Genomic DNA, 121,896 nt, shown 5'->3' with positions numbered 1-121,896 from the left:
TTTCAGTATTAGTATTTATGAGACTAGCTGAAATAGTTTGATTGGGGTCATGTCATATACCTGTACCGATTGGTTTCGGTAAGATGTAGGCAGCTCCATAAACTAACAATTTCATGTAAATAAGTAAATAGTTTCATGTCCAATCCCACAGGCAGACAAGAAGCTTCTATAGTTAGATATTGTTGGTCTGAATACCTAAACGCTCGCCCCAAAACAGAGTCGCCCTGGGCAAATCCAGCAACCTCGGAAGTCGCCAGCTGGTATTCCTCCTAATCGTAACCTCAGCCTAAACCTAACCTTATTCCTAAATGTAACCTCAGTAACTATGCCTAAACCTAACCTTATTCCTAAATGTAACCTCAGTAACTATGCCTAAACCTAACTTTATTCCTAAATGTAACCTCAGTAAACTATGCCTACACCTAACCTTATTTCTAACCTTATCCTCAGTAAAACAAATACAAGAACCTCTGGGGGAGAGAGGTCCGTGAAAAAAATGGGGGGCATTCCAGTTTCCGTTGGTCACTTGGCCACAATCGTTTTGCCCAATATTTACCAGCAGAACTACATTGGAATACAAGAACGTTCGTCCTGGGTCAAATCCGGCGACCCCGGAATGGTCACCACCAGGTATTCCTAAACATAACCTCAGTGAAAACATGTTTTAACCTAAACTCATTCCTTAACTTAATCTCAGTAAAACTATGCCCGGTCCTGAACTTATTCCTAACCTCAGTAAAACAAATTTAAGAATCACTGGAGACGAGTGGTCCACTAAACAAATGGGGGCGACTGTTTCAGTTACCATACTTTGCATAGATACCTTGTCAGGCAGAATGTGAGATTATGCCTTGGCTAACTGATAACTAACTGATGATGGTAGTCGTTGGTTCAGTGGTAGATATGCCACTAATCACGATACAGGTCATGTTTCACAAACTCACCAGTGAATACGTCGGTAACTACCCAGCTGGAAACGTACGCATGCAGTTGCACAGCCCAAAACTTAAGATTACAAATAAATATTATTACGGTCAGAAAAATGTTTTATTGAGTACACGTTTTAACTGAATAATCAAACACTTCCCTAGGCTTCACAATCAAAACGAACGGGTTCAGAAAAAAACATGACTGAACATCTTCATCAGGATTCTTCTTCTTCTCCTTCATCCACCAATCAATCACACAACCGTCCATTTACAATTTCTCACTTTTTTTTGTGGACAATGAGAACCAATAATAATAATGTAGAAAAACATGTTTACATTTCCTGACAAAAAGGAGGAAAAAATATAGGCAAACATGGGAAAGCTAATCATATCAGATTAAAAAAACAAAACATTTAACAAAAGAAAAAGAAAAAAAAAGGGAGTTCACATGTGAGAAGACAATCTGATGCGCAACAGTTTTAGACAAATCCCTCAAACTGAGACATTTAATAACAAAAAAAAAACGAAAGGAAAATATCATTACAGGTTAAAAAAAGCCCGTATAGCTCCAGTTGCCATTGACAGTGATGTGTGTGGGGTTTAGACAACCTGGTATGCAACGAGTTCTTGGCAGACCATTTCAGACTTGGACAGTTTTATGCAGAGAGGTCGCTGCTGTTGAAACGGTCTTGGTCGTACACCTCGGCGACGACCTTGCGACCGCCGAACCAGCGGTCGTTTAGGGCCTCGATGGCCTTGTTCATTTCCGAGGCCATGGAGAACTCGACAAAGATCTTGACGATGATGTCCGCGTCCTCCTCCTCGCCTTGCTTCTCCTGGTAGATGATGACTCTGTTGACGGCGCCGAACTTGCCGCACTCCTCCGTGACCTCGCCCTCCAGCTCGTCATCGATGTCCTCCGGCCCCACCATGTTTCGGAGCACCATCACCGTGGACTGCAGAGCGGGGGAGGAAAAAAAAACAAGAACTGAGGGAGCACCAACTTACATCACCTTCTCATTGGAGAGTGAACAAGACTTTCTACATATAAATTATGTGCCCCTTAGTCTTCCATTTATTTCAAGCATAGATAGATAGATAAATACACACATTTCTTTAAGTGCATTTCGGATGCAGGTCCGAAACCACGTAAAGCTGAATCCAGGGCTGTCACAAGTTTACTATTAATTGTCACACAAATAATTAACGATTTAATTGTGTTTTAGTGAACATTGGAACATAGGGATAAAAACGTAATTTCTGTTTGCCTTTTAGGCTTCGTAATCCAAAAATTGCACAGGGCAGATATGCCAAATAACTGAAACATACAAAGAAGTTACTGACATTTAATGATTTTCAAAATAGCAGAAATAGCAACGTGTCACGGAGTGATGTGTTGTAAGCTTGTAGATCAACTATTTCTGCTATTTTTAGAAAATGTTTGAAAATATATGAAATGATTTCAACATGGATACGATTATGACGATTATGCAAAATAATTGAGGCAATTATGTAAAAATTGTGACAACCCTAGAATTCACACCATCCATCACCAGAGATTTTTTTTTATGTGGTGTCATAATTAAACGTAACGTTGATATAGAACGCTGACAATCAAGAAGATAAAATCATGGCAACTTCATGTCAAAAAGGTTTGGTATAGACAATGTGTTGGAACCTTAACGCTTAACTAGAACGTGGCAGTGAATTACTGCTACCAGTGTTAACGGACCTCATCTCCACATCACATCAACTCACCTCATTTTTTCTAAGCAGTTTCTGCATGACCATGTGTCTGGCACTGCTGCCAGAGATGCTCATGTGCTCTTGGTCGCTCAACATCTCCTGTCCCGTCCCGTCCTGCTGACTCTCCTCCTTCTCCTTCTTCTCCTGCAGTAGGTTCTGGGCCGCGGCGGCCATGGCTTGGCTAGAGAGGACCGGCGGCGACGACAGCACAGGGTTCACGAGCCCCACCTGGGGAAGCACCGGCATTGTCGGCCGCACTGGAGTCACACCTGTCCGGGAAGGCAGAGATTCAGGACAAGGTGGCGCCACGACAACGCCAGAGAAATATTATTGACTAATGTGGAGTGACTGCCAGTGAATTCCTAACATCAGTGAAGGTTAAGACAGAATTAGGCATTTGTACCCGACATTTTCTCAATGATTAGGTGAAGTTGAATAATAATGCAATGTATTTTAACCACTTTAACCCCAATCTGGAAACCTATTTGGTAAAAAAAAAAAAAAAAAATGTCCCCCTTTGTTTTCTGCCTCTGGAGGCACCACCTCATTTTCTGTGTAGAGACAGGAACTGGCTTTGGCTCCTCCTCTTTCTTAGTCCACTTCCTCCCGGGGTTGCTTCTGAGTTTATGTTGTTTGGGGCAGTGGTGCTGACAGAGAATCTGTCTTGAGAGATTGCTTTAACCCCGACATCGCGAAATTTGGGCAAACATTTTTGAAAATCTTTCAAAGATGGATCTACAAGCTCACAACACGTCACACGATGTGAGCTTGTAGATCTGCCATGTCCAATGTTGTTTGTTTTTGGAAATATTAGGAACACTTTATAGGGCTTAACTGGTTAAAATTGCATTGGGTCCACCAAAATTACCTATGTGGAGCTCCTATACAAGTCACTCATAATGATAGCTCAGATTTATGTGTTAATATTTTATGCTATGTCGATGAATTGAATACATAGGACCACAAGTCCCCTAGACTTTTTTTGTGTTATCCTTATGGCTGTAGGGCCCCATTTTTGCCAGTGCCTTACCCACTATCCCTAAACTTCTTTGGCATTTTTTTGACTATTTTTAAAAATATTTTAAAATAGTTCTACTTGCCGATCTACATCAATACACTGTGAGCTTGTAGAGGCTATTTGAACTATTTGAAAATGTTTTTTAAAAACAGTAAAAAATGGCAAAGTAGTTTAGGGATAACGGGTAAGGCACCGGCGAAAATAGGGCCCTTAATGTTTTACTGTACCACGTGCCGCCGTTTACATTTCTGACTAATAAAGTATTCAATCAATAAAAAAATATATACAGCTCTTTTCAAAATACCCAAAGTTGCTTTATACATAGAAGAAAATGGAGGAAGGAACCAAACTTAACTCATGTTAATCAGGTTACTGATAAACCTCGATTACTGCAGGTTTTACTACTCACTCAGCTACTCAATTCACGCTTTTCGTTACACACCTGTGATAACTCCTGGCGCCTGGGCAGCCATGACGGCCTGAGGCATACCCATTTGCTGACCAAGAAGCTGGGGCGCGGCTAACGCCCCAAGGACTGATGCCCCGGCAACAGCCTCCTTGAGAGAGGGGGGGCCGGAGACATTAGGCAAGGGAAACACACAGAAACACAGGCACAAGGCAGCACAGTCAACGATCACACTGCGTGACACACACGGTGAGAGCTAAACCACACCTTGTTCTTCCTCACCTCTCCCAACAACGACAACACACTTCAAGCTCACTAAAACAGTGTTTTACGCTTCTCTATCATCATCAAACGCATTCATCTCTCTATAAGCAAGCGGGCAAGTACACGTACAGGAGGAAAAAAGAACAACAACAAGAGAACAAAGGGTTCAGAATCAACACATGCTACACAATGCAGTATTTTACCTTTCAAACAATATTTTTTGACAAAGTGATCTGAACTACGGGTGAATGTGTTTGTAGTGGCTAGAGAGGTATGACTCAAAGAGGATGAAGAGGTATGACTCAGAGGATAAATTAGCTTACACACCTTATCAGCAAATTGGGTGGCTTTGTATCCTCTTTTTTTTTTAAATAACTATAAAATGTGCCATTATAACCCATTAAGACCTGAGGCGATTCTTAATATTTATTTCTAAATCCTAACAGTTTTTTGAAAAAAATAAAAATAAATATTTTTTCAAGATTTTTCTACAAGCTCATAGCGCGGCACTCGGTGCCGCGCTATGAGCTTGTATATCTGCTATATTTGAAGAGCAAAAGAAATCTAAAGTGACACAGATGCGTTCCAGGTCTTAATGGGATAAAGGAAATGGCACCGAGAACAGATATAACTGTCTTCTCAGTTTTTAAACTTATTGTTTAACACATGTAGAAGCATGTTCTTCTATTCTGCGGGGATGAAAAAGTCAGATTTGTGCTCAAAGTCATCTGTCGTGTTTCAGAATAAACGGTTGAGCATTCAAATTGGGGAAAGGACAAGTTAATGTTTCATTGTTATGGTTGTACATATATTAAGCTTCATAATTTTCACCTATGCTATTTTTGGTTATCAGATAAAGTTTTAAGTCTAGCTAAATCTGAATTATATTTACCTGGAAGGCCATTAAATCCCTTTGGAAGGGATTCATACTTGCCTGGGCCGTTATCTTAGCGGTAGCTGCCGCTGCGGCTACAGCCGCTGCGGGCGGCAGACCGCCGGGGGTGGTGGGGGTCAGCATGGGCATGGGTGGCGTCACGGCTTTGCCCACCCTCAGGTACTGACCCCCCAGGTCAAAGAGGTTCATGGACGACACTGCGTCCAGGGCAGACTGTGGCTTCTCATACTCTGGGGATAAAAGAAGGTGTAGTTTAGTAGCTGAGGCAACAGGCGTTAGGACTAGGGATGGCCAACCGATAACCTTTAAGAAATCGGCAACCGGTTAATACTAACGATTAAAATGAATCGTTCAATTTTTTTCCCCAATTTTTTTAAGGGCCAAAATGTTTTTAAATCGTTTTTTGGCCAAGTCTACACCTGCAACCACACGTGACTTCCACTTTATTCCCTTCAAAATAAAATTTATTTTGGCCCTTAAAAAATGTTTTCCTTAACGGTTATCGATCAATTAATCTGTAAGGCCTAATGGTAGCCGCCTAGCCGGTTAATAAAATGTCTCCATTTGGCCATCCCTAGTTAGGACAACACCCACAGCTTTGAGGGCCTTTCCACAGGCAAGCTCACCGATGAAGCCAAAGCTCCTGTGGCGTCCCGTGGTCGGGTCCCTGGCCAACGTGCACGACTTGATCCGTCCGAAGGCCTCAAATACACTCTTGATGTCCTCGTCCGAGAGGTCGGGGTGGACGGACGCTACGTAGATCCGATTGAAGGCGCGTGCCTCCTCTGCCAGCTGGTCAATGATGGGTTGCGCCTGACCGATGTTACTTGGCCGCCCCACCTACAGCACAGATCATACCAGCACATGGCTACTGAATAGGGGGGTTCATGTGGAGCCGACTACTGAATAGGGGGGGTTTCATGGAGCCAACCGTTAAAGACGCATTAACCGCAAACCTCAACCAGAGACCACTGAGAGCTTAATAACCACCCACCAAATATCACTGAACTGATTAAATAAGGGACTCTCCTCCACTTTGTCGCCAACTTTTCCACCAGCCCTGCTTAGCTGCATCTCCACTAGACCATCCAGCCGAGGTCTGAGTCTGGTTTGGGAACTCCAGTAGATCTAATCGATAATCCTAGCCTGTATACCAGCCCTGTTATAGCCTAGCAGCCAGAACGCTACGATTAGGTTATGGTATGGTTGGGTTGGTTTACAGGCTAATTATCAAAGTACTTTGCTAAATCAATGTATAATCTACCAAAAGGTTATAGTAAGTGTAATAGATATATAAGATAAAATAAATTGTAGAATAAACCAATCGCACTGAAACACTAGGCCAATCATCTCTTGTGATGCTCACACGCATTCTAACCTAAGCTGAAACTCAATTCAAAGCCAGTCTCTTCCTGTCAATAAAAAAAATGCCTCTTCAGGATGCCTACAGATGTGCAGCTAAGATCGAGTGGCAACACTAAACATTAAGCTGATCTCTGAAATAATACTGTAATTCCAGGTAAAGCCTTTCATAGTTACACTAAAAATCAATAGTTCGCTTGTAATTGCATTGTAATAAGAGCTACACGCCTTTTCATAGTGGAAAACATCAAGCCCTTTTCCGTATGCATATTACCACTTAATGAAATTACAATGCAACTACAAAAATGCACTTAAAAGAAAACATAAAAAAACCCAAACCAAATTGTGTATTTTTGACAACACCGTTATTACACTGGGAACTACAGCCTTATTAGCAAACCACAAGATCAACTTTTGTGTACAGCGTGACCACACTGACTGAGCTAGTTGGAACAACAACGACCCAGGGAACGCCAAACGATCGCCTACACACACACACACACACACTACTGCTAAATCGCTCTTCTTCCCAACGCGTTTGCCCTAAAGAGACCTGAGCCAAACAAAGGGCCCCGTTTGAGCTACCCTACGTCAGACGAACGTATAGGGTGTGACGGGATCTGTGCTGCAGGTGGGGCGGCCAAGCAACACCAACCAGGCGCAGCCCATCATCAGCACATCGTGGACAAAGAGAGCAGCGTCAGGGAGCACCGCAGGGCGCGGTCCTACTGGAGCGGGTTCACTAAGACAATGTGGTGACATCATGGAGAGCAAGAGAAAACAGCACAAAAAAACACAACACATGGCAAATACACTCACACATACACGCAAGCACACGCACCTGGAAAGCAACGGACACGTACACAAAAGCAAAAATAAAAAAAGCAAAAAGGAGGGAAAGAAGATGAGAGCGTATTTAGATTACTTTCAGACATTCAAACGATTCAAATTTAGTCAAAAAAATAATTTCACATTGTTAACAAATTAACAAGCAGTGAGATGAGAAAAACGACTCGGGATCCTAAAATAAAACAAAAGAAAAAGAGGGTTAAACGACTAGAGGGCGCTGGTTGTCCTGGTTTTTGTGCATGGATGGATCCCTACAGTACATGACCAGGGCCACTCACCTTAATGTTTCGCCCACCCAGCATGACGGAATTCATCTGCTCCAGAGCCAGCTGTGCTGCCTCTGGGACGTCATACTCCACAAAGGCAAAGCCCTGGATAACACATCAGGGAAGAGAACGTGTTACAATACCTATGGACATCCATCCATGGCAAAGGGAGCTCTAGCCGTGGTCCGGAGCGTTAGCGAGGGTTCTCGCTAACGCTCTGCCAGGCGCGGTGCTATTATTACCATAGACTGAAACTCCCACTAACGTGCAAGGTCTCCAACTGTAGTGTACAAAATAAAGAAAACAATTTCGCTACTCATCGAAACAAAGGCTGTTTTGTGTTGTTAAAGGACTATTCTCCATGGTGGGAAACATCTCAGGACCCCGCCTTCTCTGTGTAATACACTTTTTTGGGAGAAAAGGAAAGGAAATATGTCCGCCAGACGGAAATTATTTTATTTACTCAACTGTGCCCTCTACAGATCTGGTCAATGGTCATTTATATTGACCAGATCTGTATTTGCAATCCTCAACCACTGTTCCAAGCGTAAACTATAGCCGAGAAAAAAATTGCATTCATGATTTGTTCATCAAACATCTAATTAGAGCCCAACAAATGCCCGATTTTTTAGTTTGACCAATAATTTGTGAAAAATCAATTAGGGGGGAAATAGTTTTAAAAAAACATAAAATAGTAAATCTACAATCACACAACGAATCACATGTTCTGAGCTTGTCAATATATTTTTGAAATTTTCACCTACTATAATGACTTGCCCAAAATAGGGATGTCAGGTTGATAATCGGCTGCATAAATAACGATACCCATGTCGACAAAAAAGGCAATAACCGCTATAGGCGTGGTCCTACAACTTAAAATCGGCACACATTGGACTGCAGCGGTGGGAGGAACACGAACCTTGTGCTTCATCGTAACAGAGTCCCAAGACATGTCAATGCTCTTGATGGGCCCAAAGGGAGCAAAGGCCTGTCTTATGGTATCCTCGCCGAGCTCGTAGTAAATGGAGCCCACATACACACGACACATGATGGCTAGAGCCCGTTGTCGCTGAGCCGCCACCTGCCGATCAAGGAGAACAATGCATTTTCAGCATTCGGGTGTTGCAGCAACGAGAAGAACTCACAGACACACACAAATCTAAATATGTATGAGTAAATGCTGCTCTTTTACAGTAACATATTTGATATTTCCATGTGGGATTAGTATGGGCCATATTTTGACAATTTTACAAGTGATTCCATTAGAAAAAAAGGACCAGCTACAATGACAGTTAGAAAGTCATGTTTTCTTGTAAAAGATGCACTATTTGGTGGACTGAAAATGGCACGGATTGAGGCAGAGTTACAAATAAAAGAAGGTTTACAGTCCATTTTCATCGGGAATGCGCACAGAAAAAAAAGTGAAATAGTGTATTGACCGATTGTAAAGGTGAGAGTGGATCTCCAAATCCCATCGTCACTGCTGCCATCTGAAAAGACAGCAAAGATGAAGAAAAAGTAGGTTAGGCATCACCGAGCTTTGCTGTTTCATTGCTTTGAATACAAGTGTTTAAAACGCTATGTCTATCTAACAGACCATACCAGTAAACGTTGTCATTCAAACTATACACAGGACAAGTGCACAGCAGAATGAAATTACGTTTTGACCGGCTCATGAATGTAATCAATATCTACTATAAAAAACATATACACACACACACACACACACACACACATATATATATATACACATATGTATATATATACATGTACATACACATATATATACATATACATGTGTATATATATATATATATACATATACATACACATATATATACATATACATGTGTGTGTATATATATATATACATATATGTATATATACACATATATACATATATGTATATATATACATATATACAGGTCTGGCGGACATTTTAGTCATTTTACTTCTAGACCTCCCCTAACCTATATCCCATATTTTTTTTATTAACTTGTTTCAATGTAATTACTATATATATATATATATATATATATATATATATATATATATATATATATATATATATATATATATATATATATATATATATATATATATATATATGTATGTATGTATGTATGTATGTATATATATATATATGTATATGTGTATATATATATATGTATATATATGTGTGTATATATATATATATATATATATATATATATATATATATATATATATATATATATATATATATATATATATATATATATATATATATATATATACATACATATAGTAATTACATTGAAACAAGTTAATAAAAAAAATATGGGATATAGGTTAGGGGAGGTCTAGAAGTAAAATGACTAAAATGTCCACCAGACCTGGAACGCATCTGTGTCACTTTAGATTTCTTTGGCTATTCAAAAATAGCAGATATACAAGCTCATGGCGCGGCACTCGGCCGCGCCATGAGCTTGTAGATTTGCTATTTTTGAAAAATCTTGAAAAGGATTTAGATTTTTTTAACATTCGCCTCAGGTCTTAATGGGTTAAGTAGAGCCATATGAAATCCGTTTTATTTTTTTCCCAATTCCGTTTTATTTTTTCCCAAATTCTGTTTTTTCCATTTTAATATTTCTGAATTCTGTATTTTGCTTTTTATGCTCATTTTTACCATAAAAAAAAGTGTCTGGTAAGTGGAAATGAATAAATGTTCAAGATATAACAGTCCATACATGGCCCTTGTTGTGTTATACGCAAAAATGTTCCCAAAATAATTCGGTGACTTCGGTCTGAGCATGCGCAAAATGGCGTCGCGCATGTATTATTGTTTCTATCGTCTTTCTAAGACTATTTCTACGTGGATTTTACTATTTATAAAGTAGGATGTGGCCATGCAAAATGGTGGTGTCCCGTGGATTTGTAAAAATTCGCGGTAAAAAAAAATATTTTACCGCGATTTTTTTTTTTTTTCCAAATTCTGCAATATTCCGTGTTTTATTCCAATTCCATTTTTATTGGTCATTTCCGCGATTCCGTCCGCGATTCCGTTAACACGGATTTCATATGGCTCTAGGGTTAAGTGATATCTGAGCATAGGTTTGTTGAGGATGCCTCCAAAAGGTTTCATTGTGCATTCATCTCACCTGCAGGTTGGTAAGCTGCTGCTGTTGATGGGCAATGGTCTGCTTCACCAAGACACTCTTAATGCTTTGCTCCATCGCATACTTCTTTGCCTGAAAAAACAGGGTACACTTCAGAACGCAATAAATGTCACGTGCGTTAAAAAAAGCGGCCCTTTTCATGCAAATTCTGTTGTATTTGGAGCGTTATGTTTTCATACAAGTGCTGTAGCAAAAATTTCGTATTTTGCTTCTTGTACCTGTAGAGAGCGGTGACAAATAAAAAAAGAAATTCTTATATGTGACATGTTATGACTAGAGTGTGGAGGAGATGTGGTGTGGTCGGTTATACCCTCTGAAGTGCCTCCTGCTGCTCCGGGGTGAGAGGCGGCAGGCCAAGCTTGGAGCCTGTGCCCTGTCCATTCTCCATCGTCAGGACTTCTCCTCCCTGAAGAGCAGACGGAAAACATTAACACAAAAAACTTTTTTTTTGTTTTACTAAAACAAACAGAAAAACTATATATCAGTGGCCAAAAATACAAAACAGAAATAAAATTCCCCTGCATTGAATGACTTGTGTGATTTGAAACATTCATATGTCAGATACACACATAAACCCACTGGGGACCACACAGGCTCCTTACCTACACAACCCGCTAATCGCTGGGTCCACCAGACTGAGGCAGGACACCCCCCAAGGGGAAGAAGACTGATGGGGGGGGAAGCTTTAACAATTCAACAAATTCTATGATAGGAGAGAAAATGCCTTCAGACTGATGGTAAAAAAAACAACAGCCAGCGTGTATCATTTAACTTTTAGTACTTGGTTCACAACATTTCACATTGTGTGTGCCATTTATGTTAAGTTCATCTAAATGTGAATGCTTGCCCTTTGTTACATTGGTATAACAATGAAAGGTCGTTTCCTAGCACCTGTGTAATTAAACATCCTAATACAAGAGTCTAGTAATCTAATACTAGAGTCTAATATTAGTGAAAAAGGACCCGCTTGGATCGCTGTTTCCATTGAATATGAGGAGAGTGTAAGATTGGCAATTTTGACCAAAATGGTTACTAAATTAAAACATTTTTAAATGTTCAAATGTAAAGTATAAATGATTTGAACATGCACGGTACATCAATGTCAGATCTACATTTATCCTTCAACTTCTTATTTATTGTTTATGTTTATGCCCAAAATGATCGGAAAAGCAGGTTTAGTAGCAGGTTTAGTAGCAATTGTAGAAATAGGCCTTAATTGTCAAACGTTCATTCATGTTCTAATCATGTATACTTTACATTATTTAAAATAATACTTTCCAAATATAACATTTTGTAACAAAATAGCCCATTTTACATCGAGATACCCACTCTTCCTTAAAGCCCACTGTTCCTGTTACTTATCCATCTACACACCAAATGTCTTCGCCAGAAAATTGCCAATCTACAAGCTCGCAACGCGTTTTAGATCTTATAGATCAGCTATTTTATAGTGACTGTTCCCCCCCTAGAATTGGGATGCTGGCTGGGTTCAAGTGGTTAAGCGAAGCTTCCTTCCAAGATGTCTTTTATGGGTTCAGATTACTTTATTTACCATAATTTGTAGCAACTTAATTGCCTTAGTTCAGTGGTTTTCAACCTTTTTTGCATCAAGGACCCCCACATTGACACATATTAACCCAGGGACCCCCGATTTGAAAAAATATGCCAGGGACTCATCCATTTTGATTTCTTGGGGGTCCCAATCTACACAGTAGTATCATCATCAGTGTTCATTTAACTCTGAGTGTACCAATGAAACTTCATTTGTACACTCAGAGTTACAGACACACAAGGTTCAATTTGGTTCCTAATAATTTGTCTGGGGACCCCCTGGAACCCATTCAAGGACCACTGGTGGTCCCCGAACCACTGGTTGAGAACCACTGCCTTAGTTGACCTTCGTGTATCATGGTATAATTGAATCATGTATTTAATCATATAAAAACAACAGACATTAAGTGATGATAGAAACGGGGCCTACAGACTGAACTGAAGCCCAGCTAGGTTTTGGTTTCTTTCTGAATGAAACGTTGTCGTGATCAGTGTTGCCATGTTTCGAGAGAGAAATAAGCGTCCAGGTCTAGGAAAACAAGGCCAAAAGAAGCAACAACTAAGCCACATGATAAGCACTTTAAATGTAATATATGCATCTGCTATTTTCAAAAACTCCTTGAACTAAAATGTGGAATACTTGGCATATTTTTTTTAAACATCCCAACACAACACAAATTCTCCCTGGCGCAAAATATTTATGAAAATATTTGAGAACTACTGATTTTTTAAAAAAAAAATGCCAAATGAGTACACTTGAGGTACATCGGCTATTTGAAAATAGCAGATCTACAAGCTCACGAGGCCTTGTGAGCTTGTAGGTCTGCTATTTTCAAAAACTCCTGAACTAGAATGTGATTTTTTTAAAATATTTTGCTCCCTGGCACAAAACATTTATGGAAATATTCGAGAACCACTAGTTTAAAAAAAATGACGACAATAATTTGCAAGCAAGCCTAAATAAGCAACTACACCTTTTTAGAAACAACCCCCAAAGTCGCTTACAATAAACGGACATGGCAACAATGGTCGTGATCGCTAAAAAACACGCAGGAAGAGCTAACGTTAGCCAGGTTACGTAATATTCAATACGCCCCCACATGACCCCCAAAACAACTAATAATAACTACAAACACCACCTCTGCACGCTAAGCTTAATACATGTATTTATAATAATTTCCAGATGCTCCGTTTTAGGCAGCTCAACGCATTTTGAGGCCCGTTAGCATGCGATGTAGCTAAGCTAACGCGTTAGCCTAGCTAGCTAGCTAGCCTATTGAGTCAGTAGTTGTTCAGCATCAATATGCCGCCAGAAACGCGCTCGAGCGTCTTTCCCCCCGTTAATACAACCCACACTAGGATTTTTACTGAATAAGCAGATAAATAAGCACATACATATTATATATCACGCATTTCTTGCGCAATAAATGTGTTAATATTGCAATTAAAGAGGTATTCTTAGGCATGAATTTACCGCAGTGTCCGTTACCGCCATGAAGCTCGAGCACACCGTCTATCCAGGAAGGAACAGACCGGTGGAAAGTCAGAGTGACTTCTTCTTTTTCTTCTTCTCTCGTGTTTTTTGGCAGTTACCGCCACCAGCTGGACTGGATTGTGAACTGGACATGTACAGTAAACCAATAAATAAAAATAAAACTCTATTGACTAACTGGGTTTCTCTTGTGTATCTAATGATGTTATCGTATACTTTCCCTGCTGCTTTCCCTAAGAGACCTGACAGTGTTAAATCATGATGTTTCCCCTTTTCCAACTCCAGATATAATTGATTCCTCTCACTGTTGTACTTCCCACATTGGAGAAGTACATGTTCTACTGTTTCTTGTTCGTCACACTCTGTACATTTCCCTGTCGGGTGCTTCCCTATTCTATGTAGTGAATCATTCAGCCCTGTATGTCCTATTCTCAACCGTGTGATGATACTCTCCTCCTTCCTCTTCCAGCCCACCGCCCTCTCAGTACCGACCCGCTTTTGGATGTTGTACATGTGTCTTCCAACCTCCCCCTCATCCCAGTATTCCTGCCACATAGTGGGGCGGCGTGTCACGATATATCAGCCTAATCGTTCCCTTTTGTGATTAAAGCGCCAAATTTGGCAGAAGTGTTGATTGATATATTGGGAACAAAACTGGATATTGGGCCATCACAAATTCTCACGCTGGTGGGCGTGGCAGCCATTTTTCAAAATGGCCACCAGTGGTTGATCAAATCTTTCTAGTTTTTGTCCTACTAGGCCGAAATGTTGCTCAAGTATGTGAGTATGAAGGTGTGTGGGTGTGTTCATGTTAATTGCCTAAAAGGGGGCGTTGCAATGGGAGTTGCCTAGATAACAACAACATTTGGGAGAATTGTTCAAATGGTGATACAAGCGGGACATTTGGTACAAATCATCTTTGGAGATCACGCTTCGATTTAGGAAACCGGGCCACTCATAAATCAAAGATGGCAGCCATTTTTTTTAAAGATGGCCACCAAAAGACTGTTTTTTCATTTCTGCATATCTTTACCTATTATTTGAGGTCAATTACCAAATCACCTATTAGCACAACAGGAGTTACCATTTACAGTGACGGTGCCAGCGTATGAGTAGCACATAGACTGTAAAAATGTATGGACAAAGTGACGCCATTGGTTTCTACAGACCGTAAATGAAGCCGATTGTTCAGGAATTTCAAATCCGCTATCTTTCTATATCGCGTCATATCCTGCGCAACCGGAAAGAATGCTATTGGTTGGGTAGCTTGTCAATCAAATCATCCCGCCCCTCCTACAGCATACCCTACTTTATCATCAATTTAAAAATAAATGGGACCATCATTTCCCAAAACGCATATCATGGTGACTGAAAGAAGACTTTAAACTAGCGACAAAAACCCACCCACTTGAATGGAGAAAAAATCTTTCTGACATCAGCAGGGGTAAAACAGCAAACCTACTGGCCATTCATATGAACTTTTACTTCCTATTTAGACTCTATTTCAAAGCAGGAAGCTGGGCCCTTGGAGCCTGCAGTACTCAAGCATGGCTTGAGTATGGCTTGAGTACTAGGAGCTGGTGTTAGGTGTGAAGATGAAGAAGAAGAACAATGCTGTGTGGAGCTCAGGGAGGAGATAAGAAAGGCAGCCAGAGAGAAAGTAGGGAGGAGTACAAAGCGATGAGGGGTAAGGCAGAGAGAAAGGTGGTGAGGGTTAAGGAAAAGAGTATGAGTAATTGTATGAAAGGTTGGACACCAAGGAGGGAGAAAAGGACCTGCACATTTTTGGCTAGACAGAGGCACTGAGATGGGAAGGATGAGCAACAGGTTAAGGTGATAAAGGATGGATGGAAATGTTCTAGCAACCAAAGACAGTGTGTTGAGAAGATGGAAGGAGCACTTTGAGGAAACAGATGGAGGAAAGTGTCAGGAGTTTTATTTTAACAGAAGTATACCAGTGAGAGGGAAGATGTATAAGACGGGAGGGGTACCAGCCATGGGTGTTCACTCTCCATTCCGACATCTCACCACTCCGACTAGTGGCTTCCGCGTGCGGTTAGGGTTAGGGTTAGGTATAGGGTTCGTCAACGTCGGAAAGGCGACATGTCGGAAAGGAGAAATGCACCCCCAGCCATGATGCTGTACGGCTTGGAAACGGTGGCACTGACGAAAAGACAGGAGGTGGAGGTGGCAGAATTGAGGATGCTACGATTCTCATTAGGAGTGACTTACAAATAAATGGTAACTCCTGTTTGAAAATGTTCAAAAACATACTATGGGAGTGCTATTTGGTGATCTGGTGATTGACTTCAAATGATTATAGGCTAAGATATGCAAAAATGCAAAAACTCATTTTGGCGGCCATCTTGAAAAAAGGTTGCCATCTTTGATTTAAGAGTGGCCTGGTTTCCTAAATCGAAGCGTGATCTCCAAAGATGATTTGTACCAAATTTCCCACTTGTATCACCATTTGAACAATTCTCCCAAAATATTGCTGTTATCTAGGCCACTCCCATTGCAACGCCCCCTTTTAGACAATTAGCATGAACACACCCACACACCTTCATACTCACATACTTGAGCAACATTTCGGCCTAGTAGGACAAAAAATAGGAAGATTTGATCAACCGCTGGTGGCCATTTTGAAAAATGGCTGCCACGCCCACCAGGGTGAGAATTTGCGATGGCCCAATATCCAGATTTGTTCCCAATGTATCAATCAACACCTCTACCAAATTTGGCGCTTTAATCACAAAAGGGAACGATTGCCGTGCTACGCCGCCCCACTAACACTGACTGTGTATAAGCCCTGATCATTGGTTTAACTTCACTCTTACTTAATGGTACCTTCATGTCTGTCTAAATCTTAGTGTTTGTTTGGCCAGGCTGTCTGCATGCTCATTTCCCTCCACACCAGCATGAGCTGGGACCCACAGGAATTGTGTTGTTATTCCTTTCTTTTCTGCTCTAAACAAAATCATATATATTTCATTTATAAGGTCCATTCGGCATGCAGATCTCCCTGATCTTACGCTCTCTAATGCTGAGAAGCTATCCGACGCTATGACTGTGTTGTTTATTGCTTTTTCTTCTATCCATTGTAAGGCTATGATTATCGCCACCAACTCTGTTGTATATACAGACACATGGTATGTTAGTCTTCTCCTGATATTTACCTTGCTTACTGGGATGTGCACAGCTGACCCTGCACACCCTGATACAGGGTCTTTGGAGCCATCTGTATATAAGAACACTGAGTCTGGATACTGCTGCTCACAATGTCTGGACTGTGCACCCCACTGGAGTAAACTTTGGCTTGCTCTTTATCGCCTGCTGTACCCCAAGGTCAACACACGGCCATGTATAAATAGCCAGGGAGGTATGGGAGGGATTGTCACTGTGGGACTGTACAGTGTGTTCCGTGAGCAGAAATAACGGAGCAGAAATAAGACTTCCGGTTGACGTTCTCTTCAGAATAAGAGTACCCTCTAGAGTAAAAAGAAACCATACTCCAGTCTTTTAAAAAACATAAAAATCTTATTTTGAAGGCAGCCGGAAACCTTATTTCTGCTAGCTGATCTACAAGCTCACAATGCATCGCATTGCAAGATTCGCAACGCAATTGTGAGCTTGTAGATCGGCTATTTTCAAATGGTCGAAATGTATATAGGACTGATTGAACTTGAAGTGGTTAATTTATGTTTTGTAATAATAATCAAAATCCACAAAGTAACTAGTTGTAACTAAAGTGTTCAAATAATTGTAGTGGAGTAGAAGTACAAATACTGAAAATAGAAAATACTCCAGTAAAGTAAAAGTAAAAAATACCTCCAAAGTACTTGAGTAAATGTTTTTAGTTACTTTACACCAGTGCTTGTATGCTCTCCTTGATGTGGACATTTAATACATTGTACAATGTGTAGAATGAATCAGAAGCATTTGCAGGGATAGTCAGCATCATGTCACATAATGATTTATTGTCATGTCTTTAATAGCAGTAGCTACAATATTCAACAGAGGGTTAAGTAGAACACATCCAAAGCCAAGGTTTCATTCAACAGATTCACTGGGCCAAAAAAGAAAATAAGATTGTTGACGACACAAAATAAGACTTGATATGGATGTATTTTTAGTCTTTGCACAGTCAAAAACATTCATTTTCTTTGCTCAGGTCCCATATGGAACTGACAATGACAAAGGCAATATTGAAAAAGTAAAAATTGTAATGATTTTCAAACTATTAAGACATGCAGCTTACTTCGTTCAAAATCACTGCTTTTTGCATTCAAACTTTGCTCAAAGTTAACCCCTTTATCCACAAACAAATATGTACACCACGGCCTATGGCAGGGAGAATTTAAGGGCTCCCCCTTTTAAGAGACAGGCTTGATAGAAGGCTTGACAGAGTATATTGAGTAATACAGCAATGGCTATACAGGAGTGGCAACTGCAACTTTTACAGACCTAAAAGAAGTTGAGATGTGGCTAAGAGATTCTGATGAATACACATACACTGCTGAAGATTCATATCATGACAACAAAATCACCATTAGTTTGTACTCGCCATCAGTGTCATCGGTTGGAGGAAAAATCTACCCAAATAGTAATAAGTCTTCGTCTATCAAAGTTAAAAATCAACTAACAAGAAAACCTACTAAAGCTGAGAAATAATTAAATATGGTTACCAATATATTACATTTTAATGTTTTGGAGTGCAAACTTTAAGTTGATCTCTCATTTCAAGGACTTTCAATTCAAAAGGTTCTCTTTGGGCCCTGCTCCATTTGGAATGATGTGCTGCTGTGGAGTCCTGAACACATTCAACGTATCAAAGATTAGTTTTTATTTATTTTAAACTTCTAAAGTTAAACATAATTGGAAACGGCTAAATATTTAAGAACAATAATACTTTTTTCTCTGATCATTCAACAAGCAACTAAATGACAAACTATAAATCTTTAATTAATTTTGGGTTGATTTTCCCTTTTAAGACACCCACAGACATGTATAGAACATCAAACAATCCCATCAAATTCAATTCATTGCTTTCACAGTCTTTAGAAGGCATTGATATAAGGTTAAAAATAGGTTTGTCAATAATATGAGCAATAACAATATGGTCATTTTCACTATTAAGTTTAATATATCACATTGTAACAACCCTTTCACATTTTATATCACCTTTTCCTCACATTTTACATGAGTCTCGTTAGTTCACAGACATGTTATGGTGGCTTCCAATTGTTTTAGATCATTGTAAAGAGCTGTGGTTCTTAAAATTGTTTGCAATGCTGAATCATTCATCCCCTGATAAAATCCAAATATCATAATGGAAACAACACAATTTTGTGTTATCCTTTTAACATTATTGTATAACTGTACCCCTGTACCTTTTGCAAAACGGTTAATATAGTATTCAATCAATCAATCGATATAAAGTTTCAATATACAGTAGCTGCAGCTCATAATAGATACTGTATTTTACTCAATGTAAAGCCTAATTCATACTTTGTTGTACAACGGTGTTGCTCAGCGAAAATAACTTGTGTTGAACATAACGCCTGTTTGCTTGAAAATGGGTTGTTTTCGGAGAGCGAGACAGTCATGCAAGAAAGTATAAGCTAGGCTTATAGCTTCATCTTCACATTCACACAGGCCAAACTTTGTGCGTTCATAGAAAATAGAAGGAAAGAAAAACATTAACAACGCATTTGTTGAAATTAGAAATCTAAAAGTCTGCCTGGAGGAGTGCTAAGTCTAATTTATACCTCGCACACACAGAGAGAGATACTTGAAACTATTTTTGGCAATGCGTCGTGTTTTTCACTTGAGTTGACAACCAGTTTATCTTCAGCAAACTACTAACATGACTGTGCAACAAAGTATAAATTAGCCATTTACTCTGAATCACCAAGGTTCTCTACAACGCCTTTTGTTTTTTTCAATTGGGTACTTTTGTCCCATGTAGGTTGCCATCCCAGGCACTTTTACAAGTCTTTGGCTTTCAGAACACTTTCACAGGGTAAACCCTTTAAGAGCACTACAGGCTTGAAGACAGGCATCCTCTCACTGCTCAATGTGTATGCAACTGTGAGAAGTAGCCTTTGACCAAAGTGTGCTACAGTCCGTTATTCTGCAGGTTATTATGAGAATGAAAACAAAAAATAAACAGGTCGATGTTCCTGTGGCTCACAGTAAAGTAGAAATAAATAAGTGGACCGAATGTTTTGTGTTGTATGTTTTAGCATTACCAGTGCATGTTGGATGGATTCTGAAAAAGAAAGAGAAAACGTTTCTAAGAACGTAATAAACTATTTATTAGGGCTAATATACAATAATTTATTTTTGATGGAAGATTTAGAAATTCTTGTATCTGCTGACATTTTAACAATCAAATTGAAGTGCAATGTAGAAACGCATGTGTAATACAAATGTCCTTTCAAGAAAGATAAAAACATAACTTTTTTTTTGTGTTTGTAATGTGAATGAAAAAGAAATAATCAACGGTGAATAGTGGCATTATGGACCAAATTTGTCAAGACAGCTTAAGGCATGATAGCCCTTTTTTAGGCGGGGGAGGTGGGTTGTCAATATCACCCACTGCATTGTGGGGGATAGCTGAACACAGCCATGATGCCTGCAGTTCAACCAGAGGTGCCTCTGGTTCCTTCCTCAGTCCGTGGCCTTTAACCTCCATCTATAGGATGATTTAGTGACAATCAAGGCCAAGCATCCTTCTACGTGTGTCCCCCCTTATCCCCCCCCCCCCCCAGGGCCCGCTCAAGCTGATCCAGGCTGCTTGCTCTCCCTTTTCTCTCTCTTGCTCTGCTGTGAGTGGTCAATGGGCGCTAGGCGGGCCCCCTCAACTCTCTGCGGGCCAGCTGCTGTAAGTGACCCCCTCCTCATTGTGTGGTCCCAGAGGCCTGCGCTCTGACCCGGTGTTTGCACATGGCATCTTCCAGGAACCCAGCCAGCTTCTCAAAGTCCTCCTATGACAGGAGGACACAGGTATACACCGGTTCACACTTGTGTTTGTCCCTTCAACAGCTTTCAGAACACTCACCTCTCACTCTTTAACCACTTAAAAGGGATAGTTCACCCCCCAAAATTTTTTTTTCTTCCTATGGAGTAGTCAGTCACCCCCTGGAGACTTGAATTCATGGATATTTTTTCGTTTTTGTCGCATTCCTAAGCCAATAATTCGATGACCAGCGGACCGGTAGGCAGCGGTTCCGGTAGGATACACAAAGACTCTTTGAGTCTCCTACCGGAAGTGCTGCCGGTCATCAAATTATTGGCTTAGGAATGCGACAAAAAATAAGAAATATCCATGAATTCAAGTCTCCATGGGGTGACTACTCGATAAAAAAAGTCATTTTGAGGGTGAACTATCCCTTTAAGCCCCATTTGCTTCATCATACATTGATAGAATAGCAAAAAATAGCAGATCTACAAGCTCACGGCACTTTGTAGATCTGCTATTTTTGAAATTTGGGCTTTTAAACACATTGCCCAAAATAGGGATGCCGGGTTGAAAGTGGTTAAGAGTGCTCAATTTCATTATCATGCAATTTGCTGCTCCAATATAAATAAGAGTACTTGTGAAATGATAAAAAAATCTGTTGGCATGTACCTCAGTTATAAAGGCGTAGTGAACCAGTTCACTGGCAAGGTCTTTAGAGCTGTCAGCTGAAAGTAAAAAAAATAACTACTTCAGTTATGGGAACAGGACATATTGAAAATGAACAAAGAGAATGTCTTTTTAAAGTTTGTTATCTAGAGTATAATGATCCGTGGCTGTCAACTGACTTGGAAGGATGTCACAGGTAAGTTGTCGATGGAGTTTGTCATCCATCTTCAGAAACAGAGAGAGCTAGGGAGAGAAAAAAGAATATGCTTTGTTATATTATGTTTATCTTTACGTGATGATGATATGTTTTATCACCATATCCGAGTGTGGAACTCACATGAGTTTTGGTCCCATCTTCATTTGATTCCAAGTTACAGTGCATCTGAACAACCTGCGAGTTCAGACAGAAACCTTTTCAACGTGATGTTAAGAACTGCACAGAGGTGTCATTTCAGAAAAAAAAACTAGGGGGTGGAGAAAAAAAAGCCATATTCAAAGGGATAGTACACACCCAAAAACACTTTTTTCTATCGATTACACACCCCATGAAGCCTTGAATTCATGGAGATTGTTTTTGTCGCATTCCTAAGCCAATAATTTGGTGACAAAAACAAAAAAATCCATGAATTCAAGACTTCATGGAGTGTGTAATCGATAGAAAAAAAGTATTTTTGGGTGTCTCATCGCTTGGTAAAAGAAAGTTCTTTGTGCTCGTTCTGTCTTGCCTATAAAAAAAGAGCACAAAGAATGTAGATGGACAGGTGTGGATTGAGATGCACTCAGTGCTGATGTAAAATCTGATTATTCAGCAGAAAATAACTGAATTTCAGGTTAAATATGAACACTAGGGGGCGGCAACTGTCTATATTATTCAGGTTTAACGCTAAACCTAACCTCTGGAAGAATGGACATACACTCAACAACATTTCCCAACATGTCTTCTCTCTCTCAGAGACACTGACCTTCCTGGTCTCAGTTTCTTGGGGCTCAGGCGTGGGGGACTTCACCGCCTCGACGTGCTCCTGAGACAGCGATAGGGACCGGGGGGCGTGTAGCCGGGTGGAGGCGAAATTCATTAAGGGGTAAATCCCGTTCCTGAGGAGGATGATAAGATTGGAACTACTGTCAGAGTAGTGTGTCACACATTACGTTCAGTGCTAATAATAATAATAATAATAATAATAATAATTATAGCTCAGATTTATATAGCGCTTTTTCTAAGTACCCAAAGTCACTTTACACTCAACCAACTCCATGAAGAAAAAGAAAACAATAAAAGACAAGTGCTAGATTAAAATAATAAAAAGGTTAAGCATGGGTTGGGAAGTCTTAACTAGACCTCAGCTGGGAAAAGCTATCCTGGAGAGGTGGGTTTTGAGTGTTTCCATGTCTGCTTATTAGAAGCGATTTTAGGCTTGTTTTTCTGTAAATATTGTAAAATATAAATATTGTAGATACTGGTAGTTACGTTTTTGTTGTTCATAAGTGTAGTTGCTTATTTGGGCTTGCTTCCTAATGTAGTTTAAACATTCGTAATGGGTCCAGGGACCTATTTTAGTGCTTATTTTATTCACTGTATGACCTATATATGGTTCAAGAGTTATAGGCCAAACAAGAAGCGGCCTATCATAGCGCCACCATGAAGGCGAAACGCTTGGGGTATTTTGGGGTTCCTTGACCAACTGGGAATGTCTGTGCAAACCTTCCCGCCGATCGAGATGAGCTGCTCACAGACGGGATGCAAAAACAGACAGACAGACGCACAGACAGATGGACAGGGGCAAAAACATAATCTCTGGCCTTCGGCCGTCCGGCCTGGCAGAGTTAATAAATAATAAAAACGCACTTACTTGACGTCCTCGAGGAACTTGTCCAGCTCCAGAGGCGACACGTGAGAATATCTGTAGGATATTGGGAGAGAATCCGTGAGGCTTGTATTTGACACATTATAGACAGACCATAGAGCACCGAAGTCTGACATCACAGCCTCTAGAGGGCGCTGTCCCCCTGGGTCACGGCGTCATTTTTTGTATTGGAATTCCCATAGAAGAATCTTAGATCATATCATATAAGAACTGTGTTCCAAAAATAAACAAATCACGCCATCGATTTTATTCATATGGATATGAAGCATAAACCGACGGTGAAAAAGTACTCACTTATCCAAAGAGTAAGAATATTATTTTTTCTCACGAACACGTTATCAAATCTAACTCAATGTCATAAACGACACAGTCACGTACCTGACAAAAGTCTCCAGGGTGGTTTGTTTATTTTTGGAACACAGACTCGATCTAAGATTAGCCTATGGGATTTCCAATACAAAAAATAACGGCACCCGTGACCAGCGTTGCCAGGGGTAGTGGGAGTGACGTCAGGACTTCAGTACTCTATTTGACACATTCACAGGGTGGTTTCAAACAAGAAAATGTGTTAAATGTATTTTTTTACTTAAGCTGGGCTCCTGGCCTGTCGTCGTGCTTGATCTCTGCCATGACAGCGTTGTAGTCAAAGGACTTGGTCATCTCCTCAACACAGTTCTCAGGAAGCAGGTCTGTAGAGGTGAGAGAGAGCATGTCAGAACCCAGAAGCCAGACATACAACACCACTTGTCAGAGACAAATGCAATATTATCATTTTAGAACACAGTGTGTCCCGGGCCCGATATTAAATATCGTGTCTGCGGCTAACGTAGCGGTTATTAAAGGTTTCATGACATCAACTTTATTTTTTGGAACCTCTATTACTCTATTACACACAAAAAAAAATGAACTTTGAACATTCAGTGGATTTTCTGTGGTCTGCGGTTTTCTGAATTGTGCTCAGAAAAGTGCTGTGATTGGCCCGTGGACTTTCACGTCATAGTCTATTAACTCATTAACTGCCATGGACGAGTTAATTCGTCAAATTCTGCTATGGCTCAGCCTGCCAATTACTGCTCCATTCACTTCCATGTTAACTTATTACTTACAAATGCTGTATCTCGGCTCCTGTGTACTTTCTTTTACTATGTATTTTTGGTCGAGACATGCTATTTTCAAAGGCGGACAACAAATGTCAACGAGGTCGCCATGACCTCGTTGACATTCGTGAAACCACACAGTGAAACACTCAGTGACTAGCAACCATCAGGGTATCGATCATACTGGAGATAAATATTCTGTGACTATTGAAAAGGTAAGAAAATCTCTGGCAGTGGGTGAGTGTTTTAATGTATACACTCTGGCAGTTATAGAGTTACTGAGTAACCAGAGTGCTGGACTGGTTGATAGGCGTCAGAGCTCTGGTAGAGCAACCACACGAGCATCAACTCATGGTGATTGTATTGTACCTAAAAGCAAAAACACCTTCGGGCAGTCTGCCTTCTCAGTAAAGGGGGTAAACCTCTGGAACTCTTTGCCTACGGTTCTAAAACTAGAGACGGATGGTAATGTGTTTAACAGAGAACTCAAATTATGGTTGAAATCAAATCAAATATGCTCACACGTTTAGTTGCTGATTGGTTATCTGAATGATTATGTCTTCTTTTGTTTGGTTAATGTATTGGGTCTAAATATTGATTTTGATTATGCTAATTATTAGTGCACGTATGTATGTGTGCATGTGCATGTGCATGTATATATGTATATACATGTATAGATAGATATATATATCATAATTTTTTTGTACTTGATTGGGTTTTAGATTGGTATTATTGTATTTTAGAAAAGCTTCCTGTGGACAGGTGTTGAAAATTAGCACTCGTGCTATATACACTGTAAACAATGCATCTGGTTTTGTCCAATGTAATTGTGATGTCCATATCAAATAAATAAAACATAAAAACATAAGAAGAAAAAGGACTGAATCACACACCTTCTAAGTGAATACGCCTAATACAAACTGCACTGTATTAATATGGTTATTTAAGCAAACCGACTCCAGCGTCTGGTGACTCTTACTCTTTCTTGTCTCTCTATTTTTACCTGTACCCGTTTATCCTGTATTTTATGCTTACGTTTATTGGTGCTGTGAGTGACACCTGAACTTCCCCATAGGGATCAGTAAAGGACTGCCTGCCTGCCTGCCTGCCTGCCTGCCTGCCTGCCTGTCTGTCTGTCTGCCTGCCACAAGCTTTCCTTAATCCATAAACAACGTGGGACTTAACTTTGAACCTCTTAGGGGGAAATGTAATGTACGGTATGCGTTGATACAAATTGATCAATCAATATTTACCTAGTCACTATAAGCTGCACTCGGCTCTTGTTACTGATATTTGTGTGTGTGTGTGTGTGTGTGTGTGTGTGTGTGTGTGTGTGTGTGTGTGTGTGTGTGTGTGTGTGTGTGTGTGTGTGTGTGTGTGTGTGTGTGTGTGTGTGTGTGTGTGTGTGTGTGTGTGTAACAGATGTGACTATTGTTAGCAGACTGACTCAGTTGGAACTTGTTTCTAGGTCACTGGTTTCATCTACACTTGCCTGAGTAGTTAAAGGTAAAGCTTATTTCAAGGCGGTGCCAAGTAACTGCCAACACATAGTTTCTATCCAAAGAGTATTATTGCCAAAACAATATGAATAAACACCACTAATATGTTAATCATTGGTAAGTGGGCCATGGCAACTGAGGTGTGTGCGGTTAAATCATGCACTCTGTGTAGAGACAACAACCAGGGGGAAATTAGCCTCTGGCATCGTGCATTATTTTTTAATAACCGCACAGCTTAGATCATTGATTATCTCTGACATATGTGCAGTAGCATACTGCTGTCAAGGGCTATTAATTAACACGAGTTGAAGAGTTGACACCATTGTGGCACGCTGGGAGGCAAAGTGTTTTGATTGATTTGATTGAATACTTTATTTAGAAGTTTGCAGAGAAAAAGCTTTATGAAATGTCGACTAAAACCATGACGAAAGATTTTCGTCGACAACCTTTTTTCACTGACGAAAACAAAATGGAAATTAAGCTATTGTGACTAAAACTAAGACTAAATATATTGACATTTTATGTTTGGTTGCGCTCGGGTGTTGCACTCTGAAAATAGCAGATCTACAAGCATGCAAACAAGTGTAAAATCTGCCATTCCGACGCCATCAAGGCACCGCCAAAATACATTTCAGTCAACTAAATCAACTGTATATTTAGTCGACTAAAATCTTGCGATATTTAGTCGACTAAAACTAGACAAAAACTAAATGGAATTTTATTCAATTTCACTATGGCTAAAACTAAATCAAAAGTTTGCCAACATGGCTGGGAGGTGAGAAACTTACACTGGTTGTTAATGAAACAGTGGGCCGCTAGAAGCTTCAGAGAGTGGACCTCAAACAGCACGCGGTGGAACAGAAGGTCATGAGCGGTGGGACGCTGCTTGGCATCTTGACGTACACACGACTGTGTGAACTCCTATAGGACGACACACAAGGACTCTCATTATAATCCATATGTTACGTCGCACGACGGTGTCACTTGTCGACAAGAAGAGATTTTCAACTACAGATTAAAGGAGTAGTTCACCCAAAAAATTGCATATTTTCTATAACATTTTTTGAGTTTTGTTTGGGGGGAGATTTCTTAGTTTTTGTTGCATTCCTAAGCCAATAATTTGATGACCGGCGGTGTCTCCTACAGTAAATCATTGGCTTAGGAATGCGACAAAAACAAAGAAATCTCCATGAATTCAAGGCTTCACGGGGTGTGTAATTGATATAAACAATATTTTTTTTGGGTGACCTACTCCAACTCCATTAATAAATTAGGCACCAGAGCCAGTGGTTAGTTGAGAATACACAGTAAACAAGTAAATTCAACTATGAAAGTGAAGATTTTTGAACCCTGAGTGCTTAAGTTAATAACACAACGAAAGGCGTTCTACAGAATAGTTAAGGTTGTGTTTTTCTCCCGTTTTTTCCCCCTCGTTTGTTTATTGGATTTTGACAGAAGCATTCATTGCATACATATCAACAACATATATCACTGCATTGCCTCATATATAGCCCAATTAAGAAAAAACTGTTACAAGACAAGTTTGTTTTTGTCCCCCCCCCCCAAATGAAAACACAAAGGACAAGAGTCTTACAAGACAAGCAAGAAAAAAAAAAAAAAACAGCAATACACAAAACCAAAAACAGGAACTTAAACAAAAAAATCACATCAGTCAGCTGAACCATACAGAACTAAGCCTGTGTTTTGAAGCTGTGCTAGCCTTGTCTATATATAGACTCACTTTCATGAGAGGATCGTCCAGGGACTGCCCTGCGTTGGTGATAGCCTCCTTGGACACAGCAGTGTCTCCGTTAGCCTGGATCTCTAATACCGCCATCTAGTTAAGACACAAATAATAAATAAAGTTACAATATTTCAAAAATTATAAACCACGTGTTTATAAACATATGTGGAGGTACTTCTGTGGTATACTGGCAGCAGTGTGCACAAGACATGTAGTCGGACTAGTGGTTTGCGAGATTAGCTCCGGACACACAGACCCTCTTCTAGACCAGTGATTCCCAAACTGTGGGGGGTCCCCAAATTATTTTGGGGGGTTCCAAGATGATTAGCTTAATGTGCAACATTGTTTTCTCACTCAACAGTAAACAAATCAACATACAGTATAAGTGTATACAAGGTATCTGCACATTTATAAAGTGACAATTTAATGAACTTTTAAAGACCTTTTTAATACCAAATAGGCCAAATAGTCAAATATCACGTAAGAAAGAGGCAAACGTTGTGAAAATAGCTACAAGTTCACAACGCCTTGCGGCTATTTTCACAATATTTATCTGTGGAACCGAGTCACACTAAATGTAATGCCTACAATTCCAAGTGCTTGTCAGGGTGGGGGGTCCCCAGTTCAAATATGATTATTTTGGGGGGTCCCCAGTTCTAATATGATTATTTTGGGGGGTCCCCAGTTCTAATATGATTGTTTTTTAGGGCCTGAAAAGGTTGAGAACCTCTATTCTAGACGGCTATGCTTTGACTGCAAAGCCACGCTTGTTTTGCCACGCCTTGGTGGCAAAACTAATATTTTTGTTAATATTAATTAACTATATGTACACACACAAAGGAATGATGAGAATAGGTACAAAGCACATAGTATGTTCCTCTCACCTCTAGAGCACAGATCCCGAAGGAGAAGATGTCAATGGCATAATCATCATCAGCAACTAGTGACACAAACACAGAGATTACATCCATGTGTTGTTGAGTATGTTTTAGATTACATCCATGTGTTGTTGAGTATGTTTTAGATTACATCCATGTGTTGTTGAGTATGTTTTAGATTACATCCATGTGCTGTTGAGTATGTTTTAGATTACATCCATGTGTTGTTGAGTATGTTTTAGATTACATCCATGTGTTGTTGAGTATGTTTTAGATTACATCCATGTGTTGTTGAGTATGTTTTAGATTACATCCATGTGTTGTTGAGTATGTTTTAGATTACATCCATGTGTTGTTGAATATGTTTTAGATTACATCCATGTGTTGTTGAGTATGTTTTAGATTACATCCATGTGTTGTTGAGTATGTTTTAGATTACATCCATGTGTTGTTGAGTATGTTTTAGATTACATCCATGAGTTGTTGAGTATGTTTTAGATTACATCCATGTGTTGTTGAGTATTTTTTAGATTACATCCATGTGTTGTTGAGTATTTTTTAGATTACATCCATGTGTTGTTGAGTATGTTTTAGATTACATCCATGTGTTGTTGAGTATGTTTTAGATTACATCCATGTGTTGTTGAGTATGTTTTAGATTACATCCATGTGTTGTTGAGTATGTTTTAGGTTACATCCATGAGTTGTTGAGTGTGTTTTAGATTACATCCATGTGTTGTTGACTACGTTTTAGGTTAGATTACATCCATGAGTTGTTGAGTATGTTGAGTATGTTTTAGGTTAGATTACATCCATGAGTTATTGAGTATGTTGAGTATGTTTTAGGTTAGATTACATCCATGTGTTGTTGAGTATGTTTTAGATTACATCATGTGTTGTTGACTATGTTTTAGGTTAGATTACATCCATGTGTTGTTGAGTATGTTTTAGATTACATCATGTGTTGTTGACTATGTTTTAGGTTAGATTACATCATGTGTTGTTGACTATGTTTTAGGTTAGATTACATCCATGTGTTGTTGAGTATGTTTTAGATTACATCATGTGTTGTTGACTATGTTTTAGGTTAGATTACATCCATGAGTTGCTGAGTATGTTGAGTATGTTTTAGGTTAGATTACAGTACATCCAGGATTGCGTTGGTCATGAGACGGGCTAACACGCCGTGCAACCACTGCTTTGAGCAGGAGCACGCGCACGCAGATGCATAGATTTAAACAACATTAAAATCACACCTCAACACAGTTAACAAAGGCTGCCGGTTGTCACACCAGCATGAACTAACACAGGATTAAAATAGGAATGAGCCTAGATGCATATCAATTGTCCATTGTGTGACCTGTAGTGTAGGTGTTAAGCGACGTGCGCGTGACGTCATTAAAATAGAGTGCAACCGCTTTCACCAACGCAACCCTGAGTACATCCATGTCTTATTGAGTTTGTGAAGTGTGTCTCCACACACTGCAGAATGCAGATAAAGAACACTTAGGACAGATCTGATTCATATCAAGCTGCATTAATTAACTAATTCCCTCCCGCCCGTCTGTTTGGGTGAATTATGTTTCGACTGGACATGGAACAGTTATTAAAGGCACTTCTTTGTTTTGATAAAGCTCCTGTGCTTTGATTTTAATCCAGACAAGAAGTGCCGTTAATAACGGTTCTGTTGAGCCTCCCACTCATATTTTCATATGGGCTGTGTAAGGAGTCTGTCACCCGATTAACGGCAGAGAGCAAGGTCCTATTTTCATTTAGATTTAGAACGTTTTAAACACATCTCACACATTTCCTATTCTTGTCTGAACTTATTCCTGTGTTTTAATGAAATGTGTGGTCAAAATGTTCTACACTTCATCAATAAATTGCACTGTCGGCACTGTATGCGGATAATCATAATTCTCTTTTTGGTACAAATATTTTTTTTAATATCCTGGACTCCATCTACAATTAAACCCTGTAAAGTCCAGAGTCACACCTAATCACACTTACATCCATACTCCGGTGGGAAGAAGTGGAGGTGCCTCTGGTTTTCTCTGTATTGCCGTCCTTTAACGTGGACGTCTGGGAACACCGAGCACACTGGGAGACAGCGGAGAGAGAGACAGGGACAATATCACAGACAAGCACACATATAGTAGTGGAAAATGGTAATTACAATAGAACTTACTTGTATATTACATAATGAGAAAATTCAATATGACATGGACAATTCAAGCAAGTTTTATGACCTATGGCAGCCATTTTTAGATCATCTTGCTCAAATGTCACACTGAACCTACTTAGTTAGTTGTATGCCATCCACTTTCAACATACACTTAATTATCTAGCAGTGTAACCCAGTGTAATGACTATGAAAATACGCCCTGTTTTTCTTTCCTTTTTTTGGTCTTTATGTTCTTTTTTCTTCTTTTTTTAATCCTTTATGTCGGTCTTATTTTTTGAAAAATTAATATAAGTATTATAAAGAGAAAATAGTAGATCTACAAGCTGTGACCTTGTAGATCTATTTTCATCCAGAGACACAGTCATATGAGGAACCATAAATTAGGCATTAGAGAATCACTTTCACCTCCTCTCACATCTAACGCTATACTTGTCATAAATAAATCATCTAGTAGGACAGTGAGGTCAGATGAATAAATGATATAGGCCTTACCGTTGACAAACAGCCGGTGCCATACTGTGGGAAGAAATAACAGCAGCCTTTAGGTTTGATGGGAATTCTGTTTCATATTATATAATGTTATTATTATCTTTGCTGAGACGACACGTTCATGCACAGCACAGCTAGTATGTAATGCAAACGCTAGATAAACTGGAGCTCTTTAGAATCCAACAATTCCAGGCTAGAGCTAGCCTGGTAAAAAAACATCCCGGTCGCGGAATTCACATTTAATTTTGTCTTCACCATAGAAATGAAACGTGAATACCACGACCGGGACGGTTTACCAAGCTAGACTAGAGCCCTAGAATAAGGATAGAATAAGGAACCTTTTGAAAGGAAGAGACGTGCTAGACGCCGGAGATGCGCCATGACACTCGTGGGTGGCAAACCTCGCACCGGAAGTTGGATGAAATACATTGCAGTAGAATGAGAGCCGGCTGGACCAGCTCATGAACAAAACATTATTTCTGAACGATTGCGACCGTTGTTATATAATCGGTTCAGGAATATAAAAGAGGATACATCACAGGTTGTTTTATAATCACTTGCTTTTCGATGTGCACTGTACATCATTTTATTGAGGCATATAAAGATTGAGGTATCTTTTCTGTCTCTATCGCGAGATTTCGCTGCCAAACAGGAAATGGTAGACAGTCGCGATACTTGGCACGTTCAGAAACGTACTTTGTTCTCTTTAGATACCTCTATAAAATTATACAGTGTACACATCGAAAGACAAAGAAAAAAAAAGTGTGATATGTCTTCTTTTATTTACCTGAGCCGAGTATTTTATAAAAGGTCTCAATCGTTCAAAAATAGTGTTCGTTCATAAGCTGTCTGGCCGGCTCTCATGTTATGTTATTTCAACTTCCGCTGTGAGTCTGCCACCCAGTGCCACGAACCTGCCGGCTGGAATTGCAGGGCAGAGAAAATAACGTTGGCGTCCCTTCCTTAAAAAAGAGATTCCTCGCCCTAGAACAGGAAGAATGTTTGAGTGGCCACACTGGAGAGTGCAGTAACGCAGAGTGTCCTTGTAGGGTCAGACCTGAGCCGATCTTGATGAGGCCGTTGTGCTGGATGAAGATGGTGTCACAGGTCAGGTTGCCGTGGATTATAGGCGGGTCACACGAGTGTAGATAACTGCCAACACATGAGAAAGCATTGATTGAAGAGAGAGCAACATATCATTTGAAATAAAAAAGGAAGAGAAGATCCGAACACACAAGAAATTGTGGAGGAGAGGAAGTAAAAAGTTAAAACTAAGTTTATTCTATAAAAATTGTTTTTCGACCAGTTCACAGTCTTCATCAAGACGAGAACTGAAGACCTAAAATTAATAATATAACATAATAATATATAATATTGAAGGTGTTTTTAATTTTAAGTAGTTATAGAGGACAATTATATACATGTATTAAGGCATGTAAGGGATCCTTTTTAACCCATTAAAACCATCTGTGTCATTTTCGATTTTTGCGTTGGCTATTAAAAAATAGCAGATATACAAGCTCACAGCGCGTCACTTCGTGCCGCACCGCGAGCTCGTACAGCTGCTTTTTTTAACATTTTTGAAAAATCTTGAAAGGGTGAGAACTACTGATTTAGAAGGCATTTATAGAATCTGCCTCAGGTCTTAATGGGTTTAAAGTCCTGTTTAGTGAGATAAATCACATTCCAGTCATTATACCTGAGAGCTGAGAGGATCTGGGTACACCATCGTTTCCAAGCCTGGAACACAGAGGAACAGAAGTACTCTCACACACACGTGGATTTATCACATACACACAAAGAGATTATTCAAAAGAAAAACATCGGCCCGGACCGCTGGCGTAGCGGTCCAGGCACCTAGGCTCAGTGTAGCCTGACAGCGCGTCGCGGGTTCGAGTCCCTATCCCCACAGCCTTTGCTGATTGCCACTCCCCATCTCTCTTCCTGTCAGACTAGTGTCCTATCAATAAAGGCAAGAAAGCCCATAAATGTAAAGAAAAAAAAGAACATCTAAATTATATCCATGAAAGCTTGTTTAGTAATGGCAACATCCTCAATTAATTGTGCACTTTCTAAAATGTCATGTAAAAGCTATGTATTTGAATAAGAACTGCATTAGAACTTTACACTGTAGAGCAGGGGTCTTCAACAGTTTTTTTTTTACATGAACCACTTGAACCCTAGCATCCCTATTGTGAGGAGAACTTTAGCACTGCGAGGCATTGTGACTTGTGAGCTTGTAGATCGGCTATTTCTGGCGAAGAGGTTTGGTGTAGTGGGTAAAAAAAAGAGCAGACCAAGAACAGGTTTTCTAAGTATTGAGGGTTTAAGTGGTAAACTATCTGAAAATACACATTAACATGAATCCAACACAATGCTAGTGCTACACAACAAGTCTATGAAGCAATCTATGAAATCTATGAACAAGTTTAATCTGCAACACAATTTTATGCACTATGTAGTGGTGGGGGGGGGGGGGGCTTTCTGCTTCATCTCTCTCTCTCTCTCTCTCTCTCTCAGCTAAGGGGTCCTTGGACTGAAAAACGTTGAAGACCCCTGATGTAGAGATACAGACAGGAACTAAAAGGCAGACAGAGAGGTCACCATGTGGCTGGTTTCTAATCCACAACGTATTACACACGGCATGATGAGCCTTTGCCGGACGGCTGGGCCGCCACGATGCCGACGCTACGTCACGTCTAATCCCACTGCACATGTGGGTCTGAATTCTAATGAGGGCTGCAGTACCCTGAGCGTCCAGCTGCAGCAGGATTGAGCAGCAGACCACTCACTCACTCACTCACTCACTCACACTCACACACACACACACACACACACACACACACACACACACACACACACACACTCACTCACATACAGATCACAGGACTGATATGACTGAATAAGGATGCCGGCGTCTCTCTGGGCAGCAGCGTTGAAGAAAAACTGACCTTGACATTCATGGTCTTGTGATTCTTCTTTGTTTTCTTCAGAAACTGCTTCAGGCTGCCAGAGGACATGTACTCTGTAATGAATATGACCTGTAGGAAAGCAGACAACACACTATTAATCCTTTTGATTCAGGAGTGTGTGTGTGTGTGTGTGTGTGTGTGTGTGTGTGTGTGTGTGTGTGTGTGTGTGTGTGTGTGTTTGTGCGTGTGTCCTTAAAGCCATTAAACTTTGGCTATTTGAAAATAGCCGATCCGTGTGTGTGTGTGTGTGTGTGTGTGTGTGTGTGTGTGTGTGTGTGTGTGTGCGTGCGTACGTGCGTACGTGCGTGCGTGCGTGCGTGCTTGCTTGCGTGTACCCAGTAAAAGTGTACATTTTAAAATAACACTGGAATTTACTGGGTATGTGTGTCTTTGCATGTATAGGTTTACAGCCTGTGTGTAAAAGAGAGAAAAAACAGAAACAGTAAGAGAGGAGAAAGAAAGAAAGAAAGAAAGAGAGAGAGAGGAACAATAAAAACATACCCGTGCATTGCCGTCCCTCTTGTCTAGCCAGTATTTGTGGAACTTGACGATGTTGGTGTGTTCAACCTGCATTAGGTTCTCAAACATGTTCTTAATGTTTTCCTGAAAGACAAAACGGGAAAAAAACGACAACATTTGGGTATCAAACTTCCATCAAATCCGTGTGTGGTATTTATATCTTTGCTTCAGTTTCTGAACCTCTTGAGATCATCAACTTTCCATGTCTCAACTTACCCACAGCCCCATGTCTCTCTCACACACACACACACACACACACACACACACACACACACACACACACACACACACACACACACACACACACACACACACACACACACACACACACACACACACACACACACACACACACACACACACACAGTTTGTCTACTGTCAGAGAGAGCATAAAACATATTCCATTTAACTTTCAAATATCTTTTAAATATAATTAACATGAATATTACTTACTACCTCTGCTATCAATAGTACTTATTTGTCAATGTTTTTTGCTGCTTTTACACACACACACACACACACACACACACACACACACACACACACACACACACACACACACACACACACACACACACACACACACACACACACACACACACACACACATTAATTTATCATAATTACCACCAAAGGTGATATTTTGAGTGTCTAGTTCTTCCTCAGTCTGTCTCAGGACGATGTTTTGTCGAGCCCCGTGGATTTGATTGTTTGGGTTTGCAATACATGCCTTTAAAAACTTTCACGCACGCACACACACACATTTATATTATCGGCTTTTATCCAAGGCGCTATATAACAGTGCAATACATTCACCCCATCACACACACATTCACACACCGATGCCGGAGGAAACCATGCAAGGCACCAACCTGCTCATCGTGAGCAATTAGGGGTTCAGTGTCTTGCTCAAGGACACTTCGACACTAACTCAGGGGGAGCCCGGGATCAAACTGAGAACCTTCTGTTTCCCCAAGCGGCCGCTCTCTTTCTACCTCCTGAGCCACTGCCTATAATAGTGTCTGTAGGTTAATAAGATTGAATACAATACCTCCTGTGCTTTGAAGACCTTCTTGTCAGAGAAGACCACCTCGTTCCAGACCACCTCCACCCCTTCCTCTGTGTCCATGGCCAAGAAAGCACTCTCCACACCGGGGACATTGCCTTGGCTGAGCTGCAAGGGGCAGAAGAACAGAAAACATGCATTACGATTAGACCCACCGTAATGCTTATATATCAACAGTAGACGCCAAATATAAAGGTGCTTAATCCATTAAGACCAGGAACGGATCTGTGTAACCACTTTAACCATTATTTTATACTTTGGCTATTCAAAAATAGCAACCTCATCAGCTTTTTAAAAAAAATCTTTGAATATATATATATATATTTTTTTTTAAGCGAACATTTTTAACTCATATTTGCTTCCGGGGGTCCATGGAACAAAATATTTTGAGATGGGGGGGTCCTTGGACAAGTACATATCATTTTGGGTGGTCCTTGACATGAAAAAGGTACAGCAACATACATTAAAAAAAAAAATGTTAGGATTCAGAAGACATTTGTAGAATCCCCAGAAGCAAAGATTTGAGTTACAAATGTTTGCTTTAGAAGATATATATATTCAAAGATTTGCGAACATTTTCAGGATTTATAAAAAAGGAATAGCAGATCTACAAGCTCATAACGCGGCACTCGGTGCCGCTTTATGAGCTTGTAGATCTGCTATTTTTGAATAGCCAAAGAAATCTTAAAATGACACAGATGCGTTCCCCGGGTTTGAATGGGTTAATCTTCTTGACACAACCGGTGGGCATACCATAATAACAATGTCTGAACAACAGGCAACAACAGAGCCCACAACAAGAGCGTTACAAGGACAATAGCAACATAACTCTGTCAATAAACTGTGATTGTACAGTAAAAGGAAATGGATAGGGGTCTGCCAAGGATAGACAGGATGCCAGGGTCGAGCGCTATGTGCCGCCCGGAGCAGCCAAGGTAAACGGGAACAGGGGTAAATAAAGGAGTCCATGTCCAAGGCCAGGTTCCACTCTTGGCATTACATGACACTCACAGCAAGTCACAATATACTGTACACTACGCTGTGACCCAGAGGCCCTGCACTCCCCCTGTGGGGACAAACACAAGAGGCCACAGAATGTGCCCCGTCAATCATCGCCTCTGGCGGGATTAATGGACTGTGACATCAAAGTCCACGGGCCAATCACAACCCTTTTCTGAGCCTAATTATTCAGAAATCCCCAGATCACCGAAAATCCATTGAATGTTCTAAGTTCCGTTTCTTTGGATATAATTGAGGTCAGAAAACCTAAAAAAAAAAAGCCCTGAAAAAATAAATACATTTGAGAAATGTGATGTCATGAAACTTTTAAAGGTAGCGTATTATGTTTTGGTTCAAACAAAACTTTGTTTATGTTAAAGGTTAAAGCACTAATATTCTGAAAGTAATCATTGCTATAGACTAGAGCGTTTGTTCAGTAAGATTGGTCTCCCTGTCTTTCCAGCTCTTTAATAAACAGAAAATTTAAATTTCAAGTAGGTGACAAAATTGTTATAGTGTTCCTAGTTCCAATTTTGTCTGCATGCTCATAACCTGACAATGCATTTTCTGTTCATTAAAGAGCTGGAGAGACATGGAGACTCCTGTTACTGAGCACTCTATACAGCAATATAGAGCACTTATTTTAACCAAAGAAAATCACTTACCCTACCTTTAAATATGTCTGTGGGTTTTATAAATATTTACCAATGAAAAGCATTAACAAGAGCTTGAGACTAGTAAATAATAACTACAATGGATCCATTTGTTCTTTTTTTCCTTTCCTGAAAAGTAACCGCTTTGGACATTACAAGGTTTTTCCACCCGACGATATGTCACAAAGTAACCTGCCAGGGTCCAACAAACCTCGCTTTTTGCAACCAATTAAGCACCTGACAGGTTTCATTACTGAGATCCATGCCTGACGGCGAGGCTGTTGCACTACCGCACAATACAACACAACACACGACACGACACGACACGACACGACACGACACGACACGACACGACACGACACGACACGACACAAGACAACACGACACGACAAGACAACACGACACAAGACAACACGACACAAGACAACACGACACAAGACGACACGACACAAGACGACACGACACAACAAGACAACACGACACAAGACAACACGACACAAGACAACACGACACGACCACACGACACAAGACAACACGACACAAGACAACACGACACAAGACAACACGACACAAGACAACACGACAGGACTACAGGAAACTGTGTAACCTTCACCTCACCAAATCTGACCTAAGCACAGGTACACGATGAGTAACTATCACACATACTGTGGCTGAAGTGATTATGAATCATGTAGATGTCATCTGGCACCTGTGTACCGTTTGTCCCAATGCTGAAATGCTTGTCTCTGATAAGAGCACGACCGATGCAAAACCTTTGGATCGGTGCCGATCCCAAGGTGGCATCGAAGAAACTCTTAGACGGAATAATTAAAAAAATAATCAGCAACGCTGTCGTCTGAGGTTCAGTAACGGCAAGCTTGAGCGTGCCAGAAAAAGGGCCAGCCGACATCTAGAATGACCCTGTCGAGGGGCACTCAAAAATGCACACCACATGCTCTAAAGCAGCCTGACAGCGAGTCGCGGGTTCGATTCCCAAGGCCAACGGCCTTGCTGCATGTTACTCCCTGTCTCTATCTCTCCCCGTTTCCTGTCACACTCTACTGTACTGAATCTGAATAAAGGCCCAGAAGAATTATGAATAAGAATACGCAGGACTACGCTTGAAATGTGCAACTGAACTACATCTGGCAATGACTGTGTAACTAAATGACAGACTAAATCAGTGTGCCTGTCGTAACCGTAAACCTCTGGCTATATTAAGTGGTGGCGATGTAGTGGCACAGACAGGAGTTGAAGTACCATTGCTCCTGCTCGACAGCGCCCTGTACGACAGAGAGAGAGAGAAGGCATATCTGTTAGCAGCTGAGAAATAGCCTGTGCCTGTGACACATATATATATATTTTTGCAATGGCAGATTCTCGTCTGGAACCAGGCTAAGCTGAGAAACAGGACAAAACCGGGGAGCATTATTATTCCTTCTAAGAGGTTTCTTCAATGCCACCTCCATGTCGAACCTGATCGGCAGCTGGTTGACTTCTTTCAAGAGTGGTATATTTGTGTTTTCAGGATGACGTTCATAATAATGAGTTATTTGGACTCAGAGACGACACTTTCTCCTGTCAGTTTGAGCTGCACAACTCAAGTGGATTAGAAGTGGACGTTTTGTGTGACGGTTTTGGCCGAGGGGCAGGGTTGCCAGATCTGCTTATTATAATTTCCTCGTAAAGATTTCATTTGAAAATAGCAGATCTACAAGCTCACAACGCGTCACATCGCGACGCGTTGTGAGCTTGTAGATCTGCTATTTTCAAATAGCTGATGTATGTGTTAAAGTGCTCATGTGGCCCATAGCCACTTCTTTTGGGCTGGTTTTCCTTAGACCTAGTTGCTTGTTTCTCTCACAGAATCTGGCAACACTGGCCGAGGGGCCATCCTTTTACCACCTATCCGTACAGAATATCTACAGTAAGCACATTCAGGACGGTGCGGGATACAACTACTGTAGATTCAAACAAAGTGCTCTACACCTACGCCCGATCGTTCATCCATCCAGTGCCATTATAAGTCTGGTGCGACCATCCGGGTAATTGCAGACCCATTACCCCTTGGCTCGGCTTTCCCGCACTGGCAACATCCTGTTCATTCAGGTGTCGGCTATCTAACTACAATTCTAAAAACTAACTAAAACTACTAGCTGGTGCAGGACCCCAGGATTTTGGTGGCCCTAAGCAGGATTGTTTGTGGCCTCAAAACACTCCCAGCACAACCACCAAATCACACACACTCCTCTGCATTTCTAATACTAATATATTACTTTTAAGTATAGTATCAGCTGTTGATCCTCCAAACATTTATTTAAGTACAGTGCTCAAGTGCACTTACTGTGACTATATCCACCACTGCCGGTTTGAACATTTTTAACAGGCTTATAAGTCTCACTGTCTCACCTGTCATTTGAGTCACAGACAGTCTGTCAGTCACAGTAAGGGTCCAGGCTAATTCAGACTAGAGTTCAGGTAGAACATAGGATCACACTTTTTGATTGCATGCGAGTTTGGCCTTTCTTCCTGCTCCTGCAGAAACCATAGAAGACAGAGTACATCAGCTTCTCCTCTTCTTGCCCAATTTACTTCCCTATGAGTCATCTCCTCAGCTCCCTCTGTCTAGTTGCCAGGAAGGTGTAAGAGCAGACATCTTCATTGGAAATGACTAAAGCCGATCTGCTATCACCAGAGATGACCGAACAGGAGTCATTGGACGGAAGAAGGAAAGGCCAAGCTTTCTCAATAAGTGTGATGAACCACTCTGAGGTGGGAATGTTCACAGGTTTCTCAATTAGTCTGAACAATGTATGTGACTGAATTTAAATTGGTATTATTATAATCCAAGAGTATACACAGAGAACAGAACATCCACCAAACTAATTGATGGGACCAACTGTGTTTTCAGTTTATGGGGGATACGGGGAGTGCTTTATTTTGTTTCACTCAACATCGCTGCATACTTCCTCATTGACTGATGCTGCATTTTAGTGAGGCTTTTGGCATTCGGTGTCTGAAACCTGTTTTCAGTGAGTGATAGTCTGAAAACATATTTGAAAAGGGTTACACAAATCTTTTCTTCTGGGGGGTCCTTGGCACAAAACATTTTCAGATGGGGATTTAGATTTGCAGAGATTTCTTTGGCTATTCAAAAATAGCAGACATACAAGCTCATAACGAGCTTGTTGATCTGCTATTTTTGAAAAAAAAAATCATGAAATGTAACTCAAATCTTTGCTTCTGAGCGGTCCCTGGAACAAAATATTTTACAAATGTTCTCAATCTTCGCACTAAAAAATATATATTCAAAATTTTGCACACATTTTCATGATTTTTCAAAAATAGCAGATCTACATGTTCACAGGTTTCTCAATTAGTCTGAACAATTTCTGTGACTATGACAGGGTCCCAGACCCCCCTAGTGGTTGTGCAACTGCATAAACTGCTTATCGCAGTGGCGTATGTACAGGGCTAATTAGATAGCATTTGGGACACTAAATTATACTATAACTACAGTTAGTAGACTACAACTACAGTGAGTACACTACTTAGCCGACACTGAACCCCATGCTGAGTCTCACAGCAGTGATGTCACCAGTGTGCCCTGGTTGTGCTTTGACATCACTCTCTATATAAAAAAAGAATGTCAGCTAATTGTCATTGATTACAACACTGTAATGTAGATCAAAAGACTAGCCCTTGGACTACTCGGGTAGAAACTTAATTTCTGATCGAATTATGACAGCAAACTGTGTATTTTAGTCGAAAATGACCGCCATCTTGAAAACTAGAAGCCATATTGAAATGTTATTGACACCATTGAATTTGTCACGTTAAAATGCATACTAAATGATGAAAATATAGTATTACACTGAAAAACATTTGACGCAAAAATGCCCTCTTGAAAAATGGCCGCCATCTTGAATTCTTGTGGTGGCTAACAACAGGCTTTTCTGAAAAAGTGAAACGATTGTGTCACTAATCTGCTGCAATAAACTATTTACATATTGCAGTGCAGGGACCGGGAACAACCACCACAGAAGAACTAATGCTGCGTTCACACGGGCAGATACGAAAATACACAGCATATCTGTCACTCTGTCGCTTTGTGGCTTTGTGTCTGTGTTGCTCAACACAGCCATTGACGCCCGGCGCTTCGCTGTGTCATCGGAGCTACAGTTGTAGTTTTGTATCTTTGTATCGTGGAAGTTGAACCCAGCTCAACTTGAATTTGTATCTTTGTATCTTTTCTGTAGCAGCTACAAACGTCGGATGTAGCTTTGCATCTTCATGTCGCTGGCTTCCATTGAAAACTAACGGTAGCCTGTATCTTTGTATCTGCCAGTATGAACGACGCAGCATTAGACAAGCCACAAAAAGGAGCCGAATCCATGCAAAGAAGCACCTTTGTTAGCACCTCCGACTCCAACACACCCGGCTGGCTGACATCGATTCCCTTCTCCTTTTAACACATACTAGCTAGGGCATGATGTCACTGTAGCTAAAAGAATAAAACAGGGTTTAAGTGGTTAATGCTTGAATGGTGGTGATCCGTGTGTGTGTGTGGATAGAGAATGGATAAGCAGAGAGAGGCACTGCAGTCATTTTCATAGAGCTGTTCAACAAGCCAGCCCGACAGGATGAGTATGAAACCATCTGTAACATGATGATGTAAAACAGAACAGGAACGGAGAGATGAGCAATGGCGTAAAGAGGCAAATGATGGATTAATCCATTTAGACCGGGGAAAGAATATGTGTCATTTCTTTGGCTATTCAAAAATAGCAGATCTACAAGCTCATAGCGCGGCACCGAGTGCCGTGCTACGAGCTTGTAGATCTGCTATTTTTTTTAAATCATGGCATTTTTTTTGCAAATCTTTGAATACAGTATATATATATATATTTTTTTAAAGCAAACATTTGTAACTCAAATCTTTGCTTCTGGCGGATTCTACAAATGTCTTCTAAAAAACGTATGTTGCTACGTGGTTTTCAAACCTTTTCATGTCAAGGACCCCCAAAATGATATGCATTTGGCCGTGGACCCCCATCTCAAAATATTTAGTTCCAGGGACCCCCATGAAGCAAAGATTTGAGTTACAAATGTTCCCTTTAAATATATATTTAATATATTTAATAAATAATATATATATATATTCAAATATTTGCGCAAATGTTCACAATTTAAAAAAAAATAGCAGATCTACAAGCTCATAGCGCGGCACGTGCCGCGCTATGAGCTTGTAGATCTGCTATTTTTGAATAGCCTAAGAAATCTTTAAATGACACAGATGCGTTCCCGGTCTTAATGGGTTTGTAACGGAGGTCCTCTTAATCTCCGTTACGTTACAGGACTTTGAGATATGTTCATGTACTTGTCAGGGGACACACAGTTATACAGGTATATATTGCACATGATAAATGAGTAGGAGACAAGTAATGGATTATAATTATAATCTTTATTATCTGTTGCCATGTATGTGTGTTCCAGACATCGGGGGAGGGGTCACCTGTGAAAGACAAATGGCAAAGTTAGAATAGTTATGCTATGGGCTCTAAGAATCTAAATGTTATTGCTATGTTTCTCACAACTTACTTGTCCTTTCCTGTCTCCTACTCCCAGGGTGCAGTATTAAAAGAGTCCCCGGGGAAACAACAGCTGCTTTTATAGTTCCGGGAGGGTTCCATCACATAGGATTGTGCCAGGGGTGGGGAAAATGTTATATAGTTATGTTTGTGGGTTATTGTGGGGTTTGGGGATGGTAGTTCCTTTAGATCAGTTAAGTGATGTCATATTGTGGTTTACATAGTAGGTATATTGCTGGGTTTGGTATGTGGGGGGGTTTTATGGGAAATTATTAGGATAGAGCAACCCTGTAGTTGGTAGTACCTGAGGGTGGGGAGTATAAAAGGCTGCTTTCTATGCTAGTCTGTAATAGGGCTGGTCAGAGTAACATCTGGCCAGAGGACATGATTTTATTGTTAGGATGTATATTATGGACACTGTAATTCTCTTTGGAATAAAGGCCCACCAAGTGGCATTTCATATATTTCCTGCCTCTGCCTCCTCACTTCAGGTCATGACCGCTCGGTCAATCTAACAAATGGTGTCGGAAGTGGGATTTTTTTTTCTTTTTTTGACCTTGGTGAGGAGGTGAAGATGAGGAGAGGATTAAGAAAAAATGAGGAACAGGATGAGCCTGATAACGGAGAAGTGATGTCGGGAACTGACCAGGGGGCCACGGCAGCCCCCACCGGGGACACGCTGGAGGAGCTGTCTGGCATGATGAAAACGTTCATGAAAACTCAAGCAGCAAGAGAACAGAAGCATGACAAAGAACTGTCTCGCCAGGAGTTGAGATGGAAAAATTTGGAGCTCCAGTTTCGGCAGATTGAGGGCCGAGTACAGGACATGAGAGGAGAGTACGACGAGGAGCAAGAAGTAACGATTGACGAAGATGACGGTGGGGGTGATGATGATCTGGAGGTGAGGCCCAGGCGCAGGTCACCTGTCCATCGAGACCCAAAACTGTTGCCACTGTCTCCCGGAGATGACATAGAACAGTTTTTAACCACATTTGAAAGAATGGCGCGCGTATGCCGTTGGCCTCCAGATGAGTGGGCTGTCCGTCTGGTTCCTCTCTTGACGGGGAAGGCCCGTAGTGCATATGTGCTCATGGACATGGCGGACTCAGAAGACTACAAGAAGGTGAGAAAGGCGATTCTTGTCAAATATGAAATCACCCCTGAAACTTACCGACAGAGATTTCGTGCCTTGAACATCCAGTCGGGTGAGACACCCTGTGAGCTGTACGCCCGCCTGAAGGACATGTTTAACAAGTGGGTCCGAATAGAAACCACCACCGTTAAAGACATGGCTGAACTTTTGATCCTTGAGCAGTTCCTGAGAATGGTGCAGCCAGAAATGGAAGTGTGGATTCGGGAGCATGATCCAAAGACTGCTGATGAGGCTGCCCGTCTTGCGGAAGTGTTCCTCTCTGCCAGGAGGGGCCGCCAAAACTTTGCCGCCAATCAGAGTGGTCCCCCCGGTTGGAAAAGTAAGTCCTATGGGGAGGAGAGGGGTGGTTATGGTCAGGCCCAGAGTAGAAACTCCAACAATAGGCAGGACCCCCCATTTAGACCCACCTATACCAAAAAGCCAGACAGGTCAGAGTTGAGGTGCTATCAATGTGATGAGTTAGGCCACACCCAGTACTCATGTCCTGTTGCTAGACAGAATAAAACATCTCTTCTCTGCTCTGTTCCTAGACCTACTGGGCTAACTGCTGTCAGTCAGGAAAGAGGTCGTATGGTGTCAGTGCATATAAATGGTCAGCGGGAGGACGCACTTGTAGATTCAGGCAGTTTTCAGACTGTAGTGCGATCCAGCCTAGTCCCCAGAGAACAGTGGACTGATGACAGGGCTAACATTAGCTGTATCCATGGAGACGTAAAGGCCTACCCCACTGCTGAGGTCTATTTGACAGTGGAAGGGCAGACATTTCTTCTTTCAGTGGCACTAGCACCCAAGCTCCCATATCCGGTCATTTTAGGACTTGATGTTCCCACTTTATTAGATTTTTTACAACCCACAGAGCCACAAAATAGCCTGTCTAGTCACAAGTCTTTTACTCCCATTGAAACTGTGTCTGCGGTAGAAGTGGCCCAGGAGTCAGTGCTCTGTAAGGTCGAGTTGGAGGAGGATTCAGGGACCATATCAAAGTCCTGTAATGTGGCCACTAGGGCGCAGAGTGCAAGGGAGGCCCTCAGGGAACTACCGTTTTATGATGCTGAACTGAAGGCAGGTCCAGAGAAGCCACTAAGGTCCAAGACCCAAAAGCGAAGGGACAAATTTTTGGGTGCCCCTAGGGAAAGCGCAGAGTTGCCCAAACCCGACCACCCCTTAGACATGGACATTCCCCCTGATGTAGGTGTACTGCAGCGACAGGATCCTACACTGAAGTTATGGTTTCAGAAAGTGTCAGAGGTTGAGGGGCGCAAACACGCAAAGGTGGGCTGTTTGGGGGGGGCTACCTACGTAATTAAGAAAGGTATTCTGTACCAGTGTCAGGGCAGTAGTGAGGCCTTAGCATTACCACAGTCCCTCAGGCATACAGTCATGGAGCTAGGCCATTCAGTTCCTTGGGCCGGGCATATGGGGTTTTACAAAACATTGCGTAGAATCAGTAGCCGATTTGCATGGCCAGGCATGTACACCCAACTTTCACACTTTTGCAGCTCATGTGACACATGTCAGATTACCTCAAGGAGGAGAGTAGCGAAGGCCTCCTTACAGCCATTGCCTATTATTGAAACACCATTTGAAAGGATAGGCATGGATGTAGTAGGACCTTTAGAAAGGAGCGCCTCAGGTAACCGTTTCATTTTAGTTATTTGTGACTATGCCACTCGTTACCCAGAGGCATTCCCCCTGAGGTCAGTCAAAGCCAGACACGTGGCAAATTGCCTATTCGGTCAATCTAACAGGGTTAATGAACGAGACAGACGGAGGGGGAGAGGGGAGAGAGAGATATAGAAGCGGCAGACAGACACAACGAGAGAGAGAGGTGGGGACTGGAGAGAGAGAGAGCGACGGAATGAGAGAAAAGATAGGAGGGAGGGAGGGAAACGGAACGAGCTGAAAGAGGGGAGAAAAAAAACGGGCCAGTGTAAGAATAAAAGAGACCGTGGTCTGAGGTGAAATAAGGACACGTTGGGCGGTTGCCAGCCCTTTTAAGACCCTGTTCACGTCACGTGTTTCCATGGTGCGTTCTAAATCCTGTTCAATAATGAATGAATACCTTCATTATTTTTCTCCCAACCCCCCCCCACCCACAAATAACATAGCTAAAGGAGCTTTTTTCTTCATTTAGTATTCCATATCCTACGAATTATGCATACATTTTGATCCTCCAGCATTTGAGTATTATTATAATCCAAGAGTATCCACAGAGAACAGAACATCCACCAAACGCCTCATTGATGCTGGGACAAACTGTGGTTTTCAGTTTATCCCATTAAGACCTGAAGCCGATTCTACAAATGTCTTCTAAATCCTAACAGATTTCTGAAAAACGTATGTTTCTATATCAGTGGTACTCAAACGAGTACCTATTTGGCCGCCGACCCCCATCTCAAAATATTTTGTTCCAGGGACCGCCAGAAGCAATGATTTGAGTTAAAAATGTTTGCTTTAAAAGAATGTACATATTCAAAGAAGTGTAAAATAATGATTTTAAGCTCAAATCAAAAAATGATACAGATGCGTTCCAGGTCTAAATGGGTTATGGGGGGAAACGGGGCGTGCTTTATTTTGTTTCACCCATCATCGCTGCATGCTTCCTCATTGACTGATGCTACATTTCTTTGAGGCTCTTTGGCATTCAGTGTCTGACACCTGTTTTCAGTGAGTGTGCTAGTCTGAAAACATCTGAAAATCTTTTAAATAATCTTGAAAGTGTTTGAAAAATGTTTAACACAAATCTTTTTCTTCTGGGGGTCCCTTTTGGCACAAAACATTTTCAGATGGGGATTTAGAAGGCATTTGTAGAATCGGCCCTCCTCAGGTCTAAATGGGTTGACCCATTCAATCCGGGAACACATCTCTGACATTTTACATGTCTTTGGCTATTCAGAAATAGCAGATATATAAGCTCATAGCGCGGCTATTTTTGAAAAATCGTGAAAAATTGTGAGTGAATCGTAGATCTGCTATTTTAGAAAAATCCCCAAAAACTGCAAATCTTTGAATATATATATTTTTAAAGCGAACATTTGTAAAATATTTTGTTCGAAGGACCCCTCCAGAAGGAAGAACTTGAGTTACAAATGTTCGCTTTAAAAATATATATACTCAAAGATTTGCACACATTTTCATGATTTTCATTTTAAAAAATCACACCCTGTGTGAAGGAAGCGGTGCCTTTGGGGCGGGCCTGAACTCATTTCAGTTCGTCCCTATTGGTGGTCTGAGTCCACTTACCAAATTTGTTCTTGGTAGCATGCTGCAAACTGGAATGATGGCTGTCTAAAGCCCAGCCAATGGGCAGACAGAGGGGGCGGGGCTTAAGTAATGACAGTTAGTCCCTATTGCTGGCTTTAGTCCATGTACAAAATTTGTACTCCATAGCATGCTGCGAACTTGAGTTATGGCTGTTTGAAGGCCAGCCAATGGGAAGACAGAGGGGGCGGGGCTTGAGCAATTCATGCTGGTCCCTATTGGTGGTCTCAGTCCACATACCAAATGTGGACTTGCTGGCATGCTGCAAAGTGGAGTTATAGCTCTGTAAAATCCCGTGCTCATACGGGCGCTGGGGGTCCCTGGACCCCTCTTTCATAACGTCATCAATGCATGCTCGTGCCTATTGGTGGTCTAAGTCCACATACCAAATGTGGACTTGGTGGCATGCTGCAAACTGGAGTTATAGCTGTTTAAAATCCCGTGCTCATCCCGTGCTCATACGGGGGCAGGGGGTCCCTGGACCCCTCATGGAGAACTTCAGCAATTCATGCTCGTCCCTATTGGTGGTCTAAGTCCACATTGCAAAGTTGGAGTTGGTGGCATGCTGCAAAGTGGAGTTGTAGCTGTTTAAAATCCCGCGCTCATCCCGTGCTCATACGGGCGGAGGGACATAACAGACGCTGGGGGTCCCTGGACCCCTCTTTGAGAACGTCAGCAATTCATGGCCGTCCCTATTGGTGGTCTAAGTCCACATACCAAATGTGGAGTTGCTGGCATGCTGGGAACTGGAGTTATAGCTGTTTAAAATCCCGTGCTCATCCCGTGCTCGGACATAACATACGTTAGGGGTCCCTGGACCCCTCTTTGATAACCAGTGGTACGTGTGGGCAATGAGAGGAGAGATGACATAGGCAGTGTCCACGTGCGTGTGTGTGTGTGTGTCTGTGTGTGCGCGTGTGTTTGTATGTGTTTCTTCTTTGCCGTGCTCATCCCAGGCTCATACGACGGACGGACGGACGGACGGACGGACGGACGGACGGACGGACACGGAGTCAAAGCCACGTATAGAGCGGTTGGCACCGCTAAAAATAGCAGATCTACAAGCTCATAGATAGCTGCTATTTTTGAATAGCCAAAAAAAAATCTAAAATGACAGAGATGCGTTCCAGAGATAGGATAGGCCCATCAGATCAGGACTGGAACGGGGGCAGGATGGCCCAGACAGATGTATACCATTTTATGTGAGAGTGAGTGTGTCTTTGGTAGGAGTGAGGCAGCCATACAGACAGCCACCCCCGGGCTCCATTAGACATGCATGCATTGCATCAAAGGACGTCAACAACACAGCATCAGACTGTCTGGTGATACCGCCTGGTCTGAGGCGACCTGATGTTATCTACTATTACTACAGCACTGTCCTACAGACAGCAATAGGGTCACGATTACAGCATTTAAGTTGACGATTCATTGTCATACAAATAATTGGGATTAAATAGATAGTTCACCCCCCAAAAAATATTTTTTCCTATCGGCTTGGTCAATAATTTCATGACCGGCAGCGGTTCCGGTAGGAGACACAAGGAGTCTCCTTTGTGTCTCCTACCGGAACCACTGCCTATCGGTCCGCTGGTTATCAAATTATTGGCTTAGGAATGAGACAAAAACAAAAAATATCCATGAATTAAAGTCTCCATGGGGTGACTAATCGATGTTTTTGGTATTGAACATGGAACATATGAATAAAAATGTAAAATGTCATTTAGGCTCCGTAATCAAAATTGGCACAGGGCAGATATGACATATTTTTGTCTTTTTTTAAAATATATATAACGGAAATAGCTGATCTACAAGCTTGCATTGTAAGCTTGTAGATCAGCTATTTCTGCTATTTTTGGAAAAAGTTTGAAAATGTATGAACATTTTTCAACTTCCGACGTCCGATTATGCGAAATAATTTAGATCGTCTCAAATAATTGCGATTTGGCGATTATGTAATAATTGTAACAGCCCTACCTACAGCGTTGACGGACCATATTGAAGGCTACAGGGCTGAATGGCCCGTATTGTTCTGTGTGAGTGCATGCTTAAGTTAATCACATTGCGGAGCTCGCTAGAGGTCTGTGATTGATTGATTGAATACTTTATTAGCCAGGAATGTAAAACAGAACGTGGTACAGTTAAGGCTAAAAGGATAACACAAAAAAGTCCCGGGGACTTTTTTGTTTCCAAGAGAACTTGTGGGGGTCTTTACATCAAAAGCCTGAAGGTTCATCATAAATTAAGTCGGCTGTTAATATATTTCCCTGCCTGAGGAAACCTTTCTGCCTTTTTAACCCATTAAGACCAGGAAAGCATCTGTCATTTTAGATTTTAACCACTTTAACCATAATCTTATACTTTGGCTATTCAAAAATGGCAGATCTACAAGCTCATAGATCACAGCGCGGCACAGAGTGAGCTTGTAGATCAGCATTTTTTTTTTAAATCATGAAAATGTGTGCAAACCTTTGAATATATATCCTACTATAATTCTAGTAACCTCTGTCTGTAGTGGTGAGTAGGTGAAGCTACCCGGTTCTCCTCAGTGGCTGGAGCAATTGCTCTGATTTTGCACACAGCCATTGACCATTACCATCTGAACTTAACTGTGAAGCCTGTTTTTCAATTTCATCAAATCTTAGCTTCTTATTAGCGTTTTTGTGTAAAAGAATGGTTACGGGGCTGCCCAGCTGTGGGATGGCCCCGCGAGCTATGGGACGAACTGCCTCCCGGGTTGCCAGATCATGTGCGCATATCCCCCCACGGATGCGTTGACCGGGTATGGTCTAGTATTTTTAAAGCAAACATTTATAACTCAAATCTTTGCTTCTGGGGGTTCTACAAATGTCTTCTAAATCCTAACATTGTTTTTTGTTTTTAAACGTATGTTGCTATAATCAGTGGTTCTCAAACCTTTTCATGTCAAGGACCACCCAAAATGATATGTATTTGCCCCCCCCCCCCCATCTCAAAATATGTTGTTCCAGGGAGCCCCAGAAGCAAAGATTTGAGTTAAAAATGTTTGCTTTAAAAAAAATATATATATATATTCAAAGATTTGCACAAATTTGGTCACTCGCAGATCTACAAGCTCATAACGCGGCACTTGGTGCTATATGAGCTTGTATATCTGCTATTTTGGAATAGCCAAAGTATAAAATAATGGTTAATAAGTTGTTCCCGGTCTTTTTAATGAATCAAAATCCCACCAGCCTTGCAATGATCCTCTCCCTCACCTGGAAGATTTACAGTAAGCTCTGGTATTTAAGGTATTTTGCATGATGATGAATGGTTCAATTCACTTAAGAGGCGAGCAGCGCTCTTCTTCCTTACTGAATCACTTGTCATCTGACGCATACTGTACTGTAGCTGATGATGTACTTGAAGCGTGGTAATTACGGGTTAGCGACCAGACAACTATCATTTTGGTTTCTCCTACACAGCCAAAAATGAGCACTTATTACTGCTAATTGCTCCTCTTCAAGCTATAAGGGTGACACTATCTCCCACAGCCATGCAGTCTAAAGACTGATTTATACTTAGTTGCACGTTGGTGTTGCGTGCCGTAAATAGCAGATCTACAAGCTCACAACGCGTCACGAACGCGACGCGTTGTGAGCTTGTAGATCTGCTATTTACTGAGCACGGCACCAGCGTGCAACTAAGTATGAATGAGGCGCGTGATCCCAAAACCTATACCGCTTGTGCAAGGACGCGCTGTGATTGGCCAGTGAACTTCGCAACGTTCGGCACGGCGACTCGCTCGCTTTAGCTCGCTCGGCGGTGCCTCCCGTGGCTCAAGTTCATTTGAGACGGCGCGCCTCCGTCACGGTCAAAAACTATACTTTAAATCGGCCCAAAAAATAGCCCTCAGTGGTTGTACAGGTGAGAGGCACTCCCGCGTTGGTCACAAAAGCAGGGCGTGGTAATAGCACAAGCGGTATAGACTTTAGTATGTCGCAACTGAGGCTTAACAGGGAGGGGTTTTAAAGTCCCTCTACAGACATGTTTTAACCCATTAAGACCTGAGGCCGATTCTACAAATGTCTTCTAAATCCTAACAGTTTTCTGAAAAACTGTTTCTATGTGAGTGGTTCTCAAACTCGGACCCCAAACGCCGAAACGCCGGCCGCTTGGACGCTGAAAATATTTTGTTCTAGGGACCCCCAGGAAGCAAAGATTTGAGTTAAAAATGTTCACGACTTTTCAAAAATAGCAGATCTACAAGCTCATATGAGCTTGTATATCTGCTATTTTTGAATAGCCAAAGACAAGTGTAAAATAATGGTTAAAGTGGTTCAAACACACACTTTTAATGGCTTAAAGTGTGTAAAAGTAATCGGCCCTGATCACTATGTTGTTTAACATGGTTTTCCCATTATAAAGTGACAAAGAAAACCCTAACTAAAGAGGCTGGAAGCACACCTACTCTTTCTCCCTCATTGAGGAAAGCTATGTGTCTCAGTCCCTCCCACAGAGGACGCATGGAGAGATGCAAATCTGTGACGCACGTGACAGGATTGTGGATGTATATATGCATGTGTTCTGCACACGTGCGGGCAATACATATGTATGTCCTATTGTCCTTGCACTGTAAAAGTAATTGCTGAGAAAAATGGGTTTCTCTTGATGTAAAATGAACAATAAAAATGTGGCCACAAAAAAATAATTTGTGACATACCAAACGTAGTAGAATTTCTAATGTAAGTTGACAGACAGCTTTGCTTTCAGCAGAAGAATGTGAAAAAAAACTCTCTAGTGACAAAGTTCACATAGCTATAGTCAGTCAAGTTACGGTCAAACCTTTTTGGGAACATCATTTAAAACATATTTTTGACAACAAGCACACGGCCAACTGGACAACGGTACTGGATATTTCACTTTCAAATATCTTTGGGGTAATTTTAAATCGGGCTTTTATGAGCACCCCAGACAGTTTTTAAGCAGCTTGTTTCAATATTTAGAATATTTGATATTCAATGTATCAGACACGCCCCCTTCCTATCCAAACCCATTGTATCTTCAAACTCCATTTTAACCATGCTAGACCATGGTGACTGATAATGTCCTTCTAATGCATGTTTTTTTCAATTACTCTTTTCATTTCTTTTTTTATAATTTTGGGGGAAAATGAAAAAACAAAATACAAAAAAATAAATGAAAATGAATGAAACTAAATGAAAAAAGTAATTGAACCCCCCCCTCACGCATTAGAGAGACAATATCAGTCACCAGAACCAAGGATGGGTGTTGTCAATGAATTCATCATGGTTAAAATGGAGTTTGAAATTGCAATGGGTTTGTGAAAAAAACGAGCAAATATCAACTATCTAAATATAAAACACACAAAAGCCTGAGTAGACGTTGAAATAACCCCAAACATGTTTGAAAGTGAAATATCCCTTTAAATACCTCACAGTTGACAGACAGCAGGGACCTTGCCAGTCCAGCAGCCCACCTCAGCTCTGTTGCTGCCCACCGAGCGCCAGGCTGCAGCATGCAGCGTGGGCGACACAGGCACATGGCGCTATAGGGGCCCGTTTCATTGGATGCAAAACATTCCTAAGAAACGCTGCCTGGGTGTATACTGTACTGTACTGTAGGAGGGAGTGGTGGAAAAAGTACTCAAATGTTTTACTTAAGTAAAAGTATCAATACTGCAATGTAGAAGTACTCCGTTACAAGTAAAAGTCTGGTGTTCAAGATTTACTTGAGTAGAAGTACAAAAGTATTGGTATCAAAATGTACTTAAAGTACCAAAAGTAAAAGCGCTGAAATGTTTGAAAATAGCAGATCTACAAGCTCACAACGCGTCGGCTATTTTCAAAAAGCCTAGGTATAAAATAGGACTAAAAGTGGTTAATGTTTTATAATATAATAATGTATGTCTGCAAATTAACTAGTAACTCAATTTTTTCAAATAATTGTAGTGGAGTAAAAGTACAATATTTGCCTCTGAGATGTAGTGGAGTAGAAGTAAAAGTATTGGAAATTGGAAATACTCAAGTAACGTAAACAATACCTCAAAATTGTACTTAAGTACAGTACTTGAATACATGTACTTAGTTACTTTCCAGCACTGTCTATAGGGGCCCCGTTTCATTTGATGCAACATTCCTAAGAAACACTGCCTGGGAGTATACATACTGTGCTGTAGGAGGAACTGCAATCAGCCCGGAGCCCTGACCATAGTGAGGTTATTAATATGCCTGTTATTTCTCACATTGGTTCGAGGAGGAGGCCGCAAATATTGAGCTATGAGCTATTCATCAGCTATGTCAAGGCTAAAAGAAAGAAAGAAGTGTTTGGCTACTGGCTTTTTCAACCCACTGTGGTTTTCATTATTGCTCAACTTTCTACACACACTGCTCCTCCTATATACTCTCTCTCTATGAAGGGTGTCCTTGGACAAGGGATGGGCAGAGAGAGAGAGAGAGAGAGAGAGAGAGAAAGCGAGACAGAGAGAAAGAAAAGAGAGAGAGAGAAAGACAGACAGACAGACAGACAGACACAAGAGAGACAGACGAGAGAGAGAGAGACGCAGAGAGAGACACAGAGAGAGACACAGACAGACAGACAGACAGACAGACAGACAGACAGACAGACAGACAGAGAAAGAGAGAGATGGAGAGATAGAGAAAGACAGAGAGAGACAGAGCGAAAGACACACAGAGAGAAAGACAGACAGACAGACAGACAGACAGACAGACAGACAGACAGACAGACAGACAGACAGACAGAGAGAAAGATAGAGACAGAGAGAGAGAGAGAGAGAAAGAAAGACAGGCAGAGAGAGCGAGAGAGACAGATACAGAGTCTTCTGAAAAGTAACAGTTTTGTTACACTAAGAGGTTTCAGGCTGACAGAGACGATATTCGATATATACAACGACTATCTCTCTGCTCTACTACTCCACTTCAACCAGAGATGATGATAATCTGATTACAGTATTACTAGACTGGAATACAATGCCCCGCCCCACCAGTGTCCAGGGGGGAGTAAAAGTAAAAAAGTATTGGCATCAAAATATACTTAAGTACCAAAAGTAAAAATACTCATTATGCAGTATGTCCCAAAATGTATAAAATCTTTTGAAAATAGCAGATCTACAAGCTCACAATGCGTTGCACGCATTGTGAGCTTGTAGATCTGCTATTTGGCCAAAATATATATACTGTAGGGCTGAAGTGGTTACTGTATGTTTTGTAATAATAATCTAAATCTACAAAGTAACTAGTAACTAAAGCTTTCAAATAATTGTAGCGGAGTAAAAGTACAATATTTGCCTCTGAGATGTAGTGGAGTAGAAGTAAAAGTATTGAAAATGGGAAATACTCCAGTAAAGTAAAAATCCCTCAAAAGTGTACTTAAGTACAGTACTTGAGTAAATGTACTTAGTTACTTTACACCACTGATTTCAGGGCAGAAAGCCACATCTCAGTCTCTCTCAACTGGCGTCAGACAGAGATGTGGGGTTGGGTGGGTGGGTGGCCACCCCGGGGTTGGTTTATTTTCTCTAAGATGTTGACAAACAGTCGGTCCCCTGTCCCACGATGGAGGTCGACGCCCATGTGGGGTTCACACTGCTCTGTCATGGTAGTGTGAGGACCTAGTAAATAACAAGGCCTCTGATTGGCTGCTGTCAGGAGGTGGGTTTCAGGTGGGGTGGGCGGGGCTAAAAGGATTAGTTGGGTGGGTGGGACCCTGGGAGGAGTGGTTGTGTGTTACTTCACGTCTAAACAGAGCCCACGTCTATATACTGATGATGTTGTTTAAGTGTTTTGGGTCAATAACCAGCTAATCCTGGTGAAACTGGTTCCCCGGCTATTCCAGGTACTCTTTCCTTTACCCTACCTCAGTGACAGTGAATTCTTGTGATTTTTCTTCTCCTCTCACTCAGGCAGGGCTATAAGAGAGGATTTCACTCACTCAGGCAGGACTAAGGGAGAGGTTTTCTTCTCCTCTGTCTCAGGCAGGGCTATAGGAGAGGATTTCACTCAGGCATGGCTATAGGAGAGGTTTTCTGGGGTTATATGAATCTTTTATAACCACTTTAAAGTTCAGTGCTGTCAAGCCATCCTTAATCCATTAAGACCGGGAACGCATCTGTGTCATTTTAAGATTTTTTAGCTATAACCATTATTTTATAGTTTTGTCTATTCAAATAGCAGATCTACAAGCTCATAGCGCGGCACCGAGTGCCGCGCTATGAGCTTGTAGATCTGCTATTTTTTTGTAATCGTGAAAATTTGTGCGAATCTTTGAATATATATAGGTTTTGAAACAACATTTTTAACACAAATCTTTGCTTCTGGGGGTCCCCTGGAACAACATATTTTGAGATGGGGGCGGCGGCCAAATACATATAATTTTGGGTATGATGGTTTTACCCGTCTCAAAATATGTTTTGAGACGGGTAAAACCAAGATAAAACCAAGATTTCAAGATTTTTTCAAAAATAGCAGATCTACAAGCTCATAGCGTGGCACTATGAGCTTGTGGATCTTCTATTTTAGACTAGCCAAAGTATAAAATAAAGGTTATAGCCGGATTGAATGGGTTAAGTAGGATCAAGCTGGTAATTGAAAAGAAATGCAAGGCAACCAATACCGTCTGAGCCCAACTGAGCAGTGCAGATCACCCACAACAACGCACTACTATTTCACAACACTGTCAGTGTCTTGGCAAAGATGTTATTATGTATGAATAGAAGGCAGGGTCGACACACACACAAAAAGTCCAACTTGGTTGTGCTATCCACCCTACATTTAAAATAGGACTTAAAGGGGAAGACCACTCATTTTCAACATTGAACTATGTCTTTAATACACCTTAGAGCTTTTGTGTGGAAATAAGATGTTATCCAGTTCTATGTTGCCTAAAACTGGATAATTGATTGAGGTCATGTGACATCAGTCAGTGACATACGCAGGGTGTACTTTTGGCTGAGGGGGTGTAGCCAAAAGTACACCCTGACTGGATGGAAATCAAATTCTGGTATTTGAAATTACTTATTAAAAGTACAAAAGTATTGGCATCAAAATATACTTAGAGTACCAAAAGTAAGAAAATATATATATTGCTGATTGTTCCATTTCACAAGTTTTAAAATAGCAGATCTACAAGCTCACAACGCGTCGCATCGCAACGCGTTGTGAGCTTGTAGATCGTCTATTTTCAATAGGTATATATGTGGCTGAAGTGGTTAATGAATGTCTACAGAGTAACTAAACGTTTCAAATAATTATAGTGGAGTAAAAAAGTATATTTGCCTCTGAGATGTAGTGGAGTAGAAGTACAAGTTTTGAGGTAAAAAAAAACCTCAAAATTGTACTCAAGTAAAGTACTTGAGTACATGTACTTACTTAGTTACTTTACACCCCTGCTTATGGTATAGCCTCCGTTGCCAGCATTGCTGATTCCAAGCAGAGGCATGACACTTGCTCTCTCTCCCCCTGCATAAATGAGACGAGAGGCGTTGGCTTTGACACCCAGCCTGCACCGTCGGATTTACTACAGGTTTTACGAGTTGAGAAGAAGGCTCTCACTCACACATAGTGGCGTAAAGTGCCGTGTATTTTCTTAACGCTAGACAGGAACTGGGCTGGCTGACTAATGAGACAGAACCAATGGCTTGCCATTGGCCAATGTACCTTCACTAGCAGTTATCCAATCAGATAGATATATGTTTATACCACGGTTAGTTCAGACCTCGCATTGTGATTTGCAGGGGGGCATCAATATGTCCGTACGTCAGGGACAGAATGTTCTTCGTTAATGTGTTTTGTTCATGTAATGTGCAATGAAAGCACTGACTGTACGACCCAATTATTGAAATCCCAAACACGGAACAGACTGTGGACCATGCTGCATTGATACCTCCTGTATACAGCCAGCAGTGGCTGACTTGTCTCCAGGTTTGCTTCAGAATAGCTTAACTCATTAAGACTTGAGGCCGACGCTACAAACCATCTAAATCAGCGGTTCTCAAAGTTTTCGTTTGCCAAGGACTCCCAAATTGATTTATATTTGGCCGCGGACAATAATGTCCATCACAAGCCGGGCGTGTTTGTTGTTGCAACCACCTTTGTTGCAACCGCCTACGTCAGTGGTTCTCAACCAGTCGTCCGGGGACCACCAGTGGTCCTTGAGGGAGGTTCCAGGTGGTCCCCAGCTAAATGATGGAGAGCTGGTAACCAAATGGACCCTTATAGATCTTGTAGAGTGTAAAATGAAACCTGGTCTCATTTTACGCTCTCAATAATTAAATTATTATCTGCATTACTTAAATTACAAGAAACACAATTAGAGAATGTAGAAGAATTGTTATTTTTGATCAACGTTTGCCTGTTATCTCTCCTATTAGTACGACATCAATACATCATGGAATTGAGGACAAAATCGTATCCATATATTCTAAGTCTTGGGTTCTGAGACTTGGCAAAATCTCATCAAACGGTGGTTCCGGGGCTCAAATGCCCAATTAATAATGGAGCTTGATATGAAAATGGTTGAAACCCACTGAACTACGTGAATTCTAGCCACAACACAGAAACAGCAGTCTAATTGCAACACACACACTCAAGGTCATTCTATGAAATATTGACACGATGCTGTGCTGATGTACGGCTCTGGCCTCGTGCCTGCTATGACCTCAGCACACACAGGTGCCAATATATCTCACAGCATGGCACGACCTCAAGTGTATCGACAACAACATGAAAACGCTGATATCCACGATAATTGGCCAATTATGATTTTCACTGTAGTGTACTGAGAGAATAATTAATTAAAACATCATCTATGCTGCTTGACCTTTTAAACCTGTGTGTGTGATTCCAGAAGCATAAACAAGGACACATTAAGGAATTACGTAAACAGAGGAAGTTTAATAAAAACGGATGTATCAATAGATCAATGTTTGGTCCATAAACTATCAAATTAAGAACACATTGCCCAGGGCCAGTTCTACTGTAAACATAAGGGACAGTGGGAGGATTGTCTCTATTATGACAACTCATCTGCACACAGTCAGTGCTGGAAAAAGTACTTGCGTCTTTTACTTAAAGACGCACTGAAGTGATATTTTCGGTCATTTTATTTTGAAGGTTCAGCCCGAAACGTCGGCTCAACGACTCTAAACCAATCAGAAGGTCCCATCCCTTCAGGCTATGGGACGTTGGATCTCAATCACTTCAGCCGTGCTGGCACACGGCTAGTGTTTGTTTACAAGTGAGAGAGAGACGGCCAGTGAAGCACGTTTGCTACTACCTGGCTTATTTCTAACCTATAATGTTTTCAGATACATATTTTAGTGAGCAGATGAAGTTTAAAATGAGTAATACACTCATCTTCAATGAGATTCAAAACAGAGTATCTCTGTAATTAAAATCAGCTGTGTTTGAAGAACGTGCAGCTATGGGAATCAAACAAGTGCATGTAATCAAGATTCATTTATATTCGTGAAGGCTGTATTATGTCATCACGCAGCACGTTTTCGTTTACAGGAAGTAATTAAGATTGGCTTTTTAGGGACTTTAGATACTTTAATACACAAAAATGGGTTTTTTTCATTTTTTTTGGCATCTATTGTTAGGTATGCCCATATGATGACCACGGATATGCTCTAAAAGTGTGAAAAACATATTTTTCATTTCACTACACCTTTAAGTAAAAGTATCAACTCTATTGCAAGTAAAAGTCTGGTAATCTTAAACTTTACTTTGAGTAAAAGTACAAAAAAAAAAAGTACACGCCTCCTTCCGCTGCGTTCGCAAAAAGTACTCATTGTGCAGAATGTCCACATTTCACAAGTTCATAATGTATACAAAGCTCACAATGCGTTGCATCGCGACGCATTGTGAGCTTGTCGATCGGCTTTTTTCAAATGGCCGGAATATACTGTATATAGGGCTGAACTGGTTAATGTATGTTTTGTGATAATAATCTAAATCTACAAAGTAACTAGTAACTAAAGCTGTCAAATAATTGTAGTGGAGTAAAAGTACAATATTTGACTCTGAGATGTAGTGGAGTAGAAGTAGAAGTATTGAAAATGGGAAATACTCCAGTAAAGTGTACTTGAGTAAATGTACTTAGTTACTTTATACCACTGTGCACTCTACAGCAGTGGAACTGCTCAATTAATCACATTTTATTTTATTAGAGCTTCGGGCAGCGGGGCCGCCCTGCCCGCCCTCCCATTAGCCAATTTTATTATTAGGAGGAAAACAAGATAATCTTGTTTTTTGTTATTATTGTGCTGGCCCGCATTCCAGTTCACAATGATGCTCTTGTTTTGTGTTTATCGGTGTCGGGCAGAAACCTTGTATCTCCATATTTCAACGTATGTTTTTTCCCCGTAAATGAATGCCCTATACACACACAACATACAAAAGTAGCGAGAATACTTGTAGCGAGAATATACAAAAGTAGCGAGAAACCTGTATCTCCATATTTCAACTTTTTTTCCCACACAGACACACACAACATACTAAAGTAGCGAGAATAGCCGATCTACAAGATTCACAAGACCTCACATCGTGACGCGTTGTGAGTGTTGTAGATCTGCCATTTTCACTATTTCCAAACAATTTTGAAAGTTAAAGGGATAGTTCACCCAAAAAAATGCTTTTTTCCTATCGATTAGTCACCCCATAGAGACTTGAATTCATGGATATTTTTTAGTTTTTGTATCATTCCTAAGACAATAACTTGATGACCAGCGGACCGGTAGGCAGCGGTTCCGGTAGGAGACACAAAGGAGACTCTTTGTGTCTCCTACCGGAACCGCTGCCGGTCATCAAATTAAGCGACAAAAACAGAAAAATATCCATGAATTCAAGTCTCCATGGGGTGACTAATCGATAGGAAAAAAAAGTCATTTTGGGGGGTAACTATGCTTTTAAAGTGGTTAAATGTGTCTGCGGGTTTTACAAGCTCGTGACTAAACCATAACTACATCAGATGCATTGGAACACAGGTTATTTTTTTCAATTTCCCAAAGGAGCGTTCCACCCGACGACAGTGACGTCTTGTGTTGTTATAATCCAGCGCGCCCCTTTCCTTTGCGGCGGTGACCTTTGACCCCCTCCCTAAAAAGACCAAAGTCTCTCTCGATAGGCTGTGACAGCGTTCGGTTCAGCTCGATGGAAACAGAGACCTTGGACGACATAGAAAGGTCAAACCAATTGAGCTGTTTGGAAACACTTTGGTTTCAAAGGAATGAATGAGGAACAAGAACAAAATACTGTGCAAGATTTACCCAGTGGTGTCTGCACCACAAGGCGATGTTTAAATATAAACGGGTCTAGACTCTATGGGCCCTATCTTGCGCAAATAGCCGATCTACAAGCTCACAACGTGTCGATGTCGAACGACTAGTTTAACTATTTAAAAAATGTTTTAAAAAATAGTATGGCCAATAAGTTTAGGGATAAGGGATAAGGCGATGATAAAGAAAAGGAGCAAAAAAACTGAAACCGAATAAAAAGTGGAACCGAATATAACATGGCACCACTTCTCCATTGAACTCAATGGACACAGGCACCCTGTTCTTCTGTCGCCCTATATTACTTTGAATGGTGTCCTCAAGTTCGATAGATTTACCCTAGGTGGGGTTGGCAAAAGGGCACACTCTGTGTGGAGTTTGCATGTTCTCCCCGTGTCTCTCAGGGTAGTTAATACCCTCACAAAAACATGTAGTAATCCTGGTCAATATACTGCCTCCCCCATGACAGCCGGGGCGCCTGATGGAGGGGAAAGGAACTGGTTGGAATAACGTGTTCCTTCCACGTGCTACGTCCAACCAGGGAAACTCCCCCCTGTCAGGTGACAAGAAGGTCAGTTGGCTCTCATGCATTGAAGGAGACATGAGCTCGGCCCTGGCCTCCCTAGGCTGGTGAGGGGAATGTAGTGCCCAGGATCACTTAGCAAATTGGCACCGGGTGAAAAATAAGGGTTACAAAATAAAAAATATTTAAAAAAAAAAAGTTTGATAGAAAACTTAAAAAAAATATCCACTGTTAAAAATATGTTTTTCTTTTAAAGTTGAATAGAAGCACACACTGTTTCCAACCTCAGTGAGTAAACGTGTTAAATAATCGTACTCTCAATATTGACAGTTGATTATGATTTTTCCCAAAATTTGACAGCCCTATGCACAGCCCTTACAGTGGCATCTCACTCTGTATAGCGGTAAAAAAATAAGAATTGAAAGAATGTCTACAATGTGGATAGTGGTAGAGCTGTCACGATTATGAAATTCTTCTTGATGATTAATTGCCGCTCAAATAGCTGCGATTAACGATTTAATTGTGTTGTCGAAACATTGGAACATTATGAATAGAAATTACTGTGAGCTTGTAGATCGGCTATTTTTTTAGTAGCCAACATTATAAATGGAAAAAGTGGTTAAAAAATTATTATACCATGTTAACCAACATTTGCTGGGGACCCCCTGGAACACCCCCAAAGGACCCCCGGGGGTCCCCGGACCCCACTTTGAGAACCGATGACCTAGAATTGAGGATTGGCTGGGAAACATTCACTGGCTGCCGTATAAACAAGTCACATCGCATCAATCTGCATCACACTAGCACAATAAATATGCCACTCTGCATGTTGATGTGATTGATGTGTGATTGAGGGCAATATTAGTCATTTAAGCTTTGTGCCCTGCCCTCGCTACCCCTGAGGAGTGTGTGTGTGTGTGTGTGTGTGTGTGTGTGTGTGTGTGTGTGTGTGTGTGTGTGTGTGTGTGTGTGTGTGTGTGTGTGTGTGTGTGTGTGTGTGTGAATCATCAAACAGGTGGCTGATCAACGACTGCTCTCGGCTAAATTTGCGGTCTGAAACAGCAGGGTGAGAAAAAAATAAATGAATTCATTCATTTACAATTTAAATGTGTCAAGATGAATGTAGGAGGACAGAAAGTGGAGCTCAAGTGAGATGTGATGTAAGCCAAGCAGTTTTAGACTAAAAAAGGTTCAAATCGCACGCTGTTGATAAGGATGAGGCCGCACAACTCTTAGCCACGATGCAGAAAGTTTTAATGAAAAGAAACCAACGTTTCAACAATTACTGTCTTCCTCAGGGTTCAAATCGCACGCTGCCACAGATTTCTCTGTCTGAGCCGTCCTCAACCTACTGACCTCCTTCATTAAGATGGGCTGCAAGGAAATCAGCCTCCATCAAGTCTCTCTCTCTACCGTTCAGGATGAGACGAAGAGGCTGGCTGGCCAGACTATTCAGGGTGTGACAGAGTGCAGCAGACAGACAGATCAGCTTCTCAGATAGTGTGTCGGTGCCCAGTCTGCACAATGAGAGTGTCCGTCTGTCTGTCTGTGTGCCACCGTCTCTCTTCTCCCCCCCCCCCCCCACCCCCCCAACACGGTCGAGGCAGATGGCTGCCCACCCTAGAGCCTGGGTCTGCCTGACGTTTCTCCCAGTTAAAGGGATAGTTCACCCCATGGAGACTTGAATTCATGGATATTCTTTTTGTTTTTGTCGCATTCCTAAGACAATAATTTGATGACCAGCGGACCGGAACCGCTGCCGCCTGCCGCTCATCAAATTATTGGCTTAGGAATGCAGATGTTTTCCCCCCCATGAAATCAAGTCATGAAAAAAGGCATTTTGGGGGTGAACTACACCTTTAAGAGGGAGTTTTTCCGTTGCCACAGTGGCAAAATTGCCTGCTCAGGGTGGGACAATGTCGGGTCTCTGCTCTACATGTAAAGTGTCTTGAGACAACTTGTTGTGATTTGACACAATAAAATGTAATTGAATCGAGTGCCACCGACAGCGTGTCACCAACTGACCCACCGCAAAGTCACAGTGGGGTCACGGATTAGAACGTTAAAAATCTAATTGTCCTGAAGCTATTTATGGATAACGGTGCAGTTTTTGACTCGTTAAACAGATTCATAAAGACTTTTCCCAGATGAATATAACGGTAAGAGACAGCTTCTACTGAAGTGATCAACATTTTTCCAAAGCACTCAAGTTCATCTTGCCGACAAGGTCATACAGGATTTTACTAATGGCTCCCTCTCTACCCCCCCCCCTCCCAGTAGATATTAGAGAGATTAGCTTTCATCAAGTCTCACTTATTCATTTTCTCTCCAAGGCCAGTTAACCCACTAACACCGGGAAAGCATTCTCTGTCATTTTACATAATTTTGCAATCACAATCCTTTAACCACTTCAACCATATTTTATACTTTGGCCATTAAAGAAATAGCACACAGCTCATAGTTCGTGCCGCACTATGAGCTTGTAGATCTGCTATTTTTTTGGACAAACCATGAACATTTTAGCCAATCTTTGAATAGATATATTATTTAAAGCAAACACTCTTAACTCAAATCTTTGCTTCTGTGGTTAACTGGAACAAAATATTTTCCACGGCCAAATACATATGATTTTGGGGGGTTCTTGACATAGAAAAAGTTGGAGAACCACCGATATTGCAACATAGGTCTTTTCAGAAAGCTGTTTAGAAGACATTTTTGTAGAAATTGGCCTCAGGTCTTACTGGGTTAAGAGCTCCCCACTAAAAGAGGAATGCAGAAGAGCAGAGGCAGACTATAGCTGAGTGCATGGCTTTAGTGTTGGGCTGAGTCACAGCAAAGCAGAAAGAAGCATATATAACAACACGTGACGGCATACATACATACTGAGGTGAAGGACTTTATTCATATGAATTATAATGACCGGCTCAGGAGGCTCTTTGACTGTGCATAAGCTGTGTGTGTTATCACTCTGATTGATTGACATGATGCGTCTTGACAGCTGTGTCAAGCCGTACCTTCTGCTTTACGCCACACACACTATAGTGAAAACATACCGTATGCGTGAGGGAGACGTTGTTCAGCCTCTTAGAAAAAACTATTGATTAGGACCAGAAGAGCCTGGCTGTGTAATAAAGACCTGAACTACATGTCCAGGCATCTACCCCATTTAACCCATTAAGACCTGGAACGCATCTGTGTCACTTTAGATTTCTTTGGCTATTCAAAAATAGCAGATCTACAAGCTCATAGCGCGGCACCGAGTGCCGCCCTATGAGCTTGTAGATCTGCTATTTTTGAAAAATCTCGAAACATTTTTCTTTTTTGATTTTTTTCAAAAAACTGTTAGGATTTAGAAAACATTTTTAAGAATCGCCTCAGGTTTTAATGGGTTCAAGCCTCACTATGTAAGTTTTTTTCTATTAATAAAATGTAATTTTGTCCAATCTGTATAGTAGAGTATGTCTTTTTTTTTTTGTCGTTTTTTGGCTTTTATGCCTTTGTTGACAGGACAGTAGGTTGACCGGAAATAGGGAAAGAGATGTGGAGTGACATGCAGCAAAGGCCGTCGGGGTCGGGACTCGAACCTGCGACACACTGTCACGCTACTTTGGAGCCTAGGTGCCTGGACCACTACGTCAGCGGTCCAGGCCATGGCAGTGTAATACGATATCACTTAAACAATTAGGGTGGCTGTGTTTTGTCTCCCTGCTCTTCTATTGAGACATTTAGATCGTGTCAAAGGTCATGTCTCACCTAGACGAAGTTTGACCTAATGTCAGCACTTGAGCAGGAAACCGGTTTCTGATTCTAGGGTTCTAGGAAAGTTATGTAGCACAGCTTTAAGACCTAATGCTCAAGTATCATGAACGGAAGCCGACCTTAAACCACTTATAAGCTCTGTTATGTTGTGGCTGTTAGAAAATAGCCACTGTACAAGCTGACAAACGCATGCGTTGTGAGCTTGTAGATCCACTGTTTTAACGACGTGGCCAAAAATAGGGACGCCAAGTGTTAATGTGGTAATAACTAAGACCTTGAGCAGCCTGTGTACTGACAGACGTGGGAAGTCTGGGAACACGATAAGCTTTTTGCTAAGGCCTACGTAAAGGTTCCAAAATGTCACATTTCCTATGTGCCAATCAAAATGTAGCTCAGACAGTTAGTGCACACACACTATAATTCTTGTGAGTGCGAGACCCTGTGGTAGAAAAAACATTATATAGAGTGAGTCATGTATTGGTGAGATTCATCACCCGTCCTTCCTTGTTGGGAGTACAGTTTTGTGAAAACCTCCTCACCGGTAACCAGAACGCTCGCCCCCATTTTTTTCTTGTATTTGTTTTACTGAGGATAAGGTTAGTAATAAGTTTAGGCATAGTTTTACTGAGGTTACGTTTAGGAATAAGGTTAGGTTTAGGACATAGTTTTACTGAGGTTACGGTCAGGAATAAGGTTAGGTTTAGGACATAGTTTTACTGAGGTTCAGTCAGATAACTACACAAATTGAACCAATATAATAGAACGAATAGATTGAACCAATATTATAGAATGAGAATACAAGTGTGGATGTAATATTTTATCTTGCCGTTCAGGCTCTGCTACATTTTTCTTCCTGCTCAGCACAATTTAGACAACCATCATTAACCTTTAAGAGCAGGGAGATAGATATATAATAACAACCAGAACACACAAAGGTCAGCTGATTGCCACGTCAGTGTATGACGTATGGGTCTTGCATGACACTCTGTAGACGAATCCACAGACGCGCTGCCTGTAGGCGGCCATTGCTGCGGTGTCGCGTCCGCGTAGCGTTGACACCGCAGCAATGTCTGCGCGCAGGGCAGCGCTCAGTGGATTCGTGTATACAGCCACATAGTAATGAGCATGCATATAACCTCTCGAGTGTATACTGCCTGAACTAACCTCACAACCTCGCAGGCTACAATCATTTATGTTTAGGAATAAGGTTAGGTTTAGGAAATGCCTGGTGGCGACCGTTCCGAGGTCTCCGTATTTGACTGTATTCCCCTCACCCAGCAGGTGATTCACGTCATCTATTTTCAACTGTCCTTCCGTAAGTCTTAGCCAGCTAGTATAAAATAGCCATGTAAGGAGTGACCAGCCTGTTCTTGTGTGGCTCTGAAAGGGTACAAAATGCTGTGTGAAACGTGTTGTTGAGAGAACTCTTGGCGGACGCAAGGACTCTCCTTGTGGGATGAGTTCCTAATAAAAAAGATAAAAGACTGATCGGTGACATGTGGTGGTTCTTCTTGTCTACGAAGACCTTAATACGTTTAAAACTTCCCATCATAACCCTAGGGTTGGAATCACAGCAGGCACCCGTCTTTTCTTGCATGTCTCTCCTATCTCTGGCCTTGGTTTCCTGTCTCTTTAACCGTATCAGAAATAAAGCATAACAAAGTAGCTCATTGCAGAGTTGCAGCTTTTGTCCTTCCATTGTCTAAATAGTGGAAGGAACAATCACCCCCGTCTTTGTCCGCTGTGCCTCAGCCTGTACCAGGGTTGCAGGATTACACTGGATACATTGTTGCCACTTTCGTTCCACTTGTCGAGTCTGATGTCACAAAGCTTTAGATTTATAAGTCCTGGGGGAGAACGATGACTAAATCACAATCGCATCCAGAATGGTTAGACTGGCAACACGATAAGGATTGAAAGAGCTCTCTCTCTCTCTCTCTCTCTCTCTCTCTATTCCCCCCTTTTTACTGTGACTGCTTAGAAGTGAGTCTTTGATGTCACCTCTCCCTCCCTACAGGGTGCTACACGTGAATGCATGGGTGTGTGTATAGGCTACTGTATTATGTGAGCATGGCATGCAAACACTGTATAAAAAGTACAAAGAGAAGCCCAGCGCGCTTCAGCCAGTTGAAAGTTGGAAGGTCTCGTTGGTGCTCAACAGGGACAACATGAATCAAAGAGAATAATATTTGAATAAATACCGGAGCACTAGACTGGTCAGCACATATTTATTATTTTGCCTGAGTGACGTTTCGACTCCTCAGAGTCAAACAGGACACCTGTTTGACTCTGAGGAAGACGCAAGTGGAAACGTCAGTCACCCCTGCAAAAGAAAATAATAAAATACGAGCAGACAAGTCGAGTCCTCCAGTATTTTATTTGGGTATAGTCTCTCCTGAAGTGCCCAGGTATTATTCTCTCTGGTTCACTGTATAAAGTACGGTTTTCACGCTCCATTTTCATTCAGAGTAAGTGGAGCAATTTCAATTTGATCAGGCACATTGCATCAGATCAGATCAGAGCATCACTTCTTCCTGGATTGGATTTATCAACGTGTGTGTGTGCTACTCTGAATAAGCAGTCCATCCCATGTGCAATGTTTTTTTACTTGAATTGCACTTCTTTCCCAGCTTCTGGGGGTCAGTGATTATCACAACAAGACCCCCCCTCCCACCCCACCCTTCACCACACACCCATGTGTTTTTGTAACACCGCCCGAACCCGGGTCTCGCTCGTGGAAAGCCAACAGCCTAAAGGGGAATTCCCCCTTGGCCGGGGGAGGCTTTTTGGTCATCAGGCAGAGAATTTACTCAAGTACTAGTGTACTTAAGTACAATGTTGAGGTACTTTTACTTTACTGGAGTATTTCCAACTCCACTACATCTCAGAGGCAAATATTGTACTTTTACTCCACTACAATTATTTGAAAACTTTAGTTACTAGTTACTTTGCAGATATAAATTATTATATTATAAAACATATATTAACCACTTTAGCCCTATTTTATACCTTGGCTATTTGAAAATAGCCGATCTACAAGCTCACATCGCGACGCGTTGTGAGCTTGTAGATCTGCTATTTTCAAACATTTTAGTATTTTTACTTTTGATACTTCAAGTACATTTTGATACCAACACTTTTGTGCTTTTAATCAAGTACATTTTGAATTCCGGACTTCTACTTGTAACAGAGTACTTCTGCATTGAAGTATCGATACTTTTACTTAAGTAAAACATTTGAGTACTTTTTCCTCCACTGGCTACATTTCCACCTGTAAAGCGTTAACCACTTAAACCCCAGCATCTGTATCGTGGGGAAAGCATTCGCTGAAAATAGCCGATTGACAAGCGTTCTGTTTTAAGTGGTTAATAACCATGTACTGTACGTGGTGAACAGGAGGCCCAAACAGCACGTTTGATCTGACCGCAACGTCTGACTTGTGTGTTTGTTCATTTGTGTGTGCTCAGCCAGAAGGAGATAAGACGCTCTTTCAAATCAAATGAATCTCTCACAAAGCAATATTAAATAAAGGAAAATGACTCGCAGGTTTTTTTGTTTTAGATTATTTGGAAACAACCCAACCATGCTAAGCCACAAGGCATGTTTACTAAACATCAATATAATAGCTGATGATAATGTTTTGTCACAATCAAAATGTCTTTGTTATGAGACGTTCTTTGTGAAGGCATAATACATAATATAATATCTCTGGCTCTTTACCAAGCAAGCAGGTGGCACTGTGGCAATGAACTCGCTGCTACCTGAAGAAGTGCCCTGACCAGTATCACATCACATAAAAAACAGCTATCCTCAATAAATTGGCAATTTACCAAAGAATTCACATCACATGGTAGAGAAAACACCTCCCTTAACCCCTGAATCCAGCACTCTGTTTGCTTCCACCTGTGAGAGGTAGGATACACAAGGACATAATATCAAGTTAAATCAAGTTCTCTTATCTCTACTGACTGTGTACCGAGTCCTGGCTATTCCCACTAAAATACATACCCGTAAATGTTATCTAATCGTCATAAATTCATGCAATTATTATGTGGTTTTGTAAGCAAAGCAAGCATGTGCACGGAATATTTTCTCTGAAAATAATCATTTAGGAAAATTGTACAGGCAAGGTTTTTATCTTCATTCAAAGACTATTTATATAATGCGCTGCAAAACTGTGCCAAGTTTTCCACCATAGATAGGAGAGGAAATCATTTGCAACCAAGGCCTTTCTTTTTTCTTTTTTTAAATCTTTTTCATTTGTTTTCTTCGTCAGTACCAGGGGGCACACCCCCCGACAGCAAAGGACGTTTCTAATCTAATCTGTGACATATGATATTTTGCAGCCCACGTTTCCCAAACCCCCCCCCCCCCCCCCCAACCCCTTCAAGGGTATCGTCTTGTTTTAAAGCAATTCAAAACAAAAAGCTAATTAAGATACATTAATTACACTATATAACTATATCAGTGCTGTGTGAATAAACCACCTGTTGAGATTATTATTAATTATTTTTTTATCATGCCTAAACTGGCAGACAGCCAACGCCTGGAGGGAGACAGTTAAGGTTGGGAGCCTTTTGGATTTTAACTATTCTGGTTCATTAACGATTCCCTCTTAACCAATTAAGACCTGAGGCCGATTCTAATAATGTTTTCTGAAGCCTAACAGTTTTTAAAAAGAAATAAAAATATAAACAAATATAAAAAACATTTTTTTTCCAGGGACCCCCAGAAGGAAAGATTTGAGTTACAAATGTTTGCTTTAAAAATATATATATTTAAAGATTTGCAAAAATGTTCACGATTTAAAAAAATAGCAGATCTACAAGCTCGTAGCGCGGCATATTTTCGCATATTTCACAACTTCCCGCAATTTCACTGCATAAAAATATCACATAAAAAAACGTCACATTTCGTCAAAACAAACTTGTCATGTTACTGTTTTTTCTTAACCCATTAACACATATACTGCCAATCCCGACATATCTCGGGACATTAAATCCACCCGTTACCTGCGTATCCCGAGATATCTCGGGATCGTCTTTTTATGTGGTTTAATAACGAAAAAAAAAAAATTTGGTACCATCCTTGATTTTTTTTTTCCTCATGACCCTTCCGACCCATCCTATGAGAAAATTTCCGACAACCGTTTCCGGTTCGTTTTTTATCCTGAAAAAACAGTTTTTCCCTGGTTTTGGCTAAAGATCATGGTTTTCACACGGTTTAAAAAACGAATGGTAAGCTCCGGTTGTATTTTCTTTTCTTTGATCGACGAACGGTTATCCTCTTTGTGTTTAAAAACGATCTGATAGCCGATCGGATGCTAAGCTAATCTAAGATGGCCGGTGGGGAAACGTCACAGCCACGTCACAGCCAAACGGATATGACGTTTGCAGCCTCTTTTACCGGCTGATAACACAGAAGAAGAAAAAGGAAAAAAAGTGTAAACATTATGAGGGCTCGTACGTCCGTCGTTGCTGTTTATAAACACCATCCGATCGCGGATTTTAATGGATATAATTTTTTTGTGAACGGTTCAAAAGGCTATAAAACTCAAAAACGCTGGCAGTGGGTGAGTACCTTATGAATAAACTCTGGCAGGGAATGTGTTAAGACCTGAGGCCGCTTCTAGAAAAACAGTATTTCGGAAAAAAATATACAAAAATACATTTTCACGATTTTCCAAAAATAGCAGATATACAAGCTCATAGCGCGGCACTCGGTGCCGCGTTATGAGCTTGTATATCTGCTGTTTTTGAATAGCCAAAGAAATCTAAAGAGACACAGATGCGTTCAAGGTCTTAATGGGTTAATTGGGATCCATATGAGGCAATGCAATATGTTGTGGATATGTATGCAATGAATGCTTCTGTTAAAATCCAATAAACAAACGAGATAACACAAAAAGCCCTAAGGGCTTGTTTTACATTGTGGTCCCTGACTGTGTATTCAAACTACATGTTCTTGTCTTTCTTTTTAACTCTGTAGGCGGCAGAGCCTTCTAGAAGAAGGTCTGTCTGGGTGTGTACAGGGATAAAATCCTCGAACTGGTGACACCAATCACCGCCAGATGTCTTGTGCACACTTGCCAGAAGAAGGCCAAGGCCAAGTACCTCGGCAGTCGGATCGGGCAGAAGAAACGCTGCCCAAATATGGATAGATACATCGTAGATCATATGGTTCTCAAAGTGGGGTCCGGGGACCCCCAGGGGTCCTTGGGCGGGGGTACCAGGGGGTCCCCAGCAAAACTAGTTAATATGGTGTCACAATAAATGTTAACCACTTTAACCATATTTTATACTTTGGCTATTCAAAAATAGCAGATATACAAGCTCATAGCGCGGCACCGAGTGCCGCGCTATGAGCTTGTAGATCTGCTATTTTTGAAAAATCGTAAAAGTTTGTGCAAATCTTTGAATACATATATATTTTTAACATTTGTAACTCAAATTTTTAGCTCTGGGGGTTCCTGGGAAAAAAATATTTTGAGATGGTGGTCCGCGACGAAATACATATCATTCTGGGGGTCCTTGACATGAAAAAGTTTGAGAACCACTGTCGTAGATACTGACATCATAGACTGGGCCACATGAAGCCCGAGTTCCACATGAAACCAACACACCATTATTTCAACCCCACCTTGTTTATTCACATGGAGTTTTTTGCTATGGTGGAGCCAGGCATTTCGACCAAAGGCATTCAGTGTGTGTTCTTTTTCTGTTGGAATGCTACAGTCAAATAAGGTCATGTGGTGACAATCAAATCAAATCTCACTTGAGTAGCTCCTGCCCTGGCCTGGAGCATAAACATCCTTCACAGAGGGTTAGGGTTGTGCGGTATTTGTTATGAAATTACCTCACCTGCAAGTCATTAGTGTTGCCAGATTTTTTTGAGAGAAATAAGCAACCGGCTCTATTGAAAACAAGCCCAAAAGAAGCGACTAGTATAGGCCACATGAACACTTTGACCCTATACTGTACACTTTGACCCTATATACTGTACATCAGCTATTTGAAAATAGCCAATCTACAAGCTCACAACGCATCGCATCTGCTATTTCTATTTTCAAAGAATAATCTTGAAAAAGAAATTTAAATACATTTTACACAAATCTTGAATGGGGGTCCCTGGCACAAAATATGTTCAGATCTGTGGCCAAGTACATATTAATTCGGGGGGGGGGTCCTTGACATGAAAGAGTTTGAGAACCACTGATTTAAACAACATTTAGGAAAGAACCCCAAATAAGCAACTATACTTTAGAAACAAGCCCAAAAAAACCCGCAACCGCTTAGAATAAGCAGACATGGCAACGCCGGTCATTAGCCCGATTCGCCAACTTTAGTATGGTCTGGCTGATGGCATGAATAATAAACAGAGGACTCCTACTCATAGCAGAAAAACGTTTATCATGAAAGGGTCTCCTCTTCAAGGGAGAAACTAGTGGTATTGCTGCTTTCTTTAATCAGAGTAGTGCTGGAATCAAAAGCCTATTTACAACTCATCAAGTCATTTTTGGGGCATGTCATTATTGGTGAAAGTTTTCAAAAATCTTCTACAAGCTCAGCTATTTCGGCTATTTTTTGCTTGAGTGGTTAACCCATTTAGACCAGGAAAGTATCTGTGTCATTTTAAGATTTTATATAGATATACAAATAAATGGCAGATATACATAGAGCTTGTATATCTGCTATTTTTTGAAAAATCGAGGAAGATTTGTGCAAATCTTTGAATAACTATATATAAATATGTTTTAAAGGGAAAATGTTTTACTTCCTTCTGTGCTTCTGGGGGTCCCTGGAACAACACCATTTGAGATGGGGGGTCCGCAGCCAAATACATATAATTTTGGGGGTTCTTGACATGGAAAAGTTGGAGCACCACTGTTAGGATTTAGAAAACATTTTTAGATATGTATTTGGCCGCGGACCCCCCGTCTCAAAATGTTTGGTTTCAGGGACCCCCCCAGAAGCAAAGATTTGAGTTACAAATGTTCGCTTTAAAAAATATATATATATTCAAAGATTTGCACACATTTTCACGATTTTTCAAAAATATCAGATCTACAAGTTCATAGCGAGGCTATGAGCTTGTAGATCTGCTATTTTTGAATAGTCAAAGAAATCTTAAAATGACACAGATGCGTTCCCGGGTTGAATGGGTTAAAAAACTACTTGAAAAGTCGTTTCTAATAAGCAACGTGGCCTTGCGACTACATAAATAATTCTCAGTGATAAGCCCGGGTTCAGGGACTGGCAACCCATACCTCTGCCACAGAGGCTGCCTGGTGAGAAGGATTTTAGAGATATAAAGCTAAGGCTTGATTTAACCCATTTAGACCGGGAACGCATCTGGGCGTCATTTTAAGATGTCTTTTGGCTATTCAAAATCACACCCTGTGTGAAGGAAGCGGTGCCTTTGGGGCGGGGCTTAACTAATTTCAGTTCGTCCCTATTGGTGGTCTGAGTCCACTTACCAAATTTGTACTTGGTAGCATGCTGCAAACTGGAATAATGGCTGTTTAAAGCCCAGCCAATGGGCAGACAGAGGGGGCAGGGCGTAAGTAATGACAGTTCGTCCCTATTGGTGATCTAAGTCCACATACCAAATTTGGACTTGGTGGCATGCTGCAAACTGGGCGTAGGGCTGTTTAAAGCCCAGCCAATAGGAAGACAGAGGGGGCGGGGCTTAATTAATTTCAGTTCGTCCCTATTGGTGGTTTTAGTCCATGTATAAAATGTGTACTCCATAGCATGCTGCGAACTGGAGTTATAGCTGTTTAAATGCCATGCTCATACGCCGTGCTCATACGCCGTGCTCATACGCCGTGCTCATACGCCGTGCTCATACGGACGTCAAGTGTGTGTGTGTGTGTGTGTGTGTGCGTGTGTTCGTGTGTGCGCATGTGTGCAGTATTGGCTTTTGTGTGTGTGTGTGTGTGTGTGTGTGTGTGTGTGTGTGTGTGTGTGTGTGTGTGTGTGTGTGTGTTGAAGTGGCGCATGTGTTGCTACCTTGCCGTTTTCAAACATACGGAGGGACATAACATACGGACGGACGGACGGACACTCACACGGACAGAGTCAAACGTAGAGCGGTTGGCACCGCTAAAAATAGCAGATACACAAGCTCATAGCGCGGCACCGAGAGTGCCGCGCTATGAGCTTGTAGATCTGCTATTTTTGAATAGCCCAAAGAAATCTTAAAATGACATAAAGATGCGTTCCCGGTCTTAAAGGGTTAAGAGTTGTGCATGGGGGTGAAACCAGAAATAGACAATCTCTTACAAGCTCACCGTGAGCTTGTAAGAACGGCTCTATCTTCTGTGCGGTAAACACCGGCGGCGCAACCAAGTATATTATAGCAGTGCCAACCTGAACCTAAGGCTCCATTTTGATTGTTTGGCTGTTGGTGGGGAATTTGGCACAGAGCTGCTGCACGCTTGGACCCCTTTCAGCCACGAAGGAACCCGCTCACACCTCCACAATGCTGACACTAAAAGGCCAGGCAGGGGGGGAGAGAGGGGAGAAGGTTTACAAAACAAAGAGGGAGTGTTCTGCAAATGGATGTTGGATTTTCTTGCTTTTTTTCTTGAGTGCATGGGGAGGGGGGGGGACTGGGGGGTAGGGGGTATTGGGGGGGCGAACAATAATAGTCCCTTTTGGCCATAACGGCAGCAGAGGTCCAAACTAGGAGAGGTCTCACCACAACACAGCCAGCGTTAAAAGAGGGATGTGTGTGTTTGCATTGACCTTAAACTGGAAGTCTTCCCACATTGCCTCTCTGTACAGAAAACATCTGGAATTGACTGGGCTCTGTGGCACAGCATAACAGGGACCTGGCATATAGTTCAACCCCAAAGTATTAAAGTTTGTCTATAAAGAGGGGTAATTTATGCCCCACTGGATTACTCCATTCATGCCTTATAAATCTCCACACAGACTCCCCTGTTTCTAGTGCTACTGCATGAGGAGGCCCGGAAGAACAAGGTATGGGGCATCTACTCACTTCATTTACCCCCCCCCCCCCTCAGGCTGAGGTTACATCAGTGCATTTCTCCAGGCAGTGAGCAAAAACAAGGTGACTTGGGGTAACACGGCTTAACACATTGAGTGCCAAAAACGGTCCGGACCGTTTTTCATAATCCAAACGAGGTGTGCCAAAAACGGTTATGGCCGTTTTTGGGCAAAAAAATAAAAAATAAAAAAATAAAAAAAAATGTTTTTTTTCAAAAAAAAAAATTTTTTTCCTTCACAGCACCAGGAGATATGATTTTACGAAGATTTAGACTCCAATCCACTTCCTGGTTAAGTTATGACTTCAAAAGCCTATATCTCGGCTCCTGTGTACTTTTTGTTTTTACAATGTATTTTCGACTATTTTCAACTGGCTGCGACTATGTTTTTAATCTTTTTCCCCGGATTGTACGAGACCTCTATGTGTGTAATGAGGGTATCACCGTGAGGACGATGATCACTGAAAATGTTTTGTGACTACTTGAAAAAGGTTAAAAAATGGTTAAAAATCCAGGCACTGGAGGTACCCTGTTTTGAAAAACCCCTGGCACTCAACTTAACAACTCTTTGCCAGACGATGCAAAGACAGGGTGGCACTGGCTCATTATAGTATTTAACCCATTAAGACCAGGAAAGCATCATTTGTGTCATTTCTTTTATTTCTTTGGCTTTTCAAAAATAACAGATCTCACTCTCAGAGCTCACTCTGTGCTGCGCTACGAGCTTGTAGATCTGCTATGTTTTGAAAAATTGTGAAAATCTGTGCAAATCTTTGAATATATATGATTTTTAACTCCCTGGGTCCCTGGAAGAACATATTTTGAGATGGGGGTCCGCGGCCAAATACATCATCATTTTGGGGGTCCTTGACATGAAAATGTTTGAGCACCACTGATATTATCGATACGTTTTTTTCAAACAACTGTTAGGATTTAGAAGACATTTGTAGAATCCCCCAGAACCAATAAGATTCGAGTCACAAATGCTCGCTTTAAAAAAAAAAAAAAAATATATATATATATATATATATATATATATATATATATATATATATATATATATATATATATATATATATATATATATATATATATATATATATATATATATATATATATATATATATATATTTGCACAGATAGATATGCACACATTTTCACGATTTTTCTAAAAAATAGCCAAAGAAATCTAGAATTACACAGAAGCATTGCCTGCTCTTAATGGGTTAAGGCAGTAGTCCGCTGAAAGCTTTGCATTGAGTATTCAGGCATGCCGGCACATGTTTGGACTGAACCTTAGCTCGCCATGACTGGAGGCTTAAGGAGCGAGAAACAATAACAACAAAAAACAAGAGAGGCCAACCGACTGCTTTAGTAGCAAAGAGGAAAAATGCACAATCGACATGGCAAGTGTGAGAAAGGAAACATGAGCTACGCGTTTTTCTCTATCAGACCTATTGTTGTTTTTGTTTATGCAGCATAATTAGTTAACCCATTGAGACCGGGAACACATCTGTGTGTGTCATTTTTAGATTTCTTTGGGCTATTCAAAAATAGTAGATCTACAAGCTCATATTTTTCATATTTCATATTTCATATTTTTCGTGAAAATGTGTGCACATTTTTAAATATATATATATTTTCAAAAGCATTTTTTTTACTCAAATCTTTGCTTCTGGGGATTCTACAAATGTCTTCTAAATCCCAACAGTTTTTGTCTTTTGAAAAAACTTATGTTGCTTTAATATCAGTGGTCCTCAAACCTTTTCATGTCAAGGACCCCCAAAATGATATGTATTTGGCCACGGACCACCCCCATCTCAAAATATGTTGTTCCAGGGACCCCCCAGAAGCAAAGATTTTAGTTACAAATGTTCGCTTTAAAACAAATATATATATATATATATATATATATTCAAAGATTTGCACAAATTTTCATGATTTTTCCAAAAAAAAATAGCAGATCTACAAGCTCATAGCGCGCCACTCGGATGTGTTCCCGGTCTTAATGGGTTAAGTGGCTGTTACTGAGCTTGTTAAAACGGCCCCGTGTGGCGAAATGGAGACGCGGTAGGCGAAGAGAGAGAAGCGATGGGAAGAGAAAAGAGAGAGGAGCTGAAAAGTGAGAAGTGTCTTTGGCCTCCCCTCTCGTCTGATAGGTTATCCGCTCTATTGCGTTGCGTTCCCTCGGGGGAATCCAGCTACGATATACGAGTGACAACCTGAGCTGACAACAACTTGCTGTTTGGCACGTTAGAAAAGAGGGGGGAAAAAAACTCAGGATGTGATGAGAGTGCCAAGACTTAAGTGTGTATCATTTTGCCTGTCCATTAGACTAGCTTAATGGGAGACAAAAGCTAGCTGAGTAAGAGCATCTGTAAAAAGCACTGGTCGTGAGTGGGGCTGCTATCAAGTGTTGCCATGTCGGCTTATTATAAGTGACTTTGGGCCTTTTCTATTAAGTCTAAAGTCGCTTGTAAATATTGGTAGGGTTGCAGTTTTTGGGGCTTGTTAGTGTAGTTGCTTACCGTTATTTGGGCTTGCTTCCAACAAATATGTTATTTTTTTGCTTAAATTAGTGTTTTTCCAAAATTCAACAGTCAAGGACACCCAAATGATTACGTATTTGTGCATGCCGCCCCCCCCCCCCACATCTGAAATGTTGGGTGCCAGGGACAACAAAATGTTTCAAAAACATCTTCCCCTTTTTTTCAAAATTATTTTGAAAATAGCAGATCTACAGTACAAGCTCACAACGGGTCGCACCGCAACGTGTTGTGAGCTTGTAGATCTGCTCTTTTCAAACAGCCTTATATACTGTCGGATTAAAATGCTTGTACTTGGTCTATGTCGCTTCTTTTGGGCTTGTTTTCATAGACCAAGGGTGGCTTATTTCTCTTGCAGAATCTGACAACGCTGGCTGCAATATGGGACCAGCCATTCCTAATCTAACCGTACAAGACTACACTGTAACATCCTGTCAATTAAAAGTGGCCTCATAAAAAGGGGTAAGACTAAGTTAAAGACCCACTCCCCCTCAAACTCATGTTTTTGTTTGATTAAAATGTCTCTTTGAAGCTTACCGTGTAGTTTTCTTGAGCTCTGCATATCTCCAAAGCATTAATAGTAAAATCAGTGTTTCAGACTAGCAGCACTCACTGAAACAGGTTTGACACAGGGCACTCAGACAAGATGTAACATCCCACAGCGAACGCTAATCAGAGCCATACTAAATGTCGCATTAGTCAAAGAGGAACACTGAGTGAAACAAAACAATATACCATGTATTATAATGAGGAAGAGAGTCGCTGGTTTAGGTTTTTTTGTGGTGAGTTTGTCGTTTTGTGTTTGGATGTTCTCTGTGGATACGCATTGTATTTACATACATAATACATAGCATAGGAATTCATATGGAATACATAATGAGAGCAAAGACAGAGCAAATTAAAAAAGGCACTGTAAACTCCTTCAGGGACATTTTGTGGGGGAGAAATAGAATTGACATGGACAGGGGCTTTAACTGACACTCAGGAGAGTACATACAGACACACCAAAAGTTATTGTCTCCACCACGCCGAACAGCCGAAGGGCGGATAGATACTGGTGTTTTTAATCCTGTCCGCCCACTCCCAATAACTCTTGAACCGTGCGTTTTAGAGTCAAAATGAGTTTTACATGCATGCATGGATAGATGGATGGATTGGATGAATGGATGGATGGACTGATGGATGGATAGATGGATAGATTCTCAACACAAGATGTGATAATCCCAGGCTCAGATTATTAGTATTGCCACCAGCCACCACCACCAACAAGAATGCAACAGTGCTATCTGCACATGAATAATCTTTGCTACCACTCCCTATAGATTTTTACCAAAACTCATGTGATCAAGCGGTATCAGTCAGATCTTTCAGATTCTGTTTCGATTGGGTATGACAGACTTCCAATTTTTCTCAGGCCATGGGTAGGCAACCTGGCCTGGTGGAGAAATGCGCTCCAAGAGGCGTACTTTTCTAGTCTCACCATGTAGCGGGAAGTTATTCATTAATTAGTCACCTTTCTTCATTGATTGATTTGACTTGATTTACAGGTGATGAAAAGACCCTTCTTGTGAGTCAACTTTGATTCATAGTTATACAGATGCAAACAAATAACTTTTACTTCCAGACGGTTGTGTCTGTGCCGTGAGAACCAAAGGAAAAGCAAGACTGAGAGACCAATCAAATTATGTACGCCAATTATTTTTAATCTCCCAAATAGGGTACCATCAGTGCGGATATTTCATGGAAAAGCAAAGGGATTTGTGCCAGTGAAGCAGAGATTAGGTAAAGTATAAGGAGTTGGATAATAATTATTTGGCTCAGAAGAAACTGCAGGACAAATAATGAAGCCTTTATGCCCTCGAGCACGAAAGCCTCTGAAAACCTCCAAGTTTGATGGGGTTCACCCGGTATCCGTGTCAATGTGTCCCTGAGAAAGACACATAAAGTTACCGTGCCATGATGATGTAACTCCTTAATGTGGGCGAGATATCAAAGAATAGTTTATCCGGTGATTAGAGTATGCTCCTCAGTGACTTAGATCGTGCGGTGAAACGGCGCTCAAAGTCACTCTTTTAGGCCATAAAACGAATGAAAACAAAGCTGCTTCTGCCAATATAAAACATCACAAAACAACAGTTATTTTGTTTGTTTTGTTTTTACGTCAACTTCCTGTTGATTTTGCTATTTTCATTAGTAAGAACAAAGCTGATTCTGCCAATATAGAACATCATAAAACGTCTTACTGCCTTTTTTTAAATACTTTCAAATTCCTGTTGATTTTAACATTTGAAGACCTGGATCCACAGATCCAGTCAGTCAGGGTAAAAAAAGGAAAAAGGAAGCGGTGCCTTTGGGTCCACTTACCAAATTTGTACTTGGTAGCATGCTGCAAACTGGAATAATGGCTGTTTAAAGCCCAGCCAATGGGCAGACAGAGGGGGCGGGGCTTCAGTAATTACAGTTTGTCCCGATTGGTGGTTTTAGTCCATGTACAAAATTTGTACTCCGTAGCATGCTGCGAACTTGAGTTATGGCTGTTTAAAGGCCAGCCAATGGGAAGACAGAGGGGGCGGGGCTTGAGCAATTCATGCTCGTCCCGTATTGGTGGTCTAAGTCCACATACCAAATTTGGACTTGGTGGCATGCTGCAAACTGGAGTTATAGCTGTTTAAAATCCCGTGCTCATCCCGTGCTCATACGGGCGGACGTCCCTGGGGGTCCCTGGACCCCTCTTTGATAACCGGTGGCACGTGTGGCAAATGAGAGGAGAGATGGCATAGGCAATCTCCAAGTCCGTGTGTGTGTGTGTGTGTGTGTGTGTGCGTGTGTGTGCGTGTGTTTGTATGTGTTGCTTCTTTGCCGTGCTCATCCCGGGCTCATACACACAGACAGACACACAGACAGACACACAGACACCGAGTCAAAGCCACGTGTAGAGCGGTTGGCACCGCTAAAAAGAGAAAAAAATAAGTGCTGCAGCGATCAGTCAGTGGCTCTGATAGATAGGTGCTCTTTGGTGATACAGGTAGGAACAGGTAGGAAAACAAAAAAGGGTTTTCAAAGAAGTACTGCTTGAGTCCAAAAAAGTGTGGACTGCAGACTTGCAAAGAAAATAATTCCAAGGCACTCAACTCCGTCTTTGGTGAAAGAATATAGGATTTATTTTGAGCAAGGCAACAAATTATGACCAACGCGTATCGACCTAGAAGGTCTTCATCAGGGTCTGTCGAGACAGACCCTGATGAAGACCTTCTAGGTCGATACGCGACGGAGTGCCTCGGAATTATTTTCTTTGCAAGTCTGTGTCCACACCTTTTTGGAATCAAGCAGTACTTCTTTGAAAACCCTTTTTTGTCCAGTCAGTCAGGAGTCTCTTCCTAATAAAAATAGCAAAATCAACAGGAAGTTGACAAAAACAAAACAAACCAAAAAAAAGTTTTGTGATGTTCTATATTGGCAAAATCAGCTTTGTTTGCGTTGGTTTTTGGGCTAAAAGAGTGACTTTGAGAGCCGTTTAACCGTACAATGTAAGTCAATGAGAGGAGCATATTTTGAATCATCCATTTCTTATCAATGGAGCAACTATTTTTAGCGGTGCCAACCGCTCTAAGCTTGACTTTGTCCGTTTGTACGTATGAGCCTGGGATGAGCACGGCAAAGAAGCAACACATACAAACACACGCACACACACACACACACACACACGGACTTGCCGCGCTATGAGCTTGTAGATCTGCTATTATTTTTTTTGCGGTGCCAACCGCTCTACACTTGGCTTTTACTCCGTGTCTGTGTGTGTGTCCGTATGAGCCCGGGATGAGCACGGCATATGAGCCCGGGATGAGCACGGGATTTTAAACAGCTATAACTCCAGTTTGCAGCATGCCACCAAGTCCACATTCGGTATGTGGACTTACACCACCAATAGGCACGAGCATGAATTGATGAAGTTATCAAAGAGGGGTCCAGGGACCCCCAGCGCCCGTATGAGCACGGGATGAGCACGGGATTTTAAACAGCTATAACTCCAGTTTGCAGCATGCCACCAAGTCCACATTTGGTATGTGGACTTAGACCACCAATAGGGACCAGCATGAATTGCTGAAGCCCCGCCCCCTCTGTCTTCCCATTGGCTGGCCTTCAAACAGCCATAACTCAAGTTCGCAGCATGCTACGGAGTACAAATTTTGTACATGGACTAAAGCCAGCAATAGGGACTAACTGTCATTACTTAAGCCCCGCCCCCTCTGTCTGCCCATTGGCTGGGCTTTAAACAGCCATCATTCCAGTTTGCAGCATGCTAGTACAAATTTGGTAAGTGGACTCAGACCACCAATAGGGACGAACTGAAATGAGTTAAGGCCCGCCCCAAAGGCACCGCTTCCTTCACACAGGGTGTGATTTTTTATATCTCTCCCACCCTTTGGAGTTACATCACGCTTGGCAAGTTACAGTAACTACACAACCCAAACCTCTACCAAAGTGTAGGCAGTAATGTAACTAAGTACATTTACTTTTACTTCTACTCCACTACATCTAAGAGGCAAATATTGTACTTTTACTCCACCACAATTATTTGAAAACTTTAGTTACTAGTTACTTTGTAGGTTTTGATTATTATTACAAAACAAACATTGACCACTTCGGCCCTATAAACATTTGGACCAATTGAAAATAGCCGATCTACAAGCTCACAATGCGTCGCGATGCAACGCGTTGTGAGCTTGTAGATCTGCTATTTTCAAAAGATTTTATACACTTGAACACTTGAAATGGGACATTCTGTATAACGAGTACTTTGACTTTTGGTAAACTTTAAGTATATTTTGATACCAATAGTTTTGTACTTTTACTCAAGTCAATTTTGAATACCGGACTTTTACTTGTAACGGAGTATATCTACATTGCGGTATTGATACTTTTACTTAAGTAAAAGATGTGAGTACTTTTTTTCCACCACTGGGTGTACAGTAGGTGAAACAGAAGGTCACCCACGGGAAAGTCTAAATGAAGGCATCAATTGACTTGCCAAATGCCACATATAAATGAATGGCATGAGGGCTTGGAATTTTTTTCTTTCTACCAGCTCATACCCAGAGGAATGTCTGAGTGATCTTAGCAGGAGTGTGTAATTACACCACACCTTTATTTACACAGGGTTCATAACACATCCGCTTGTGGCTTTTTCATTCCGGTACGCTGTATAATTATTGTACATGACAAGGGTCATTATATTATACTTTATATGTTACTTACATACGGTATAATCATTGGTCTTTAAGGCTAAAGGAAAAACATTCTCTTGACAACAAATATAAAACCGTTGGCCTGGATGGTTGGCGTAATCATCTGGGCACCTACTGTAGGGTGGCAATACAGCCAGACAGTGTGTCACGGGTTCGACTCCCGATCCCGACGACCTTTGCTGTGTGTCTCTCTACCCATTTCCTGTCAGCCTACTGTCCTGTCAAATAAAGGCATAAAAAAGCCCCCCAAAAATATCTTTAAAAAACACTGTTATTCATCAATTCAAACATTCATATCAAAGTTATTCTTTGATTGAAAGCAACAGATTTGTCTGTGTCAAAAGTTTGCAATAAAATTGTTCCCACCTGTTATTTTTTTTCTGTTAAAGCCTCACTATGTAACTTTTTCTTAATGAATAAAATGTAATGTTGTCCAATCCGCATGGTAGAGTATGTTACATAATTTATACAATTGGGGTGGTTATATTTTGTCTCCCTGCTCTTCTATTGAGACATTTAGATCGTGTCAAAGGTCATGTCTCACCTAGACACATGATCTGACACGAACTCTGACCTGATGTTCCAAGATTCAATTTATCTCCTGAGCAAGCAGACAGGCTCGTTTAGCTCAATGGTAAAAATGTAGGGAAACCGGGTTCAAAGCCGGGGTAGAAGAGGAAAGTTACATAGTGCAGCTTTAAGCCGAGTGTCACATGTCTTGTCCCTCCCCCTGGCTGCTGGTACCACGTTTCAAAAGGCAAAGGTTAAGATAATAAGAACCAATAGCTGCTCAAGTGCAATAGTATGAATACTGTAAATACTTTGAACTCCTGCATGGCGGGCATCGTGATATCTTGGTGTCAACTCAGTGAACTCCCTATTTTCAATCCTTAAAAACATAGAAAAAGGTCTCTGTATGGTTAGGCGTGTTCATGTTGGCAGAAACCTCATTTCTCCGTATTTTAACTTATCGTGTTTTTTCGTAAATTAACCCATTAAGACCTGGAACGCATCTGTGTCACTTTTTGATTTGTGCTAAAAAAATATATATATTTTACTCTTTGGCTATTCAAAAATAGCAGATCTACAAGCTCATAGTGCGGCACTGAGTGCCGCGCTATGAGCTTGTAGATCTGCTATTTTTTTTTAAATCGTGAAAATGTGTGCACATCTTTGAATATATTGTTTTAAAGCGAAAGTTTTTTACTCAAATCTTTGCTTCTGGGGGGTCCCTGGAACAACATATTTTGAGATGGAGGTCGGTGGCCAAAACTATATCAATTTAGGGGTCCTTGGCATGAAAAGGGTTGAAAACCACTGCCCTACTTGATCATACTACAGCGTCACACAAAACGACAAAAGCATCAAAAGTAGCAGATCCACAAGCTCGAAACGAGGCGCGAATCGACTTGTTTTGAGCTTGTAGATCTGCTACTTCTTCATATGTCCAGTTTTGGATGTTAAAGACGAAGGCAACTGTGGGTAGAGGGGGGGAAGGTCCCAACCTTGCCCCCTATTTTCAATAGCCTAGCCAGCCACAGTCAGTCACTCCTACTGCTGGCTTTGCAGCCTTGCAGCCTCTCTCCTTGAATCTTTGCTCTACTTCACAAGGACTCTATACTAGGTCAGGACAACCTTCTATAATCACCATGACTGATGTCTCTGGAACTCTGGAGAGAGGATCACTGTGGAGCTCGTTGAAGACACGCCCTTGACTGAAGATAATTATGTATTATACACACCAAGTATTATAGTGGGCTAACAAAACGCCAACACTATCTGTGGTTGTAAACTAGTATGCATCACAGAGTCATAAGAATACTAGACTGTTTGCATAAGGCATTCCTCATTCTGATATGACCTTTCATTGAGCAGGGAAGAGAGGCAGAGAAATTTAAAGGGATAGTTCACCCCCAAAATGACGTTTTTTTCTATGATTAGTCACCCCAAGGAGACTTGAATGCATGGATTGTTTTTTTTTTGCTTTTGTCGCATTCCTAAGCCAATAATTTGATGACCGTCAGCGCGTTCCGGTAGGAGATACAAAGAGTCTCCTTTGTGTCTCCTACCGGAACCGCTGCCTACCAAATTATTTGTCTCCATGGGGTGGACTAATGAATCGATAGAAAAAAAGAGACATTTTTTGGGTGAACTGTCCCTTTAAAGTGCAAGTTTTGCAGCAGACACCACACTGATAAATGTAGACGGAAGGACAATGGGAGGAATTATGCAACTTATATAAGACAAACACTAATGACAGTCCTGTCAAAACACTAAATGTATGATGACTGATGATTATAATGTCAAAGATTCTTCAAATGTGGAAGAACAAGACAAGAGGATACAGTACAGGCCTGGTTGGTTTATGCACCCATTCATTAACATTTTTGTTTAAACAGCTGTGCCAAAACACGATGACCCTGGGAATTTGACCCCCATTAAAAAAAAAGGTCACCCTGAGTAATGTTAAGTGTTTATATGTGTCTGTTTTTTGTTCTGTTTTTTCTTTGTGTTATTGTTTACTGTCATTTTATTTTTATCTTGTGATATTGTGTTTTTATTTTGTTGTCAATGTCTCGCTTAAAAAACATCTATGGAGAGCTGTATTATTTAATGGCTGTATGTTAAAAATGTTATTCTCCAATAAAAAGGTTTATATATATATATATATATATATATATATAAAAAGGTCACCCTGTTACAAGTACACTCACATTTTTTGTTACATTCCCAGGGAATGTGAACGTATCAGAATCAGCTTTATTGTCACATCACAGGTTTGCAGAAGTAACAAACAAGTGGGAGAAAGTCGTTTTCGTGCATATAGCTCCCATCGTATCGTTATTTCCACAGAAAAGAAAGAAAGGGAAGAAGAAGAGGGGGGGGGGGGCAAGGGGGAAAGGAGATCAAACAAGTTATCTACACATTTACACATGGTACCTGAGATAAGATATAAAGGTATGTGAGCATAGCAGAAGACGTATGACTGTGCATGATATACTTATGGACGTTAGTTAAGGTGCTAGAAAAAAACAATAAAAAGACTAAAGTCAGTGCGTTGTACATGGGATTAAAGGTGAAAAATGTCAGTGTGTGTCGACCCCATAATCCACATAAGGTAGACTGACACTGGTATAATAATAAGTAGGTCCAACGTGCGCATCGTGCTCTCGTTCAGAGCCTGATGTCAGTCAGTCATCCCTGGAGAATATTACCTCTATCTACGTGCCAGCTCTCTCCAGGACCGGACGGAAGAAACGGCCCGGCTCTATTTCACATCACTGGAGCGTGACGGCTACCTCGCCGCTTATAGCAACCGATGATGACCCCCCCCCCCCCCGCCCCCCACCGGGCCCCACACAGCTCTCCCACAGTCTGTGAGGCCTCCTCGTCGTCGGTGGACCTGATCACTTTTCACAGCAACGTGCCAGCTAAGGTTCCATGTGGTACCACGGCGCTGTCGGCAACTTCATCAACTCCTCCTGTGTGGAGTGGAGCGGACGCCAAAAAAACGTGCGTCCGTACAAACATCCGAGCGTCGACTGACATGCTGCTGGTATCGGTTATCGGCGAGTATGCCCGTCTATGCCATTCCGATACCATGTAATTTATCACGTGATGATTCATTTACAGTCATATTTTGAATGCTTCAGATAATGTTTCACGACTGTTTTATACACTTACTGTACTATTTACATCATTATTATACTAACTTGTAGCTGCAATTTAACACTTTTTTTAAAAAAGATTTCTTTTTGGCTTTTTGCCTCTATTGATAGATTTTTGAGTGGTGCCAGCCACTCCTACACTTGACCGTGTGTGTGGGTCTGTCCGTCCGTCCGTCCGTTTGAGCACGGCCTCAACAGCTGCAGCTGATTGCGACACAAGGATGCAACCAGTTACACTAATTCAAAGGCACCACTCTCTTCACACTGGGTGTGATTTTTTAAGTGAAGATAGACAGGAAAGAGGGAGAGAGAGAGGGGAGAGACACGCAGCAAAGGTCGTCGCCGGGAACGGGACTCGAACCCGCGCTGTCAGGCTGCTTATGAGCCTAGGTGCCCGGGACCGCAAGGCCAGCGATCCAGGGCCGCACTTTAACAATTATTAATGGAATTTTGATTCATTGCTAGATCAGTGGTTCTTCTCAAACGTTTTAATTTCAAGGACACCCTTAACTCTGAGAGTGTACAAATGGAACCAAATGGACCCGTAAGGGTCCATTTGGTTCCATTTGTACACTCTCAGAGTTACAGACCTGTAAGGCTCTATTTGATACCACACTGTCGGTACATCTCTATTTGATACCACACTGTCGGTACATCTCTATTTGATACCACACTGTCGGTACATCTCTATTTGATACCACACTGTCGGTACATCTCTATTTGGTACCACACTGTCGGTACATCTCTATTTGATACCACACTGTCGGTACATCTCTAATTGGTACCACACTGTCGGTACATCTCTATTTGATACCACACTGTCGGTACATCTCTATTTGGTACCACACTGTCGGTACATCTGTAGTTGATACCACATGTCGGTACATCTCTATTTGATACCACACTGTCGGTACATCTCTATTTGGTACCACACTGTCGGTACATCTCTATTTGATACCACACTGTCGGTACATCTCTATTTGATACCACACTGTCGGCACTTCTCTATTTGGTACCACACTGTCGGTACATCTGTAGTTGATACCACACTGTCGGTACATCTCTATTTGATACCACACTGTCGGTACATCTCTATTTGATACCACACTGTCGGTACATCTCTATTTGATACTACACTGTCGGTACATCTCTATTTGATACCACACTGTCGGTACATCTCTATTTGATACCAACACTGTCGGTACATCTCTATTTGATACCACACTGTCGGTACATCTCTATTTGATACCACACTGTCGGTACATCTCTATTTCGTACTAGATGGTACTGACATACATATTTTTCCAAAAGGAGTGAGAATGAGAAAAGGTGCTCAGGTGCGCCAGCAGCAGGGGAGCATCGTTCCTCACAGTACGAGGTGAGATCCTGTTAACCAGCGAGCCCAGTAGGGTTGAACGCCATCTGCTCTGCCGTTTGCTGTAGAAAGTACTGCAGCTGACATCACGGCTGCCAGATTTTGCGAGAGAAATGAGCAACCAGGTCCATAGGCCACATGAGCAGCACTTTAAAACCTATATTCTTCTGCCTACACATACATCATGTCTTAGTAATGAGCGAATAGGGGAAGGGGATCAACGTCACGTGATGACCTTGTTTGACCCAGCAAAAACTGGGATGTGTGTCTCAAAGAATATGATTATTGGCAGAATCGTGCAAAGTTTAGAATATTTGGTGCTACCGTTGTCATTTTTTCACAAGATCGGTGGTTGTTGCAATGACCTGCACTGCAATACTTCACCATATTTTGCGCTATGATGAGATAAACCCACCAAATGTAAGAATGTGTGCGTTCCGTAATGCTATTGCAATGGTGAGAGCTGTGTTGTTTTATTCGGCCACGCCCCGAAATACCCGTATGTGTGTCTCAAAGAATACATTGGCTATTTAAAATAGCCAATCTACAAGATCTTGGATCGGCTACTTTTAAAGAAAAATCTTGGAAAATTATATTTTTAAAACATTTTAAATACACAGATCTTGTATTGGGGCACAACATATTTTGAGATCTGTGGCCAAGTACTTGAAAAAAGTTTGAGAAGCACTGATTTAAACAACATTTAGGATAGAAGCCCAAATAAGCAACTACACTTTAGAAACAAGCCCAAAAATCTGAAACCGCAACTCCTAGTGTTTACAAGCGACTTGTAAACACTCAAAAAACACACCCAAACACGTCGCTCATAATAAGCAGACTTGGCAACGCTGGCTGACATGGCAGCCTGTGATACAGAGGGAATATGGATTCAAGATGTGTCCCAGCAACAGGATCCACACTAGTGCACCTGACACACTATTATTAGCCCCTGAAGGATCTCTCCATCTCCCCCACCCTATTACTACTGGGTCGTTTATTAACACTTAGAAGTTATACTGTCTTATCACTGTCACTTTTTTTGTGTGAATACATTTTTATTTTGACCAATCTGTATGATATTTCACTTTCAAACATGTTTGGGTCATTTTAACGTCTACTCAGGCTTTTGTGAGCACCCCACCCCACACAGTTTTTAAGTTTCTTGATTCAGTATATAGATATTTGATATTCATTTTAATCAGGCACGCCCCCTTCCTGTACAAATCCATTGTAACTTCAAACTCCGTTTTAACCATGTTAGATTCATTGAAAACACCCGTCCTTCGTTATGGTGACTGATATTGGCCTTCTAATACGTGAGGGGCCGTGTGTTTTTATTTACTTTTTTCATTTATTTGTTATATTTTTTGGGGAAAATTAAAAGAAATAAAAGAAATAAACTAAAAACGGAATTGAAAAAACATATGCAATATATCCTTGGACGACATATGGCGAAAACAAACAACGATATGTACCATATTGCAACGTGTTGTGAGCTTGTAGATTTATCTTTGAAAAATAAAAAAGTTTATTAAATGTTTGCAAAATATTTGCCTATAATGAAATGCCCAATAAAGGGACGCTAGGCTGAACGTAGTTAAACTATTAGCAGACTAAGAAGTTAGTAATTTAAAAAGCTGCTAGGCAGCCAGTTCACTGCAGACCATCTCTTGTAGCAGCTGGCCCCCTGAGTAAACAAACCCTAAAGCCCTCATACAAGTCCCACGCAGAGACTGCAGGCTATTGTTTTGGTTATACGATCCTGCCTTCATGCACTGTGGTGGTTGCATAACAGTTGAATGTACACAACTGAAGTGCCTGGCCTCTTCACGTTTATTGTTTTACAGCTGCACATATATGCACGATATATTACAGGAGCACAGGACAACAGGGAACTTTTATCTCTACTGTAACTTGTGGTACACTAGACTAGAGTACTGTACTCTGTAATTCCAGATATCTCATATTCACTGTGACAGAATTTCAGTGGTGGAAAAAGTACAAAAAAATGTAATTGAGTAAAAGTATCAATACTGCAATATAGAAATACTCTGTTACAAGTAAAAGTCTGGAATAAAAAAATTACTTGAGTAAAAGTACAAAAGCATTGGGATCAAAATGTACTTAAAGTAAGAAAAGTAGAGTACATTTCAAATGTATAAAAATCTTTTGAAAATAGCAGATCTACAAGCTCACAATGCGTCGCATTTTCAAATGGCCGAAATGTATATAGGGCTGAAATGGTTACTGTATGTTTTGTAATAATAATCAAAATCTGCAAAGTAACTAGTAACTATCGTTTTCAAATCATTTTATTGGAGTAAAAGTACAATATTTGCCTCTGAGATGTAGTGGAGTAGAAGTAAAAGTACTGAGAATTGGAAATACTCCAGTAAAGTAAAAGTACCTCAAAACTGTACTTAAGTAAAGTACTTGAGTAAATGTACTTAGTTACTTTACACCACTGGTAATTGCAGATGTCTCACATTAACCGTGACAGAATTTTGCGTGCAAAAACATTTAGCTGAAACACCATCGCCGAGGGAGATTATGTCATCAGTGCACAATGCACGGTTCGGTATAACGTGCCACCTGTGCAGTATAACACGATGGGTGGGGTCGTTATTAACGTACAGTAGGGGAGGGTGGCGCCGTAAAACGTTAATAATACATGAAAAAGGTCAAGTGCATTAGTAGTCAATTACAAGAAAGCCTTTCAAATCACTACATGAAAATGTCAAGTAGTACATTAGTAAAGAAAGGTCATGGTCAAAAAGCTACAAGCCGTAACTTATTTTAATGAATAGGAGTATATGTTCATGCAATATAACTTGCACATCTGCAGTGGTTGGAGGTGTGACTCCCTTACTCTTCCACTGAGAGATTTAGGCCTGTTGACAAGTAGTCCTGTCTAAAGCTCATGAGCGCATTATTATTATACTGCATCTCCTGGAATTTCCTCTTGGACTAGCGGTAGGTGTTTGGTATCCCATGACGTAGACATGGGTTCAAATCCCGGGTGTTACAGTCGCGTAAATTACGTCTCTGCGTCATTGTAGCTCTAATCAATGGGTGTCCTGTCCACAAAACCCTTTAATGTGCCTCTATAGGTGACATCATCATCTTCTGTATTTGCAATGGCAAAATAATAATGAGGCGTCGCTTATAATAAAAACTAGCAAGATTAAAGGCTAAATGAGAATTTGGCCTCTTACCCCGAACAAGAAAAAAAATGACACAGTCATAATTCATAGCAGCTTGCAAGTTTAGCTAATCACAATAATCTCATGTTGGGGGATTTAGGGCAAAAAGTACCGTTTAATGTGCATTATATTATTAATTTGTTGTTATCTGGCTTGAGTGGCTGCTGCTGCTGCAGACAGTGGACTCAATCTATAGCTATTTCCATTATTAGAGGAGAAAATACAACTTTGGGCAATCAAATACAAAATGGAGTTTTTATCCTTTGGTTAGATCCTTTGTTACAGGCACGCCCCCTTTCCACAGCCATGCCCAGCGTTGCCAGATTCTGTGAGAGAAACAAGCAACCAGGTCTAGGAAAACCAGCCCAAAAGAAGCGACTATGGGCCGCATGAGCACTTCAACATGTACGTCAGCTATTTGAAAATAAAATCTTGCGGGGAAATTATAATAAGCAGATATGGCAACCCTGGCCACGCCCCCTTTCCTGGGTAGGGGTATAAATATGAACGGAAGTGCACGCCCCTTTCTCCGCCCCTTTATCGCGGCCCGTTTATAGAGCAGCTTTGCTCAAGCAAGCTGCTAAAAAGGTTACTGGTGGCAAATGTGGCGAGTAATGCTGGAAACTTGATACATCATTGCTTGTCTGACTCTGCACACAGCCAACTGTGGCTGGCTATGCTACATGTGAATTACACCTGCACAGTGACACAGACAGTAGACTGCCGCAGTGTCATAAAAAAATCATTCATAAATCTCATGGCATCCACAGGACCCTCGCAAGGAGCTTAGCCTTCTCACTCGCTCACATAGTAGGCTATCAGTTTAAATGGGGAACCTTTAATTAAGTCACGCAGACGAAATGAGATCTGCCTCTTGGCAGTAAGCAACGCTGCCACTATGCAAATTAGCCGAGATATATATATTCACCGGCACTCCCAAGGATGTGTCCAATTCGTCTGATTTGCTGTAATACTGAATATTGCTGGATTTTCATGAGTCACTACAGCCCTTTGATTCATCATTTTGATTCATGCATAATCTAATTTTCAATGTGGAGTTACAACTTAACTCAGCGATCTGTAATTACATAACTTACAGTGGAAATTGCATGCAGTTATACAAAAAATATATTGTATTTGTTAAAGGGATAGTTCACCCCTAAAATGACTTTTTTTCTAATCGATAACACACCCCATGGAGACTTGAATTCATGGATATTTTTTAGTTTTTGTCGCATTCCTAAGGCAATAGTTTGATGACCGGCGGCGGCTCCGGTAACAGACTCAAAAGTGTCAATTAGCATATTTCCACCGGTCATCAAATTATCTCCATGAATTCAAGGCTTCATGGGGTGTGTGATTGATAGAAAATAAGTCATATTTTGGGTGACCTATCCCTTAAACCATTTAGACCGGGAAAGAATCCTGTGTCATTTTTAGATTTCTTTGGCTATTCAAAACAATTGTAGATTTACAAGCTCATGAGCTTGTAAATCTACAATTTAATTTTTTGAAAAATCGCGGCACTCGGTGCCGCGCTATGAGCTTGTAGATCTTCTATTTTTGAATAGCCAAACAAATCTAAAAATGACACGAGATGCGTCCCCTGACTGAATGGGTTAAGATCCTTATACGTGACCAATGTTTTTAGCTTAAAAAAATGTAAATTAATTTCCTCTCTGCATAGTCTGAGCATTTTATAGCTGTCCTGGCAGCTGTTGAGGGAAGTATTTGCCACAGTGCAGGAATAGCTTTACCCAAACACGTTAAACTTTTTCCCACAATATGCCTGACTGTGGGAAACGCTTCTCTGTGCCGTCATTGAAAGTTTTGTGTGGCAAAAACACGTTTCCTTTTACAGTATCCATGTTGTTCTTTGGTATTTTACTTGTCAATGACTACTTACTTTACTTACAATGACTATGTCAGTCTTGTCGATTTCTCAATCATTGAGTCGACAAAGACAATGCAATCACAGGAGATACGTGATACAAGTCAGCTGTCACGTAATCATGGGAATTGTGTTTGTTACATGCCACAAGGAAATCTTCCTTGTGGGTTTTGGTTAGCTTATATACCCGTACATCCTGCTGGGAGAGAACATTGAAATTGTATGAATGGATGTATTATTGATTGTATTTTTCTGTATGGTTCTGCCGAGATGCGCACAAAATCAGTTTTTTGAAAAAACTTATGTTGCTATAATATCAGTGGTTCTCAAACCTTTTTTTCATGTCAAGGACCCCCGAAATGATATGTATTTGGCCGCGGACCCCCCATCTCAAAGATATTTTGTTCCAGGGACCCCCAGAAGCAACGATTTGAGTTACAAATGCTTGCATAAAAAATGTTTTTGCACAAAGATTTGCACAAACCAAGATCTTTCAAAAATAGCAGATCTACAAGCTCGTAGCGTGGTACTCGGTGCCGCGCTATGAGCTTGTAGATCTGCTATTTTTGATTAGCCAAAGTATAAAATAATGGTTATAGCTAAAAATCTAAAATGACACAGATGCGTTCCCGATCTTAACGGCTCAAAGAAGAATCAACGTTAAGATGCGTTAGCTCAACACTGTGAAAACCAATCCTGTCTAGAATGGTCTCATCTCCTCTGATTGCCCCGGGCCTTTTCACTGAGTGAGTGAGCGAGCGCCAGCAGCCATATAGTAAGCCTTTGAGCCTTAAAAGACAGAGCAGTAGCAAAGCAGTGTGGCTGTGGAGCTCGTGGCCTTGCAATCAAGTTAACACTTGGAATGGAAATGGACAGTCCCCTTGTCCTGATTTCACCCTCCAAGGAAATTTGAGAGGGTGGCCATTCCACATAGGGCAGGTGTCACAACAGTACTGTAAGTGTGCACACACAGCTCACAATGTTAGACCATTACACAGTGCACGTCATTAGAAGGATCTCCTTAACTCTTTCAGACCGGGAACGCATCTGTGTGTCATTTTTAGATTTCTTTGGCTATTCAAAAATAGCAGATCTACAAGCTCATAGCGCGGCACTGAGTGCCGCGCTATGAGCTTGTACAGTAGATCTGCTATTTTTGGAGGAAATCGTGAACATTTCTACAAATGTCTTCTAAATCCTAACAGTTTTTTTGAAAAAATAAATGTTGCTATAATATCTGTGACCTCAAACTTTTTTCATGTCAAGGACCCCCAAAATGATATGTATTTGGTTGCGGACCCCCCCCCATCTCAAAATATGTTCTTCCAGGGACCACCCAGAAGCAAAGATTTGAGTTAAAAATGTATATATTCCAAGATTTGCCAAAAAAATAATCACAATTTTCGAAAATAGCAGATCTACAAGCTCATAGCGCGGCACTCGGTAAAAATGACACACAGATGCGTTCCCGGTCGTAATGGGTTAAGATAGGCCTCTCTTTCTGCTAGCCACCCTGTGACACAGGGCAGAGGCTTACGCACAGTAGAACAGTCACTGGTTTCACTGGTTTCACTGGTTTCACTGCAGTCTATAATTTTAAAGGACTGACATCAGGGCTCAACTATAAGGCACCCATCCATCATTTGGTTCTGATATCGTGGCCAACGGTGGGGTTGTTAGTTGCTACTACTGTGTGTGTGCAACTTATGTTTCATGGTATCATTTTGTACCCCCAGGATACTACGATACTGCACCTGTGGACTGAGGTAATGCTTGGGGCAACAAAAACGAGAACTGGGTGCGTCAGTATAGAGAACAAACTCAAGCAGTCTGCAGTAGAGATACCCGTAACATGTCCCTGGACTAGAAAGAAAGAGAAAAGAAAACAGTCCACATGCTGAGATCAATATTGTCTTCAATTAAAAACATCTGTGATGTCAAAACAGTGTTCATGTGCAATACAAAATTTCAATAAGGGAATTTAAAAAGAAACAAAGTTTTCTGTCCTTGACTATGAATCAGTGCTATTCAAGAAAGAAAGAAATCCATATCCAGGCACTCAGAGTAGGATTTTAAAGTGCAAATCCCAACAGTATTCTGAAAAAATATATGTTTCTATATCAGTGGTTCTCAAACTTTTTCATGTCAAGGACCCCTAAAATTATATTTATTTGGCCGCCGACCCCCATCTCAAAATATATTGTTCCAGGGACCACCCAGAAGCAAAGATTGGAGTTAAAAATGTTCGCTTTAAAACAATATATATTCAAAGATTTGCACACATTTTCATAATTTTTCAAAAATAGCCAAAGTGTAAAATAATGCTTTTTAGCTCAAATCAAAAAGTGACACAGATGCGTTCCAGGTCTTAATGGGTTAAAACACTTGTTGGTGTGTGACATCGGAATAATTTGGCTGTAGACTCCGTGGTGTGTGACAGGTACTTCAGCTATACGGGTAGATGTTTATCATAAACATCAACGTAAGGCTCAAGTCAGCCATATCCTACAATAATAAAAAACGTCACGTGACATGATGATGTACTGCAGGTAATAGGTATTGCGTTATCGTGTGAATTCACTTCACACTTCCACGCAACACCACCAACACCTCAGTCTAGAATATAGAACGTATTCATCACATTCTCTTCACGCTTGTTGCATTTCTGTGTCTCGACACTGACAGTGCAGTGTCTTCATCTTCACCTCTCTCTGCAACTCCACTGATGTAATCACAGCTTGAAGATGGAACTGCAAGCCTGTGTCTGTCAATTGTGAAGAAAAATCAATGGAATGAACACTACAATGCTCTCCGGTTCTCCGTCTATGGGTCTGACTCACTCAACCCATTAAGGCCTGCAGGCCGATTCTACAAATGCCTTCTAAACCTAGTAATTCAACATTTTTCAAACCCTTTCACGGTTTTTCACTAAGTGTCCATCGATTAGTCACCCCATGGAGACTTGTATATCTGCTATTTTTGAATAGCCAACGCTAAAATCTGAAATGACACAGATGCTTTCCCGGTTTTAAATGGGTTAAAGGGACACTTTGCAGATTTTGAGCCCAAATCCCATTGTCCTCTTGTGAGGATATCATATATACAGGGGTGCACATAACTGGTGCGCAGGTGCGCATGCGCACCTAAAATAAAAAATGCGCACCACATAAGGCGACGCGAGGCGCTTTTGCGCACCAACAGCTGGGACAGGAATTTCCAAGCTTTTAATTTTTAGCAAAACTAAAAAATAAAAGCCTGGAGATCGAGGCTAGGAATTTACTTCCTGAAGCCACACTCACACAATCACTCTAAAGCACCCGTCGGCCCCATGTACAGCCATTAGGCACAGGGGTAGAGATATGACTCGCGTCGCCTCGCATCGCCTCGCATTGCCTCGCTGAGTGCACGCAGCCAGCAGCGGCTGTTAGAGGCACTCGTCACCGATGATGAACGCACCGTAATGGTGCAAAATATGCCGTGAACGTCCCAATCTGGCGGATAAAATCAGCGCAGCAGCACAGGGCACGAACCTTGGGGGCTTTATCTAACAGCGTGAGAAAAAAAAAAACGGCGAAAATCGGCGGAATTTAGAAGCAGAGCGTCCTTTTTTTTTCTCCCCCCCCCCGTTGACAAAACTGTCCGGTGGGCACCGTGCTGTAGGAAGCCAAACCAAAATAAGTTATTCTCTTATGTACCTATACACAAGATGTAACAATAAAGTACAACCTTGAACTTGGCTTGAACCTTAAAGTTTTGAGGAAAAAAGTACCTTATGTCTTCTGTATATTCTGAGGACGTGTACACACCCATGATGTCAAAATAATGAGTCATTTCGTTTCGCATCATCGGACGTAGGTCTGAGTGACCTGTTCGGGCCCGGCCGTCTGTGAAACAGCACCAGAGCCAGAGCCAGACACTTCTGCATTTTGCGGGAGAAATACACGGAAGCAATTTTTTTTTCACACTGTCAAAATGAACTCCTCACATCAGAACTATGGGATTCTGCCACGTTTCCCCATTAAGACCTGGAACGCATCTGTGTCACTTTTTGATTTGAGTTAAAAAGCATTATTTCACACTTTGGCTATTCAAAAATAGCAGATCTACAAGCTTGTAGATCTGCTATTTTTGAAAAAACGTGAAAATGTGTGCAAATCTTTGAATTTATATTGTTTTAAAGCGAACATTTTTAACTCAAATCTTTGCTTCTGGGGGTTCCTGGAACAAGATGGAGGTCCGCGACCAAACACATATCATTGTGGGGGTCCTTGACATGAAAAAGTTTGAGCACCACTGATATAGAAACATAAGTTTTTTTCAGAATACTGTTGGGAATTAGAAGACATTTGTAGAATCGGCTTCAGGTCTTAATGGGTTAAGAAGCTACTGTGGGCTCACTTATCAGGGCCTCGCTGCATTATTGAGCCTCTACTCGGCTTCAGCAGGCCAGTGCTAATCTCTGTAGTCTGGACCGTAATAAAGAGCCCAGTCGGACAGGACAGGTCAAGATTTACTTCCTCCCCTGTGGATGTGAATCTCCTAAAGCGCTTAGAAAAGGGATCAGCTAGTTTGGTTAGAAAACTAAAAACATATAATCGGTATCTGATTTCTACCGGATGCACATTGTGCAACCTTGTCCAAAATTGGGAAGATAAAGAACCTTTTTCATTAGTCACTACAGTGACTGTGTCAGTCTTGCAGATTTTGTCTCGATTTCTCAATCATTGAGTTACTTAGACAATGCAATCACAGGAGATACGTGATACAAGTCAGCTGTCATGTAATCATGGGAATTGTGTTTGGTACATGCAGATTTCCTGGTTTTGATTAGCCTAAATTGAGTTCTCTCCCAGCAGGATGTACGGTATGATCGTGCATCCTGCTGGGAGAGAACTCAATTTCGCAGCAACGTTGTTAAGCAAGAATCTCAATGCATATATGAATAAAGTACAGGCAATTAATGACATTTTGTCCAAGGCTATAGGGAAGTTTGCCATGCTCTATTGGACACGATCACCCAGGCATCATATGACCCTGTTCTCTTCTTGAATTCTTCTTTGTTTTTTCAATTCTCCCCAGTTTAGTCCTTGCCAATTCCCCCATGTATATAGTTTGTCCATGCCAACCCATTCTTGTAGTTCCTCCTGACCAACAAGTAAGCCAAAAGATTTAGCCACATCACGGCTCTTCCAATACACATCAGTAGTAGGGTTGTTCGGATAACCATACCAGTATCGGAAAAGCTGCCGATACTGCCCTAAAATGCTGGTATGTTGGTATCGGTGAGTATGCCAGTGTATGCCATTCCCATAACACATCATTTATCACATGATGATGTCATTTACAGTATTCAATTATTTTGTATGCTTCAGTTCTCAAACCTTTTCATTTCAAGGACCCCCATAACTCTGAGAGTGTACAAATGGACCCGTGAGGGTCCATTTGGTTCCATTTGTGCACTCCCAGAGAGAGTTACAGACCTGTAAGGGTCCATTTGGAACCCCATCAAGGAACCCTGAGAGTCCCTGGCCTGGACCCCACTTTGAGAAACACTGTCCTAGATATCATTTTTTGAGTGGTGCCGAAGGCAACCACTCCTATACGTGGCTTTGTCTGAGTGTCCGTATGTCTGTATGTCCGTGTGTCCACCAAGCTAACATTGGTCAAGCATCACGTGACACGTGACAATATGTTGAAAGGGTGTGCTTTGATTGGCTAGCGAGACGCATGACGATATAGAGCCCTATAAATAGGTGTGTCACTTTGAAACATTGTTTACATGTTTCAAAGTGACATCAGTGCCATCAGCCAAGCTAACATTGGACATGTTAGCTTGGCTGATTGAACATGTTAGCCAAGCTAAGCAAGGCACCACTCACTTCACACAGGGTGTGATTTTTAGCGGCGCTAGCCGCTCTATACCTTTAGGTATAGAGCGGATCCTGTTAGCGGCGCTAGCGCTGCTCTATACCTGACTTTGTCCGTGTTCACCGTCAACGTTCTGATTGGTCAGACACGTCAACAAAGTGATTGGTCAAGCTTCACGTGACACGTGGCTATGAACACATTATAAACACATATCGATGACAAAATGTATCAAAGGCGCCGCTACCTTCACACAGGGTGTGATTTTTTGAATTACACACTGTTCCGATCGGTACTCGGTATTGACCGAAACGCAAGTTATGGGGATCGGTATCGGGAAGGAAAAATCTCTAGAAGTCATCAGTCACTTTTCACCAGACACTGAGCGTATGTATACCGCATGAAGAGGAACACGCTCTCTGTCCCATGTTCTGCTCCCAGCTGAACTGGTTCCCCCCACCAACCTGTGGGAGTCGCAATTGGAGCGACAGAGAATGGCCTCCCCTGCCTGGGTTCCCGGGATTCTTTAAAAGGTAGCTCTCCAGGAAACACACGACTCTACAGATTTACTACAGGCTGGCAGTCGAATGAAGTCAGGAGATCAGTTGGTTGGAACTAAGGGGTGAAAAATAAGTTGCTGAATGCACCTGAGAGCCGACACCGACAGACATGCTACTACGGCGCTAAAAATAGCGTATGGCTTGGTGTCTTTTTCAACAACAAGCCCGCTGCTATCCAATGGTCCAAAGGCTTCCCTACAACTTGCGAGTTGCGACCCGACGCGACAGTGTACCCACCGCCCGATCAACAGCAGATTTTCGGCAACAGAAGCTTTCCAACGCTTACCGCCGCTGACGTTGGTGCGGTGGAGAGCTACCTTTAGATGTGTAATACATCGGAGGACAAAAAAATATGATTTTGCTGCAATGAACGTAAAAGGTATCACGCGACAGTACAATGACAATGCCCGATCAATTTCCTCACACGTAGTTTGGGGTTCAGGGGAAGGGAATTGTGAACTCAAAAACCAAGCTTGAGGAATCTTAGAGGCCGATTTTACAAATGCCTTCTAAACCAGTAGCTCTCAAACTTTTTCGTGCCAAGGACCTCCAAAATGTCTTAGTATTTGGCTGCGGACCCCCATCTGAAAATGTGTTGTGCCAGGAACCCACCAGAAGAGAAGATTTATGTTAAAAGAAATGAAAATGATTCAATAATGATGTACAAGCTTTCAGCTTGTACATGCTGCTATTTTTGAGTTGAGAAACCACTGTTCTAAACCAATGTTCTAAATCCTAAGAGTTTTCTGGAAAAACATACGTTGCTATAGGCTATATGTAGCCAAAATCTAAAATGACAGACAGATGCTTTCCCGGTTTTAATGCATAAGAAATGATCATGTCTTCAGTTCAGACTGCAGACCACTTTGCGTGAGCAATCGTTTCCATATTATTGCCTTTCATGCCGGTGTTAACAGAAACAGGAGAGCCTGCTGAGGCTGGAAATGTATTGAACATCTCTCCAATGGCCATAATATAGGTGAGCTCACACTGTGACTGTCTTGCTTTTCCGACCACACCAGCAAGAATCGAGCTCTCAGAAAAAGGGGGGGGGGGGGGGGGGGGGTAGAATCAATGCTGTGTGAGCTGTGCTGAGTCAAGCTGCATGGATAATGTCTGTGGACTGACCAGTGACCACAGGCAAGAGTTACATAATATCAAATATACACTTTTGTTCCCCCTCCCTTCAAACCGCTCTGTAATTTGCCGAAAAAATAAACATGAGTCAATGATACCATGTGCAGACCATGTGATGCTCTTGATTTAAGATAAATACAACAAAATAAACATGTGAGTCAATGATACCATGATTTACAGACCATGTGATGCTCTTGATTTAGGAGGAAATATACAACAAAATGCAGAGCGCTGTCTATGCTGACCTTTCACCCACTGGATGAACTTACTGTAACTCAGCATTCATGCTCACTCCAAGCCTGCAGTTCAACACGAGCATGTGCGTTTTTTTGGGTGCCAGTTCTTCCTTGGCCTAAACTGTGAGTGTGTGTGCAAAGTTTCACGCCAATTGGACACGATTAGCGTTCATGATTTGTGGAATTTGGGGAAAAACTAGCCACTCCCGCAAACTTTGAAAGCCAATAATAGCCAATCAGAATGGAATCTGAAACACCCGACAGATACAACTAGATCACATGACTACAGAGCTAAAGGTGTACCAATGTATTTGAGTTGTGGACAAAATCTGTACGAATAGTAGCAAAACCTGTGTTTTACAAAAGAAATGCAAAATGAATGCAGAAAATCCTGTCAGGCAGAAATGGGCCTGGCCTACATGGGGAGTTGGGTCATGGTCAAAGGAATCCAGGGACTTTTTTTATTGCATGACCTAGGGTTCAAGGGTTATAGCCCAAAACATGAGTCGGGCCTGTTAATAGCACCAACATTGATTTGAAACATTTAGGGAGGGTTCTCCCTTGCGGAGTGGTTAGTGAGCCTGCCTGGGCAGCCACAAATGTTGTCCCCGACTCCCTGAGCAAGACTCTTAACCCCTAATTGCTCCCAGAGTGCCGTAGAATGACGCTCACTGCTCCTAGTAGTAAAAGGATGGGTAACTGCAGAGGACAAATTTCACGTATGTGTGCAAATATACAGTGACGAAAACACCCCAAGAAGTGGGGACTGAATTATTTTGTCTACTGGGAGTGTGCATGCAAAGTTTCACAGTGCCACGAGATTAGCTGCTCACAGATGGATGGACAGACTCACACGACAGAAGCGAAAACATAATCCCTCCTCGCCTTCGGCCCTTCCGGCCTGGCAGGGATGAAAAGAAACATACAATACATACAGTACTATGGCCGATGATGGTCTAATCAATGTGTGGAAAAACACAGGGTTATGGGTGGCCTTCTGTCTGTGTGTGTGTGTGTGTGTGTGTGTGTGTGTGTGTGTGTGTGTGTGTGTGTGTGTGTGTGTGTGTGTGTGTGTGTGTGTGTGTGTCAGACAGGGGCTGAGGGTGCGGGTGAGGTCATGTGGTGGCTGGCTGGCTGGCTGCTGGCTGTGTGTGGAGGCTCGCCTCGCCTCCGTGTGTAAATGAGAGATAACCTTCAACTTACATTCTGTCTTTATTATCGAGCTCTGTGCGTGGAGGAGGCGACAACCGCTTCATAACCACCATATAGACCTATGTTTACTCTCTCAGATTACCATGAATGTTTGCTTTGCATGTTTGATGTGTAACACATAAACACATCAAAAGGCAAAGCAGTGATTCACTTTCGACCACATCATGTTCAAAATGTGATTTATAGCTTTTCCACTGCATGGTGCACAGCACTGACTGAGCAGACACATTCAAGACAAATATTAGAAATGTAAACAGCATTTGCTAAGTTGATGAGCAATATCTAGGTGTATAATATGATATCTGCGGTTGCTGCTGCTGTTGCTACGACACCTACAACACAAATCATAGGCATAATAACGGTTACGTTACGCCCACCACCATGTGAGTAAAATGACAGTGCATGAATTCAAACTAGGCCAGGGGTCTTCAACAGGGGGTCCGGGACCCCTAGGGGGTCCTCAGAGCTACTATAGGGGGTCCACCAATATAGAGTAGGGGGTCCCTGCTTCATCTCTCTCTCAGCTAAGGGGTCCTTGGCCTGAAAACGTTGAAGACCCCTGGACTAGGCTATAATCTACACCACGGTTTCTGTAGTATAGCGATAAGATCACCAGATATGGTTGGTGTACAGTTACTAACACGTATTGGGGTGGGAGGGGGGCCATCCATTCCCTCTCTCTCTCTCTCCTGGCCTGGCTCCAGCCTACCACCACACAGACACCATAATAATAACAACACTAGAATGACAATCATCTGATCCAATGGGCTGCATGCGCTTTATTAATCGTTACAGCATTGTGCCTGTCATCATCCTTGCTTCCCCCTAGGGGCCTGTCATAAAAGGCCAGGGGCTATTTAAACACACATGGGGCGCAGGCACACAGGCAGCAGCGCAGACACAAATCATCCGTGTATACCCAACCGCACACACACACACACACACACACACACACACACACACACACACACACACACGACTACTAACCTGTTCTTTTCTCTTCTGCCAGCGGCCGCACGGGCTCTCCTCCAAGATCTCGCTCTCATCCTCGCTCTCCTCCTCCTTCCCCTCGGACCCTGAGTTCCTCTCCGGGACGGACATAGTCATCGTATTAGTATTAGTATCCTCGTTGTTTTGGTGGTGTTGTTGTCGTATTAGATAGCGTGGCGGTGTGTGTGTGTGTGTGTGTGTGTGTGTGTGTGTGTGTGTGTGTGTGTGTGTGTGTGTGTGTGTGTGTGTGTGTGTGTGTGTGTGTGTGTGTGTGTACGGGGCGCAGACAGAGTAGACTGTCTAGCTCTGCTGCACACTAGGGCGGCGAGGCGAGGGCGCGACGCGACGCCGCTGAATGAAGGGTCCTCCCCAGGCGACCCGACCACCAGTCAGTCCTCCTGTCGTTCTAGCCGTTGCCTTGCCTTCCTTAGAGCTCAAAACATGTTCATGAGTTGATATCTGCTGCTCCAGCCAGACCTAAAAACGGCCCTTCAGACACTGTCTGTCTGTCTGTCTGTCTGCTGTCTCTCTCTGCACGAGCGGCGAGGCGCGGCGCGCAGGGTGAACAGGGTCCTCCAGAGAGAGACGACACACTAGTCAGTCCGTTCAGCCTTAAAAAAAAGCCGTTGGCGCTCAAAACATCTTTGCAGAGAAAATTGAGTTGATATATATCTGCTCCTCCAGACCCTTTGAATTGCCTTTTTGCACAGGCAAAGTGAGGGGAAAATCACGCCCTCCCCTGCAAAGGGAAAAACTAATTCACCAGACCTCAAATAATCCTAAATCCAGCGCGGTTTACATCGCAAATGTCGTGAGAAGCGGCAGCAGAGAGAGAGAGGGGAAATGAGTCCAGACCTCAGGCGACCTAAACACTGCTGCGTGCAGAAATAGATTGCGAAATGTTTTTGTTGTTATGGTGCTGCTATGGTCCCATTCACACAGAACACAGAGCGAAAAGGGTTCTGTGAAATAAACGCCCGCTTCGTGAGTCAGTAAACCCAGCCGTCCGTCCTCTTCCTTCCTCATGCAGCCTCTCATTGATGGAAGTGGTTTTATTTTAGCTCATCTGCCATTCTGTGTGTCTGTCTGTCGCTCTGACTGACTGCTACCTCCCTCAATAACAGTGGGTTCCTGCCTGCCAGGCTTCAGTGTGCGCAGACAGATAGATACCGTAAACCGTCTAACATCCGCGCAGCATCTGATCTGCGTCGCATGCAACGGATGCAAGCAGCAAGCCAAGCATACATAGATAGGGGCCCGTTATCTCTCTCTCTCTCTCTCTCTCTCTCTCTCTCTCTCTCTCTCTCTCTCTCTCTCTCTCTCTCTCTCTCTCTCTCTCTCTCTCTTAGTTACTAGTTACTTTTCAGATATAAATGATGATATTATAAAACATATATTAACCACTTTAGCCCTATGTTATACATAGGCTATTTGAAAATAGCAGATCTACAAGCTCACAACAACACGTCATATCGCGAGGCGTTGTGAGCTTGTAGATCTGCTATTTTCAAACATTTTAGTACTTTTACCTTTGGTACTTTAAGTATATTTTGATGCCAATACTTTTGTGCTTTTACGTAACATTTTGAACACAGGCCTTTTACTTGTAACAGAGTATTTCTACATTGCAGTATTGATACTTTTACTTAAGTAGAAAATGTGAGTACTTTTTCCACCACTGCTACTGGGTGATATTCTTATTGTCTCCGCCAGGCCGAAAGGCATGGCCGAGACTATGTTTTGCTTTTGCACTCCCACACATTATTTGATATTACTTCATTTTATCCATACATCACGCAAATCGTTACACAGTATCTCTATAGTCATGTGATCAACATGGATCTGTCCGATGTTCCATATTCCATCCTGATTGGCTAAGATTGGCTTCAAAAGTTTGCAGGATTACAAAATGCCTGAAATCATGAACATAGTGTGCTATTTCAGTGACATTTTGCACGCACATACCCTATAGGCTGAGGAAGAAATTACACTTTCACATTGGCCTGTTAAAGCGCCACCAGCAGGTTAACTTTTGCAAAACACCTCAAATCATGAATGCAGCATCCAATTGCCATGAAAGGCCTAAGAAGAAATGGCAACCTTTTCACATTGGCCTATAATAGCGCCACCAGTAGGCCACAATAACCTACCTGACCTGGTGGAGACCTGCTCCGAGGAACACTTTTTCAAATTGTATTATGAAAACACTATGATTTATCTCCTTTATGTGGCCAGCAGGAATAAATTGTTTTTATAAGAGAGTGTGTGTGTGTGTGTGTGTGTGTGTGTGTGTGTGTGTGTGTGTGTGTGTGTGTGTGTGTGTGTGTGTGTGTGTGTGTGTGTGTGTGTGTGTGTGTGTGTGTGTGTGTGTGTGTGACATACCCTTGGTGGGGTACCCACCTAGGGTATGTCTCACAATTATTTGCAAACTTTAGTTATAATTGACACAGGAAGAACATGCAAACTCCACACTGTGGAGTTTGCATGTTCTCCCTGTGTCCCCTAGGGTGGGTACCTTAAAAAAAAGGTCTCTACACTGCCTCCCCATGGTCAACCAGGGCGCCTGATGGAGGGGAAAGGAACTGGCTGAAATAATGTGTTCCTTCCATGTGCTACGTCCTACCGGGGAAACTCCCCCCTGCCAGGTGATAAGAAGCAACCTGCTCACTCCTCATGCATTGAAGGAAGCATGAGCTCAGTTCGAGGCTCTCCCCAGGCTGGCAGAGGGAGAGTAGCGCCCAGGATTACAGCTTAGGCAATTGGCACTGGGTGAAAAAATGGGTAGCAAAAATCGTTAAGTAACATTTAAGTTAGTAGTAATAAAAAATATATCCCATGAAAATGTTGGGTGTTTCTGAATGGATTTTCCATCCAATCTCTGCCACCAACCACCACAATGCATCATGAAACTGCTCTTCAGGCAGCAGTCATGGAAAACTGATTGTAATAAAATAAAGTGCCAGTGTTTGCAGTTATTGTGTGAACTTGACCTGCAGTCCTGGAAGGCTTGTCCTGTTCATTATAAATAGCTCTGTGTGTGTGTGTGTGTGTGTGTGTGTGTGTGTGTGTGTGTGTGTGTGTGTGTGTGTGTGTGTGTGTGTGTGTGTGTGTGTGTGTGTGTGTGTGTGTGTGTGTGTGCGCGCGCACGTGTGTGTGTGTAGTCAAAATGATTGTACAACTTATCATACACAGGGAAATTCAATGTATAATATAGCCTAACATACAAAATGTAGTTTTACAAAGATATTTCAGGCTATTGCAATACTTAATATAATATAAGTCATATTCTATGGCAATAATGTTGTGGTGATTGCTTATCCAAACTATAATCCTGAGTCATGCATGCTTATCCAATCCTAAAAATATATTTGGCCTATATTGCAATAATAATAATGATATAAATATAAAATATTCTATGGCAAATCATGTCCAACAGTTTTGCCTCGGATTGTGGTCACTGCTTATCCAAACTGTATCATCATGAGTCATGCTTATCCAAACTGTTTCATGAGTCATGTTTTAATGGCCAAAACGCAGTGGCCAAACAGTCTTTGCACCATTTTGCGCCAAGCCCTGTATCAATACGGTACTTGTTATTTTTCTCAGTATCAGCCTTAGAGATATACATTAATATATCTAGAGAGCGGACTGCCCCGCCCCCACCTATTCATTTCAATGAAAGTTGCTCACAGGCGCATGAAGCACTCGGAAGTACCTCTACTCCAATATTGGAGCCAATGGAGCAGGCGCACTAGCATTTCAGACGGTAGACGCACGCGCAGTTGCGTTTTACGTGGGCAAATCCTGTAATCTCGGATTTGACCACCAGGTAACGGCAGCTTTACTGTTCTCACCAACGGTTCCGGGAGCTCGGTATCAACACGAGATTTATGAGAAAGACAGATGCGTTTGCTGGGATGCCAATATGCCATCTAGTGGTCATGACATGTACTTACAGTGTGTTCAACAGACAGCAGTGGTGGAAGAAGTATTATATTATAATATTTATTTCACTTAGGTATTAAGTATCAAAACTGCAGTGTAGAAATAGTTCAGAATTCAAGTATCAAAATGTACTTTAAAAGTACCAAAAGTAGAAAGTACTCATTATGCAGAATGTCCCATTTCCCAAGTTTTCCAATGTATAAAATATATTAAAACATCTTTTGAAATATTTTTTAGACTGTCTTTTCAAATGGCCGAAATGTATAGAGTTTAAGTGGGTAATGTATGTTTTGTATATTAATAATCAAAATCTACAAAGTAACTAGTAACTAAAGTTTGCAAATAATTGTAGTGGAGTAAAAGTACAATATTTGTCCCTGAGATGTAGTGGGGTAGAAGTAAAAGTACTGAAAACTGGAAATACTCCGGTAAAGTAAAAATATCTCAAAATTGTAAGTACAGTATTGAGTAAATGTTCTTAGCTTACTTTACACCACTGACAAAAAGTCATGATATTGCATGGATTCAGTTTTGCAGTGGTGGACAAAGTACTCAACCTGAGAGTACTTGAGTCAAAGTACAGATACTCCTGGTCAAATATTACTCATCAACTACCAGTGAAAGTTTCTCAGTAAAATCTGTACTTGAGTTGTAGTACTGGAGCACTTTCTTGCAAAACATACAAAAGTATTCATAAGTACATGCTTTTAAATATACTTAAATATTCAAACGTACAAATTGCAAAGTACATGTTCTTAATGCATTGATACATTCTATTTGAGGCTTAGATTGTCCAGAAATCTTCAAATAATATGAATAATAGTGAAAGTAACACTGCTATTCATTCATGATGTAGGCCTATACCCTTCCTACCAATGTAGTGGAGTCAAAAGTAATAATATTTGTCAATATTTGTCTTTGAAATGTAGTGGAGTGAAAGTAATCCAAAAATCAAGTAAGGTAGGCACTACAGATACTAAAAATGTTTTGGCTACTTAAGTAACAGTAGACTAAAGTAAATGTTCTAGCTACTGTTCAGTGTCCACCATTACAATTTTGCAACAATAAGAGATGGGCCTATGATATTTAGTGCAATACATTTATAATCAAAAGATAACTTGCATATACTGAGCCACAGTAATATGCTTTGAGTCTTTTATCATTTACAACAGTGGTTCTCAAACTGAGGATTAGCTTAATGTGCAACATTGTTTTCTCACTCAACAGTAAACAAACCAACTCACACAGTATAAGTGTATACAGGGTATCTGCACACTTCTAAAGTTACAATTTAATGACTTTTAAGGCATTTGTAATGCCTCTAAAATGAATGAATTTAACATTGGCCAAATTGTCAAATATTACAGGCCGAAAAGGCGAGGCGTTGTGATCATGCAGATCAGCTATTTTCACAATGGAACCGAGTCAAACTAAATGTAAGGCCTCAACTTCTACAATTCCAAGTGCTTGTCAGGGTGGGGGGTCCCCAGTTCAAATATGATTATTTTGGGGGGTCGCAGCCTGAAAAAGTTGAGAACCAGAGGGAGCTCCACTGATCTCGTCCAACCCAGATTCGGCACAAACATGGGGTTAAATAAGTTAAATAGCTCCACTGCTATGCCACCAGAATGTAGGATGCCCTACCACCAGACATCAGAAAGTGTGACCCCCTACCCTCCTTCAAAACCGCCATAAAAGAGCACCTGTCTGCATTTTGTAAACGGTCCTATAGACAAGTCTTCTAAGGCTTAGAACCAGTGGTGGGAAAAGTACTCGAATGTTTTACTCAAGTAAAAGTACCAATACAATGTAGAAATACTCTGTTACAAGTAAAAGTCCGGAATTCAAAGTACTAAAATATTTGAAAATAGCAGATCTACAAGCTCACAACCCGTCGCTTGTATAAAAATCTATAAAATAGGGCTAAAGTGGTTAATTTGTGTTTCATAATATAATCATTTATATCTGAAAAGTGAATAGTAACTAAAGTTTTCAAATAATTGTAGTGGAGTAAAAGTACAATATTTGCCTCTGAGATGTAGTGGAGTAGAAGTCAAAGTATTGGAAATTGGATATAAGTAAAGTACAAATACCTCAAAATTGTACTTAAGTACAGTGCTTAAAGGGTAAGACCACTTTGGTAGAGGTTTGGGTTGTGTATTTACCTTGCCATGATGTAACTCCAAAGGTGGACAAGAAATCAAAAATAATTGCTCCATTGATTAGAAATTGATAATTCAAAATATGCTCCTCATTGACTTACATTGTACGGTAAAACAGCTCTCAAAGTCACTCTTTTAGCACGTAAACGAACATGAACAAAGCTGATTCAGACAATATAGAACATCACCAAACCCAGTACTGTTTGTTTTTTTAATAAAAATGTTAACTTCCTGCTGATTTTACTACTTGAAGATCCGGATCCGGATCCGCGAATCCAGTCCGGGTTTTCTTCTTAATGATTTTAGCTAAATCAACAGGAAGTTAACATTTTTATATAAAAAAACAAACAGTACTGGGTTTGGTGATGTTCTATATTGTCGGAATCAACTTTGTTTGCGTTTGATTATGTGCTAAAAGAGTGACTTTGAGAGCTGTTTTACAGTACAATGTAAGTCAATGAGGAGCATATTTTGAAGTATCAATTTCTAATCAATGGAGCAATTATTTTTAATTTCTTGTCCACCTTTGGAGTTACATCATGGCAAGGTAACTACACAACCCAAACCTCTACCAAAGTGGTCTTGCCCTTTAAGTATATTTCCTTAGTTACTTTCCACCACTGCTTAGAACATACGCGTGTGCGTGCGTGTATCTTTTGTAATATGATCTCATTTAAACATTTAAGTTAGACACTAAAAATAATATCCCATGAAAATGTTGGGTGTTTCTGAATGGATTTTCCATCCTCGCTCTGCCACCAACCACCACAATGCATCATGAAACTGCTCTTCAGGCAGCAGTCATGGAAAACTGATTGTAATAAAATAAAGTGCCAGTGTTTGCAGTTATTGTGTGAACTTGACCTCCTGCAGTCCTGGAAGGCTTGTCCTGTTTGTTCATTATAGATAGCTGTGTGTGTGTGTGTGTGTGTGTGTGTGTGTGTGTGTGTGTGTGTGTGTGTGTGTGTGTGTGTGTGTGTGTGTGTGTGTGTGTGCGTGTGTGCGTGTGTGTGTGTGTGTGTGTGTGTGTGTGTGTGTGGTTCTCAACCTGTGGGTTGGGACCCCACCACATGATTTTGGGGGGTGAAGACGTTTTAATACCTAACTGCCGGCACACACCAGACTTTTTTCGCACACACGCACACACGACGCACACACGCGCATATACGCACACGCGCACTTTTAGATCCAGTCCTATTTTAAAAGTCTGCGTATGTGCGACTCGCGTATCCGCGCGCCTGGTGTAGCCGCTATAATTGATAATCACTTGGATCTAAACAAACGCGCTGTACGCACCACGCATACGCTCGCTTTGAAAAGTCTGGTGTAGATCGGCCGTAAACAAAACTATACTATAAAGACTGGCTGATCGGGTATTTTCACAATATTTATCTGTGGAACAGAGTCAAACTAAATGTAATGTCTCAACTCTTACAATTCCAAGTGCTTGTCAGGGTGGGGGTGCCCTGTTCAAATATGATTATTTTGTGGGGTCTCGGCCTGAAAAGGTTGAGAACCACTGTTCTAAGCTTGACACCTGAAATGACCCCCCTCTCCCCCACGTTTTCTTACATATATATACATTTATTGCTAATAGTTTTGATGATTTCTTGTATGTTATCGTATGTCTTTAAATGTCACAATGAATTGAATACAAATGGTAATGGAAACAAGACCCTCAGGTTTTTTTGTGTTGTCCTTATAGCATCATTGTATAATCGTACCACTGTACTATCTGCAAACTGTTAATTAAGTATTCAATCAATCAATCAATCAATCAATCAATCAATCAATCAGAAGCACTGATTTACATAAGCAACATCAGCATCTGTGTGGAAGTCATCACCGGAAACTCAGTTCTATATAATCACAGATCCATAGTGATCAACCCCAGGGTTGATCACTATGGATCTGTGATTATAGAACTGTGGTGTGAGTCCTGCTTCTATTTTTAGCACTTCCACTGGTGTAGACTCTGCTTTGCCACCAATCCCTCTCATTGCTAATGAGATTTGCTGTGAGCACAATGGAGCTGTCTAGACAAGCTATGTGTTTGTCACACTGAAGAATGGCCTTTCAGAAATGGCTGTCCCCCAACAAGAGGGAGTTACAGTATAAGTGCTGCTCATCAATAGAGCTATTGAGCTCTTCCTGGGGAAACAATTTGCCACACCTCACTGTGTGGCAAATTGTCTTGTCGTGGAAAAACAGGCGCGTCACTTTCATTTTGTTTCTGTTTTTATCCGAAGCCCCCTACGATGATCAATGATGTTTATTTCAAGAATTTCTTTGGGCTTATCTGCCTTTGTTCTAGTATAGTGGAGAGAGACAGGAAACAGAGAGGAACGGGGAGTGACACGCAGCAAAGGTCATCAGGCTCGGGAATCGAACCTGTGACTCATTAGAGCCTATATGTGGTATGCGCCTTATCGAGTAGGGTGGCCATCAAAAAAACTAGTTAGAGGGAGCACTTGCTTTCTTTTAGTGATGAGGAGTACTGTAGTTAATCACTTAAACCCTATACTTATTGACAGGGGTCTGTAGATGGCCCCCTTCCTTTTTTCCGCTCTACACCAAAAATATTTTTGGCAGAATGTTCAATGTTATTGAACTATTGTGACAGAATGTGCAGAATATGGATGCTATAGGGTTGATGTTGCTAAAGCATTGGTTCCCCCGGGGGAGTATAAAAGGTTACAACTTTAACCTTTTATACTTTGGCTATTCAAAAATCGTGAAAATTAGTGCAAATCTTTGAATATATTTTAAACAAGCAAACATTTGTAACTCAAATCTTTGCTTCTGGGGGGTCCCTGGAACAAACTGTGCTAAAGAAGACGACAGCACGGGGTTGACATTTACCAATGCTGTTTATTGAGAGATTCAAATCACATACACCTTGTTTATCCAAGCCATGCAGGAGGAGGAGGAACAACAATGATCTCCTCCATCATTATGGCTGGTCTCAGGCAGGTTTCTACTTGAAGCCCTTGGACTGGGCCGAGGACCACACCTCCTCCCCGTCCCGCTCCATCACCATGGCGCCGTCGTTCCTCAGGTACATGTGGCACATCTTGAAGCCGCCGGTGGCCTGGGTCTTGGTCTGCCACATCGTCTTGTTGTCCTTCTTGTACATGACGAAGTTGGAGTCGTCCTGCATGCACATGCGCCAGGCGTCCCTCTGGCCACCCGTCTCCGAGGACCACATGGGCTTCCAGCCGTAGATGACAAAATTGCCGTCATCCTGGAAGAGTGGTTACAGTGGTGGAAAGTTACTAAGTGCATTTACTCAAGTACTGTACTTGAAGTAGGCCCACAGTCTTGAGGTAGCCTAAGTAAGCCTTTCCAAGCCATGAGGCCTGTAGGGCAGGAGCCTATATCTATTTGAGGTATTTTCTTACTTTACTGGAGTATTTCCAACTTTCTATACTTTTTACCTCTATTCCACTACATCTCAGAGGCAAATTTTGTACTTTTACTCCACTATACTTATATTTGAAAACTTTTGTTACAAGTTACTTTGTAGATTTAGATTATTATTACAAAACCACTTCAGACCTATATACTTTGGCGATTTGAAAATAGCCAATCTACAAGCTCACAACGCGTCGCTGTAGATCTGCTATTTTCAAAGGTTTTTTATACATCCTAATATACAATTGAGAGTGGCACGCATGCACGACGGTCGGTGTACGGTGTGCGGTGTACGGTCGGTCACATACGGGTCCTACCGAGCCGAGTGCAGCCGACTACAGCCGAGCGAAAACGAAGCGGAGGCCATTGAAATGTGTCCAACAGCTGGCAGCTGCCTCAGCGCTGCGACGCGGAGCCAGCTCGACGCAGCGACAGGGACACAGAGAGAGGGACACGGAGGGACCAACAAACACAAAACCCCGCGCAGCGGATAGACGGGAGGGGCACGGAGCGCCCCGAACCTCTAGTTTTATACATTTGAAAACCTGTGAAATGCAACCTTCTGCATAATGAGTACTTTTACTTTAGGTACTTTAAGTACATTTCGATGCCAATACTTTTGTACCAAGTACATTTTGAATACCGAACTTGTACTTGTAACAGATTATTTCCACAATAGGGTATTATTGTACTTTTTTTTTTTTTTTTTTTTTTAAGATTTTTTTTGTGGCTTTTTATAGCTTTATTGGGAGAGGGATAGTGAAAGTAGGCTGACAGGAAATGGGGAGAGAGATGGGGGAAGACACGCAGCAAAGGCCGTCGGGAACGGGACGCGAACCCGCGGCACGCTGTCTGTTAAGGGATTTCAACCAGGGTGCCTGGACCGCGACGCCACGGCCCAGGCCATTATTGTACATTTTTACTTAAGTAAAAAATTTGAGTACATCTTCCATCACTGCATGGTTGTACGTTTCTGCACAGGGTCTCAGTTGTAAATTTGCACAAGCAATAGTTATACATCAAGTTTTATGAGTTGATAAGACTATTATGTAAATCACGAGAGGCCTGCATATGGAAGATATGATTCCATGATGCTGCTGAGTGGACAAAATGGTCTCCCTTGGCCATTGGATCGTGTCAAAGTGACCGCAATGTCATGATTTATGTTCCCACAATGCTGACCTGGAAGAGAGCCTTCCACTCGTGGTTGTTGGATATGAGGTAGTCCCCCCTGCGGAGCTCATCATACTTGGACAAGTAGTTCCTGCTCATGATTCTGATAATAGATATAAAAGTGCAGAATATGCGCAAAGGGTTATTATTACGTAAAAACTAAAAATATCTGGAATGTTTCACAAAGGATGCAGCACATCCCTAAATCCAGTGGTGGAAAGTTACTAAGTACATGCACTTAAGTACAATTTTGAGGTATTTGTACTTTACTTGAGTATTTCCAATTTCCAATACTTTTACTTCTACTCCACTACATCTCAGAGGCAAATATTGTACTTTTACTCCACTACAATTATTTGAAAACTTTAGTTACAAGTTACTTTATAGATTTTGATTATTATTACAAAACATACATTAACCACTTCAACCCTATATACATTTCGGCCATTTGAAAATAGCCGACAAGCTCACAATGCGTCGCGATTGTGTGCTTGTAGATCTGCAATTTTCAAAAGATTTGTATACATTTGAAAACTTGACATTTTGCTTAATGAGTACTTTTACTTGTTGTTATTTAAGTACATTTTGATGCCAATACCTTTATACTTTTACCCAAGTACATTTTGAATTCTGGACTTATACTTGTAACAGAGTATGTCTACATTGCAGTATTGATACTTTCACCTAAGTACAAAATGTGAGTACTTTTTCCACCACTGCCTAAAACACAGAACAACTCAAAATAGACCAATGCATAAAGTAATGCTTTAAAAAAAAAACAGATTCCTCACAATCACAACTGGGCAGAATATAAACTAAAGGTCTATCATACGTTTCTCCCACTATATGGAGAGTACACAGAGACAAGCATTATACTGATTCTGTATACTCACAGGCTGATGCTGGAGTGGACCCAGAGAGAAGATGCTGAAGATGGATCTTTTGGGTAAAGTGTACTCCTCTCCCAAAAAACTCGCTCTTTTATAGGAAGGGAGACAGAATAAAGGAGATAACTGAAACCCTCTGACAGTTATTCAGAATTTGTGAGGAATTGCATTACTGTGTGATTGATGATACAATTCATGACCCAGTTTCCCCTGAATCAACCGTTCTAGTGAGATGGAACATTGGAGGAATGAGTGCGTTCAGTTCAAACACTGATGCTTTTTGCTGCGTTTATTTTTCAGGATTTCAGGATAAGGGAGTAACAGTTGTCTAATAGCTGCTAGCACTACTTTTATCTTTATTTTTTATTTCATCTTTATTTTTAGAACGATCACATAGCACACACATCCTTACTCATACATACCCAATGAAAACTATAGTATTTATGTAAATAAAAAGCAACAGCTGTGTAGCTGTTGCTGTAGATTTGTGATGGGATCCTGTCACTTGTTGGACCATACTTCCTTCGGGGTCAGCCCGGTATTCCCTCAGAACCTATGAATTTGTAATCAATCCCAATTTCTGAGAGTGCTCCCTGACCCTGAGCATCACAGGGCCGGTTCTTCCATCATCATCTCTACTCAATTTTGATGCTTGGGGCAGAAAGAAGCCCAAGAAGGCCTCTCTATAGGGGCAGCCTTTTGCACCATGTTGACTCAATACCTTTTGCAATACCGTATTGACAGCAAAGGAATGTGGACCTGCGGAACATGACCACTCAAAAATGTTGGCATTGAAACCAAGGCGGGCTCCCAAAAAGCGGCCTTGCGTCGATGCTGTCGACTCAGTACCGTCCAAGTTGCATACCGATTACAGTTGCATACAGGGACCGCGTTCTGTTGTTGCCAACATGGTATGCAAAATGTGACGCTGAAAATAGCTATTTTTTTTATGAGTGGCACATTGCAGTGTTGTGTTGGGGTTACACGAATAACGCATTACATAATAATATCACTTTCATGATGAACAAATTGAGTCATTTGATAACTATGTCAAGCAACATTACTAGAAACTGTTGCCAACTAATGCCATTTTTTTTTTGCTATTTATTTATTTATTTTTCATAAATACCCTGCTATTTGCATTTAGCTACTGACATCTATGTAGGCCCTACATAGATGGCTCTTAAAATATAATCTTAATACCAATTATTCTGACATTCTCCTCTATCGCATGTTGCCTACCCTCTTCCATTTAATAGTCCTAGTCCTTTTGCACTTCATGTGAGGGTGCTTTATGAAAGTAATGTAAAAGTAATTCAAAAGTAATATAATGCATTACTTAGTAGCATACCATACCTAAATATACCTAAATAATATGTTTACCATACCTAAATGTACCTAAATAATATGTTTTTATAGCAAGTAATTTCCACCACAACACTGGTTGCACAACACTTTTGCAGAAGCATAAATTACGCTTCGCTTGCCTTCATCAATCAATTTTTATCACCGTTATCACAACTTCCCTATGGGGCTTTTTATAGAAGGTAACTAACCGGGCAATCTGGAATTGAACCCAAGACATTGCAGTTATGTGGTTGACACATTAACCGATTGAGCCACACTACCAGCATGCCCAAACCGCCTGACGATTTGAGCACATGCAGCTCAGTAGGCTAATCCACACATGAATGTAGTGGCTGTATCAGGTTCTTTGGTTCTCTCTCCAGAGACAGAAGTGCCAGCAGTTTGTGATAAACTACTGTGTCTGGGTAATCACCTTTGGGTGTCATCAAAGGCTGAGATTCAGCACCTGGCATGATTACAGGGCCATGATTCTAAACTGTGGTGAAATGTGACTGGTTGACTTATTTAACCCATTAAGACCAGGAAAGCATCTGTCGTTTTAGATTTTAACCACTTTAACCATTATCTTATACTTTGTCTATTCAAATATAGCAGATCTACAAGCTCATAGCGCGGCAATGAGCTTGTAGATCTGCTATTATTTGAAAAATCATGAAAATGTGTGCAAATCTTTGAATATATATATTTTTTAAAGCAAATGTGTACTCAAATTTTTGCTTCTGGGGGATTCTACAAATGTCTTTGAAAAACGTATGTTTTTATATCAGTGGTTCTCAAACCTTTTCATGTCAAGGACCCCCAAAATTATATGTATTTGGCCGCGGACCCCCATCTGAAAATATGTTGTTCCAGGGACCCCCAGAAGCAAAGATTTGATTAAAACATGTTCCCTTTAGAAATATATATATTCACATATTTGCACTTAATGTTCACGAAAAAAAAATAGCAGATCTACAAGCTAATACAAGCATACAAGCTTGTAGATCTGCTATTTTTGAATAGCCAAAGACATCTTAAAATGACACAGATGCTTTCCCGGTCTTACTGGATTAATATAGAGAGCTGTGTGGAGTTGCCTATGCATTTTATACACAGATTATTACATTACGGGACAGAAGAAAGGCAGACAGCTGTAGTCATTTCACTTTGATTCACATTTCACAAGAAGATCAGATCTGTTTTTCAACTCAATAGACAAGAAAGGTTCTGACATGTTCTCTCAGGATAACAGATTTGCGGCGTCCTTAATCTAATTTCTAAAATGTAATTACTGAAGACCAGAAGCAGTGTGCTGTCATTTCAACTTCATTTTCAACCTCATTGTCATGTGTTTTAATGACACAAGGAAATACTTGTTCTCTGGCTCTCTCCCTGCCAAAGGACACATAATCTAAAACCAACAAAAAAGCACATATATATTATACACACTCACTCAATATACAGTAAGCAATAATGTGCAGAGTAAATATGGGTGTGTCGTCTGTTCAGCAACCTTTGTGTCCCTCATAGCCAGACGTTGTATATTGCTCCACTGGAAGAGCCCTATCCCTCCCTGTGTGTCATCCTGGTTTGAATAGCCACATTCCTCTGGCTATTCAAAATTAGCAGATATACAAGCTCATCACGCGGCACCGAGTGCCGCACTATGAGCTTGTAGATCTGCTATTTTTTGAAACATTTTTAACTCAAATATTTGCTTCTTGGAGTCCCTGGAACAAAATATTGGGGATCGGTGGCCAAATACATATAATTGACATGAAAACATTTGAGAACCATTGATATAGCAACATACGTTTTTTTTTTAACTGTTGAAAAACAGACATTTGTAGAATCGGCCTCAGGTCTTAATGGGTTAAAAGATTTGTCAACATTTCTCCACTTATAAAATAATTAATTCACAGTTAGAGGTTCCTTGAAAAACTTCTACAGAACCTGATTTCTCTTGTATACTAACTCCTTAACCACAATCGATACAACTAAGGATTAGCCACATTTAATTTGTATCTTTTATTCTACTCTGTTATTACTATTATTTGTTCCTTTTCTTATTTGCATGAGTTCATTCATTTATTCTACTCCCCTCTGGACATGGTTGGGAGGGTGGGTAATTGTTAGGCTTTGTATCGTTTCTTCTGTTCTGTAGGTGGTTATGTATGTCTTGTATTTTAAAATAACATACAAATAAATAATAAACAAAAACTGTTCAACCTGACTGCCTGTGGAAAGAAACTGTTACTGAGATGAGTGGTGTTTTTTTTTTTAGGTAGAAGGAGCGAGGGCAGAGCATGTGCCAGTGTCCTCTTAATGATGTTTTGGTCTTTTCCTTTGTGGAAAGTGGTGTAAATATTATGAGTTGTATTATTAAGTTGTGGTTTTCCTCTGTAGCAGCCAGCAGTCATGAGCAGTCAGTGTTGCCATGTCCACTTATTTATAATTATAAGCGACTTTGGGCTTCTTTTTCTGTAAAGTTGCTTGTAGTTGCGGGTTGCGTCTTTTTTTGGGTCGTAGTGTATAGTCGTCGCTTATGTGGGCTTGCTTCCAATAAAAAATATTATAAGCCAGTGGTTCTCAAATATTTTCATGTCATGGACCCCCAAATTAAAATGTATCTGTCCCTATCCCCGCCCCCCCCCCCCCCCCCCCATCTGAAAATGCTTTGTTCCAGGGAGCCCTGTGCCAGATTTGTGTTGTTAGAATGTTTAAAAAGAAAAATCCAAATATTCCATTTTGAAAATAGCAGATCTATAAGCTCACAACGCGTCGCATCGCGACGGGTTGTGAGCTTGTAGATCAGCTATTTTCAAATAGCCAATGTATACAGTATAGGTTTAAAGTGCTCATGTAGCCTATATAGTTGCTTCTTTTGGGCTTGTTTTACTAGACCTGTGGTTGCTTATTATTTCTCTCACAAAACACTGATCATGATGAGCAGTCAGATTGCCAAACCACAGCTGTGACTCAGCCAGTCAGAACACCCTCAACGGTCCAGTGATGAAGGCTCACATGAGCACTCTTTAGGTACTCTTGAGATGAAAATAAAATGGCTTTATAAATTGCAATGAAAGCTAGTGTTACTGCGGTGAGTTTGCCCATTTTCATTAGGCCAACCACTTTCTAGTCCATTAGTGCTGCAGCAACAGTCTAGCTGCAATGGTTCCGCTGCTGTGTCAAACTTGCAAGTGAAACCCATCAATGACTCCGCTAAACCTCAAACTAAAGAGGCTTGAATCATAGTCAAATACCACCAAAGTGGGAAAAAGGTGCACTCCAAAATAAAGGATGCAAGACTGGCTCAGATACACATTCTCGTTTGGGACCACTTACGCGTTTCGGCCTCAGCCATCCTCAGAGCACATTTAAAAAGTGATGATGGGGGTGTAGGCCCCTCTTTTAAGCGTACACATCATCACCCCCCCCCCCCACCCTGTGTAGGGGAGAGGTCCTTGCTTGTTAATCAGTTGAATAGTTACACCAGTGGTTCTCAAACTTTTTCATGTCAAGGACCCCCAAATTGACACTTATTAGCCTGCGGACCCCCATTTGAAAAGATATGCCAGGGACCCCCATAAGAGAAGATCTTTTACATCTACGTCTAGCAGTGATTCTTTAATTTCAAGGACCCCCAGTTTTACACGCATTAGAGGTACGGACCCCCATTTAATGGCATTTCTATCTCAGGGACCCCAATTTATATTGTAAAATCAATTATGATTTAACTCTGAGTGTGTACAAATGGAACCAAACGGGTCCATTTGGTTCCATTTGTACACTCTCAGAGTTACAGACCCATAAGGGTCCATTTGGTTCCTTATTATCTATCATTTAGCTGGGGACCCCCTGGAACTCCCTCAAGGACCCCTGGGGGTCCCCGGACCCCACTTTGAGAACCAACGAGTTACACCATATCACAGTCACAATCATATTAGCAGTTCACAATATCAGTACACAAAATCACAGATCATGAAGAAATCACAGACACTTTATTTTTATCATATCACATAATACGTCATGGTTGACATCATCTAAATGGCACAAGAAGAGTAATTGATGGGTTGCACTTGCAAGTTTGACACAGCAGCGGAACCATTGCAGCTGTTGCTGGCACTAATGGACTAGAAAGTGGTTGGCCTAATGAAAATAGGCAACTCACCACAGTAACACTAGCTTTCATTGCAATTTATAAAGCCATTTTATTTTCATCTGTCCGCCTTTATCCAATCCATGTCAAGAATGCACAGCAGAGACTGTACTTTCTCAGGAATCTCAAGAGTACCAAATAGTGCTCATGTGAGCCTTTATCACTGGACCGTCGAGGGTGTTCTGACTGGCTGTGTCTCAGTGTGGTTTGGCAATCTGACTGCTCATCATGATCAGTGTTTTGTGAGAGAAATAAGCAACCAGGTCTAGTAAAACAAGCTCAAAATAAGCAACTAGGCCACATGAGCACTTTAAACCTGTACTGTATACATCGGCTATTTGAAAATAGACATCAGAAAGACACATCAGAAAGATTTTACCACAACTAAAAAACAAACCTCAGAAACTCCAATGATAGGCCTAAGAGGCCTAATAAGACTCCAAAGTCCCTCTAGCGGCATCTAGAGGCGGTGCTGCTCCTTACACCCACCCAACCAGATCAAAGGGGCTTCAATCGAATAACATCAGCATCATTGAGCCTCAGGCTTTCACCTTCAAGGGTTAAAATTAAGAAATAAAAATAAATTTAAAAAAGGCTTAAAGTTAAGAAAAGCAGAGCAAAGAAAAGAAAAGAAGGAAAACCTAACCCAATTATCATGGGGGGTGATATATTGTAGGTTCACTGAAAGATGAACACATTGTAAATGTTATTAAAGGTTCCCCATTAGAGACGGATGAATGAGCTATAGTCTTCCTGGGGTCCTGAACAAAGCAAATACAATACAGACATGCAACAAAAACAATACACATCCAAAAATGTATAAAATACAGAAAGACAAATCAACATTGTAAAAAAATCTAAAAGTCCAGTCAAATTAAATAAGTACACAAATGACTTGTTACTTGGCAAGATATCTCTTAATGTAAGTACATTTGTAATGGATTGTAGATTTTGGGCAGAGCATTCCAGAGTGCTATTGATCTATAAATAACAGTGAGTTTGAGAAAATGTGTTCTTGGTGCCGAGAGTGCTATGTTAGGCAACTATTCAGGCCAGGCCACCAACCTGCTCATTGGGACCAAGTGGGTTCAGTGTCTTGAGGATACTCTGACATGCTGCCAGGAGGAGGAGCCACCATGAACATTCTGGCCCCCCACACATCTGCTCTACTTCCTGAACCACTGCAGCACTATAGCCTGGTTCCAGACTAGTGATGTGTCGTTCGTTCATGATCGATTCGTTCAAAATAACTAGTTAATTTGCCGAGCTCGTTCACTTTCTGAAACTGTTACGTTCACGCACAACGTAAAAAAAAAACGCTCCCGCGATGGTGTTTTACACACATTATAAAACATACATTAACCACTTTAGCCCTATTTTATACCTAGGCTATTTGAAAATAGCAGATCTACAAGCTCACAACGCGTTGTGAACTTGTAGATCGGCTATTTTCAAATATGTTAGTACATTTACTCTTGGTACTTTAAGTATATTTTGATGCCAATACTTTTGTACTTTTACACTTAAATACTTTTACAAGTAAATTTAGAACACTAGAAAATAGCGCTACTGGACGAGAACGTGAACAAATCATTTGAACGAATCATTGCCGTGAACGAAATCGCTCGTTCACTAAAATGAACCTTTGTTTCCCACCTTTATTCCAGACGAATCTGCCATTGCAAAAAAAAAAATTGCCCTCTGCAGATTAGGCCTGGCTCCTCTCAATAGAGATTGGATTTCTCTCCCTCCAAAGTTGTGAGGGACCAATCAGGCCCC

General features: G+C 41.3%; 3 protein-coding genes across 6 annotated transcripts; all 3 read right to left on the bottom strand.

Annotated features, from left to right (window-relative positions):
- Positions 1–1,025: 1,025 nt before the first annotated feature.
- On the bottom strand, positions 1,026–13,977 carry LOC311039287 (poly(U)-binding-splicing factor PUF60-like). Of its 3 annotated transcripts, XM_084049044.1 has the most exons (12): positions 13,919–13,972; positions 11,496–11,596; positions 11,204–11,299; positions 10,876–10,965; positions 9,175–9,225; positions 8,655–8,816; positions 7,748–7,840; positions 5,885–6,098; positions 5,256–5,488; positions 4,136–4,250; positions 2,688–2,944; positions 1,026–1,885 (listed from the first exon to the last, which is right to left on the bottom strand). In XM_084049044.1, the coding sequence occupies exons 3-12, from the start codon at positions 11,279–11,281 to the stop codon at positions 1,586–1,588; spliced, it is 1,593 nt and encodes a 530-aa protein (XP_083905170.1). In that variant the 5' UTR covers positions 11,282–11,299; positions 11,496–11,596; positions 13,919–13,972; the 3' UTR covers positions 1,026–1,585. The 3 variants fall into 3 exon arrangements, with proteins under 3 accessions (XP_083905170.1, XP_083905169.1, XP_083905171.1); XM_084049043.1 differs by lacking the exon at positions 11,496–11,596 and having other exon boundaries at positions 13,919–13,977; XM_084049045.1 differs by lacking the exon at positions 11,496–11,596 and having other exon boundaries at positions 5,298–5,488; positions 13,919–13,977.
- Positions 13,978–17,883: 3,906 nt separating this feature from the next.
- Positions 17,884–104,147, bottom strand: LOC311038783 (nuclear receptor-binding protein 2-like). 2 transcript variants are annotated; one of them, XM_084048381.1, is made up of 18 exons: positions 103,028–104,147; positions 35,866–35,988; positions 34,797–34,898; positions 34,275–34,364; positions 33,023–33,063; positions 32,381–32,475; positions 31,327–31,350; positions 30,660–30,749; positions 28,656–28,711; positions 27,769–27,864; positions 26,816–26,948; positions 24,018–24,120; positions 23,417–23,467; positions 22,529–22,661; positions 21,904–21,957; positions 21,746–21,809; positions 21,570–21,625; positions 17,884–20,925 (listed from the first exon to the last, which is right to left on the bottom strand). In XM_084048381.1, exons 1-18 carry the CDS (start codon positions 103,145–103,147, stop codon positions 20,839–20,841), a joined length of 1,518 nt encoding a protein of 505 aa, XP_083904507.1. In that variant the 5' UTR covers positions 103,148–104,147; the 3' UTR covers positions 17,884–20,838. The 2 variants fall into 2 exon arrangements, with proteins under 2 accessions (XP_083904507.1, XP_083904508.1); XM_084048382.1 differs by lacking the exon at positions 21,904–21,957.
- A 7,967-nt stretch (positions 104,148–112,114) lies between these two features.
- On the bottom strand, positions 112,115–113,823 carry LOC311038889 (B-type lectin plumieribetin-like; the record flags this gene model as incomplete). Its single annotated transcript, XM_084048514.1, has 2 exons — positions 112,115–112,381; positions 113,734–113,823. 2 exons carry the CDS (start codon positions 113,821–113,823, stop codon positions 112,115–112,117), a joined length of 357 nt encoding a protein of 118 aa, XP_083904640.1.
- Positions 113,824–121,896: the final 8,073 nt, after the last annotated feature.

This window comes from Gymnoscopelus microlampas (assembly GCF_963454915.1).
Source record: "Gymnoscopelus microlampas genome assembly, chromosome: 22".
NCBI classification, from domain to species: Eukaryota; Metazoa; Chordata; class Actinopteri; order Myctophiformes; family Myctophidae; genus Gymnoscopelus; species Gymnoscopelus microlampas.
This window is presented reverse-complemented; position numbering and strand designations above follow the sequence as displayed.

What these genes read in the sequence shown, in the direction of transcription:
- LOC311039287 (XM_084049043.1), bottom strand. Translation starts at nt 13,939, where the DNA reads ATGGCGGTAACGGACACTGCG. An exon ending in AGCAGCTTACCAACCTGCAG is followed by an intron (nt 9,226 to 10,875) that starts GTGAGATGAATG and finishes CTGTCTTTTCAG; the next exon opens with ATGGCAGCAGTGACGATGGG. An exon ending in TGGGTGGGCGAAACATTAAG is followed by an intron (nt 6,099 to 7,747) that starts GTGAGTGGCCCT and finishes TCTGTGCTGTAG; the next exon opens with GTGGGGCGGCCAAGTAACAT.
- LOC311038783 (XM_084048381.1), bottom strand. Translation starts at nt 103,147, where the DNA reads ATGACTATGTCCGTCCCGGAGAGGAACTCAGGGTCCGAGGGGAAGGAG. An exon ending in GCACCGGCTGTTTGTCAACG is followed by an intron (nt 30,750 to 31,326) that starts GTAAGGCCTATA and finishes GCTGTCTCCCAG; the next exon opens with TGTGCTCGGTGTTCCCAGAC. An exon ending in AAGTTCCTCGAGGACGTCAA is followed by an intron (nt 22,662 to 23,416) that starts GTAAGTGCGTTT and finishes CATCCTCCTCAG; the next exon opens with GAACGGGATTTACCCCTTAA.